General features: G+C 35.2%; 11 protein-coding genes across 13 annotated transcripts; 6 read left to right on the top strand and 5 right to left on the bottom strand.

Annotated features, from left to right (window-relative positions):
* The first annotated feature begins 2,139 nt into the window (after nucleotides 1–2,139).
* Nucleotides 2,140–5,056, top strand: LOC128182321 (uncharacterized). Its single transcript, XM_052850904.1, has 3 exons — nucleotides 2,140–2,202; nucleotides 3,414–3,787; nucleotides 4,026–5,056. Exons 1-3 carry the CDS (start codon nucleotides 2,140–2,142, stop codon nucleotides 4,915–4,917), a joined length of 1,329 nt encoding a protein of 442 aa, XP_052706864.1. The 3' UTR covers nucleotides 4,918–5,056.
* A 6,811-nt stretch (nucleotides 5,057–11,867) lies between these two features.
* LOC128181953 (uncharacterized) lies at nucleotides 11,868–15,294 on the bottom strand. 2 transcript variants are annotated; one of them, XM_052850535.1, is made up of 5 exons: nucleotides 15,194–15,294; nucleotides 13,433–14,061; nucleotides 13,207–13,287; nucleotides 12,861–13,001; nucleotides 11,868–12,072 (listed from the first exon to the last, which is right to left on the bottom strand). In XM_052850535.1, the coding sequence occupies exons 2-5, from the start codon at nucleotides 14,050–14,052 to the stop codon at nucleotides 11,886–11,888; spliced, it is 1,029 nt and encodes a 342-aa protein (XP_052706495.1). In that variant the 5' UTR covers nucleotides 14,053–14,061; nucleotides 15,194–15,294; the 3' UTR covers nucleotides 11,868–11,885. The 2 variants fall into 2 exon arrangements, with proteins under 2 accessions (XP_052706495.1, XP_052706496.1); XM_052850536.1 differs by having other exon boundaries at nucleotides 13,433–14,097; nucleotides 15,194–15,233.
* A 3,009-nt stretch (nucleotides 15,295–18,303) lies between these two features.
* Nucleotides 18,304–26,738, top strand: LOC128179369 (uncharacterized). Its single transcript, XM_052846782.1, has 3 exons — nucleotides 18,304–18,516; nucleotides 18,598–18,703; nucleotides 26,354–26,738. The coding sequence occupies exons 1-3, from the start codon at nucleotides 18,420–18,422 to the stop codon at nucleotides 26,478–26,480; spliced, it is 330 nt and encodes a 109-aa protein (XP_052702742.1). The 5' UTR covers nucleotides 18,304–18,419; the 3' UTR covers nucleotides 26,481–26,738.
* Nucleotides 26,739–44,785: 18,047 nt separating this feature from the next.
* On the top strand, nucleotides 44,786–47,963 carry LOC128181386 (uncharacterized). 2 transcript variants are annotated; one of them, XR_008243312.1, is made up of 3 exons: nucleotides 44,786–46,211; nucleotides 46,347–46,568; nucleotides 46,708–47,963. XR_008243312.1 is itself a non-coding variant. In XM_052849778.1 (2 exons), the coding sequence occupies exons 1-2, from the start codon at nucleotides 45,764–45,766 to the stop codon at nucleotides 46,433–46,435; spliced, it is 537 nt and encodes a 178-aa protein (XP_052705738.1). In that variant the 5' UTR covers nucleotides 44,791–45,763; the 3' UTR covers nucleotides 46,436–46,684. The 2 variants fall into 2 exon arrangements, 1 of the variants encoding a protein (XP_052705738.1); XM_052849778.1 differs by lacking the exon at nucleotides 46,708–47,963 and having other exon boundaries at nucleotides 44,791–46,211; nucleotides 46,347–46,684.
* A 2,371-nt stretch (nucleotides 47,964–50,334) lies between these two features.
* LOC128181385 (multiple epidermal growth factor-like domains protein 10) lies at nucleotides 50,335–58,353 on the top strand. Its single transcript, XM_052849777.1, has 9 exons — nucleotides 50,335–50,466; nucleotides 51,348–51,415; nucleotides 51,794–51,919; nucleotides 52,624–52,666; nucleotides 53,076–53,137; nucleotides 53,291–53,443; nucleotides 54,805–54,910; nucleotides 55,188–55,225; nucleotides 56,410–58,353. The coding sequence occupies exons 1-9, from the start codon at nucleotides 50,384–50,386 to the stop codon at nucleotides 57,501–57,503; spliced, it is 1,773 nt and encodes a 590-aa protein (XP_052705737.1). The 5' UTR covers nucleotides 50,335–50,383; the 3' UTR covers nucleotides 57,504–58,353.
* A 1,781-nt stretch (nucleotides 58,354–60,134) lies between these two features.
* LOC128181782 (asialoglycoprotein receptor 2-like) lies at nucleotides 60,135–66,225 on the bottom strand. Its single transcript, XM_052850303.1, has 5 exons — nucleotides 66,115–66,225; nucleotides 65,363–65,472; nucleotides 64,773–64,866; nucleotides 60,456–60,675; nucleotides 60,135–60,200 (listed from the first exon to the last, which is right to left on the bottom strand). The coding sequence occupies exons 1-5, from the start codon at nucleotides 66,134–66,136 to the stop codon at nucleotides 60,194–60,196; spliced, it is 453 nt and encodes a 150-aa protein (XP_052706263.1). The 5' UTR covers nucleotides 66,137–66,225; the 3' UTR covers nucleotides 60,135–60,193.
* Nucleotides 66,226–67,486: 1,261 nt separating this feature from the next.
* LOC128181568 (perlucin-like) lies at nucleotides 67,487–69,189 on the bottom strand. The gene is made up of 5 exons (XM_052850022.1): nucleotides 69,033–69,189; nucleotides 68,760–68,848; nucleotides 68,377–68,467; nucleotides 67,872–68,100; nucleotides 67,487–67,696 (listed from the first exon to the last, which is right to left on the bottom strand). The coding sequence occupies exons 1-5, from the start codon at nucleotides 69,079–69,081 to the stop codon at nucleotides 67,648–67,650; spliced, it is 507 nt and encodes a 168-aa protein (XP_052705982.1). The 5' UTR covers nucleotides 69,082–69,189; the 3' UTR covers nucleotides 67,487–67,647.
* A 997-nt stretch (nucleotides 69,190–70,186) lies between these two features.
* Nucleotides 70,187–72,217, top strand: LOC128181028 (carboxylesterase 4A-like). The gene is made up of 2 exons (XM_052849279.1): nucleotides 70,187–71,748; nucleotides 71,899–72,217. Exons 1-2 carry the CDS (start codon nucleotides 70,202–70,204, stop codon nucleotides 72,074–72,076), a joined length of 1,725 nt encoding a protein of 574 aa, XP_052705239.1. The 5' UTR covers nucleotides 70,187–70,201; the 3' UTR covers nucleotides 72,077–72,217.
* A 5,269-nt stretch (nucleotides 72,218–77,486) lies between these two features.
* On the bottom strand, nucleotides 77,487–79,513 carry LOC128181075 (G-protein coupled receptor 83-like). Its single transcript, XM_052849328.1, has one exon. It carries the CDS (start codon nucleotides 79,260–79,262, stop codon nucleotides 78,096–78,098), a length of 1,167 nt encoding a protein of 388 aa, XP_052705288.1. The 5' UTR covers nucleotides 79,263–79,513; the 3' UTR covers nucleotides 77,487–78,095.
* Nucleotides 79,514–86,658: 7,145 nt separating this feature from the next.
* On the top strand, nucleotides 86,659–107,654 carry LOC128180482 (uncharacterized). The gene is made up of 5 exons (XM_052848598.1): nucleotides 86,659–87,867; nucleotides 102,056–102,214; nucleotides 103,657–103,808; nucleotides 106,144–106,257; nucleotides 107,083–107,654. The coding sequence occupies exons 1-5, from the start codon at nucleotides 87,015–87,017 to the stop codon at nucleotides 107,299–107,301; spliced, it is 1,497 nt and encodes a 498-aa protein (XP_052704558.1). The 5' UTR covers nucleotides 86,659–87,014; the 3' UTR covers nucleotides 107,302–107,654.
* Nucleotides 107,655–107,669: 15 nt separating this feature from the next.
* On the bottom strand, nucleotides 107,670–112,831 carry LOC128180483 (zinc finger protein 252-like). The gene is made up of 9 exons (XM_052848599.1): nucleotides 112,784–112,831; nucleotides 111,695–111,920; nucleotides 111,268–111,401; nucleotides 110,955–111,014; nucleotides 110,176–110,841; nucleotides 109,897–110,019; nucleotides 109,459–109,710; nucleotides 109,129–109,212; nucleotides 107,670–108,981 (listed from the first exon to the last, which is right to left on the bottom strand). Exons 1-9 carry the CDS (start codon nucleotides 112,809–112,811, stop codon nucleotides 107,879–107,881), a joined length of 2,676 nt encoding a protein of 891 aa, XP_052704559.1. The 5' UTR covers nucleotides 112,812–112,831; the 3' UTR covers nucleotides 107,670–107,878.
* Nucleotides 112,832–123,428: the final 10,597 nt, after the last annotated feature.

The raw sequence follows: 123,428 nt of genomic DNA, 5'->3' as shown, positions 1-123,428 counted from the left end.
TCAAATATATATACCCTAGAAATTAATTGAATTTCGAACCCGATGGAAAAAACAATATTGCCTATCGTAACAGCACACTTCATGTGAAAATCAAAAGATAGGGGGAGGGTATACATGTAAACGGATTTCTAAGTGATGTGATGCTTTTATCATGATAATATCAAGCAGATGTATGTAGTATTGAATAAGGTTTCTTATTTAAGGAGATTGAACAACAGTTGACCTCTAAAAGATTAGGTAAAGATGCTTTTTTATGGAGAGCCCTGTGAATCTGTGTTAAATAGAGGAAAGTGGAAATGGTGGGTTCACTTAAATGGCCATATTTTTCTTAAACCTCAATGGAATTGGCAAAATGTGGTGTACTTTTTTTCAGAATAGCATAAGCTTTTTAATTTTAAGACAAGATGACTTTTCAAAGAATGTTAGTGTATGTTAAAGGTAGCAAGGGACAGTTTCGAATAAAGTACCCGTCAATATTTTTGTAAAATTGAGAGTTGCTGTACTTGAAGGCTTATGAGTGTTGCTAAAATTCATGAAATGATTTTTAATGATTATCATTAGTTAGAGGGGTGTCTCTTGTTGAAATTGATATGCAATATGTAGACCCCTTATGTTAGGTACATGAGAATTAGAAGTAAAATGCGAAACCTGCGGCTATGACTGTTGTGCTGACTTTACACAGTGAAATTGCAAGTTACAGACGGGAGGTAAAATAACACGAAAAGTAGGTGGATGGGACATTGAAAACTATACACCGGTAAGTTTGTGACATGTGATAGTGCAACATGCACGCTATACGGAAGGTCAACCCTCTGCAGGGAATTAGCTGGGGGAGGTCTAAAAAGCTGAAAAATCATGAAAAATTAGCAAAATATGAAAGGGTCAAAATCTCATAAAAACCAGTATGTAGAGAATTTTACAGGTTCTGATTAGTAATTTTCTTCAGAAATTGGTGATTGGCCTTATAAAGAGTGAATTAAAGGTATTTGTGCTGAATGGGAACTGAGGAAATTCTAGTTACAGAGTTCCGAAGACATGCATCCCTTGGCTACAATGAATTGTATAAAAAAAAACTGTCCCCTGCCACCTAAACATTCCATCCTTTGTTACCATAGGAAAACAAATGACCAAGAGTGATGCTTTACTTATCAAATAAAATGCTAAACATATAGTTCATGTTGAGAGAGCAAATGAAAGAATTAAACGATTTAAAACTTCATCTAGGAAATTTATACTCTCTTTATTTACCTTGATCAGCCAAACATGGTTTGTCTGTGCTTTGCTCTCATTTATTTTTCCTTGCACTAAAAACAGAACCCGAGACAATATTCAACTTAAATATTTTAAATCTAGATTTAATCTAAGGCTTACAGAGCATGGTCTTGTCAGTTATAGGTACACATGTACATGTATTTCGAAGTAAAACCAGCAATTTTAATATACATGTATATCATGTATATGTATATGTAATTGTAGTAACATTGATATATTCATATTTATGCATCCTTATGTACTTCATGAGCCATGACGTATGATGTAATAAAATATGACAAATCTAAAAGCTGTTCGAGAGACTGATTTAATTAAATGAATTCATTTTATAACTCGCATTGGACATGTCTGTGTGTGTGTGAAGGATAGATTTGGAGATATTAATGAAATATATTGCAGTGCTTACATGCATGCTTAAACCATATCCTATTCCAACTTTGCCAAGATATTTCACCTTTTTCTTTTTAGGATTTGACACCAAGTAGCTTATTGGTAATCCTTTTAAAGCCTTTAGATGATTAACATTATCCTCATTCACATTAAACCTCTTAAAAACGATATACACATGTACATATATTAAAATACGACATATTAACTTTGACAAGGGGTTTAAGTTATAAGATTTTTTAATTAATTGCATTTGGTCAAAACATTTTCTACAGATTTTTGTTTCCTTTCTGGATGTGGTTTAAAAATGCATTTTTTTTTTTTTGGGGGGGGGGGGGGGCAGCTGTACTTTCAATCTTGCATCCCCTTGGTACAGACCGTTGTTCAGGCAATTTTTAAACTAGTACAGGTTAAGTTATTAGGAACTGCTTTAAAGCCAATCGAAATCCAATGCTGAAGAGCCATCAGTAAACCAAAAATATGGGAACACGACCCACTGGCCCTGAAGAAAAAAATATGATCGGCTACCAGAGCAGGCTGAAGGTTCAATTCATTTCAAAAATATCCGATTTTTCAGTTAACATACCCTACAGTGCATGAACAATGCGCCAAATCTAAGGAACGTGGCGTTATGTCTAGATTAATGGAATGCAGATGGTCATTTTTACGTTGTGAACGATGACATTTTGCCAGTATACGAACTTCTTTCTCCTTGTCGCTTTTGTACATTTTCACTCTTTGGAAATAGTTGTCGTTGTAATATTGAAAACCTTGTTGTTTCGCTTCAAAGAAACTTCTTCGGCAATAAAATTTTCAGATATATCAGCAGGTAAATCTGATAAAACTGCCAAAAGTTGTTACTCTTTAGATTTTGCCGCCATGTTAATACAGAGATGTTTATCTAACCTCGGCATTCGTGACGTAAATTGTAAAAAAAGGGGCGGGGCTTAACGAAAGCGCAGCGATTTGCGAATCATAAATGAAGATGACATAGAATTTGGTATTGTGCTGCAAAGAGAGATAACTCTTACAATCTAGATAGCAACGTTATCAATATACATAAAGCATTTTAAGCAATCTTTAAATTCTTTTCCTACTCTCTTATTTGCATGAATGTAAATGTCCATGTATTTAGAATAGCTAATTTAAGAATTTCAAATGATTTATATATAAACGAAATAAAATTCTATTAATTTCAGAAACAGACGGAAAATTTCCTACAGAAGCTATGATGGTTTATTTTTTCAAAGAAAATGTAAGGCAATTGCATCAAGAAATCGGGAAGGTAATTATTCTTTAAAGCTTCATACACTGAAAAACCAACAACTTTCCCGATCACATTTTGCCGTCTGATTATGTGTAAATATTTGACTAGTTAGATTTTTGAACTCTTTTTAAACTTAAAGGCCCATTTCAACCGAACTTTGATATGTTTTATCTTTACTTAACCAGACTTTTCTTCGTTTTGAATTCCTATAACAATGTTTGTTGGTAATAAAGAGGGCTTGTTCGTCGTAGCCAGCTATATTAAGACTTTATTTATCTCCTTGTAAGGAAAGCTTAATTTAAATATATTAGAAAATGTTCAAAGTATAGAATTAAATATATTAAACACTTTTTATACGAAATGATTTAAGGCAGAGCTGATGGTTATTGTGTTAATATCCAGTCTTCATAAGCAATAGATCCGCATGATACATTTCTATACCATACTATTTTCGAAATGATTTATAAAACAATTGCATTTCTTGTAGCTTAAAACACACAATACGTTCAAAGTTGGATTCATTTTATTTGTTGGAGAATTCGATGATGAGCCACTGAGAGCAAAACTTATTAGAGAAGTGGACACACATGGTATTTTACATGAGTTTGTCAATAAGACTCGTAAAGAGGTAATTGACAAGTTAACCTGCGTTCTTGAAAAAAGGTTGACTGAGTATCTCAAACAAATTCAAGAAGAACTAAATAGATACTCACCTCCTACGGGAAACGCTGCATCAAGTCTATGTGAAGTCAATGCAATTCTTAGGCGACTAAAACAAGCAGAACGTTATCCTGAAGATTTGACTGAGAACGATGACGAGAATGGAATTGAACACCTTGATGTCAATAGAGTACTCCAGAGGTTTGTAGTAAACTCTTTTTTATTATAAAACGTCTGGGGATATTTTGGTAAGAGTACCCAACTGTACGACATACATCTTATCAAAGTAACATACTATTTTAAGAGATATTTGATTTAATTACGAGTATGTATTGTCATCGGCCATTTATTTTTTTACTGAGTCAGTCCCACGTCTTTTATTCAAATGTATAAGATACTTATCGTATGTGTCTTGAAATAAGATTTATTTTTATTAAAGGTTTAGTGAAAGTCTTCTCTACCATGAACTTGATGGTAATGTACTAAATGTTGTAACAAATGATCAGGGTATTAAAGAGGAGATTGAAGCTGGCCTCCTAGAGGCAGGTTTTGAGAACCTCCATCTAGTGATCACTGTTGAAGACCACCTTTCCATATCAGAATTAAGTGAAACAGGAGAACCTTTACATGGAGCTAAATTTGTATATGTAAATGAAGGCGTAGACGCTTTTCATTCTAATCAATCATTTGCAACTACGGGAAGTCTTATGTTCACAAGCCAAAATCATGAGATGGTTGCAGTGACATGCCGACATGCATTAGAACAAGTGGACACTTGCTATACTTTGATAGACAACGAAGTAGTGAAGCTTGGGGAAGAAATGGCACAACAAAACAATAACATGGAGAAACTACATGATGATATTGCTGTTGTTTTAATCGACGAAGAGACTCGTCCCATTATTTCTGAAAAGTGTGAAAAACTTCTCATTGATGATTTTGGACATCCATCCCCAGCCCAAATGTCTCTCCAAGATCTCAGTGTGGGAGACATTGTTCACAAAAGAGGAGCTAAAACTGGTCTTACAACCGGTATTGTCAAAAATGTTGAAGCTAAAATATACGGTAGATTTGTTTTACCAAGCACTGTAATTCATATTGCAGGAAGGGATTTCAAACCATTTGCAGAAAAAGGCGACTCGGGATCACTAGTATTTCAACATACACTGTCGCTAGAAAAAGATTCCTTAAATGTTTTTGCTATGGTGCAGGGTAAAACAACAATACCAAATGTGGGTGATCGAATAATTTGTTTTCCGATGAAGAAAGGTTGCGAGACTTTGATACAAAATATACCCAACTTGCAAGATCTGCAATTTTACGACAGCTGACATTTGAATTGTATTGTCGTTTTGAATAGTATACATGTAGTGATCAAATATTTTTTTTAAAATATCCTTAATTCTCTAAGGTAAACATCACTGATGTCAAATAGTTGTTTGCATGCCACAACAGAAATTTATTACAACATTCTAGTTGAAGAAATGACAGCGTTTTATCTAAAGTTTAAAGGGATAAGCTCATTGTTTTGTTGGGGGGGGGGGGGGTTGTTTTTTTTGTTTTTTTTGGGGGGGGGGTTTTGCTTGGTCGTGGTTTCTTCATCTGTATTGCGTTATTATCATATTTTTATATGCAACTTTAAATATTATTTTAAAATTTATGATCAAACATTTGTTTTAGACCTGAATTTTCAAAACGATATCAATATTTCTACAAGGCAAATCAACTATTAAGTTATTATTTTTCCTGACTTCAATTGAATAAAATTGGAAAATAAAAAACTATATATGAAATAAGTCAAATTTGGCCCCCATAATTCGCCATTTTTTAAGATGTTGCAGGTGCATTAAATTGTTGTTTTTTTTTAGAAAAGTTAATATAAAAAATATTTTCACCTAATTATTTGATTCATTTGCACTCATTGGCAGTATTATGACGTCAGAAGTGATTCTTTTTAAGAATTCAATCAAAATAGGTCATTGATTGATATTGATATCTTTTTTCGAATGGAAAATATAGAGCGATGCTTTAAAAAAGAACGAAATTTTTATCACGTATTAGTACTGGATTGAAACATTTTTGGTGAAAATATTTTGTTTGTTCAAGCAATAGCTCAATGTTTTCTTAAAGGAAAACAGCTTGAAAATGAGCCGTTTTATGCTAAAAATTCAAAAATGGCAGGAGAGGGTAAACTTTATGATGTCATTTTTCTAAATCGTGGGCACTTATAATCATAATTAAGATTATGAACAAATTTCAAATGATAATCTGTACAAAGAAAAATAAGAATGATACTGAAATGACCGTGTTCATTTAAGGGGCCATTTTACGCTCAAAATATATATATCCTATGTATATGTATAACTTTGTGAATATTTTCAATGTTAAGTTACAACGAATAAACGTAATTTTATTCAACTGTGAAATAGTTTCCTTGCTATATGTCCATTGTAAATAGTCATCAAAACTTTTCAACGGTGGCGTTCAATTTCTCTCGTTTTTACACTCGGGACACATTGGTGTAATCCGAGTTTTCACGTGGAATTAAAAGCCAAACAACTATTACAGTATTTATTTACACTTAGGAAAACTGGTATCGCTTACAAATAAAGTATAACTAGACTTTGACCCGTGCGGGTTGACATTGCATGTGATATCGGACATTTACGAAATAGATACATCGACACACCGTATATTGTTGACATTTACATAACAACGCCTTAAGCCTACAATAATGCTATTGATATCTCTACACTAATACGTTGCGGTCGAGTTTTCTCTATCTCTACTACGATATCAAAATATAGACTCGAGTTTTTGGGCTTTAATACCGAGATATCGGAAGAGTACTGTCTTTTGTGTTATATATTTTAAACATCATTGGTACTTGAAGATTACCAATTTGTTTTTATTTTGTCTCAACAAAGCTTAGCTTATTAATAATCAACGAAAATTCCTTTTTAAATTCCGGAAATCATCTGGATTTTTTGGATTTTACAACTTACGCGTGCGCATTACATTCGCTCTAAATCACGGGAGGCGTTTTAGTTTATGTTTCCACAATATCACATTTGCATGGATAAACTCAGAAACGAAATTGCAAACACGTGTAAATTTTCTAACTCAATGCATTTAATTTGAAAAACCCCGAGAGTTCCGAATGTCAACACGGTGTGTAAATTCAAAGAGATTAAAAAATGTTGGTGAAAAAGTGTTGAATTCTTCATAAGTATGAATTAAATTTTTAGATGAAAGTTGTCCCGAGACACAGTTAGTGTAGTGAAATTAATAACATTATTGTAGGCCTAAAGCTTGGTTACTTAAATGTCAACAATACGGTGTGTCGATGTATCTATTTCGTAATAGCCCGATATCATATACAATGTCAACCCGCACGGGTCAAAGTCTAGTGTCACTTAAATGAATGCAGGTGAACAGATTTACAAAATACATCTTTTAAAATCAAGTAGCATTTAATGGATGTGGTAGCTCTGACTTACAAAAAATAACTATACTAATATTTTTTGCAAAAATTTCGATGTATTAATCATGATCATTGTACTTTTTAACTTTATTCGATAATGTTTTATAATTTAAATGCTTCGTGTTACACAGCTCAGTAATGTTTACGAAATTACTTTGCATAGTTCATTTACTAAATAGGCTATACATTAAAATGTATGCATACTTGCCAAAGGCGTGTTTTTCATTATGAACATACATGGCATTCTTGGTCTATCTATCTACTTATTGCTGATATGGATCATTAGGGTGTTCAAAGACAGATTATTTGGACATTTGTCAGGCCCACATAATTATAATGTTACCTTTGTACACCATAATATTCAGCTGTTATATACGGAAAAAACAAAAAAACAAGAATAGAAGACATGAAGATCATGCAAAATTATGGAAATTAAATGTATCCGCGCTTAAGTTTACAAGTATTTAATCATCAGTGTATTATTATTTCATTTATTAATTAAATTAGCTGCTAACGATTGTGTCTACTGTATTGGTATCTGTGTTTGTGTGCTTTTGTCCTTTTACGTCTAGCCCTCACAGCTGGCTAGCAAAAATGCAAAACGGGAAAGCTAAATATAGGTCTACCTAAAGTTTGTTAAGGCTTATAAAAAAAATTTGTGTGTTTAGGGTAACACTGAAGAAAAAATTAGGTTAGGTAGGTAGGGATTTTTTTTTATTTTATCATATTTTTTTATGCATGAATTCTAAGAGTGTTTGTTTGTGTCATATTTAAAAATGGGTTTTTAATAGAAATAATATAAAAAATCACAATCTGATAAACACAGACATCTTAAAATGGTAGGATTGGGGCATTGTTGTAGGTTAGGTAGGGTTACCCTAAACACACAACTTTTTTTAGGCCTAAGAACAAAGCATCTTCACAACAGGTTCTATGCGATTCCTTAATACAGATACATGTATGAACGTATGTATAAAAATTTCTGTTTAAAAAACCACATCTTTATGAACATTTGTAAACACGTGAGATCAACAATGGCACAGGTTTGCTGTGTGGTACTTCAGCTGATGATTGAGACTGGACATTCGGGGGTAAACCTGAAAGGGCGTTTCTAGTTAACTTCATTTATTCCATTTTTATTTTTACACTTTCTGACAAAAGATTTTTTCTTTAAAATGATGAGTATGCCGTACATACCCTTATCGTAGCAGGGACTACTATTAATATCATTTCAAAAATGTTTTACAACAATTCTCTGAATGATGCTCAGTCGACTCAAACGATGCGGGCTGGATCATTTCCGGCATATCCAGATTCGTAGTATGTTAGCAGACTCGTGGGTGTCTTGCTGTTTGGTTGCAAGTAGATGTACATTAATATTATAACTGTACAAGGCTAATAGACTATGCCGAGTTTTAAGTTTAATTTAAATTAATTTAAATTGATATTTTTATTTAAAAATACATTCTTATCTACTTCAAACATTCGTCCTATAGGCTCCGTAAGTCTTGGCACGTGACTTCAATGAAATCGCGAGAATATAAACGTCCGGGCAGTCCAAGTTATAGCATTGTCCATAGCGTACTGGGCAACGCATGTTGACGGTCATAGAAAGTTAACTAGGAAGAGCGAGGCAGCAGTGGAGAGTGACCAAGTGGTGAAAAAAGAATGTCAAGTAATCAATTCATTGGTGCAGGCCTCCATGAGAGATACATCTTACAAAGTTCAAGTTAGTGCACTACACATTTACACAACTCGATCATGTAATTTTGTAGTTTGGATGTTTGGTTAGTTCTCAAAATTTTATAAGTGTAATTAACGAATCTTAGCAGATACATATGATACAGCACTATTATTTACGGTAGTACCACCAGAGAGCAATTGCAACATTTCGGGCATTCCGGCAGGCTCGGAAAAACACCTCGAATGTATTACCCAGGCGTCCATGACAACCCCTCTTTTTATAAAATTTGATATAAATACAACACATTTTACGATCTGTTGAGATTTAAGCTAGACTTCAATAAAGTAAATGATATACCCTAAAATATAGCACAGAAGCGACTTATAAGGTTGTCTAGCCGATTTATTTTAATGGGAAGCGACTGCACTTTGTATAAAATTCTAACATCCGGTAATGCTAATACATTCGAGGTGTTTTTCCGAGCCTACTGGAAAAGGCCCAAAAAGTTGCAACTGACCAAGAGAACAGTGACAATGCGTGAACTGTATCCATCAAATCAGGAACTACAGGTACCTGCATTATTATTTATAGTGTTGATAATATGTATTGGTCAAAGCTACTCGAGTTTGATTTATGTACATTGCAAGTTACTATTATAAGTGACGAAAATGTTTTTAAAAATAACAACAAAATATCCATGTCTGTTTGCATCATAATAACCGATTGAAGAAACATAAAATTGCTTTAAGTTTGCATATTTTCCCCCATAATACAGAACACTCAAAAGAGTTGTAGCAGATGAGGATAGATTATTCTACGAAAACTACTTGGACAGTTAAGGATTCACAGGTTGTTTCTATTTTTCTGAAATGTAGTTCCTGGTTGATCCTGAGCTTCCTTGTTGATGTTTTTTTTTTTTCTATTGTGTTTGATTAACCCTGTTGTTTGTCTACATTAATAATTTGAAACATTAATGTAAGATGCAGAATCAAGAACTTATTTTTGAAGGGCGAGAAAAATGTTAAAGCTTTTTACAGATGACAGAAAGATGCCTTTTAATAAAAAAAAAAAAAGCTCGCTTGAGCCTTCGGACTATCTTTAAATATTTACAGGGGAGAGGGGCCGGGGTTCCACTGCATTGAAAATGGAAAAAAAATCCTAGTTATCTCTTGAGGTTTCATTGCATATACTATTAAAATCATTAACTTTGTGGGGTTAATTTTTTTATTTGGGAAATAAATAAAGATAAAAGAGGCTTGATTTGAAGATTAAATGTTGAAAAAAAGTGCAGAATTTTCAAAGCTTGTTTTATATTAGTAATGACATGATTTCATTGATTTCTTTATGCCACGAATCAAATGAAAATTAACCCCCATTAAAAGAAGGTGATTGCAAAGAAATTCATCAATAGAATTTATCAGTTTATATTGTTATCATTTCATATACGCTGTATTATTGATTGTTCAAGTTTCTAATTTTTAAGATGACTTTGTTTTTTTCAATAGATTAATATATAAAGATATTCATTGTCATATTTCAATCATCAATTGCCTAAATTGTGAGCAAGATTTACAATTACTAGTGTGGTATTAATACCGGGTATATACTTATTAACTTAGATAAACAAGTCATGTGCATATGGAACTGAAGTGCAATGCTGCAGGGTTTGAAATTTTATTCTTCTTAATTTTTTTTACATTTGTACATTATACAATACATCTTTAAATGAAGGGATATTTTTCATGCTCCATGCTCTGCACTGGATTTTAAGTAAGGAACCTGAGGTTGAGGCACTACCAGTACCCGCGGTAGAGGACCTACTCGTGTGTCAGGTTCAAGCAGAGGAACTACTTACATTACTACTATAACTTTTTTAAAGCTATAGTAAGAGATTGTTGTAGACCGGGTAAAGACAAGGGAGTGTAGGGATATGATATACATGTATAGGCCAAAACAGCTTGTTATATCATGGCTATTCCTTACAATTATATGATGCAAAAGTATTTAAATGCACCTACTGGCATATTTCAATCCATCTCTTCCTTTTCTTGGGGTCGGTGAGAAACCGAAACACAAACTACAGTTCTGTTTACCTCCAATTATATGCGTGCAGCCAAACGCAAAGCAGTAGGGCATCATGTCAAACTGCCTGGAAGTCATAAAACTAAAGTAAAAAATAGACGATACAGAGCCTATATATTATGACACTATTGATAGGGCGACTATACTTGGAACAATCGTACGAACTAAAAATGCTCGCGTAACAAATGAGCAGCATTTGTATCAACAATAGTGACATCATTTCACCTTTGACCTTAACCCGTTAATTACCAAACCTCACAAGTGGAACAAAGTCCTGCAACTCCTCTCCTACATACAGCGGAGACAGAAGATAGTGATCAGAAAGTACAATTTGGTCTCTTTAACATTGATGATGGATACAAAATTCTGAACTGTTATGCCCCAAACTTATACAGATATATATATATATATATATATATATATATATATATATATATATATATATATATATATATATATATATCTTTCGGAATCATCTGAGTCCGATTCTGGGTCTTATCTATCATCATCCATCTCCCCCATTCATTTCTGTTATACGATGTCTTAATTTTCTGTTTCTCTTTTTGACAAATTTAACAAAATTACACAAACATTGGAAAGAAGTACAATCGAAATCTAAAAAGGCAAAAATTACAATATTTCTTAATTGAAACCTTAATCTCATTCCATCGGAAGAAAATTACAAGAACGAAATCGTATTTTTTTTCCCAAGATAAATAATTTGAATTTTTATTAGGTAGACATACGCAACGCCTCGCCAGTCCAATTATCATTCATTCTTGTCAAAGTACTTTTTTGTATATCCCCATATACTCTTTATTATTTGCTGGGTTTTTTTTATATATCTAACGTGCTAGAGGGTGCGATTTAAAAAAAAAAACTGAGATTTTTTTCATACCGTTCATTAATGAGCATTGTTAAATCCTAAAATATAAATACAATTAAAAACGATCTTATGAAATTGCATTTGATGCAATAACAGTTTTAGGGACAGAGTGTAATTATCAAATGAATGAGATAAAAATGCGGTGTATAATCATTTATTAACATCAGTGATTACGGTGACCGCCTCCCCGGCACAGAGTCCACTTCCTGCAGGAACAACACTGGGGCAGCGAGACCTTGACCAGGCGGAAGCCACAGCGGTGGCAATACACCCACACAAAGGCGTCACGGAATCCGTCGTAAAAACAGGAACTGAAAAAGGGGGCGCCACGGCGCTCAGCGCATCCTCCCCTACAATAGACGTCAAAGTAGTGGAGGTTTTTATTGTCTAAAATGTTACTTAGGTCTTGCAAGCAAATGCTTTAAAGTTAAACAATTAACTTAAAGGTTTAAATGCCAATAAATAATAAGTGACGAAACATTTATCTAATTGTGTTTGCCCTCTCCCGAATTGTGTTTAAATATTTGGTCGGTGGAAGGAACATTACTTTTTTTCAAAACAAAAATAAAACAGGAAGACAACTGACCTTTAAATCCAAATGCCCAAATTGTGAAAAATATATAGTTACATTATTTTGTCAATCAATCAGGATAAAGCAAATCATTCACTGGTGATCTTGTTTTTCTACTGAATAATTCTAATTCTTTATTAGGCCTATAATCACGAACCACAAGGAAGGAGGAGATTGACCTCTCAAAATACTACAAAACCAGAGGGGTACGAGGTTTTATAAAATTAGTTTTGAGTCGTTAACGAGAACTAGTCATTATTTTTTTTCATTTAATAGAAGAACCTCAAATTATATTTTCTAACCGTAAGATCAAAGCACATTTAGGAAAATTATGGAAAAGCAAATCGGGATAATCCGACACTTGAATTAAAGAGTACAGATACATGCATTAAAAAGGAACATTGGAGTGTGAGAAAACTAAAATGCAATTGGTATATCAAACATATGGTTCCAGCCAATTTGAAATTCCTATACGTGTTTTACAAGTGAAAAAAGTTACATAATAATGAAAACTGGTTGAAATCTTTCAAAATAGTTTGTATCAGGGCAAAAGGTTAGATAACGTACCTCGGATTCATACAGGCAGAATAGGTGAGGCACTGTTGGTAGGGCTCCACAACGTAGCACTTCTGCCTGCCCAGGAACACTGTGGTCGCGATGTTTATTTTTGTCGGACACGTCTCATCCAGACCAGCGTAGTTCACATAGCTAAACAGAAAATGGTCAAATATTCAATTTCTGTGTCACACCATTTCGTGGGTACAGTTGTACATAAATATCCTTATCAATTGTTATTGAGCGACTTGAAAATTGATAAGCATCAGTTTTTCCAGTATTTTGCTTCGTTATTTAACAAAAGTGTTATTTTTTTTCGCTTTAGTAAATATTGATCATAAAAATCAACACCACTTACGCTTTAGCACATCTGTAATAGTGTGCCTTCATGGACTCGGAAACTGCCTGATCTTTTTGAAGCGCGTATCTAATTTTACGTCTGATCAGAAAATAAGTATTTTTAAAGATAAATTGACTCTAGAGAACATACAAGTAAATGAGTTATATATATAATAAATTAGGTCATACTTATATAATGTATATTTTTTCAATTATTTTTTCAATTATTTAAAAGTAATCGTGACCTCATTCTTTCTTCTTGGCAGATAGAAGAAACTCCTAAGAAATAGTTCCTTGGAAATCTTTCAAAGCAATTGTATCTCGGGTTGTACATCCCAAATGGCGAATCGGAACTTCCGTAAGTAAATCTACCCTCCACAAAACTAGTGGTCTCCGGCAAATTTTCATCTTCACTGCCTGATACAGGCGGTTCCGAGCTTCCATAATAGTTCTTTGAGCCATGATGCATGTTCTTCATGTTGTTTTCTTCCTGGCTATTGCTTTGGTCCCCTCTCGGTTTAGACGGAGGTTTGGGTTTTCTTGAACCTTTCTTCTTATTTTTGCGATAAAATGACTTTGGTCGTTTGCGGCCTCGTTTTGACTCAAATTTGTCCTCTTGTGGTTGATTTTGTTCGTACGCTCTGTATGAGCGTAAATCGGCCGTATACTGTGATGGGTTTTCCTTTCCTTCGGATATCCCCGGAGTTTCATCGAGGGAAGTGAGGTCAACGTCGGGGGTTCCCAGCGGTTCCCTTTTACGACGCTCTATGACGACATCGTAGCCTGAGTCTGTCGTCTGCTGAGAGTTACTCAGTGTATCCATGGAGATCACGAGCGTGACCACGATGACTAGGACAAAGTGCATGACTCCCGCCTACGTAAAAGACGACCAGATCAGACAGTGGTTGACCTAGCATATAGATGAGGCTTAAACATGCAATGGTTGACCTAGCATATAGATGACGCTTAAACATGCAATGGTTGACTTAGCATATAGATGACGCTTAAACATGCAATTGGAGTTTATAATTATTATGTTTCAAAGAATTTTTTTTACATAAAAGAAGTGTGTTAAGCACCCAACAAAAACCATCTGTATACATGTACCAGTTGCCTGTGATCGATACGCATACTAACAAAACCTTTGAGACTACAAGGAACAGCAGCCATAATGACCTACTTAGTCTTCGTCTGTGAGAAACGAGCTGTTTGTAGAATATAAGACAAAATCTTGTTATTGTGAATGTTGCCAGATGACCTGCACTAACCGATGAGGATATTCTGTAACAATCACGAAAACATTTTTTTCCTTCAACCATGAAGTTATATTTTCAGGAGCAGTGCTATGCTTAGACCTAAAAAAAACTGTGTGTTTAGGGTAACAGTGATGAAAAACTTAGGTTAGGTAGGCAGGAATTTTTTTAATTTTATCATATATTTTTTTCTGCATGAACCCGAAGAATTTTTGTATGGGTCATATTTAAACAGATTTTTTAATAAAATTTATATAATAATATAAAATTCACAATCTGATAAACACAGACATCTAAAAATGGTAGGATAGGGGCATTTTTGTAGGTTAGGTCGGGTTACCCTAAACACACAACTTTTTTTTGGCCTTATATATATTTCTGGTCATATATTTTACTTATGGTCATCTTGGTATATAACAGAATAATGGCCGTGGCATCTCTTTGATAACTGAAGTATAATTGTGAATATATTTATCAATTTTATTGCAATATTCAACATAAGTTTATTTACAATATTTATTTATTCTATTTTCTTACAATTTCAGATCAATAGTTTTAATAACTGGTTTCAGTTTTTCAAAGGTATACCTATTCCAGTATATTAAAATATAAAGCCCAAAAAACCCATATCTATAAGATTGAACATTTTTCTCCGTAATATGAAACAATATATTTCAGCATACTATCTGTATGAAATTGAACGCAAAAATTTAATTTAAAAAAGAGGTATAAAAATGTTTAACCATTACTTACAGAACTGCCAAAGATTATGTGTTTTAAAACTCCAAACAAGGAATGAAATCGAGGATGAATAAACTGAGATTAATATAAACTATTCATGTTGTGAAATCAAGATAGACTCTGAAGTTTAAAGTATATGCTAGTTGTATAATAATTTTTATGGTTTGATTGGAGATAGTCAGCGGTGTAATTTGCATTAAGATAATCTCGTGATTTCCACAAAGCTTTCTGATGTTCAAGGTCGTCCTGAGTTTGTCATTTTTAATTTTATGCCCGAAGTACCCAATGCATTTAGAATTTTAAGCGTTTCTATGGAGTAAGACAATTTTAAAATTTATAAGTTGATGATGTGTGGATATAATGACTAAAAACGAGAAAATGTAATGAACAATACTTAAAATCAATAGATCAATTGGTCGATGTCAGTCCTGACTGGCAAATAAATGGGATTTAAAAAGAACAGAAATATTTAAGATTGTTCAGCTAGATCATTATCCTAATCCTTATGTTTAAAAGTACCACGATGATGATTTTATTTAAATACAGTAGTAAAGCAATCGCGATATAAGATCTGTTAGTATTAAATGACAATAAATCTGCTCACATTTGGCGTCTTCATCTTACTGTTGCACATTATCTCCAAGATCGTTTAAAAGCTTGAGATATAGCTGAATCAAAAGTTTTTTTTCGAAGAACGGCTGATCAAGAATTTGACATAGATATTCAGGACTACATCTAAAGAGAGTCCCACCCTGGGAACCGGGGATAGACACCGGTCCTGTCTGTTGTCATGCCTCGGAGAAAGATTTGATTTACTAATAAAAAAAAAATAAAAAAAACCCGATTTTGATTTGAACATTTTTTATTGCTTTATATATTGCAATGGGATTGGGCACAAGTTATAAAAACTGAATTCGCCCTCTCCCTACATGTTAAACAACAAATACAATATCATTGCAAATACGTCTCAGTTTGTACTTATACAGTAATAAATTACATTAGTACGTAGATACTTGATAAATGTAGTAAGAACGTTAAAGTTATTTAATTACTATTAATGTTACATGTATGCAAGGATAAACGAGATAAATAGATAAAGATAAGCAAACTGTTATCCACAAAAATATTCAGATTTGTGATTATTCAAATCTGCCAGTATACCTTAAATTTGAACATTTGAAAAAAGGTATTTATTTTCATCCACGCTGAGTGAGTCGTCTCCCCAAAGTAAGAAACGAGAGTCAAAAATATGAATTTTGTCAAATCTAAGAAATTTATTTTAAAAAAACTCTTCCCTAACAGTAGCCGAATCCGATGTGGCACACTTTTAAAGGAAGAGATCAAAATCACATGGCACTGATAGTAACAGAGCAATGAACTTAAAAAAAATCTTTTATAAAACGATAAAATCTAGCCTTTGGCACTGATTATCTTAGGGCTCTTTATTAGCTATCAAACAGTTATCAATCATCGATTCATTAAACTTGTAGACGGTAATCCTACTATAATCCCTGACCCAGAACAGAGTAACAATCTACACGTACTGCTAGAATCATTGACCCAGATCAGAGTAACGACCTACACACACTGCTATAATCCTTGAACCAGATCAGAGTAATGACTTATTGTAGACCCAAACAGCCTGCATATGTGTTCAACAAAATCAGTACAATTATATGTCTTATTAAATTAAACCGTTTTAAATCCAGGGTTTTAAGATTTTCCGAATTTTTAAAAAAAGTACGAATCGCGATGGATTAATTTTCACGCCGCAGAAAAAAAAATTGATTAAAGCATAAGCATTGAAAGTTTTTTGACTAACGATAGTATTCGCGATGGGTTTAATTTCGCGCAAAATGAGAAATCGCGGACATAATGAAATTAAAATCGTCGTGATTTTTCGCCAGTCTACATATTAGTTTAATTTTCAGCAAAAAAATAAAACTTTAAAACTAAGCGGGGCAAGGGAAAACTTTAAGATATGAAGGTTTGATGAAATCGACATTTCAGATATAATGTTTTATTCAATGATATCTATTCTACACATAGCCTAGATATGTGTATATGTGTATTTATACATGTAACCATCAAAATTTGAAAGAATTAATGAGGTTGTCGACTATCCTTTGAATCATATCTTCGTCTTACAACTGTATTCCTTGTTTCGATTAATTTAAAACTTGACAGTTTCTTGCTTAACTGCTGCGCGGTCCGATTTTTTTTTACTATTACAGTCTCGAATATTCCATACAAACCAGTTATCCTAGAAAGTTATATACTTTTTCTTATATATACCAGCAGAATCGGTTTCCTTTCAAAGTTGGAAATATTTAAAGTAAATAAAATAATTTCTTTATGGACAAAAAACAACCAATCTGCAGTATGGGAATGTTTAGAAAAGGGAACAGTTCCCCCCCCCCCCCCCCCCCCCCCCGAATGATATTAGGTTTATTCAACCCGCATGTTATGCATTGATTGTAAACAAATCAAACTTTAGTAAGCAAAATGTACACATGTTTATTTTTGATCTGCCAAAACACTTTAACATTTATTTTAGCGATATCAAAGTCGAAATACAATCAAAGCCGCCTCGACGCAAGGGGGCGAAATAACACGGCATCCTTTTGTGTTATTTGTTTTTAAAACAAGTTTTGTATATAACTGTATTTTTTCATTGAAATATTGCTTATTTGACCGGAAAACTACTGCCATTTTTTTAATTATACACATACTTTGCGTAACCATCGTTTAAAAGCATTCACAAAATTTGATACAAAATCGGACCAAGCAGCTTCAACATTTCAATAAAAATTATATTTGTTTCATGAGTTTTGGGTTATTTTTAGAACACCATTAGGATCTTCTTCAAAATGAAAAGATAAGACATTTCAACGATACCCTATACAACAATATTGTTCCACTTAGAGATAGTTCACATTCAAAAGATAAATACAAACAACGAAGCGATTACCTGTTATACTACAAAATTCATGATGTCTCGATCATAAACACAAAAAAATATACGATGAAGAATTGAAAAAAAAACTGTAGGAGTAAGATTAACTTTATTTTGTTAACACGCAGTTAGACACACACATATAACAGAGAGGGGGATATTTATTTCCTCGGCGAATGCGCTCTTATCACTTGAATCTCCGCACCAGCTCTGGATGTAAACTTTCAGAATTTAAGAAAACAGCCACCTCGCGCACTCGCCACGTCACGTCTGCGTCCAATCATGTGGCTGGTCTGGGTTTTTCTGATTGTCTCTGGCTTTGTCTGGCTGGCCGAGGGGTCATGCTATAACGTCCTCCAACCCCCAAGGAATCTGAACGGTAGGAACCTGTCTCTGTTTGTGTGAAGTCTGTAACACGTGTCCCAATTTCTCCTCCCCTTTTGTTTTTTGATAATTCCAGGATGTGTTGATGATGAAGGTCACGTGACAGGCCTGGGAAAGACGAAGTTTGACTACGACACGTGTTTTAGGTGTACTTGTGTCCGGGGCGCCCTCAACTGCTGTGGGTGAGTAGCTTTGACGTCTATAACCTAAATCTGAACTGATTGCTGCAATACTTTTTTAAGCTATGACAAAAACCATTTGCTAAACAAATAATGTTTATTTTACTTTTTTCAAGGCCAAGCCGACAAGTTTTCAAAACATATAAGCTTTGATCTTAAAGAAACTAGAATTAAAACTGAATATGTGTTGATTCTACAAGAGATCCTTTAAATGAATGATAGATAGAAAGTGAAAATTTATTACTCAGAATACCAGTGTTGTATACTTGCGAAATACACATAAAAAAGTTTTTGTGCGTTGTCTATTTAACAACTAATAGTGTATCTACTTAAGCAATAATGCCTATTTTTCGATGTCGTCTAAAGCACACCAAGCGGTGCATACAAATTGAATACCACTATATGATAATTTGTCTCCTCTTTAATCTTGCTACAGCATATTTTGCGAATTAGTAAAGAGACAAATTTTCTCGCATTAAAACCGGTGGGAGATCGAGTAGTAAGGGGTATAGTCTGGATCTCTTCGGGGTCAATGACGTCACGGCCACGTACCCGCCCATCCCAAAAAAACCGTCTGGGGTCACTATCCCTATCAAGCTGTCTGGGGTCAATGGCGTCACGTCTCATCCGACAAAACCGTCTGGGGTCACTCCTCCCTTAAGAGCTGTCTGAGTCTTCAATCTAAAGAAAGTTAAACTATCATAAAATATGTCAGAATAAAATGACAATGGCTGAATACAAGACTACTGAAAATGACTATTAGAGGGAGAGAAAAATCTTCGAGATTTCTTGAAGAAAGGACACAGAATGAAGCTCTGCCTGCCATTCAGTCAACTGAATGATAACTGAATGGTCTGAAAAGTTGACTGAATTCTGTCACTTTTCAGTTACCTTTCAGTCACATTTCAATTGACTGAATGGCAGAGCTTCATCCTGTGGGGGCAGCTGTCAAAAAACTGATTGAAAGTATATACTTAAACATAACAAAAATCCGTAACTTGCGAATTTTGTAACAAAAAAAACAATACTCTAAGAACTTAAATGATACACGAGAAACATTGCCTCGTGATATTGGCTTTGGAGTCTGAAGTGAATCCTCGGAAAAAGTCCAATTTTTGTTTGTGTTCATATGATATTGATGACATACCTCTGGAAGAACACCAGGTGACTTCTTGGAAGTCATTAAAACTACCATGGCTGACCGCGTACCAAAACAAATTATGAGAGCCGCTTATAATGCGATGAGTACACTACTGAAAGCTACTTAAAGATCAGACACCACGAGAACCTAAAGCGTATTTAAATCTGCCTGTTCTGAAGTTTTGTACATGAAGTCCTATTTGCAGGGAAAAAGTCGCATTGATCAGATCTAATATCCATGGATTGATGATATAATGAGCATATTAACTTAACTGATGAGGTCATCTTTATGACCAGTTACCTTACATAATTGCTTGTTTAAATGAAACCTTTAATTGACCAAGCCTGGTCTAAAATGTACTTTAAAAGTTATCAGTGATTGTACTTCAGAGATAAAAAAAGATTAGTTTAGGTCAACAGCTGTAGCATGTCCGATTGCCAGACCGTGTGTGTAGACCACGTGTGAAATGTTCAAATTAGAGTAGATACAATACAATTAACACAGATGAAAATAAAATCGACAGGATGGGAATGGTCACTACATGTACTAATATATTACACAGAAGTTTTTATATGAAAGGAAAATCAGGTCATGTGAATTATATCCTTATGCAATCTTTGTTAAATTCTGGGGTTTATTATATACCTGAAACACCACTGATAGATAACGTAATTTACGATAATGTCCTAGACACCTCCCTTTTTATAAGTTTTTTTATAAGTTTTTTTATTAAGTTTTTATAAGTTTACCTAAACTTATAAGGTTGATAATCTGCTGATAGTTCCAAACAAAGGTCGATCCCACATTGACCACTATGGAGTGATTTTCAAAAAAAAAAAAATTAAAAAATTGATGTATTTCATGTCTAATTTACATGATACAATGAGTGGGCAGATGAATTTGAAAAAACATCATTAGTTATAAATTTATATTTGGTTTCCTTCTTTTTGTCTCTTCTTTTTTTCTTTTATGTACCATTTTCAGTACATTCAAAATAACAATATTTTTCTTTAAAGTTTTCATTTATAAACCTTCTCTGTCAATTATCAAACTTTTACGATCATAAAGAATTCGAAATATTACGCATCAAGCTAAACAAACAAAACTTGTAGTTCAAGGATGCAATAAATAAATTTCTTTATTTAATGAAGCAGAACAGTCTTATCGGGTTAGTAAATGTGTTCCAGATATACTTTATGCGCAGCTGTGAAAAACGGTCGCGGCAGTTTCAAAAGTACAAAAAAGACCGCTACAGTTTTGAACAAGATTATGCATCAATGATTAAAAATCACGTGAGAAGAAAAACCATTTTTTACTATTCCCACACATCTAATTAAAACATACTTTGAGTTTAAAAAAAAAAGTTCTAATTACATGTAGCATTTCCAATCTACCCACTGATGATTAATGGAGAGAGTTAAATGTAAAATTAATCATTGACTGCAGAAATCCAGTTAATTAAAGCAGCAAGGATGGCAGAATCATTCTACAATTCTCGGTAAGTGTTATATTACAAAAATATATTTCATAATTCGAATCTAGAAGTAAAATTTAAGGGCAGAATCCATGTTTTACGAAAGAACGTACGAATGTAACAAAGATTTAGAAAGCTGCAGACTAAATGAGTTTTATTTTTGTAAGATTATACAAACCTTATATTACATAACTTAATATCTTGTTATGTAATAACATTAAAAACACAATTCCATCAGTGTAAAGAAAACTGAATGAAAATGAATTGCAAAAGAAATTTTCGGTCTGGGTCTTAAGTTTCTCTAAAAAACATGGACCAAAAATATTAAGGTTAGTATGTGTCTAAAAGGTTATCTTTCATTGACTTTTGATTTTCCAGCGATCAGCAACGTACATCTTCACCCTCCCGAAATCTTGAAGATTTCGAGGAGGAATGGCTTCAGATAGGGCGTGACTTTTCAGTATTATTTGATTCAGGGTAAGTTTGTCTTCTTAAAATAAGTCGCTTGTTAAAAAGTCAGCTTTTTCATCAACACAAATTGAAGAGACATTTTTCAAAGGATAATCGCTTACCAAGATTGGTGATAATTACAGATTCATTGTTTGTTATGTACAATCTGTAATTTTCTTTACTAAAAAGGGTATTTATAAAACATTTTTTTTTAACTAGAAATTTTCCTGTTGACACGGACCAAATTCAATCTATTGATGGGTCGAAAAGGAGAAAATTAAACGAGGCGGAAGACTCGTTTATTATTTCAAGGAGGTAATCTTTTCTAACATTTCAGAAAATCCCTCTCTCTCTCTCTCTCTCTCTCTCTCTCTCTCTCTCTCTCTCTCTCTCTCTCTCTCTCTCTCTCGTCAATTAACTTTTTTTTATAATTGTAAACTTGGTTTGGTTTAGACTTCTTTTATTATTGTATTTTAAAATGATTTTAACATAAAATACAGAGGTTTATAGGATGTATGGTTATTAATTGAAACTAAACTTGCTGTTTTTAAAAATCTGTAGGAAAATGGCAAGACAATCTGAAGGTTTTTTCGCAGCAGAGGAGTCAAGAAGACCTAAGTGGGCTTAATCAGTGAAGTAAACATTATGGTTTAATTAATACTCACTCCAGTTAAAATTCTAAACATACCTAAAAATAAATCTCTGCTAAAAGCAAAAGTAATGGGCTTAAAATTTGGTGAAAGATTAAATCGAAGTTAGTATTTTTATTACTTTTTTTTCATTCTATTGTTTACAGACAGGAAAGCCCTTTAAAGTACAAGGCGCTTGAAAGGCGTGCACGATCAACATGTACCCTGGTGGCGCCAAAATACAGCCCAGCGTCACCGGTATACAGCCCAGCTTTAACAGGATACAGCCAAGCTTCACCAGGAAAGAGCCCAGCTTCACCAGGATACAGCCCAGCTTCACCGGGATATAGCCCAGCGTCACCAGGATATAGCCCAGCGTCATCAGGATATAGCCCATCTTCACCAGGATATAGCCTAGCTTCACCGTGATATAGCCCAGCGTCAACAGGATATAGCCCATCTTCACCAGGATATAGCCAAGCTTCACCAGGATATAGCCCAGCTTCACCAGAATATAGCCCAGCTTTACCAGGATATAGCCAAGCTTCACCAAGATATAGCCCAGCTTCACCAGGATATAGCCCAGCGTCACCAGGATTTAGCCAAGTTTAACCATGATATAGCCCAGCTTCACCAGGATACAGCCAAGCTTCACCAGGATATAGCCAACCTTCACCAGGATATAGCCCATTTCACCAGGATACAGCCCAGCGTTACCGGGATGTAGCCTGGCATTGCCTGTACTGTTTCTTCCGGCACCCGATTGTGATTTACTTTCATTTGCACCAACAGCATCATCGACGTCTGAAAGCGTCCAACACCCTTTGAAAAAGGAGCTGGGGCGCTTATAGATTTAGTAACTTCCGTATGCATTGATCTTTAAGAGACGTCAATGTTGGTAAATTACATTTCTGACAACATATAAACTGGAAGTTAAGTCAATTCCCATGCGCGGTATAATTGATACCGAAAACTTTTCATTTTTCTGAGGGCGTCACAATATTCTCTAATATTTGGGGTAGTATCTTTAGGGCGCATTCGGACTGGTAATTTTTGTAAATAAATGTATTTAACTGATATATGTCTTTTTTTGGCGAAAATAAATTTTTGTATATTCAACGTATTTATAATGTGTTCAGATTTAAGCCTTATATGACCGTGTACATTTTAATTATTGATAATGAATTAAAATTTTGATCAAGCAGTTTTAAAAAATGTTCCTACTTTTGGTGTTTACAAGGTGGTGTGTTCCTATGAATGCTGAGATTAGACTGAGAAAATTTAAGAAAACCTGAACTTTATATAGTCTTGGACATATATCAGGTGTGTCTTGAACAACCACTTAGTTGCCAACATAGATAACTAGGAAAGTTTTTAGATGTCTCAATTTTTTTTGACAAGTACAATTAACCATTTCTCTTTAAACGAAAGGTGCCCCAAGGTGCCCCAGAACTTTTCTAAAAGTGGTTATGACTTTAAAATGGCTTATCACTATGGGACTTCAAACTATAGCTTGACCCTTCAACTTATAAATAACTCCAGATGGTCTGATGGGGTGAGTGACCCTAGATGGGTGACCCCAGACGGTTCTGCGGGATGGTTCGTGACGTCATTGACGGCTTGATAGGAAAAGTGACCCCAGACGGGTTTTTTGGATGGGCAGTTAAGTTGTTGGCCCCAAAAAGACCCACACCCAGACTATACTCCTTACTCTATCGGTTTGTCTAGTGTGAGACAACAGTGTGAAATTTTTGTGATCGGCTTCGGCCAATTTAAGTTGTGTCCATAGCACATATGACTGTAACAACTAAAATTTATAACAATAAGCATTCTTTCAACCTAAAATAAATTGGAAAAAAATTAGCAATTACAATCCTGAATTATGTTTTAGATTGATAATCAGAAAATAATATTACTAATATATAGCCTTACATGTAAGAAGAACATACATCGTTGCGGCTTTGCGCCACGAAAATACGATGAAGCGAGACAGACGCTGTTGGGAGTATCGTCGATGGATGTACGTTTCAGACGCACGGGAAATAATGTCTAACCCGAACTGCTCACTGAGACCGGTTGTAATCACCACTGTGTAAATTTAGAACCAAAACTGACCGGCACCGTACATTTCGGTGGCGTCACAATCCGGCAAATTTTACTATATGCGCACGGATTCCGCATTGCGTTATTTTATTCACTATGTAATGACAACCTCAATAAATATTTTATTACATGTAGATTACTAAAACCGTTGCCTTGAAAGTAAATCATTTGTACAGTTACAAGCATAATGATTCATATCAAGTTTGTTTTTCTTCACATATGCGTAAGAATACTACATTGTGTAATCGGAAGTATAATTCGTCTACTATATAAAAGTAAGATTATTCATGCCTTGGTATTTCGGAAATTAACAAAACGGTGCTATATCTTATTTATGATGTTAGTTGCATTTAGCGTAATGCTTTCGTATAACATTAACAGAGATGACCAATAATATTCAATGCCATTTATTCCTTTATAGGGAATACTTGTTCTGTCGTACAGTCGTTTTACCGGTAACGAATATTTGCCAGTATCGAATAATTTTTAGAAAAATTATTTGTGAAAAACTAAGTTAAGATTTTATAAAAACCAAGCTAGGTAATTATAATACAGAAATTAATATTCTATCAGTGTGTGGAGTTGTTTGACATTTCAACGATTATTTACCGTATTATTTACAAATTAAAAAGGTGAACCAGATATGAACTGCCGGAAGTGCAAGGCAGAAAAAACGAAAGTGTGAAAACAATAAAACCTAACTATGAAAATAAGTTTGTTCTTGAACCCTTTTTAGTGGATAATTAGTAATTATAATCCACTAAATGAGATTATGCATCATATCAAATAATAATTGAGCTTTGAATGAAATTACGACTTCAGATAGAACCACGTGTAGTTTCCCTAGTATCGGTTCAATGCGACAGAAGTACTATTTGGCTGGATATATTGATAGATATACGCGCAAAACAAAGGCAAATGGCAACTACTTATCATTAATTACTATTATAAAGTGTTTTTATGAAAAATTCAATTTCATAAAGTAACGCAAAATGAAAACTGTTTAAGTACAGTTTTAATTTGACGGGAAAACTGTTCGATAAAAACAACGATCATATTCTTTGTTTAAAATCATATTTTCCTTCTTCATTTATAAGTCTATTGACATGTACCTCTAGTGCATTTTTAAAATTAATCCGCCCCAAAATATTCGGTCAGAAGTGATAGAGGGCGCCTGATTCGATACTGGAAAACGTATTCGAAACTAGGAAAATGGAGGGGGTGTTGAAATAACTATCTCCGTAATTCATCCTTTATATTTTCGTAAGTTTGATACTACAGTTTAGAAGGACAAAGAAACGTGATTTAAACAAAAATAAAAACATTTGGAATTCCGATAATAATAGTCGCATGCAAGACGAAACCGCATACTGATTCGTTACCGGTAAAATGACTGTACGCCGTGTATTATTACGGTGCTTTAAAACGTGAACAAATGTTGTCTGCTGTAGGGAATCCATTGAGTAATTCTTTTGCTTAATCACAATTTATCCATTTTTTATTTTTTGAAAAAAAGTCCTATGCTCTCATTTTGACTTGCACTATTTGAAGCACGCGAAGGGATAAACTGAAAGTTATCTTTTGAACGTCAGAACAAAAAGTTTTCACACCTTGTTTTTTAATGTAACATAATGCGTGAAAAATACTCATCATCATATACTTGTGTGGAATATTGACATTCCACCTAGGCAAAGCCCCTTCCTAGACCATGAATCTTGTTCGTTCCGTGAAATTTCATTATCCCACACTCGTAATAATGAATTATTCTATTAATCTCAGCATCAAACCTTTGGTAAATATAAAATATCATGCTTAGCAAGAAAAATATTATATAACACGTGTTTCTTTTCTTAAAGATTCGGCTACAGAGCTGGAATCATGAACCTACCCGGATGTAGAATGAAAAGACTGCCTCGTTGTGAGTTTACCTTTGTGAGTGTCCTGGACGGGGTATCACAATGCGGGACATTACACCGGAACTAACTTGGACGCATGCCTGAATAAAAAACTTGTTTAAATTTTTGTCTGGACAGTGTCAATGTCAAATCTGCTCAAATTGTGAAGACAGAAGGACTCTTGTTTACAACAGGACAACGAGGTCCGTGGATGTATGGCTCGTCACGACCGGTCAGATCCCTAACGATTCCGAGTTTGTACATTCGAATATTAATCATATTCAAACATATATATCATCCCTAAACGTTTCTGTAATGAAATAAAACAGACACGTTTATAAATCAACACGTGTTCCGTGTTTTTCTTATCCCGATTAATACAAAGAGGGTTGTGTTTCTTTTTTAATTGTTGGAAAAGGAAAGAATAATGAGCGAATATGCATTATGTACGTGTATGTACATGTATTTGTAAAAAAAAATACAAAAATATTGCATAGCCAACCGATATTTAGACGTCATGTAAAGAGTTTCTTTAAATAAATTGCAATTTCCTCGGAGAGGACCATTGTTTTTGTTTCTTATCCTTTTTTGTCAATACATGTAGTTGCATTTATTCAGATTTATTTTGGTTTTAGATTCTGTAGATTCTTATTTAAACGCGAAGAATGCATATCCGCGTAAAATCGCGAGAAGCAACCCTCGCGGATTTTAAAATCTCGCTTTTAATTTTCAGACAGTATAACAAAATATTGGTGCTCGTGATTTTATATTCTCGCGATTTGATACAAAACAGCGGAATTGCGGAATTAAATACTCACGTGGAAATTACAGTATATGATACGACAAACATCACACTGCTATTTTGATTTCGGTCCTGGTATGAACCCTTGGCTTGGCCGATACCGTCAGTGGCGAGTCACTACAACACATCGCCCTATAATGTACTAGTAGACAGGCCAGTAAATACAAGGTTTAAGCTCCTACTCCCAGCCAAGTACTGATATTTTAGTTCCTTGGGTAAACGTAAAACATACCCTGCAATCTTTTCTTGTCATAAGATTAATAAGAACATTGCAAAACCTGATAAAATAATCTTCTCCAAATACATAGAGCATCAAACTATTCCTATTACAGACAGAAGGATAGTGAAAGTTTACGACTGCCATCAGTACAACAGTTTGCTGACATCAGTATATAAATAGTGCCTGTTTTGAAGGGCAACAGATCAATTCGACACTCACGAGAAAACCAACCGACACATAGTGAAAGTCGACAATGGTTTCAGAGGGGTGTCAATTTCAACTATTGCCCTCCTAAACAGGCGCTATTTATTTTATTATAGTTAATGTCTTAATTTCAAAGATAACTTTACTGCTCTGAATTTTTTTAAATAATTGATCAACAAATTAACTTGAATTATACGTACGCGCATAACTTAAGTGCATGTAACAATTCAATGATTCGTTGTGTTACCCGTTGCCTAACGCTGAGGTTAATAGAGAAAACTATAAACTGCATCAAAATAAAATCAGATTTATACAGTATACTAATTACAGCATTTGTGGTTCAAATTTCCTGAAGAATAAATGTCTGGTTAACGTGGCAAATAAAGCCCCTTTCACAATTGGCGCACGAGCAGAAGGACAAAATGTTCCTGCGACCGAAAAAAATAGATATAGCTCGTAAACTGTTGCCAAAATAATCAAATATGAAAAATTACTCGTACGAAACTCGCACGGTTGAGAGCGACCGTTGTGCGATGTAAACGCATTGTATGTTGCGATTAATCTTGCGTCTGGATGCGACTGCTGTACAATGAAAGCGAGTGTTGTAAGATTATGCGATAGGATCGCACGAGTGACCAGATGATCGGACGATTAAACGTTCGCAAATGCGATAGGACATGCGGCGCTCGTCCGATCATGCGTTTCACCGTACGAATGTTCGTGCGAGTCAGAGGGGGTATATATATATATATATATATATATATATATATATATATATATATATATATATATATATATATATATATATATGTCCCACCTGTTTGCTAGAGTCTTCAGAAGAAATGGTTGTTCAGAAGATACAACAGTCAAAAGCAAGGTCAATTGTGGCCTGAAACAGATACCCTTATACAGTGTATACTGTATAAGGGAACTATTCGTCCCCGTTTTATTTTCGCTCATTTCGCTCTTTTTGTCACTTAACGGATTAAAACTTGGCGAATTGCAATGTCTTACATTATTTCTCTTTTAACACAACATTGTTGGGGTGAATTCAAGACGAGCCAAAACCGTAAGTAGTGAAAATGTCACAGGGCAAAAATAACCCTGTATCCAGTATATACTAGTGGCAAAGCATGTAAACTGAAACCGATAAATCTTGCAAAGATCGTTTACTTAAACGTTGCAAGATCACACGAGACAAGTTGAGCAACAGTCTTATGGTCGCACAGCAGACGCATGAACAGGTGCGATTTATTTTACGATCTTTAACAGTCGTGCATCGTTCTTGCGAGTACACAAAACGCTGTAAAACGTTCGTATTAATGTTTGTGCGTTGCATTGCGATAATTCGTATTGCATTTGGTCGCGTCTGAATAGTATGCATGTCCACTATTTTGAGGAGACTTGATGCGACCACAAAATCGCATGCAACGAATGCGAGAGTTCGTGCAACGTATGTGATAGCTCGTGCAAAGATAAAAAAAAAAGATCACAAAGTGTTGTAAAGTGCTCGTGCGCCAACTGTGAAAGGGGTTTTAAGCATTTTTAAATTGTTTCATACAGTTCAAACTGTCCTAAAAATATTATATGAGCTATATATAAAATCCGCGCGGATATTAATGCCTAGCATTTAATAAGGAATATAGAGTACTGTGTAATCAATAGAATTCATGGTGGCTCAGCTTTCGTGGTTTTCCTTAGTAGCCCTCCCATACAATATCACATCCTCGACGAAACCAAATTTAGAATTCAAAGAGTAATTTCTATTTAATATGAAGTAATGTGGCAAGGCCAGTTTTTTTTTGTTCACTGACATTAAAATTGAAACTGGAAAAGTCATGGTAACGAGATCACTAAAACATTGTTGAAAATTCGTTGAAATTGATGGAGGCATTGTACAAGTCTAAGACTGCGCCAAAGAGAGCGGCCTTAGGCGGAACACAACTTGTATTGATCATAGGGAACATAGATCAGGGTTCAAATTAGGCAAATAATTTAGGAGACTTTCTAATTTGTTTTTGAGATATAAGATTGTCATTTATGAGGTCTGGAAACTGGCCGCTTGTATGTGTAAACAAACATAAATATTTTACTCAAAAGGTTTAGAAAAGTATTTTAAACATATTAAAATAGTCTATATATAGACTCAGAACGTACGGATCCTAAGATTTAAACTTTGGTTTTAAATATGGTGCATGTTGTCCACGCTAGAACTCGAACATCTCATTGTTACTATTAAACAACCAAATATGTTGTCCATACTACAACTCACACATATCAATGTAACTTATAAACAACCGAGACAACCAAATGTTCATGCTATTAGCAATATCCTATTTTCTTTATAATTACCCTGTTGTGAATCATAGGCGTACCCATCTAATTTTGTAGTTGACGAATTTTAAGTCTATAAGTCTATATAACTATACGTTTACCCTCTAAACCATAAAATCAACATAGTGGGTAAACGTATATAGACTTATTATTTGTCACTTACAAAACAAGATGGAGTGCGCCAAATTTCGATAATGTAAAACAATAAAATAATATATTTTGACTACCCCCTTTCCTTTAAATACCAAGTGAAAATGTTTGAAACCATCAACAAATCAGATTTTTTTAAAAAGTTTACATTTATGATTATTGCTTATCAAAATTGATGACGATTTGGCACTTAATGCACTTCCCCAATCACAAGGCTTAATATGACAATACCTTAAAGTATCACCAGATCGTTTCAATGATTACTATATATAAAAACACTTATGGTAGAATGTAAAAACAATATACAACAATTGGCTGAGCCATTTAAGCTGAGGATTTTGGATAAAATACACCATGACAAAACAATGTCTGGTGTAGTTTTGTTTTTAATTTTCTGCGTTTTCTGTCCTGGGAGTGTTTATCTTCCAGAAATTTTTACAGGAATCTGTTCGTAAGTATTTTTGTTAACAATGTTAACTCTTTTAACATGTTTTTATATATTACCAAATCATGTCCGCAACAATAAACAAAACTGCTATGAATACCTACCTGTTACTTCAGCTACAAGGTCGGCCTTACCAGGTACACAGGTAATGTAACACTGATACTGCTATCCATGTGATTTCCCAAAATATATTAATTTTTGTCCTCCGATAATTTTCGTATAATTTCATTGTTAAGTTCTCCAACCTGATAAAGAGAGTCTGTAATCGCTGTACATTTATAAGTATACCATTTAATTATGTCAAATGTTTGTATATGTATTCTCTAAGATCATTTATTGGGTCAAATTAAATGGTTGGATCTATCTTTTGTACACATTCAAAAGCTAAGGCTTCGTCTTTTATGTCATTTGCTCGCAAATATAAATTCTTAATTCCAGAAACTCTCCTTAAATCTTGAGAATGAATAATGTAATAATTTCAAAATGTTGCTCAATGTAATACTAAAATACACGGGTATATAAATGACTCGATGTGTCACATTTGGAAAAATACTATATGTTCGAGTTCTCTTTGTGATTTTAGTCTTTAACATGTAATTCTTGTTTCAAATTGATTGTATAATGTTTTTGATTTTGATTTAAATTCAATTGACAATGATACGAGCAAGTTCCTTAAGATTTCGTCGGGAACTGTTAATGACATTTACAAGTTTAGCTTTTTTTAAAAAGCTTACCGTCTTTAGAACAAACCCTAAACAGCAATTAGTTATCAAAGACAGTTTAATTCTTTTTATATAAATGTCACCTTCCTCTACATAGCATGGCGAGTGAAACATTTTATGTCATGTGTCGTTTAAGCCTTCGTGTCTAAAATTGAGAACTGCGTACCCGAGCTTGTAAGTTGTGATCGACTATAGGGTAAAAGAGATCTTAGGTAGGATCGTAGACTGATTATTTTTATAAAATCAAAGTTATCCCACTGCATTTATCTATCTGAGGTGCAAATAACTTTACCGATATTAGACATACCGCATCAATTTTTTTTATTTTGTATAAATATTTGAATAAACAATGCTAAAAGAAAAACAAATAATTTCAATAGATATTATAGAATATTACTTTCAACTAGTTGGACCTGAAAACCAAACGGCTGAATTTCATTCATAGCAATTTTGTATTGCTTTTTCGTTTTCTCACTTTTAAAGATTTGAAATCTACGAAATTTGTTAAGTCGTACATGAAAAAGATCATCAGAAAATTATCTCCCTTGCGCCGAACAGTATTTCAACCAATGAAATAAATGTAAATTTTTACATCATGTATTTTCTACCAATCACAAAGGAAAGGAAGTGGACAACACGGAGACTGTAAATTATTTCAACTCTTTATACCGTCTTCCAAGGAAGACGGTAATAAGAGAGGACTATACATGATTTGGGCCAAAAACGGCCCCCTAAAATGAACATCATCATCATTTGTGTAATTCTTTGTTTTCTTTGCACATAGATATATGTGATGTATATACATTATGTTCATTTTGATTCAAGTGCCCACAATTTAGAAATATGATATCATAAAGACAACATTTTCCCGCCATTTTTGCATTTTAAGCATAAAACAGCTTGTTTCCAAGCAGTTTTTCTTTCAGAAAACATAGAGCGCATGCTTGAACAAACAAAATATTTTAATCAGAGATGTAACTAGCCAAGACTAATAACTGACAAAAAAAATTTCTTTGTTCAAGCATGCGCTTTATATTTTCCATTCGTAAAAAGACAAAAAATATGTCAATTTTCGACTGATTTTAATTGAGTTATAGAAATAGCGTCACTTCTGACGTCATGCACTGCAAAAGAGTACAAATAAATAGTGAAAAATAAATTTTATATAAACTCTTCTAAAAAAAACCAACATTTTATTGTTCCCGAAACACTTAAAAAAATGACGAATAATGGGGGCCAAATTCTATTCATATCAAATATAGTTCTTTGCAATATCCTATTGACTGACAACGTAAATATACCGGCTTTTCTTGCCTCTTTTATGGATATTATTTTAGGATTTGAATCAATTTTCAGAAAAACCAATTCTGCCATCAAATGTTGTAATAATTTCGAGTTAAATGAAAAAAGAACCGGATGTGTCGGTAAGTGACATGCATTTCTTGACTAATTCAATATTTTAAACGTCGCCTAGTTTAATGTTTACTTACCAATTTTTTTTTATTTACCTTTATTGTGATTTAGAGTTTATGAATTAATTGGTATGTGCAGAAGTCTCCCTAAATCTTAAGAGGGATTGATTCATGTGACTATCAGCTTAATCTATTTGACCTGACTATTCAACTTTTAAAGCTAATTAAAGATACATGGATTTTTTCCTTTACTAAATAATTGTATATAGGTATAAATCTCGTGTCTAAAAATTTAAGGTAGTTCTGATGTCATTTGGTAATATGTTGACCAGCTAGCTTCCTTATAATAAAATGGCTATTGTTCTGTTTAATAATCCCGATTCTTTGCAGAGTGTGACCCTGGGTATTTCGGAGACTGTAATACGCCGTGTCCTCCGGGCCGGTATGGCCAACTCTGTGAAACAGAATGTCGGTGTCAGGTCCAACAGGAATGTCATCACGTGACAGGCTGTGTGGATGGTAAGAGTAAGCGGATGTCTACCCAAGATATACTCGTATAACATTGGTTGGAGTATTTTGCGCTTTTTTATAATCCGCTTCGCGGATTATAAAGCGTAAACTGCCCCAACCCAGGTTATACTCGTATAACTTGGGTAGACATTGAGTTCATTTCTTTAGGAAATTAATCTCGTTATTTCTTAAATTGGATATATATTCCAGTTATCTTGTTTATTTCATGAAGTTACGTATGATGAATTTTAATATTAATTTATCAATATGGACCTCACTGAGACCATCTTGGTTTTGTTGCAGTTATCACCCAAGCACAAGTTTCGTTGGCAATGAGTTGTTGGCTGTAAGTATTTTGATCTTACTCGTAGATTAACAAGTATGGCAAAAGCAAAAAAAACAACGTCCTTCCCTATCAAATTTGAAGCGCATATTGCAGACCAAAAATATAATTCCTAACTTCTATTATTTCGGTCATCGAAGAGATCAGATTCTTCATACCAGGCTTAGACTTAAATGCAGAACTTTAAAACATCACCTTTTCTGTCGCAATATAGAATATATATAAAAAAACAAAAAAACTACTCTGCACAAGCAGTTTACAAATTTATTTCAGCATCAAAACATTTTCAAACATAGAAATTTATCACACATCCTACATCCTCTCTGTTATTTTACTCACCCTGCATCTTATTTATTCCAATAACGCATTTTTTTCATATACGTTGTGAGTTTAGACGTAAATTTTTCATAATCGTGATTACAAAGACATTAAAACCTGGGCACTTCAATGATTTATAATTTTGTAAATATTATCTAAGGAAACGGATTAATATAAGTGTTTACTTGTTTCCGAATCCTTGTTTAATTATGTATCATTGTATATATATGTTTTACGTTGTATTCATAATAAACTATGGTTTACACCAACAAATATGGCGTTTTACAAAAGTTTATCAAAGTAATTGTTGATTTACATCCCACTTTCATCATTTTTGAGCAAATGGTTTTTCAAACGGTAAGTTGTGTTTATACGAAGATACAATGACTTGAAATTTGAATGTTAAAAGTGGTATGGCACGAACACGGTATGGCACAAACCACTGGGATAGCCAAAGTAAAGCGAGCGCTTCAACGGTCAAAGATTTGTATTCCGATGGAAACTGTTGATTGACTTCTATATTGTGCATGTATTGTGTCGTTTTGTAGGAAAGGTAGAAATGAATGCTGTCTTAATAACTTCTTGGATAATTTTGCTAACAAATGCACAGATATAAGTCAAATATATTTAATCATATATCATATAAATCTATCTAAAATTGAAAGGTGCAAGATAATAACAGACTATCACTCCATGTTTTTGTAAAAAAAAAAACTGTTGATAAGTGAATATATACTGTGGTTTCATCAATATTCGTTGAATACCAATTTTCGTTGATTTCGTTTGTAAGTTTACCCACAAAATTAAATGTTCATTGAAATGCAATTTCTATTAACATTTTGTATTGATGGGGTCATTGACCACGAATTTACATATCCTTGAAACTGTGATTTTCTCTTTATCTACGAAAATTGACACCCTTGAATATTAATGAAACCACAGTGTGTATATATATATATATATATATATATATATATATATATATATATATATATATATATATATATATATATATGTATATATATATATATATATATATATATATATATATATATATAATGTAAAGTCTTAAGAGCGATCGGCGGCAGTGTCATTACCTTCCTTAAGAATTTTAACTAAAACTGTTTAAAATGTAGCTGGGTTTTTTTTTATAGTTTCTTGAGTAGTTTATTAGTAGCGCTAAATTTTGTTTTCTTTGTTTTTACCAATGTAATTCATTTCTTTTGTCGTGAAGAAGGGACTGGTTGTCCCGAAAATTTAACAAAATGTATTGTTCGTGTCGTTAGCCATTTTTAGTGCATTATATATTCAGCTTACCGGCTTAGTATCTATATATTAGATCTGACACTTTAATTAAAGATGCCTAGTGTAGTTGATTCTATCCAACACTTTGTAGTGAATTCTTTTTCACTAGCACACGTCCGTAGGTATAACTATATGTTACTAACTACAGCCTTGAACAGAGAAACAAACATCCTTCAGAACATCCTTGTAAATAGCAATCTTAAATTAATGGTTTTCCATCGCGACGGTATTTTTATTCGAAGAGACAATGACTTGAGATTAGAATATTAAATCGCGGAATGACATAAACCACTGAGCTAGTCTACATAGAGCGAACGCTTCAGCGGTAAAACATTTATATTTTGATGGAAACTGTTAATTGACTTCTAATTATATTTGTTATAACATGTTATTTTGTAGAAGTAAAAGTGGGTGCTGTGTTAATTACCGCTGGAACAGTAAAACTAACACATGCATAGGTATAACTGAAATACATTTAATTATCTTTCACTGAAATCAAAAACAATTTGAGAGGTTGAAAATACTATCAGAATAACAATACATGTTTTTGTTTTAAAAAAAATCTCGGAGAAAACGTACAAAATGGTGAATTCTATTCAATCTCTTTTTTAGCGTGTAAGGACGGATGGTACAACGTAGATTGTCGTGACCGATGTCCGTATCCTTTCTATGGACATAAATGTGGATCCAAGCGTGATTGTAGTAATGAGACGTGTGACCATGTGACCGGCTGTTACAACGGTAATTCATCTAAGACAACAACTGGCAGTCAAAGCGTAAAAATTATATTTTTTTATAGTTAAGAAAGAACACATTTTTGTCAAGGTTGGCATGTCCCACTCATGTACGACCTTTTTGTATTATATCAGCTGTCAACAAATTGAAATAGTTCTACAGCCACAGAGTTCCTCACTTAACCATATGTTAGATTTGTTTCCTTGTCATTTACACTTGTTCTGCTTTGCACAATATTTTTAAATCTCTATGCTAAACAAATTGCTTATTGAAAAAAGAAATTCTGGTCTGGCGAGTTCCATGCTTAACTGTCAAAAACGATCCGAGTGTATACATGTTTTACACGTGGTACTGTAGATGTAGGGACAGTATATTGGGAAGGAAGTTTAAAATCAAAATCATTTAAGGCCACATGGGTTGTTTACATTCGGTCTTGCTTCTTCTGGTCTTCTGACCATGGGGCATAAAACTTGGTCTAAGTTTAAAGGTCTGTGGGACTGTATTCTTCTTAGGACAATTGTAGTATGTTTCAAAATATTAAGTTATCGGTTTTACAAATAGCGTTTGCTTTCTCTATCAATATAAAAAAGAATCTTTTAATGTTTTGTAAAGCACATGTAAATGTTTGTGTTATTAAGATAATACTTTGTGGCAAAAATATTGTGTCATCAAAGTATGATGAAATCGACATTTCAATTATTATAATAATAATTGATTCCACGACATCTATATATCATGAAGCCTAAATATGTGTGTAAGTGATATCATCTTTTTTACGGCTTAGTACAATGAATCATCAACAAGTGAAAGGTTGAATGAGGTTGTAAAGTATCGTTCGGATCCTTTCTTTGTCGTACAACTTTATACCTTGTTTTAATTGAGACCACAGGTGCTTGAGTACAGGATCGACCCCTCCCCCCTTTCAACCCCCCACTCCCAAGTATAAAGACCCCGGAACTTTACTCTTTTTAAAAATTAAATTATCCTTTTATAACATATTTTAATCTAATTCATTTATTAACTGCCCTAAATTAACAAATTGAAACATTTTTAAAGATAACTCGTAACATTAATTTCTTGATTTTTCTCTTTTATGTCTTCCATTGTAATGCACTCAGTATGAGTGCCTTCTTTTAGATTTTCCAGTATCCAAGACGATAAAAAAAAGTTTTCAGTTCTTCGCGGCTTGATTAGAATTCATACTTCTAATGGATTGTACATTTCGAGTTTGCCATTTCGTAAATCTCTTACCTTTTCATTGTTCTCGTGTACACGCCGAACACTTATTGCGTGGACCCTGAGGTCCACGCAGAAAATATATAAGCGAGGTTAAACCGGATGCTATGGGGAAAATTCAGTCTGCGCATGAGCTAGCCTGGTTCCTATGCGTAATGGGTAGCTCAGGGAACCAGGCTAGAAAACGTTTATCTGAATCGGGATCGGGATTCCGTGCCATATGCACACATAAGTTCAAAGGCGCTGTAATTGTAAAGTTGTCGGTGAACAGTACAGAAACAAAGTATAAGTTTAAAGAAATGATTGGTATGTGATATGAACTATCAGTATTATGAAATAAGTTAATGTTAAGCCGAAACTACAACATGCATCAACTAGCATAATTTGCAATGTTTTGTTGTTTTCCGAATACACATGTAACTTTACTTTTATAGTAGGCAAGGCTAGAGAGCTTCCCGATTAATTTTTTTTAAGCATTTAAGTATGATTGAATAATAATATCACTGTACGAAAGTTAAAATCTCAAGAAAAAATGCATCAAAATATGAATTTTTTAATTTACACAAAGCTGTCACTGCATAATTAACAAAGTAGTGCGAATCGTAATGTGTGCACAAATAGTAGAATTCACCGAATGCCTGATACTATACATGCAAACTTCATTCATAGATAGATCATAATTATTTTAGAAGTATGAATCCTTTAAATTCTGAGATAAAAAGTCAGGGCTATATATACATACATGTATACGTAATACAACGTACAAATTTAGTGGTTAAAAGCAGAGGGCTAGAGTCGGTGGAATCTCTAATAGTCTTAAGGTGTCACTACAGTATTAAATTTTACTATATATTTATTGCACAACACTACATAAAGATTAAAAATTGACAACGAACTCCTGAAAAAAATACTCTTTACATCTTTTTAAACAACGCTTCATTTACAATTTTCTAGCAAAATACACTCGTGCATCCAGCAAGGCGTGAGACTTTGTTTACCTCGAAGTTACACATGTGCGTGAAATCAAGCCCGGGCCTTTTCACCCCCCTCCGGAAACAACACGCATCAAAAATTCAAATGACCTCGCATTATTACAAAAATGGGATAGTTAGACCTCTTACACATTGTTTTTCATCTCATAAAAAAATTCAGCTCCTGTCGCGTGCGGCAACGCCCCGAATTCAAAGGAAAATTCGGGAATTATTTTGGCTCAGCCATGTTTTGAAATTCTGTTATGACACCTTAAGGCTTTCACGTTTTCGTTGGAAACACGTGCAAATGGTCCACGTATTGTAGTCTTTTTTTAAAGGACAGCAACTTGTCTGTTTATGAGCGGAGTTATCTTCCTTGCGATAAACCCTCACTTCCGTTTATTCTAGATACTAGCAACTTGTCGGTGAAAATTGTCCTAATTTCCCCGGAAATGAAATTAATTAAAAATGTAATAAAATGTACCTGTAAATGTAATTAAACGGGCATGGCATGCAGATATTTAGAGAAGGGAATTATCGGGCTACGACATTTTTTACTGGTAGATTTAGTTTGATAGTTTGATAGTACATTTCAACAAATATTCATCGGTAGTGCCTCTAGGCTGGCAAACTAAGTTCGCCACCTTCTTGTATTAGAGTGAATATATGTAGAGGTTTAATTATTTTTTTTAGAGGGTTTTAGGTAATTTTGTGCAATGAATGTGTAAATTAGATTAGAAATATGTCATACAAGGATAATTTGATAAAAAAAAATAATAATAAAGTCCTGGCGGGGGTCTACATACTTGGGGATGGAGGGGGAGTGGAAGGGGGGTCGATCCTGTCCTCAAGCACAGTTACTTGCCTATATCCCAACATTAAACATTGCAGTAAAAATGATATATATGTTATGAGTTAATTGCAAAACAAAACTCAAAATAAAGATACAAAACATTCCAACGATCGAGATCCTATGATAAAAAATAGTGTTTCCGCTTAATTTCAATATTTTAAAATAGATCACATTCAAAAGATAACACCCATAGATCTTAAACAACAAAGATTATGTTGTTTTGGATCATAAACAAACAAAAAATAAAAAATTGAAAACATACCGTATGAATTCGAATAACTTTTATTTGTAAATACGCAGTTAAATATAGGAGAAGAGGATAGATTTATTTTCGTGTGTATGTGCTTTTATCGCTGAAATCTCCACGAAACTGTAATTATAATTGAAAAAACAATTGTCACGTTGCAAGTTTACATTTGAGGGTCCTGGATGCAAGCCTCAACACAACTTGTAATTTTTTTCGTCTGGACAATATCAAAACTGCTCAAATTTACAGACAGAAGGACGCTTGTTAAAGCCAACAACAAGACAACGAGGTTCGTATTTGTAAATTTCGTCAACATCAATCGGATTCCAAGTCAGGATTGATTCTGAGTTGGTACATTCGGCATACTGTATACAGGGTTATTTTTGCCCCTCGTTTATTTTATTTCGTTTTTACTACGTTTGCAAACAATTTTACCCGTCTTAAATTCGCCCAAATGCACTTATTAAAAGAGATATTATTTGCAACATTAGAATTCTCCCAGTTTTAAATTCGCCCGCTGACAACGAGGGCAAAAGAGACAAAAATAAAACGAGAAACGGGGGGGGGGGTATTTCCATGTATACAGTATTTATGAAATTTACACACTTTTATCATCCCTTAACAGTTCTACAAAGGTGAGGCAGACATCTTTATCGACATGTTTTCCGTATGTTTTTAATTCTTATTAATACAGAGAGTGGGGGGGGGGCTTTCTTATCGAATTGTGGAAAAGAGGGAGAATAATGGGAGATTTGCATAATAAACATGTAATTCTTTTTTGTCGAAAAACATGCAAAAACACCATATGATCTAATTAGATATGTCATTTTTATTGTGAAATTGATCAAAAATCTACTTTCATAAATTTTTATACCAGGACAGATTGATAGTATTCCTTAACCATTAATATGTAAACAATGAACAGATTTCTACCATAAATGCATAAAACGTTAAAGCTGAATATAAGAGGGCATCTTTTACATGAAATTCTTATTCAGAGCAGTGATGAAAATTATAATGTAATTTGACCTAGGGAACAAAATTTAAATTTAAAGATACGACGCACTTATTACCTACTTACTGGGGGATTTTTTTAGTTTGTTTTTTTTAGGTTTAAAAGATGTTTATTGCAATTTCCTGCTGCACATTGTTTCTGTCTCTTAATCTTTTTTTTTTTATCAATAAGTTGTTTTAAATTAAGATTAGTTTTGGTTTTAGATAAATAATAAGACAAACACCACTCTGGTATTTTGATCTCGGCCCTGGTATAGAACCTTTACTTGGGCTGGTACCGTCAGAAGTAAACTACAACAGCATATCACCCTTTAATGCAAATACTAGCAGCCTTTTAATATTTTAATGTCGCAAATAAAAAGCAAATCATGTGATACCCTACAATCTTTCTTGTCATATTTAGAAAGAGTTATCTCTCCTTCAACGCCAGTCATTCCTCTTTACTGACACCAAAATTGAGACTTGAAAAGGATTGGTAGCGAGCTTTGCATCGTTTAGAGGCTCTGCTGAAATTGATGGACGCATTGTACAAGTTTTAGACTGTGGAATTGAGAATGATCTTTGGTGGAACATAACCTGTAGTGATAACATGTGTCATGGAAACCTTAGGTCAAGGTTGGTTCGAATCTGGCAAAAAATGAAGAGGAGTTTCTATTTCTTTTTTCAAATTCATAACAGTACTATTAATGGGCTCTGGATACGGGCCGTTTTAAGAAACAAACATATTAGTATTAATGTTTAGAAAATTTGTTAAACATATTTAAGTAATGCCTATTTTTTAAAAATCTTTTTTGTATTTGGTTGGTTGAAACCGGGTCCCTTGGATTTGCAGACCACCAACTTTTTAATATACATTGGGCATCCAAATTGTTTTGTTATTGAGATTAAGTTACCATTTTGTTTATCGTAGTATTTTTGTAGGTATTTACCTTAGGTTTATTCAAATTCAGGAACCGGTAATTATGATCACTCGACAAAAATTATCCAACGAATTTATAGTTCCTGATCTCTGAATCGATGGTTATCAGCTTTCTCCACGTACTGGTGAAGAACTTGGTTGTATCACTACACAGGACCATACATTCATTCTGGAAATGCTGACTTATTATGCTGCGGCCTACCAGTTATTTGCATATGAAATGATTACTGCTCTTGTTAAGACCAAGAAGACAATTTTAAAGGACCTTTTTAACAGTTGCAGACAATACTTTTGATTTCAAACTATTTCATCACAAAGAAAGATTTTTTTCTTATGAAAATAGCTATTGAATTTTAAAATCATAAATAAATTGAAAGTGTTGATTTGATAGAACTAAAAACTATTTGTAGATTCAGTTTGTAGAATTAAAAACCATAAAAAGTCATTATAATTGCAGACAAGTATGGTTGGGACTTTGCAAGAGATTACAGAGATGACTTATTGTCACTGACAATTCTGAAAACAATTGACGTTTTCTAAACAGAGGACAAAACGCAAAAGGTTTGAAAATAACAGTTAGAATAATTTTTTTCGTGGCTATTGCAATATAGAAGGCGTTAAATTACCATACCGTATTGTAAGGTTAATGATGTTGTTTGAATTTGTATCATACGCCAATTTTATTTCCAATATTTTATTAAGGTTTTTGCTCGAAATTTATGTATTACTGATATAGTATTTTGAATTTTAGGTCTACGTTTAGCACCATACTTGTACATATCCACTCAACCCCTGAAATCATTAGTTAGACATTGGGGATAGGGGGTTTCATAAAAGTACTGTGTTCATATCACGGTTTTGGTTTTTGCATCTAGCTACATGTCTTGATATGCTAGATTTGAGTTTGGCAGGTTTTATTCTATATAAAGAAAAGAGTATCTGGGAATCTCAGCATTTTATTGAATGGCTTGGGATACGTCTATAGGTTCTTTGAATATATCATCGCTGAAAGTAATCAAGCTTTTTGGGCAAAATTAAAGATATTGTATTTAACCCTGTTACTCTCACTCACAGAGCCTTAGTAAGTACTGCAGACAAAATTGTTTCTTTTCAGCCACGTTTAGGCAATATTTACTCGTTAATGAGTTTTGCATATGCTTAATGCAAATTCTATGTCGTAGAATTGTCCCATTTTTACGACAGAAATTTGAAAGTAATACGTTTGGTTGTTTTATACCACAAAGGATAGTGTGCACAGATGCAAGCAAGTTTGTTGGGACAGGATTTACAGTGTAGTGCGCAAAAGTTTGTGTACATATATTGTGGACCTCTGGAAAGACTTTACATAGCTCTATCTGAAGAGTAATGAAAGCTATGGAACTAATTATCTTGTTTCTGCGTTGTAAGACATTGATATGAATATATATTTCCCATGTATATTCAAAAACAAGATATCTTTAGAGGTAATGGATACCATAATTGGAAATTGAGCTCGCTGGCTATAACAGCAAAGTCTTTGATTACGATGATTGGTCTATTTCAGATAATTTTTTCAATCTTTAAACAATCTTATAACGTAGATTTACTATCTGATTTTAATAATCATTAAGTCCATTTTTTAGCATTTTGGACTCATGTTACCCCTGGATTTGATGCTTTATCTTACAAAATAAAGGATTTCAACGTATACATTGTACCCCCGGTATGTTGGGTATCTATAAGCTGTAATAAACCATATGTTTCTAGCAGATCTAGAGCTATGACACCATTGTTGGATGGGACAATTTAAATCGTTTGTGTAAATAATTATGAATATGTTAAACCTAGATTTTCATTTGTGAAGTAAGAATATGTTTGTATGTATTTAATTGACTATGATACAATAAATTTAACGTTTGAATGTAAAATGTTACATAATAGAGTGAAACAGTGTTTTAATTTTCCTTACATGCTTGGTTCGTTGCCGTTATATTGTTTAGAATATTTGAATTTTTCTAAAACAGGTTTCCCTAAACGTGGCTAAAAACAGTTCTATCAGAGCGTAAAACTTACCTGAATATGTTATAATTTTTCTATGTTTCAAAATTGGTATATAAGTATAACTTGAAATTTTTGTCGGAATCTTTGTTTTCATTATAAAGATCCTATATGGTTAAAACTAAATTATCTACTTCTGTCTCAAATGCTTTTATATACGCTATTCCGTGGTACTTGTACTGAGACACCAAACATGTTTCCAAATCCATATAGTAAAAAACTTATTAAACTCACTGCAAAAAGTGGAGAGCGCATTTTGGCCAAACCTTGTTTTAACGAAAAGAAACCTAATACCGTAGAGATTATTGGAAAACATTTCAAATCATTTTTTATCTCTGTTTAATTTGAGAACTTGACTTTCATGTAATGTCTTTTTTTTTCACGGCATCTGATGTGATCTATGCATAGTCAAAAGTTTGATTATGATTATGTTATCAGTATGATCAATCAGGAGTTCAAAGACAGACATTTAAATGTACATGAGAGGTATCTCTGTACATATCGCAAAATATGATTTCCCTTTCTGTCCTGTTTTGTATTTAAAGGTTATCTTCGTCTGGCGTAAATTAAAAATGACTAGGATTAATTAATTATCAATTTTACACCTGTTTGGTTTAAAAGTAACAGGTCTAATAGAGTATGCTTAATAAATGAACCTTTATAATATATGTCTGTGAGAGAGATTTTTAAGAGCAATGTCAGACAGAGTAAAAGTTCAAAATTTGGAGTCCTTTCCTCAGATAAAGGGAAACAACAGCTGCAGCAAATGTAGACATTCCGGATAAACTGCTCAAAGCCAATTGAGGATGGAAGTGCGGGATTTCCAAATATAGCTTCTTGTATGTTAAAAACAATATTTACAATATTTTCTGTCTTAAAAAAATTCAGATTATGACAAGTATAGTTTATGATTAAAAACTAGTTTTAAAATATTGTATAAGAACAGGAAATGATTCATTGTGTTCAACTGAGCGAAGCAAAATAAAGTATAAATGAATTTCTTTTCTTTCTTTTTTTTAAATTGAAGTTATAAGTTTGGTTGGTTCTAACCGGGATCTATTTGATTTTCGGACAGCCAGCATTACACCGAGATTATTTTGTTATGTTTTTTTTAGATAAAGGTTATTATTTTATTTATCGTAGGCAGGCATTTGCTAAAGGACTATTTAAAAAAAAATTATATCGGTAACTGTAATCATTCGACTTTCAAGTTTTCCTTAATTTCTTGCTTTAATTTTTCTTCTGTTTTATGAGTTTTTGTCAATTTTATTTTTACAAAATAAAAACGAAAAAGAACAGAAATCATCATTTTTAAGATAAAACTTGTAATCTAAACCAAAAAAGAAGGCTATTTCTTTCACTAATTCAATGATTACCTTATGTATATCCATTCAACATAAAGAAAGAGTAGAACAATGAAACATAAGTTTATATATATCTTTTATCGTAAAAACAATCTCCGTATTAACGAGATAATTAACTTAATTAAATTTCATAATTAACTCGGAATAACGATGTCTTTTCTCGTCATAACAAAATTATTAACTTGCAATTGTAATAACGATATTGTTTGTTCCCGTTTTGCACACATTAGAAAACAGGTATCGGAAAAAATGTGTGCGAACCGGGACCAGGTGAGTTAATTGATATAGTCTATATCACAGTTCCTGTGAAGAAAATTAACAATAGAATAAATAAATCATATTGCTAGTAATTGATTTTTACATTTATTTTATGTTACAATATAAGTTGCATAAAAGCACATTTACATAATAATTGAAATCCATGTTCTTGAATATAATTTCATACATTACATTGGTCATAACCATTTTCATTTAGTTCTTCAAACTATATAATGATTATTCCGAAAATTTTGTACATGTGAATATAATTTCATACATCAAATTGGTCATGAACATTTTCATTTAGTTCTTCAAAATATATAATGATTATTGCGAAAATTTTCTACATGTGAATATAATTTCATACATCAAATTGGACATGAACATTTTCATTTAGTTCTTCAAAATATATAATGATAATTGCGAATTTTTTTTACATGTGGTGCTTTTCTTTAACATACTGCCTTTGGGAAGAACATGATTATGAAAATGTTTATGAAATATAATACAATTTATTACATACTTACTAATAAATACAAAGTTTTTGCATATGCGATACAGCTAACTTTAGAACACCAGTATCAGTCTCCGGGGCTGATACGGATTCTGCAGGGCTGATATCGATCTACAGGGCTGATACGGATCCGTATCGCACCCCTTGCGGAACCACTCTGGTTTTAACTCTTTCAGAAATGGGCCGTATTGTAGTTACTCTTTTCAGAACACCTCTGTTTTTTACCGCTTCGGCGTTTGTGTACATTTGCAGACGGTAAAACTAAAATGGATATCAATGAAAGAACATTTGAATCGCTTGGAAATAGACTTAGTGAATTGGAATACATATTTAGACTCAACGACACTGTAAGTGAAAAAACTGATTAAGTTACGCTGGATTTGTTAGATTCGAATCTAGGCCTAAGTGTACAGTCTGTAGATGAAAACCTCGAACTTGTAACGTTACCACCTGCTGGTATGCCCGATGTTGAAAGGGAAACTGTGACAGACACACAAGAAGATTCTACATTTGAGTTTGTAAAGGGCCTTCAAAATACCAATACGCGTAGAAAAATTGAATTTGACTTGAGGAAATTTAATGATTACCTAACAAAGAACGGTGAACACAGAAACCCGGAGGAAATTCCGGTTTATGACCTGGATATGCATTTGGCAAGATTTTTCACGAATGCAAAGAAAGCAAGCGGCGAGGATTATGAACCCGACACGTTAAAGTCTATTCAAGGGAGTGTAAACCGTTATTTGGCTGAGAAGAAGTTGAACATTAACATCATTACGGATAAGGAGTTCAAACATTCTCGCGATGTACTTTTGTCAAAACGAAAGTTGCGTCGACAGCTGGGAAAGGGAAATCGTGAAAAACGAGCAGACCCCCTAACGCATGAAAAGAATCTTCTTGGAACTGGTAATTTATGATTTAGTTCTGACCCACTAAAACTTATATTTTTTAATGATAAATTGTCAACAAGGAAAAAATACAAACTCATCAAAAACTCACAATGTCTTTTTCGACTAAAATTGTCTTTGAAATTGTTTTCAGGAGATCCCAAGTCACTGATAAATGTTTTGTATCTTAACAACACAATGCATTTTGGAACGAGAAGCAGAGCTGAACATGTCAGTCTCTGATGGGGTGATGTGCAGCAAAAGGTCATCTCGACTGGAGAGGAATATTTAGAATATAGAGAAAGATCAACAATGACAAGAACTGGGGTCATAAGTGAGAGTCGGAGTTTTGCACCAAACATGTTTGAAAATAGAGGTACATATTGCCAGATTTATGAAAACTTTATTTGTTAACCTGAGATTTATTCCTGAAACCTGAATAGTTTGAATGTTCCATAGATTAGTGTATGACTCTCTATACATAAACTACATATTATATGCTTTTGTCGTTCAAGATAATCCGCAATGCCCTGTTTTAGCGTATAAAGAGTTTGCCAGGAGAAGACCAGAACAGATGAACAACCCCGAGTCGCCATTTTACTTAGGAGTTTCAAAGCACCCTGAAAAAGCTTGGTACGTCAACCAACCAATGGGAAAGAATACGATTGGCAACATTGTGAAGGTCACGTGTGAGGCAGGGGGAATCCAAGGAAGAAAAGTTAACCACAGTGCAAGGAAGACAGCCATTAGTTCCCTAGTACATGCTGGTGTCCCCCCAACCATAATTCAGCAGCTGTCCGGCCATAAGAATGTTAACTCTATTAATAATTACAGCACTGCCTCCAATGAAAAACAGAGGCACCTGTCTTCTATTTAATTCTTACAAACTATTCATATAGTTGCTCGGAACCACCAGTCACAGAATTCGACAGTTCCTCTTCATCCCTTGATAAATATAGCTCAGCTCTGCCGTCCACCAGTGTGGTGCCTTCATCAAACACTGACGACATCATTCATCAAACACTTACTGAAATAAGTTCTTATGAAAATCAACCCATAATGAAAGAGCATGTCTTTGGCAATTTTAGGGGGGGGGGGGGGCAATATTTCTGGCAATGTTATATTTAACTTCTCTTCCAAACAACCAAAATCCCTTAAGAGATGTTGAGTCATCTACAGTGATTCAGAGTCAGATTCAGAAAAAGGAACTAGATCTGTGATATCTTGTAAATATGTTCAAATATTAAAAGTGAAGTTGTGTTATAGCTTTAACTGTGATATTTTCTTTGTTATAAAATTTTGTTATTGTCAAAAAATATGAAAGATTATTTGTGTTCAAATTGTTTGTTAAGTTTACCAGTAATGTGTTAAATTTTGTATTTATACATGTATCATATTGTTAAAAATGAAATTTGAATCATTTATGTTCATAAGAAAAAGGAACTGGGTCTGTTTTATCTTTTAAATATGTTCAAATATTAAAAGTTAAGTTGTTCTATAGCTATAAATGTGATATTTTTTTTTGTTTTTAAAGTTGTTTATTGTTAAACAATTTGAAAGATTATCTTTGTTCAAATGATCTCTTAAGTTGCTGTTTGTTATAATTGTGTTACCTTTTGTCTTTATACATGTATCATATTGTACAATGCCTTTTTAATCACTCAGATCCAGAACAGCTGTCGAACTGCGCAGGTACAGACTTATTTGAAGATTTGAAAATCTGAAAAAATATGAAGGGGGCTCTTAAAAATGAAATATCATTTATGTTCATATTCTCTGTTTTAAGTTTTGTTATTAAACAAACTAAATTGTTAATCTAAATTGTTTTTGTTTTCTGTATGTTATTAGTCAGTATGTAATGAATATAATAATAAATGCCCTTTTCCATATCACACCCTGTATCAGCCCTCGGGCTGATATTGGAATCTCGGGCTGATACAAGGTGTGATATAGAAAAGGGTATGTAATATTCTCTATGTATTGATAACTGTTGAATTCAATATCTAAACCGCCGAGCTTGTTGGGCAAGAAAGTAACAGCCAACCAAAGCATTAGCCATGATGAACCACTAAGTAAGAGTGATGAGTTCAACATTGTTGTATGCTGAATGTTATTTATGCTCCAAAATATAGTCACCTTATTACTTGATGCCAAAAATAAATGATAATGATTATTAACATTTAGATGGACACTCTATACAAGATAATGTCAAGCTTGGATAGTAATCTTCAATGAGATACAGCCATTTGGAGGCATTTTGAATCGCATCGCGACCATCGGACGTTTGAAGTGTCATATGATATGTATTTAAATAAAAACTACCCTATAGTCATATGTCATCAATTTAAGTTTGAATAGAAAAATATCATACATTAATATTAATTATAATTCTTTTTTCTTTGCTAACATTAATTGAGGAAATTAGTAAAAAACGCTGTTGAATATTTTTCATTTATGCTGTGGCGTCAATAATCGAAGTAAATTGTGTGAACTGTGTAGTGATAAATCGGCAATTTCATATGCTGGAAGAACTGTAAAGATTTTTTACAAAAACAATCAAATGTAGACCCAATTCATGCATTTTCAACCCTCTTCATTAGGGGTTTATAGAATCAATATCAAAAATATTACTTTTGTCGTAATGTTTTGTGCCAGTTTAGCTACTAATTTGAAATAATACAGAGTGACCCGCAATATATTACTGCTGTGATGTCGTAAGAACTACTGCCAAAATCGCTACTTCAAAGATTGAAATATTTTGTGACAGTGACAAATTAAAATATGCTTCCTTCAGTGACGTTTAAGCTGTTTTCCTTACATAATGTCCTTTCTATTTATATCAAACAAATAAATATAAACACGCGATTTACATATTTTGTAACTACATTGTAAAAAGAGATTCGGAAATCCTTAAATGACTGCAGATTTCCGTCTTCATCCTATATTAATCAATTATATCAGCTTTCAAATTGGCTTTGGGTCGACATTTTTTCCTCAATTTATTCAGTTTTTTATTTAAAGTAAATGGACAAAAATGTAAAAGTCACATTATCTATCGTTATATTTCTTATCCATGAGCGGAAATTTAAGGATAAAAATATCATTATCTATACGATTACATCACTGTGGTGAGGAAAGCGGAAACAGGCAATATGGTGGTTGCAAAAATACGGAAATAGAAAATACAACAGTGACAGTTTAACCAAATTAATGCTATGCCATTTTATGATTCTAATCGGGGTTTTTTTTACATTCAAGTTATCTATGTAGAAAATTTTCAATAACGTAAACAATACAATAATATATTTTGACAATCCCTCTCCTTTAAATTACAATTGAAAATGTTAGGAACCATCAGCAAATCTGATGTTAAAACATGTTCACTTTTAGGACTATTGCTTATCAAAATTTACACACAGAACATCTACCTAGGGAGGGGAGAAAAATAGGACATGTCTGCTGTCCGATCCTATTTCAATTTGAAATAAAATATATTTTGACTACTCCCTTTCCTTTCAATTACAAGTGAAAATGTTAGGAATCATCAACAAATCTGATGTTAAAAAAGTTTACTTTTAGGATTATTGCTTATCAAAATTGATATATTTACATTCCACACATTTTTTGCTTGTAAAGTGTGTTGAAAGCTACGGCAGTTATAACACTGTAATACACACATGCAATATGGTGGTTGCAAACATTCAGAAATAGACAGTACCACAGTGACATTTAACTAAAGTAATTCTATGCCATTTTATGATTCTAATGTGTTCTTTTTTTACATTCACGTTCTCTATGGAAGAAAAATTTCAGTAACGTAAACAATAAAATATTATATTTTGACATCTCCCTTTCCTTTTAATTACAAGTGAAAATGTTAGGAACCATCAACAAATCTGAAGTTAAAAAACGTTTACTTTTAGGATTATTGCTTATAAAAATTGATACAACGTGCATCTATCTAGGGAGTATTGTTTAAACTAAACTGATCTATCTGAGAAAGGACGAAATGGCACTTAATGCACTTCCCCAATCACATGGCTTAATATGACAATGGTTTAAAGTATCCCCATATCGTTTCAATGATTACTATACATAAAAACACTTATGGTAAAACGGAAAAACAATATACAACAATTGGCTCAGCCATTTGAGCTGAGGACTTTGGATAAAATAAACCATGACAAAACAATGTCTGGTGTAGTTTTGTTTTTAATTTTTTGCGTGTTCTGTCCTGGGAGTGTTTATCTTTCGTCGGAGATAGGAATTTGTTCGTAAGTTGTTTTCTTAACTTTACTCTGTTAATATGTTTTATGAATTACCAAAACCATGTCAGCAACAATAAGCAAAACTGTAACACGTATGATATCTACGTGTTAATTCAGCAACAAGTCCGGGCTTACCAGTAACGGGTAATGTAACACTGATAAATACGAAATTTTTGTCAACAGATGACTTGCGTTTAATTTCATTGTTTAGCTTTCTAACCTGATATAGGAAGTCTTTAATCGCTGTACATTATAAGTATGTCATTTAATTATGTAAAATGTCTGTACATATATTCTCCGAGATCATTTATCGGGTCAAATTGAATTGTTCCTTATCTTCTTCCTTATATGTACACATTCAGAAGCAAAGGTTCCGTCATCTGATCGCAAAAATGAATCCTTTTTTTTTTTTTAGAAATTCTCCTAAAAGTTTGAGAATTCATAATGTAATAATTTCAAAATGTAAAATTTAAATACACGGGTACAAAAATGAGTCAATGTGTCACAATTTGGAAAAATTGTCAATGTATTGAATACTACAGGTCTATACTATATATTCTCTTTGTGATTTTAGTCTTTAACATGTAATTTTTGTTTCAAATTGAATGTATATTGTCTTTGATTTTTTTTTTATAAATCAAATTGACAATGATAAGTTCAAGTTCCTTAGGATTTCTTTGGACCTGGTTTTTGTCTTTGATTTTTTTTTATATAAATTAAATTGACAATGATAAGTTCAAGTTCCTTAGGATTTCTTTGGACATTTGTTTATTGTTAATTGCCTATGAAACGAACGGAATTTTGAAATATATCTGGAACATATTTGCAGTATCTTAATGACTGACAGTGTAAATATACCGACTTTTATGATATGAATCAATTTTCAGAAAAACCAATTCTGCCATCAAGTGTTGTAATAATTACAAGTTGAATGAAAAAGGAACCGGATGTGTCGGTGAGTGACGTGCATTTCTGACTAATTCAATAATTTGGACATTGCCCAGTTTAATATTTTCTACCAATTCTTGTTATTGACCTTTATTGTGAGTAAACGTTGATGAATTAATTAATATGTGCAAAAGTCTCCCTAAATCTTAAGAGGGGTCGATTCGTGTGACCATCAGTTTAATCTATTTGACCTGACTATTCAACATTTAAAGCTTATTCAAGATGTATGGATTTTTTTCCTTTACTAAATAATAGTTTATGGCAATAAATCTCGTGTCTAACAATTTAAGGTAGTTCTAATGTCAATTAGTATTATGTTGACCAGCTAGCTTCCTTAAAATTGTGTGGTTATTGCTTTCCTAAAAGTGATCCCGACTCTTTGCAGAGTGTGACCCTGGGTTCTTCGGAGACTGTAATACGCCGTGTCCTCCGGGCCGGTATGGTCAACTTTGTGAAACAGAATGTCTGTGTCAGGTCCAAGAGTGTCATCACGTGACAGGTTGTGTGAATGGTAAGGGAGAGTTGATGAAACCATCTGTGTTTATATAATATTTATATGTCTATTATTTGTGATAGTTCACATAGATTTACATGATTTTATTTTGATGGTCAGAGTAAGCGTACGATGTCATTTGTATTTTTTTGTGTACATACTTGCTCGGTGTGTGACAGTACGCATTTATTCATAAAGAGCTGTTTTATTCAGTAGAAGCATGAGGTCAAATATGAAATTTTCACAGGAGTCCTTTCTTATTTTTACATTTACTCTAAGAATTCTTATTATCTACAGCTCAAAATTTTCGAAAAATAGTTTGATACAACATAGCTACACGTATTTGATAAGAGTGAAACAAACTATTTACTATACTCACTTATTTCTGGTTGACTGTTTCATAGTTTGTTTGTTCTTTTTCAGCCTATTGATAGCTTAAGTGTGATTAGATGTAAGATCTATACCCAGTCTTTTGTTTTGCATTCTACCAAAGAAATCAAATTAGTTACATTTTCAACTTCTCACAACACGACAATTTTATAAATCCTTAAATTTAAATTAAAAATGTGGTTCATTACTCATTCACCAGGAAATTAATATCGATATTTATAGAATTAGATATAATTTCCCGTTTATCTTGTTTTTCTGATGAAGTTACGTATAATGAAAATTATTATTTATTGACATGGACCTTACTGATACCATCTTAATCTTTGTTGCAGTTATCACCCAAACATCGGCTTCGTCGGGAGGGAATTGTACGTCGTAAGTATGTTGATATTACTCGTAGGTTAACGAATATGACGTTACACAAAAGTTTTCTAAAGTAATGGTTGATGTATATCACACTTCCGTCAGCTTTGTGTATATATAACCTTGAAGTTGATTCTTTGTCACTAGCACACGTCTGTAGGTATAACTATATGTTACCTACAGCCATAAACGGAGAAACGAACATCCCTGCAAATAAAAACCTTAAATCAATGGTTTTTCCAACGAGACGGTATTTCTATTTTTATTTAAGAGACAATGACTATAGATCAGAAGATTAAATCGCGGAATGATATAAACCACTGAGCTAGTCTACTTGAAGCGAACGGTTCAGCAGCCAAAGATTTATATTTTGATGGAAACTGTTGAATGCCTTCTAATTTAATGATATGTTGTTTTGTAGGAAAGGTAAGAGTGGATGCTGTATTAATTACCACTTGGACAATAAAACCAACACTTGCATAGGTACAACTCAAATACATTTAAACATATCTCACTGAAATCTAAAACAATTTGAGAGGTGCAAAATACTTTCAGGATAACAATACATGTTTTTGTTTAAAAAAAATCTCGGAGAAAACGTACTAAATGGTGAATTCTATTCCATCTCTTATTTAGTGTGCCCGGATGGATCGTACAACGAAGATTGTCGTGACAACTGTCCGTATCCTTTCTATGGACATAAATGTGGATCCATATGTGATTGTAGTAATGAGACTTGTAACCACGTGACCGGGTGTAATTCATCTAAGACAACAATTGACGGAGAAAGTATAGCAATTTGTTATGATTAAGAACATATCTTTGTCGCTGGCCCTTATCTTTGTCCCTGGCCCCTTGTCCTAATCATTACATTGTGTTATATCAACTGTAACTATAGACGTTGTACTATATCCACAGAGTTCCTCTCTTAACCATATGTTACATATGTTTCCTCGTCATACACACATGTTGGGCTATGCATAGTTTTTTTTTTATTTCAAAGTTTTAACATACCATTTCCCGTTTCTGATTTCTCTAAAAAAAAATTACCGAGAATGAAAATACTGAGTGACCTCGGCTGTTCAGAAAGCAGTTCTAATTTGGCCTATTTTAAGCAAATTGCCTTTTGGAAAGGAAAATCCGGTCTGACAAGCTCCATGCTTTGTCATAACGATCCCAGCGTATTCATGTTTTCACATGGTACTGTACATGTAGGTAGAGTATAGTGGGGGGGGGTTAAAAAATTAAATTGAGATAAAACCCCTTGATCTGATATGCCTCATAAGTTATTTACATTCCGTCTCAATTCTTCTGGTCATCTGACCCTGGAGCCATAAAACTGGATGAGATCACTTTAGATTTCTGACGTCTCTAACGCTGACCAAATCTCACATTTACGAGGAGTAAAGCAGACTCGTCTAAGTGTTTGGTTCCCGGGCCTGTATTCGTCTTAAGACAACTTTTTAATTGTCAGCTTAATATGCTTGAAAATATTAAGTTACCAAAATTAGTTTATTACAAATAGCATTTGCTTTCTCTATCAATATGGAAAATAGAATTTATTATTAATTTTTTGTTTTATAAATATGCTCACAATATGTGTTTACTGAATTATTAATTGTGTAAACATATTCTAGGATAATCATACTGATTAATGACCCTTTTAATAGTCTTCACTGCAAATTTACTTTAGTAGTTAATAAAATCGTTAAATGATGTCCCTTTTCTAGAAATAGTTGTGTAATTCTAATACCTAGATATTGAAGCTAAATTGTGCATGTTCATAAGATCAGAATATGTTAATTTGACTAATCACTGCATGACATGAGTATCTGTAAAGGTCTTGTTATTTCTCAGTGAATCTTTGAAGGTCTGATCATCGAATGGCCAAAGAAAGTTTTGGATTTTTAATCACTGAATGAATATTTGTTACTTATAAACTTAATGACTGCATGGACATCGTTTCTTTTAATCATTAATATTTATTAATATTGCAATATCTCATCGTGAAATGTTACCTATTGCACACAAACTTTGAAATGTTCCCCCAAAAGACAAGACACAGCTCTTTTGAAACGGGCAAGATTTTTAGAAACTCTTAATATTTTTAGGATAATACTATTTACTTTAGCATTATGTCTTTATTGAAGCTGATTCCAACTTAGATCCCAGAACGATATGGATCATTGTCAGTATCAGTGTAGGTGTGATGTTAATAGTGGTGGCCATAGGAGTCATCTGTCGATGTGCATTTAGGTGAGTCGTCTTGAAAACTTAACATATTCTACACAAGTTGTTTTTCTCAAGTGGACTGAGACATCATAAGAATTCCTGATGGATCAATATTTGGGGATTGCGTGGGTATCCCTAATCCACTATTGTTCATCTTCGAATTCCACGAATGATGAAATTGATCTTGTTGGTTTTGTTTTTGTTTTTTGTTTTTTCTTGCGGGTACTAATTTTTGTTTAAAATTTGTATTTTTTTCCTTCTGATAAGTTACTAATAGTCTAAAAATTCTCCTCTTTTTCAGTAAATCTGGAATCGACTACCAACCTAAACATATACAGAGTAAGTAGAGGCGCGGGGTTTTTCTAAATCGTTCTAATAAAATGCAACTGCTACTTGTTTAACTTTCTAGATCATATTCAAATTCTCCTAGATGATATCATGCGCAAGCGCGGGAAATAACACTTTTAACATTAATATGATACAATGCTTAATATATTAAACAATATAGTTTGTTCATTTGTGTATTAACCGTCTCACAAAATTGTCTTAATTGCTTTCTTAACCTATTATTTAAAATTGAAATAATGAAACAACTGCATTGCAGCTAATATTGGCTGGCCTTTAAGAGGAGCGGACAGAGTTGAAAAAATTTAAACTGGATTGGATGAGATATTCATGTATATGGCTTTAATTGTTTTTGTTGCAACTGACAGGAAAAAATTAAGAATTATTTTTTTTTTTAATTTCAAACATGGGATTGGGTATTTAGTGCTTCGCATCTCTAAATTTGGTTCTTTATGGTAAATTGTACTATAATATTTAATCACTGTTCCGAATACAAATTTTAGAGAAAAGGCTGTTGCGATGCATCAATACATCATTTATTCATATAGACATATAGACGCAGGGCACAATCTGTTCATTGCAATTGTTTACAAATTAATGCAAAAGGTGTACTTCCAATTTGTTGGGGTATAAAATGTATGAAATTTAAAAACGCTAGTCTGTGCATGTAAATTTTATTGACTGCAAACATATCCATTATTCGCATGAACCATCGGGGTTGGCTAAATTGTATGTCGTTTGCCCAGGTCTTAGTCATTAAAGTAGTTTTAAAGTCCCCTACCGTTGAAACATTCGGACATCCTCTGTGTCTGCCCTCTTTCTGACAACCAGTCCGTTCGTACTTGGTATGAAATAGATATTGTGTTACTGTTACGGTTTGATACTTCAGATGTAGCTTGTAATCGGAAAGCGACAGTATAATGTGGATGATAAAAAATTGATTGAAAACGGCTCGGTTTTTTAGATCACGTTCGTCCTACACGAATTTCAAAGTTTTGGAACATGGTGTTCATTTCTAATCGCAAAAGCAGTTTTATCTATCTATTAGTACTATTGCAATCATAAGCACAGAGTAAGGTTACTTTATTTTGCTTATAAAATAATAAAGGACTTGTTTCCCTGTCTCTTTGGATATTGAATTGGAGATTTTATCTTTAATAAAAATTTCAAATTTCCAGATTCGACCCGGCGACAACAAGCATCTTGTGAGAACGATAGTTCGGTTAGAAGACATTGTGACTCTGAGCAGCCATTGTGTCACCAAGAGCCCGACTGTGGGACTCCAAGTGACTTCTACACTGACAACTCGGAGAACCCGTATGCACAAATCACAGACACCGCCAGACTCATGCCAAGAACTAAGCACACACCGAAGGAGGTGCCCATACCCCAGGCCCCGCTGTCTCGGAGTATGCCAGGCTCCAAGTGCGAGGAAACCATACCATACGATGTACTCAGTTTAAAAATCGGAAGCGTGAGTGATTTAAGTTCCTGTGATTGGTCGGCACCAACTGCGCATTGGAGCAAAACGTGCGCCCCGCCTCCTGTAGTTAAAAACAAACCACTTCCACCATTGAAACGAAAAAGTTTTCTTTTTCCGGATGACTCTTCTGGATATCTGGAAGAGAAATACGTCACAGGTCCCAGCAGGTCCAGTGAAGCGGAAATAAAGAGCCTTCCTAACGCTCCCCCTCCGCCGACAAAAATCCACCAAAATGGAGAAATCAGGTCAACCAAACCTGCAAAGAAATTACCAACTCCGCCCAAACGAACAGTCACCCTAGTGAAGAAACCTGATAAGGTACCAAGAAACCCACCAATGCCACCAAAAAAGCCACCCAAAGACTCCTTTGTATACGCAGGCAGCAGTGACAATGGGGATCCCGCCATTCCTAATGGAAGCACAAGTATGCAACATGAAAGTACAGCCGAAAAGAAATCAAAAACAGCTCACTTTATGCCCAACACTGTACTAAGGAGAGAAAAGTCCTTGAAGGCTAACTTACAGAAGGATGCCCTGAACAAACGGAAAACCAACGGCAAGTCGTACAACTTGTCTGGATTATTGGAGGTTGATGACATGCCTCCGCCTAACTTTGAGGAGGAGGAGGGGGGCTCGGGGAGCCAGGACCCCCTACAGAACGGAGCCCCGCCCCCCACCGTGTTCCGGAAGTGCCAGACGGTGCTCAAGAACAAGATGAACAGGATCAGTGCCCTTAAGTTTGCCGGTAATCCTCTTAGATATAGCTTCGCAAGACCTCAAAATAGCTAGGTTTTTATGTATTATCTCTATGTTAAAGAGTGTTTTATAATTTTATAAGTATTATACTTTTTCCATGTACATGCATCTTTGTCAAGTGTTGAAGTTTGGTCATTATTTTAAAATAACGAAAACTGTTTAAAAGATATCTGTTTCGAGTGTAAAAATTCATGTATATTGCAAAGTACTTAGTATGCATAACTCAACATAAATGAATGAAATCGATCGCTAAGGGGTGCAGAACGAAGTGAAATTTTTCTATCCATGTCTTTATTATTATAAAAAGAAAGTGTCACGTGTGGAGAATTGTTACATACCTAATCAGTTGACCAAGATCATCACACACGAGTCTTTTATTTATAATATTTTCTATCTCACTATGTGAAGAATTTTATGATGAATCATGATTATACATGTTCATGATGTTTATAATCTATCGTTCCCAAGCTTTTTTAAGGTGTCAAATGTCATTTGCGTTTGAGAACGACAATGTAGTTTGAACTACCGAGCTTCAGAGATTGATAGAAAGATATATAGATGATATCTATATTGAGTGATTTTACATTTACTTTATCCAAAAGTTGAAATGGTGTATAAATGCACGCGGTAATTTCAAGGAATTTGATAAGGCGAATATAAACACCACACAAGTATAGATGTTCTATTTGATTTATATATAAAGCTTTTGAGACAGCCTCTTAAATGACACGAATTGCATAGTAATTTTTTTAGCCAAATCGATGATGCAATGTTGTGTTATGCGGTTATTGTGATCTTGTGGAATGCAATTTAGTAAGTCCGTTTGAAGATAAACATAGCTTTTTTAATGTAAATCTTCACTGAAATAAACCTTGAAACAATTTGTTTATATCAATATTTTTTCCTTAGATCTTACCACTTTTTAAAGTGGAAGTATTGCCGGCTTGAAGAGTTAAGTTTGTTGACATGCTCCATGTTGCAAATGCTCGTTAGTTTGAATACTGACGTTGTTTTAATCGCGTCGATAGGATAAGCCTCACTCCTTGATAGTTAGAGTAATTTGCAGTAACTGTTTTATTAACTACCGATTTCTGTGTTTTCTTTCATTTCTTAAGTTAAATTTTCGACAGAATCTTCAAACGTGACGAATATACATGTACAAGAAAACCTTCAAAAACTAGGTCACTGAAGCGTTTATGCGAAGGGCTGTGTCAAAAAAAGCTCTGACCGGAAGTATTTGATAAAACATCACACGTTGATAAAGCAAAGGTTTATCACACGGGTAGTATAATCCACACTTACATGTAAGAGATTAAAACATGTACTCAACCCTTGTACATATTCAGTTAATGTAATTTTACCGAGGTACGGAATATGTTTATCAAAATATTCTAACAATTCTGTTAATAATCGCCATAAAACAACGTATAGCACACGCATTTTGGAATAACAATTGAACTGGGGGTTTTTGATTGCATACTTACAGAATACATGTATTCTCTTACTTTTAAATGAATCATAAACACACTTCTTCTTTCAAATTTACCTTACGATACTGTTCATAATAACAAAACAATGAAAATATAATTTAACTTATATAATACGAATCAATATTTGTTGTAATTCTTTAAGATCTCATGTGTATGTTAATTTGAGCAAAAAATATTTTATGACAATAAACCATGGATTTACACATACTTTTCATTTTTGTATCATTTTTCATCTATGTTTAAGAAGAATCAATTATTATATTCCGATAAACTTTTTTGTTGAAAGATGTATCCAAAGCAATTTGTCCGTTTATTAATGTTTATACATGTATTTCTTGGGCTACTCTTCAAACTAGTTTTAATTGTAATTGTTTTCTATTCCAATGGTCAACAAATACAAAAATCTAAAACGCCTAGATAAATCATATGCTTCTTTTAAACCCCGAATGACTTGGTTGGGAGGTTGAAAAACGTCTTATTTCAATTTACCCTATTATTGCAGTTTTCGAACTTGTCTAGTTTGGCAGCCCCACTTGATCATAAATATACTGAACATAATCCTAGTTTTTGTTTCTTACTTATTTCTAATTTCCCAAAAAACAGAAAGACCAATTGTTTAATACTTCCGGGAAAATATATCTATAAACTGGAGAGTGCCGTTCATCATTTAGGGTTAATCATGGAGCCGGAAATACTTTGTATTTACTTGGCCTAATGAATGATATATTCATTTCTCAAATGGGGTATCTTTTATACTTTTGATTTTTACTCTTCCTAGACTGTTCCATGTTTATATCTGTTTGTTTCAGAAATGTGTATTCTTTCTCAACAACAAATGAGTGTAAGTAATCCTAATGATCCTTATGAATGATGACGCCTGGTGTCGGACACCCCAGTTTCCTTGTCTATCTTGTACATATTTATTTCCGTTTCCTGTTTGAAGGGAGATATTAGAAAAGACCCTTGAAATAAATACTTTATCGAATGGTCTTTAATGAAGCAAATAAAGAGTATTATATGCGACAATATTATCTGTAAAAGTATTCAAATCATAGTTTTCCTTTCGTTTAAGTTTTAAATGACATACTCAAACAAAAGCCATTACAAAAGTCCACTCGATATCATCAAAAAACCATTTAGTCAAGAAGTCAAGAAATCGAGCATAAACAAAATATTGTTTAAAAAAATTTTATTGAAGTTACCGATTATTTCATAATTTTCGAAATTTTCGACCTATGCCCTGCAAAAGAATTTGAAGAAAATGTGTATGTCTGAACCAAAGCTATATTTTTTAAATTTGAAGCAAATATGATGTGTTCCTGAGTAAACAGACAAAAAATTCTATTTTATATAGACTTCCTGAGAGATAGTTCTCTCTCTCTCTCTCTCTCTCTCTCTCTCTCTCTCTCTCTCTCTCTCTCTCTCTCTCTCTCTCTCTCTCTCTCTCTCTCTCTCTCTCTGAGACGATCGATCGATTGATCGACAATCAACTTACGGAGATTCGCAGATGAAGTTATTAAGTTGTTCACAAACGTTGGCAGTCCAAAGAAACTGAGATTTGAAGCCGATAGCCATGCACTTATTGAGTGCGTGGGTGGATGGTTCGTTGGGGGCCCATGATGTGTAGGTGGGGCTGGTCTGAGTCTGGGTCCAGATCCAGCTCCCAGAGAAGAGGCTGGTGCCCCCAATCCACAGCGAGTCAGTGGAAAACGCACCTATAGAAACGTAAACACACTGTATGTGGGATTGCAAACGAACCTATTTATTAATCGTTAATATAAAAAATCAAAGTACTGAAGAACTGACGGGAGTTGATTTTTTTCGATGTTTATTTATTTTAAAATCAATGATATGTTATTTTGCATGACAAGTACATGTAGTTTCTAATTTGAATTACGCACATTTTTATGATATGAATTGTTGGACTTTTTCGACAAGAATGTCGAGAAACCCCCATACGAATCATGTTAAATAATATTTAAAGATAAAATTAATTCAATCAAACTATCTATCAGAAATATTTCTCGAAAATTGTATGGATCCAAGCAATATTGAACTCTAGTCTCGTTCAACCAACCGCTCGGCTGACACCGTAAATCTCCGACAAGGATTTACGGAGACAGCCGAGCGTCGAGTTGAAAGAGACTATATTGAACTCTGGCGTAGGAATACATACGACTACAAAAAATATTTAAATTGTTCGTACTATTTAAAATCTGACTATTTACAAGGTATTTATAAATAAGTTTCTTTGAAAAACAATGCTTTAGCATACATTACATCGATTTTATATCAATTATGTTCATGAACAAGAACTAAGTCTTGTCAGCAGCAATGATTTGTGCTGAGGCCCAAACACTGTTTCACTTTCGGTTTGTCTGAGTAACTGCATAGGAGAGTTGATTAAAATCAACTCCCAAAAATTATATAAGAACTATTACCAGAACAAAACTTAAAATTACATTACACAAAGTTTCTACTAAGTTTATGAACAAGATTGTAAAGATACTATCTGTTTTATGTTTTTGTGAAAACTCTACCTGATCTAATTTTTCCATGATATTCTTTTTTGTATGGTTTTTGACCTTTTCCGAGATGTTCTAGATAATCTTTGTTATATGTATATAATTTTTCCTACATAATGGTTCCTTAAATATTCTGCGTTTTGCTTTCATTACTTTTACTGAGTAGTCCAAGAGATTCTATGTTGTGTTTCTCACTGATATCCTGTGTTATGTGTTTCTTACCTTGACTGGGTTGTCCCAGATATCATGTGTTGTGTGTTTCCTGAATTGGGTTGTCCTAGATATTCTTTGTTTTGTTTCTCACTGATATCCTATGTTGTATGTTTCTTACCTGGACTGGGTTGTCCTAGATATCCTGTGTTGTGTGTTTCTTACCTTGCCTGGGTTGTCCCAGATATCATGTGTTGTGTGTTTCCTAATTTGGTTGTCCTAGATACTCCTTGTTGTGATTCTTACTGATATCCTATGTTGTATGCTTCTTACCTGGACTGGGTTGTCCTAGATATCATGTGTTGTGTGTTTCTTACCTAGACCGGATTGTCCTAGATATCATGTGCTGTATGTTTCTTGCCTGGATCGGGTTGTCCTAGATATCCTGTGTTGTGTGTTTTTTACCTGGATCGGGTTCCCTAGATATCCTGTGTTGTGTGTTTCTTACCTTGCCTGGGTTGTCCTAGATATCCTGTGATGTGTTTCTTACCTGGATTTGGTTGTCCTAGATACTCCTTGTTGTGATTCTTACTGATATCCTATGTTGTATGCTTCTTACCTGGACTGGGTTGTCCTAGATATCCTGTGTTGTGATTCTTACTGATATTCTGTTTTATCCTTGATATTTTGTGTTGTATGTTTCTTACCTTGTTTGGGTTGTCCTAGATATCCTGTGTTGTGTGTGTTTCTTACCTGGACTGGGTTGTCCTAGATATCATGTGTTGTGTGTTTCTTACCTAGACTGGGTTGTCCTAGATATCATGTGTTGTGTGTTTCTTACCTAGACCGATTGTCCTAGATATCATGTGTTGTGTGTTTCTTGCCTGGATCGGGTTGTCCTAGATATCCTGTGATGTGTGTTTCTTACCTGGATTGGGTTGTCCTAGATATCCTGTGTTGTGTGTTTCTTACCTGGATTGGGTTGTCCTAGACATCCTGTGTTGTGTGTTTCTTACCTGGATTGGGTTGTCCTAGATATCCTGTGATGTGTGTTTCTTACCTGGATCGGGTTGTCCTAGACATCCTGTGTTGTGTGTTTCTTACCTGGATTGGGTTGTCCTAGATATCCTGTGTTGTGTGTTTCTTACCTGGATCGGGTTGTCCTAGATATCCTGTGATGTGTGTTTCTTACCTGGATTGGGTTGTCCTAGATATCCTGTGTTGTGTGTTTCTTACCTGGATTGAGTTGTCCTAGATATCCTGTGATGTGTGTTTCTTACCTGGATCGGGTTGTCCTAGATATCCTGTGTTGTGTGTTTCTTACCTGGATTGGGTTGTCCTAGATATCCTGTGTTGTGTGTTTCTTACCTGGATCGGGTTGTCCTAGATATCCTGTGTTGTGTGTTTCTTACCTGGATTGGGTTGTCCTAGATATCCTGTGTTGTGTGTTTTTTACCTGGATCGGGTTCCCTAGATATCCTGTGTTGTGTGTTTCTTACCTTGCCTGGGTTGTCCTAGATATCCTGTGATGTGTTTCTTACCTGGATTTGGTTGTCCTAGATACTCCTTGTTGTGATTCTTACTGATATCCTATGTTGTATGCTTCTTACCTGGACTGGGTTGTCCTAGATATCCTGTGTTGTGATTCTTACTGATATTCTGTTTTATCCTTGATATTTTGTGTTGTATGTTTCTTACCTTGTTTGGGTTGTCCTAGATATCCTGTGTTGTGTGTGTTTCTTACCTGGACTGGGTTGTCCTAGATATCATGTGTTGTGTGTTTCTTACCTAGACTGGGTTGTCCTAGATATCATGTGCTGTATGTTTCTTGCCTGGATCGGGTTGTCCTAGATATCCTGTGATGTGTGTTTCTTACCTGGATTGGGTTGTCCTAGATATCCTGTGTTGTGTGTTTCTTACCTGGATTGGGTTGTCCTAGATATCCTGTGTTGTGTGTTTCTTACCTGGACTGGGTTGTCCTAGATATCATGTGTTGTGTTTTTTTCCTGGATTGGGTTGTCCTAGATATCCTGTGATGTGTGTTTCTTACCTGGATCGGGTTGTCCTAGACATCCTGTGTTGTGTGTTTCTTACTTAGACTGGGTTGTCCTAGATATCCTGTGTTGTGTGTTTCTTACCTGGATCGGGTTGTCCTAGATATCCTGTGTTGTGTGTTTCTTACCTGGATTGGGTTGTCCTAGATATCCTGTGTTGTGTGTTTCTTACCTGGATTGAGTTGTCCTAGATATCCTGTGATGTGTGTTTCTTACCTGGATCGGGTTGTCCTAGATATCCTGTGTTGTGTGTTTCTTACCTGGATTGGGTTGTCCTAGTTATCCTGTGTTGTATGTTTTTTGCCTGGATCGGGTTGTCCTAGATATCCTGTGTTGTGTGTTTCTAACCTGGATCGGATTGTCCTAGATATCCTGTGTTGTGTGTTTCTAACCTGGATCGGGTTGTCCTAGATATCCTGTGTTGTGTGTTTTTTACCTGGATCGGGTTGTCCTAGATATCATGTGCTGTATGTATCTTTCCTGGATTGGGTTGTCCTAGATATCCTGTGTTGTGTTTCTTACCTGGATTGGGATGCCCTAGATATCCTGTGATGTGTGTTTCCTACCTAGACTGGGTTGTCCTAGATATCCTGTGATGTGTTTCTTACCTGGATTGGGTTGTCCTAGATATCCTGTGATGTGTTTCTTACCTGGATTGGGTTGTCCTAGATATCCTGTGATGTGTGTTTCTTACCTGGATCGGGTTGTCCTAGATATCCTGTGATGTGTGTTTCTTACCTGGATCAGGTTGTTCTGGATATAATGTTCTGTGTTTCTTACCTGGATCGGGTTGTCCTAGATATCCTGTGATGTGTTTCTTACCTGGATTGGGTTGTCCTAGATATCCTGTGTTGTGTGTTTCTTACCTGGATGGGATGCCCTAGATATCCTGTGTTGTATGTTTCTTGCCTGGATCGGGTTGTCCTAGATATCCTGTGATGTGTGTTTCTTACCTGGATCGGGTTGTCCTAGATATCCTGTGATGTGTGTTTCTTACCTGGATCGGGTTGTCCTAGATATCCTGTGATGTGTGTTTCTTACCTGGATCGGGTTGTTCTGGATATCATGTTCTGTGTTTCTTACCTGAACCGAGTCGTCCTAGATATCCTTGGATGAATTGTTCCTCACTGGCGTCATTTATTGACAACAGAGACGATTGAATCAGACCGCAGTAATACTACAAACATTGTTAAACATTTATATTTGGTATGAGAAATATAATTTGGGAGATGAGACAGTTATCATTTAAAATTTGGCGGGAGAACCTTGACAATTTAAATAACTCTGACAGGTATACTGGATTGTCGATATATAAATCTGTGGGGTTGGAGGGGATCACAGTGAATTGGAAACTAGTTTTAAACAATTACAACTCTATTTAGAACATAGTATTGATCAAAAATCAAAATTAAGTCTCTAACATGGTCCGTATTTCACAATTAAATGGATACTTGTGCTATGGCTTTATCGGACAATGACACGTTAATCAAAGTAAAAATAAGATTGAAATGATATTGGTTCATACTTATTTGATTACATGTACATTTATATTTCATTATCTAATATATAAGGTGGGATTTCCATTCATATAATTATGGACTACGTTCGCCCCAACGGTAGCACCGTAAAAAAAATTACATATAATGAATACATTTATAACTTTGACCACCTACGTTTGCCTCCGCCCAGGAAGCCCGAATGTGGAACGTCATGTAACAGGAAGTACCATGTTGTACAAACCCGACCGGACACGAACCGCTGCAGATTCCCACCAAAAACAGGACTGTCAACAACAGGATTTGCATTTAAACACATTTTTTAAAGATTTTGAATTAAAGGAGTTGGGTTTTTTTTTAACTAACATATATCTTTGAAGAATTTTAAATCATAAGAATGAATTCTTTTAAATTTTCATCATTTTTTTTCAATAAATGTGCATGTATAAATAAAGTCAAAACAAATGTCACTTTTCACCTCTTCTTGTGTTGTTAAACAATATCATTCATCAGTTGAGCTATTAAAGTTAAACTTTAAAATCAACAAATATTCTCATTAAATGTGAAAAACTTTATCAAATGTTTCTCCCGGACAACCAGTGATGGCAATATCAATATTATCTTACATTCTATAAATATTCTAAATTTGAATGTATTGGCAATTTTCTTTGTAACAAATCTTGATCTCAAATAAGAATTTATTTTAGATTTTGTTTTGATGAGTGTTCCATCAGTCATTCGGAAAAATCTGAGGATTCTCACCAAAGGACAGATCTGTATCTTTATGACAAACACTTGTCACTACACATATCTGCCATCTGATTCTATATACCACTTATCAGTGGACCGGGATTTGTATACAACTGAATAACATTTAGATGACTAACATCTATTGGATTCTTAACTCGGTTAAAAGAAACAACACTTACCCAAAAAACAGGTTTTCCACATTATGACCGAGATCTGTGGCAGTGTGCTCTGATATAAGTAGCACAGACACACGACTTATCTCTATGATTCCCCTTGGGTCACCAAACAAGTTAGAGCAGTAACTATATTGGTTATTTGTACTTTATGAGAATATCCATTGAAACTGTTAGGTCAAACTTCTCCCTTACAATTTTCTTCTAGAGGTGTACATTTGTTATATATAAATCGTTGGCTTTTACACTTATGTTTGGGGGTGGAATCCACATATTCGAGAGGGAGTGTAGCATATATTTTGAATCGAAGATCTCGAAATTTTAAAACAATGGATGATTTTAACCATTTCCTTTTTAAACAACGGTTATTTAATAATCAGATTTTAAAGTGAGATATCAAGAACAATTTTATCGAGAACGCTATAAAGCCTTACTTGATCAATTGTGTGGAAGTCATACTCGACGCACTGTTCATGGCCAGAAAGACAATATAAGACTGATGTGAACAAATGTTCAGGCAGCCCCGTTGAATGAAAATGAAAGACAACAGAGATTGGCGTACTACATAAGAATCATTAAACCTTTAGTGGTAAAGAATTACATGCTTTTTGCTGGGGGGGGGGGGGTTCACTTGGAGCTTTGACTGCTCTTTGGTTCGTTTGCATGGGTTGTTTTATTAATTTTATTTCGGTGGGTTTAGTTTATTTTTCTTTCTTTTTTATTTGTTTGTTGGGGCGAGGGTATGTTTTTTGTTTGTTTTGATTTTCTGGTGTTCTTTAAAATAAATTTTATTGGGGGGGGGGGGGGATTGCTACAAATGATAATTTTATTTTTTAAATGATAATTTTATTTTGACATATTTGAAGATTTTTATTGGATTTATAAAATACAAGTGGTTAGAGTTGTAGTTCTTGTACTATCCAACACTCACGCCTTGAATCCCTCTTGACTGTGCAGATGTACGCTAACGATTGGAGCCATATACTCCATATCTCAGGGAGGAAGAAAGTGTTCGCACTCGATTTACACTCAATAATGCTCTTGCTTATAAGATTGACTTCCTTGTTGTCTAATACAGATTTTGAAAAATTCACTAACTTCCGGAAATAACACAGAGTTTCCTGAAACCTCTTTATCCTAAACTCTGCCAAAGTAGTGTAGTCGTTGGTAGAATGACGTCAAAATTATAAATAATGATTGAAATAACAAAGAAGCATGATTTTAAAATGTATTTATAAGTTACATGGTACCACATACGCATGTAAAGTCTTACACTCCGGACAAATGGTGAAAGTCATTCATGGCTGTATGAAGGGGCCTTTGTACTAACGAGTTTATATATCCCTTGTGTAAGTGAAAATAAAATAAAAGATGCATATTAAAGGTTTAATTTTGTTTATTTCAAGTGGCTCATAGTTTTATCAAATACACCAGCTGAACAAAAACCATGGGCCACATTTCTCTATCCAAACAGCGTCATATATCATGGATTAAAAATAAGAAATATCATGGCTGAATGACCTGTGGGTGGGTGGTTATTTATCCAATGACACCCTGGCCACCAGCGCCTATACCTGGATCAGCCGTCCTGTAAAAACGAGTTACCATTACTGGGGATGCATTGGTACGGCATTATTTCACGGACGAAGTTAGCAACGAACAATAACTCTGAATATATAAGAAATGCTCGATTTGTAAGGCCGTTCCTTAAATAAAATGTAACGAACAATAACTCTGAGTATAAAAGAAAGCATTATTCGTACGGCATTTCACAGATGAAGTTGAATCTGTTTTCACAGTTGTTGTCGTTCCAATGGTACTGTCCCCCCATGTCCATCTCCAGGCAGTGCTCGTTACCGTTAGCGTTGTTGGGTTCCCCGGGGGCCCAGTTCTTGTAGCTGCCCATGGCCTGCACGTTACCCGTCCAGACCCACTCACCCTCGATCTGGACGTCCGTCCCTCCCAGCCAGAAAATCCCGGGGCTGAAGCCTCCTGCCAAAAACGACTTCAACAGTATGAATTCTTCGTCAAAAGCAGAATTGTGAACTAATGGTCTCGGTACTGGTGATGGGCACAAATCCCTTTTGTATCTTAGTTTATGCAAAAGTATATTATATAACAAATTGTTGTGAACTGTTACAGGCCCTATAGTGTTGTAAAAATATATCAGGACTAAAAAAATCACTTCTACCATCATTATTAAATTGTTGCAAACATATTGATACCAGAATCAGTTTTGACAGTAATATGGACCATGCCTGGATTTACCTATGTTCCTGGAGACGACGGTTTCTATCACGTGTTGTTCATGAATATCGTTGATGTTGGCCAAGTAACCGCCATACGCCCGGCATATGATCTGACATTAAAAAAAAAACACCACACCGTGTCAATGTGTACATAAGACAAAATGTCGTTTCCCAACACTATTTCTTACAACATTAACTATATCAATATATCTATCACTAAAATTTGTCTGTGATGCAGACATTTGAAACAAATTCTATTTTTTTAAAATGATAAATAGACCATCCTTGCTGGCGGCTAGCGCCATAGAGTGCAGACGTCACAATTGACACAAGGCGGGAAAAGTGACACTGCAGTTTTCCGGCATATGCAACTGTGGTTTGTCTATTTGACGGACGACTTACGGAGGCCTCAGCCCACGTTGCCCGGATATTGAATTCAAGGTAGCACGAGTTTCCGTAAGTAAAGGTACCGTCTGGACATGCGCCCTTCACTGAAACAGTCAAACATTGCGTCTTGTATAGTTTTCTTTAAATATAGGCAAACAACAACTCAATCAAAAAACGGAGGCTACGAACAGAACACAAACGCCATTTTCTCGCTTTTTATGAACTATGCTGACGTTTTGTTTAATTCATATTATGGACTTTTGACGGAAACAGTAAGAAGTGGCCTACCTATAGAGCTACACCATCCGACCAGTAAGAATAGCAGCTCTGTGAGCATGGTGTCTGTAATGTGTTGTGACCGAATTTCTACTTATCTGCGACCCCACACAATAAATAAACTTACTCAAAGGCAAAGCATGACCTCGACAGGGTCATAACGATAAATGATTAATAAGGACGTTCAAAAACTTATATTAGCTCCACATTTCATGTTGGACTTATTTAGTCTACTTATAACAAAATACTTTATCGATAGAGAGTTTTAAAATTCGATTTCTATACATAGTGATTGTGCAAAATACTATCTAGTAGCTCTGATAAGAGAACAATAATAGTGGGATCGTCCTGTACAAACATCATCGCTTTACATACATTCCATATTAAAGAACTGTTTCCTTTTGATAAAGTCAAACTGTGTTTTTTTATATTCATTTTAATGTTGAAGTTGCACACAGTAATTTAATAAGCCCATGTGTTACAGCAAAATTGATTTCTTGAAATGCATCTTGTATTGCTGTCAATGTATGAGATGATTAGAACTAAGTGATCATGGTCCGTCCTGATAGTTGACTGTCTTAATGTGTCATTTTACACCCGCTCGGTCAGTAGCTATTTATGAATTTAAAAGATAAATACATGTCAGTTGGCTTATTAAAAACCACGTTTTACTATCACTTTTACTTCGACTCCGGGTTATGGTTAGTCCTTAATCCTTTAATCCGGCATAATACACACTGACCTAATCTTCAGAGCTTTTAATACCTGACTTCTGTGCACAATAATGAGTTGACCGTATTAAACAATAACTTTACGGAACAAATTTCACTCACTTCATCTTAAACACAGAGGTACCCTGAGATGGCGGATATCGCTAAATGTGTAAGTTACTCATACATTGATATACATAAATGCATTCCAATATGTGAGATTGTATGGACCGATTCCATTAGTGGTGGACGTTTTTTGCTTTGTTTAATCATTTAATTCATTTTCTCTTTAAAGGTTATTTGTAGAAGGAGTGTTTATTTGTTTTGATTTTTTGTTTTTGATTTTAATTAGGGTCTAACTTGGGGTTTTTTAAGGGGGGGGGGGGGGGGGGGTCTTTCGTCAAAATCGAGAACTAAAAGATTTCAAAATTCTAATCTTTTTCATTACAGATTTCTCTTTTTCTGTTAGTCATGGTTCTAGCACTGTCCCGTAAATCAGCGCATGGTGAGACGAGCAACCCCTCCATATTGGTTGACACACCGTCGGGTCGGATCAAAGGTTACAAGGAGACACACAACCAAACCCACCCAATGATTCGATTCATAGGGATTCCCTACGCCGAACCACCCGTAAACAACCTCAGGTTCCGGAAACCTAGGCCCATCGGAAAATGGGACGATGTCCGAGGCATTCCGAATGATCATGGACCCGGATGTATGCAAGATGACGGAGATTACATAGGTACGTACGAAATGGGGTTTTCCGAAGACTGTTTGTACTTGAATATTTATGTTCCAGGCCGCGAAATTAAACAAACTAAAACCTTCTCTGTCATGGTGTGGATTCAAGGCAAAGACTTTATTCATGGCTCGACCAGCGAGTACTTCCCGCACAATATTGTCGCACACGGTGACGTCATTTTTGTGACGTTTGATTACAGACTAGGAGTATTCGGGTTTCTAAATATAGATGACCAAGACGTGACCAAGAACCTTGGTCTGTGGGACCAGATTGCAGCTTTGCAGTGGGTGCATAAAAACATTGCAGCTTTCGGGGGTAATCCGGAAAATGTCACTATAATTGGACACTCGTCCGGAGCCGTCTGTGCCCATCTTTTGTCGTTAATGCCCAGAAACGGGGGGTTATTTCAAAGAGTGATAGCAATGAGTGGTGTGGTGTCCCGTAATACAGTTGTCAAACCAAACAACGCAGAAAAAGTCGACCGGCTTCTGTCAGAGAGAACTAACTGTACAGAAACGACTCAGTCTTCAATCTATCTTGATTGTTTGAAATCAGTTCCTGCTGAAAAACTTGTGAATGCCGTCAGTCTTCAAGACTTTATTCCTACTGATAATATCACGGCAGACCTCTACGTGGGGCCGTGGATTGACGGCGAGCTTATAACAAAGGACCCTTATTTACTTCTGTACGATTTTGATAGCAACGAGTCTCGCTTTTTCCGATCCCTGGATTTCGTTGCTGGTACTACGGATGTGGAGGGTAGCCTTCTCTACAGAAAGATCGTCGACAGTCGAAAAACGAGCTTAGTCTCAGAGTATGAAAATAATTTAAACTTTTCTTTAGACTCAGAAATTCCGTTTCACGTGTTTAAAGATTCCATTGCTCCCGGTGTAATCAATTCGCTGTACGGAAACAATCCGATCTTGACTCATAAAGTAGTCGCCTTCTACCACAGTCACAGGGGTAGTCTGGACCAGAGTAACCAGGCTATACAGATGTATGGACAGGCCACCATTGTCACCCCTACCATCAGTGCCCTCGTGGCCCACTCCAGGAACAACGCTGCCTCAAAGACCTACCACTATCTGGTCACTCTCATCAGCCCCCTCCCCGAGGGTCCCCCTCCACCCCCGTGGTTCGGAGGCTGTGGCCACGGGGATGAACTCTATTTGCTGTTCAGGTTGATGGCAACACCCATCAATCTACAGATGAGAGACTTTCATCATGATCTCTCCAGAAAGGTTGTCCGTTACTGGACTAATTTCGCCAAAACTGGGTATGTACGAGGTCTAAGGACTATTTCTTTCACAGTAGCTCGTAACATTTTCTAACACTTAAACTTAAGATGTATAACTCATGATATCATGATAAACTTTATTTGTGAATGAATTTTTCACTAAGTTTTGTGAAATAACATTATTTTCAGAAACCCCAGTGACGACGACACAGAGATCACGTGGCCTGCGTATGACGAGGACAAACGTCATTACCTCATTTTGGATTATCCAATCATATCGCACATTGATTATTCGTCGGAAGAAGTAGCTTTATTTCAACCTGAATTGTCGAACTATGTGAAGACAAATTCACACGATGAATTGTAAAAACCATTAAAATACCTGTTTGTTTATCACTCAATTATACAAAATCTAACTTACATGGATCGTTTTAACAAAAATATGCTTTAAATGCAAAAGTTTGTGAGATTTCTTAGCCTCATATAAATATATAAAGAACACATTTCATATATATCGTTGTGATAAAAGTAGACCAGTCATAAATATGTTCATGTTTATCAACCCTAATAAGTTAATATGGATTGGTATTTGTTCATTTTGTTGGGGTTTTTGGGGGAGGGGTTTAATTCTTTTATAGATGGCGGGGCGTTGGATCAAGCAATATGTACACTGTAAGGTTGATACGTTGGTTATAATTGAGAGCAATATTCGATAATCAGATTGATATTTCTATTTGAATATCCACAGTATAACAATTCTCATACACACTAAGCAGAGTTAGTCTGTACTCCTAGCAGATTACGGAGACGGACCATACAACTTCTATAGAGTGCATAGGAATAACCTAGGATATGAGACTTATGTCACATGAATGGCACAGGACATAAGTTCATCATAGCAAGGCTGTCATAGGGTACGATGGCGGGGATGTGATTAACGACACAACGTTCAATGTTGGGAACATCAGGCCAATCTGTCGCAGGTTGTAATGTAACTAGGCTTATCAGATAACTTCCGGTGACGTAGCATCAACCAAAAGTAAATAAGACGTCACACATATCATTAGCAGTCATATTTTTTCGAAACGCAGAAAACAGTCTGCAGAGTCAAATTCATTGTCCTCAATGACAGCAAATGCATCAAAAATCGTAGCAACTGAGTCGCATTTGTGCTGAGCTTTCAAAGAACCATTATGACCAAAAGGACAAAAAATGAAGATGATATCATCAATCCATTAGCTTACATAAAGGCCTCAGATAACCCGCACCCTGGAGTCATCAAGATCTGTAACTACAGCAGAGATGTGCGTCCCCTCATCGACTGAATTTTTGTTCTTCGTCTGATTAAACATCGATTTCATCTAATGCTTGTTCGGTGTTGATTTGTCATCTTGACAATGAAATTTAAACAGTGAATAAATATTCTAAAGCTGGTGACCTACAAAGCCGATCTCGCTCTCACACGGCAAAAGTATTCACTCTGAGTAATTTTTAAGTCATCATTTTGAATTAAGAATGGCGATAACTGTCTACTTGCAGTACTTTAACGAATAGAGAAAGAGAGAGCTGTTCAAGAAATAAATACAATTCGATATTCTTTAAATCAGATTTTGTTGCATAAGCGTCAAAAAGTCCTCCTACGGAGGCATACTTGTTTTTACCTGATCCAGAAGTCTGAAGCTTACCTTTAGCAATCATTAAGTGCTTTTTAAGAAACTAATGGAAGCAAAAAAGTGTGTCTTAGCTTTTTGAAGACCTTAAGATACGCCCCTTCATCTGCAAAAAAAAATCAGATTGCGTTTCGGCATTGCACTTTGTGTTTGTTGTATCAGCAAATGTGATTTAATTAACCGCAGAAACACGTTATGTTTAATGCTCTTTTAGAATTTGATAGCAAACTAAGAATAGGAAATAAAATAAATTGATAAATAATATCGCTAATCTTTTTTTCAAACAAAAAACTGCGAAATTGGACTCGAGTCACGTGGTAACAAGGTAATACAGTTACCTTGTATTCAGGTTGCACACCACTATTAATTTTTACTATATATTCTTACCGAAATTACGCAACTTTAGTTACGGGTAGCGAGTTTAAAACAAACTTCTGGGGTAATTCCTCTTTACAACTTTTAAAACAATTGTTCCTAACCAATTTAGTAGCGAAAAACACACAGCCATCCACAAAGGCACGAGAGTTTGTTTACATCAAAGTTACACATGTGCTTGAAAATCATGTCCGAGCCCTTTCACCCCCCTGCCGAAACAACTGGCATCAAAAATTCATGTGACCTCGTAATTTTTACAAAGGTGGGAAAAACAGGCATTTTACACGTTGTTTTTCATCTCATAAAAAAGTACAGTCCCTGTCGCTGGCGGAAAACTCCTAACAACGAAGGGGAATTCGGGAATTATTTTCCCTCAGCCATGTTGTGAGACTTGCAGTTTACACACTGAAATAAGGCCATGGTTGCCATCTTGACTATCTGTATTAGGGTCTTTATCTTATTTTAAGTTATAACATTCTTCATAATGGCTAACTGTTTGATAAGTAAAACATAGATGTGCAAACAACTGCATTTAAAACAAAAGTTATGACCGATCGTTACTTAAAAGAAGCTGAATTCGAAAGATGGCAAACAATTTTGAGGTGGTCTATGCGACAAATTAATGGAATATGTTGAACAAAGGCAGCAGAGATTTCGAAATTCAAAATATTACACGTTGATGAATAGCTTAGCGAAAAAAATAAATCCGTTACAAGCGATCTTAAAAATGATCCCATCAATTTCGAATTCAGGCGCATCATTTATAGGTTTTAATGATCTTGACATTTCGAAATTCCTTATTTTTTGCACAGTCTGATCACGAAAACTTGCAGAGGTGTTGTTGTGAAACCGAAAATATCCGATGATCTTTTTTATATCCACTGAAAAACAACAATTCTCTGGAAGAGAAATCATTCAGTTCAGCAGATATTGTGTTTGAATGAAATAATAAATGTCTTTGTTTGGCGTTGTAATTGATTGCAAGGGGCCAATATAAGCCGTAATGTCCAATAAATGGGATATTCCTCTCCAAAAGATGGTCACCGTATTGTCTGTAATCTCTGCAAGGAATTTCCAAGCATGGTCTTTCACAGCTGTCCTGTCAAATTCAAAGACGATTTTTTGTTTGTTTGACATGCAAGGAGTTGTGATAATTTGAGAAGTGTGTGAGAACGAAATAAATAGGAGTCTCAACAGCAATCGGCCTTCGTTTGGCGTTTGACGGAAAAACCCAATAATCTGTCCTGTTTGTTTTGGATTTTAAAAAACATAAGGATTGATTCTTGGTCATTTACCTGATTTCCTTTCGTTCGCTTTTGTAATACTTGTTTAAATTAAACTGAATTTAACCTTTCACCGACTTCAAAAAAGTCTGATAACTAGAAATTGATGCGAGTTTCAAATAAGCAGTTTATACCAAACATGATGATCAATTTATTTTCTTTAACTAATTAGAAGCTTGTGAAATGTACATGCGTGATTTACAGAAAAGTATTTGATGGCAATAACACAATTAAATAAAAAATAGGTAACTCGAACCATATTTTTTAAATGTAGTTTAATTTGAATGCGCCGTGAGAAATTGACATGTTTTATGGTAAAGGCGCTAAACATCTATAGCTTTGAGTCCAATCAACACGCACTTAGGGATTTATCAAAACAAGATTTTAATTAAAATGCTTTATTCATGTCAACCTATGTGTTCCAATTTTGGCAAATACCTTTTAGAATCTAGATTTTTTTAATTGTGATTGGTGCAGCTGAACTCATTACTAGGTTACAATCGACTTTACAATAAAGTATATTTCAATATTCACAGCACCCCTTACCAGCTCCCGGTATATCATATCAGTATACAATGCAATTATGTTCTCCTTTACTTATTAATACTGAGAAAGAAAGTTATTTCTATGTATTTGCAAGAAAAATCTCTATTAATTATTGTCGCTGACTGTAATTTCACATTTTACATATACAAAACATATATAATCATTAATCAAACATATTCAACTTAAAATCTTAAAATGAATAAAGATAGATTGAAAGAAAGGCAATCACAGTTTCGAATTTTTCTTTCAAATTTAATGTTTTCCTTTAAAAAGTCACTTACTTTGTATATTTAACTTACTCCCTTTTTTCAAAGTCACTCTCTTTGTATTGCATTTAACCACAACACACAACAATAGAGATTTCAAATTACTTGCTTTAAAAAGTAACAAGATCTAAAGCAAAGTAAATTCTCTCTCTCTCTCTCTCTCTCTCTCTCTCTCTCTCTCTCTCTCTCTCTCTCTCTCTCCTCTCTCTCTCTCTCTCTCTCTCTCTCTCTCTCTCCGCAACATTTCTCACAGAAAATGTCCCACTAGCGACTAATAATAGAATGTGTCAGGGTAATTGCACGTCATAATTGGCGAGTCGATGATGTGGGGACTCCCCGATGTCGTTTACAACGCAACATCTGATTGGAGGTCGTTATTGATACTGGGTGACACGCAAATTGGATTAACCTAGTTTATAATCATTGCTGAATGGAAACGGATGATTCCCTGAACGAAAACTCTTTGAAGTATGGAGGACACACGGTAATCATGATTTCTCACATCAATCGATTTGGTTCAAACTTTGATCGACATATTACCATGTACAACACAGGCAAATCAAAGTATTATACATCACGCATCAGTGTTCGGAGTCACACATTTCATTCTTTGAATTTTTTATACACTTTAATGAAAATATAACTTTATCGGCTCTGACCATTTCTTAAATATTTAATTAATGAGCAATTTGACAACCATTAAAGTGAAGATAAGAAAAAAACTGGCGATAAGTATGAAATCTTACAAAGTGTTGTAACAGAAATTCAAATAAATTTCAAATGCCCGGAGCAATGCTCCATGATTCTCTACATAACATGCACATTCGGGGGAAATTGAGTCAAACTGTAATTGTGTTACTTTAATTTTTTAACTTAAATGTCAGGGCTTCAGATTTGAATATTGCAGACTACTAGTACTTAGTATACAGTTTACCGTACCCAAATGTCGAATAACAGATAATAATTCTATTCCGATAACAATTTTAGTTTCTATCAGTGAGTATCTGGCTGACACCAGGTGTTCTGTAGAGAATCTAATAATTCACGAAAAATTATTAAAAGGATCTACTAATTCACGACAAATTTTGGAAAGAATCTTAATGTATAATTCACGACAAATGTTTAAGAAGAATCTAAATAATTCACATCAACTTCTGTCTACAGAACACATTATTATATCATGTTCTTCAACAAAGGGAATACTAAATCAACAGTTTTCATTTTATCTAGTTATGTAGCTAATGGTATGTTTGATTTCATTCTCAACGTCTACAGGATCCCCCCCCCCCCCCCCACTTTCGAGACATGTCAGTTAACCACATCATTATAAACAAGAGAGATAAAAAAAAACTTTTATTTTAGAAAAATACTATAGAAAGTCAAGTGTTTGAAAGGTAAATCAATGTACAAAACTTCGACTATTTGATTTCATAATTATTATTTTTAACCATGCATATTTTAAATGTATGAGTTTTTATTCATAATTTTCTCAAAAGATATAATCATTTGTATGGCTAATGAAATTCTTGTTTTACGATAAATCTAGTATTAATAATTTAATTTCAAGCTTCTAGGTGTAAGCAAAATATATCATAACTTAAACTTTTTTCGGGTATATATAATCAAAACATGAAAAAAATACGTTATTTTTTTATTAACAATATAAATGGTCATATAACGAAAAATAGTTTAACAAATGCTACAAACAATCCAGAAGTCTATGGTTTTCAAATATTATCTTCAATGCAGGAATCTTAAAACATAAATTTATATGAAAAAATTATAGGACAGCTTTGTTTTGTGCATGTATTAACAAATATACAAATCGACAAGTCAGATCAAAAAACATACATATGCTAATAAGGATGATCGTGTAGATTTTTTTCTTACAAAACAATGTCCTAGCTAAACTTCTCTTTAATTGAAATATAGAAGACTAATGAATGATAAATTTTGGTAAAAGATCGTTAATTAAGGTTTATTCAACATCCGACGACACAGTATATTTTTATTGGGTAATTTTTCTTATCAATTCATAAAAGATATAATCATTTACAACTTAAAGTTTACAGCTTTTAGATAAAAGAAAAAAAGAGTTGTAGATATAACGTAACATTCAACAATATATTTATCAAATAAGAACTAGTTAAATGACACAGTTTCAGTGATGGTTGAAAAACTCATAGGTAATGTCATTGAAATCTTACTCTTATTACACCACGTGTTCCGTTGACCGTCAATGTCCGCTAACAGTAGACGGACTTGTCCGATTTCTGTTTCAGGAAGGAGAGCACCGGGAACTTGTACACGTGCGTTTCCTGTGTGTTAGTATCCGGGCCACTAGCCATGTCCTCCAGTTCCTCGAACGAGCCCTCCGACTTCTCCTTCTTTTCGCGACAAGCCTTCTTCTTCATGATTCTTGACCGGAAGTGAGGATTAATCCAGCAGTACAGGAACGGGTTAATGCACGTGCTGCTAACCGCCACCCACAGACACACGAAGAAGGCGAGGCTGTCGTATTTGAACGTCTTGGTGTTGGGGTGGAGGTCCGTCAAGATGTGGTACAGATTGAGTGGCATCCAGCAAACAGCAAACACCATCACCACCGCGATCAGAAGCTTGATGCTCTTACGTTTGGCACGAATCTGACGCATGCGCTGGTCCTCGGTGACGTAGCCCAACTGGTTCCTCAGCCAGAGTTTGTGGATGATCCTTACATACGCCACCCCTATGATAGTTAATGGGATTACGTACTGTACCAAAATGGTGGCGATGGTTAAGTACTGTTCCCACTTCATTTTAGGTTCAGGAAACGCCGATCTGCACCTTGTGACTTTGACGACAAAAATGTCCATCTCCCGGACTGAGTTGAAAAAGCCGTAAGGAAGAGCTAACGTAAACGCCATTATCCAGATAACGACAATGACGGCCGCCCCCGTCTGTTTGGTCATCCGGGGCTTCAGGGGATGCAAGAGGACTCGCTGTCTATCAAACGCTATGGCCGTCAGAGTGAACGTGGACACGTAGGAAGAAACCATGATGGAATACGTCAACGCCTTACACAGAATAATCCCTAACGTCCATTCGTAGGTCACATTGCGGACGATATTCAGCGGAACATTGATTGACACCAACAAAATGTCCGACATCGCCATGTTGGCAAGAAATATGTTGGTGACGGTGTGTAAGTTTTTGTTCCTGAAGATGATGCAGCATATCAGAGAATTGAAACACAAGGACAGCAAGACAAGAATGCCGAAGCTGAGTCCGAGCCAGAGGGTCCGACTCTGGTCAATCCCGCCATGAAAGTGGGAGGACGCCAGAGAACTATTGGTGTTCTCAAACAGATTTTTCAAAGTTTTGTTATCAAAGTTGTCCAGATAATCGTAAATCAAGGTAAAATCATGATCCATTGTTTTGTAAGAAAATGTTCACTTCTGGTACCAATCTCACTTTCCGATACATTAATTTCACAAATTAATGATAACGAAGTTGTAGATGGATAACTAACCGGTTTCACTATGTCTGTCTGCCGTTTAAACCAGTGACTTCCCAGAGTCAGGGAACGGGGACGTTATATAGGGACTGTTGGATCGATACTTTGCTGTTCTGTTGACGAAGGTTGATAAATCTGAGCTCAGGGGTTAAGGCGAGTGGCATCACCCTGGCAGGGTGCACCGGGCCGTAAGGAGATTGTAGGGGACTATGCTGAGACTGAACATTACACCCCTCTGAGGAATGACCGCCAGAATTCGAATTGACCATAAAAGCTCCTTACAAATCACAGTGCAATCGGTCCATTAGAGGTGAAATACAGTTCTGTGGGCGATGCTCTCATAAGAAAGTTTTTAATGCGTTTCTCAATGATTGCTGTTGGTTTGTTTTTCCAAATGCACGCACTTTGATTTTAATTTGAATGATGATAGTCGTCGTTGACATTTAACTGTTGTTGTCAGAAATGAACTAGTATTAACTGAAGAGTTATAACACTGCTAAGCTACAATAATTTGCTTGTTTAATCTAATTTAATGGTTCTCCTCCGCTCTCTTTATTACAAGTCCAAAATATGTAACGGCTATACTCGAAGTTTTTTAAAGGGTTCGGATTATTGACCTATTTGCTTGACTTTAGTTTTCTCAGGTTTTAGTTTCATACTCGTCCAGTCCTCAATTTGGAAACATTAAAATAACAAGCATAATTTTTAATTCAGTGCGATATAATTTTCTTTTACAATTTGTTATAAGCTGTTGTTGTCGCTTGCTGTTGTTATTACATGCATTACTGTAGCACTTATCTTGCTGTTAAAGCATTTCGGGGGTTTTTTTCTGTTAGCTGTGACTGTTGTACCAATTTTGATACTATTGTTGCTTAGCTTGATGTTGTTAATATTGCTTGTGGCTGTTTCATTTGTTGCAGTTGTTTTAGGTTATGCTTTAGCTTGTTGCTGTTGTTATTGCATGGTTGTTTTCCTGTTGTTGCTTGATGTTGTTGCTTGCCTGTTGTTCCTGATTGTTTTTTATGCTTGTTGTTGTTTGTGTTATTTTTTGATGTTGTTACTAAATGATGTTATTCCTTGTTGCTTGCTTGCTTTTTATGTTGTTCTTTTTGCTTAGTATTGTTGCTACGGCTTTGTTGTTTGTGTTTGTTGCTTTATGTTTGTTGTTGTTGCTTGTGTTTTACAATTGTTGTTGTTTGGTGTTTTTTTTTATTTTTGTTGTTGATGATGATTGTTGTTGTTGTTTGTTTGCTTTTTGCTTGCCATTGTCGCTACAGCTTAGTTAAAGCAGTCTCTGCTTTTTCTTGCACGCTTTTGTTGCTTTTGCTTATTTTTGTAACGATTGTTGCTTTAGCGTTTTTTGTTGATATGCTTGCTGCTGCTGTAGTAACTATGAAATCATTTAATTGTTTCTCTTCTTTTCTTACTCTTTTCTTGCTGTTTTCTTTTGTTTGCTGATGTTGTTGTTGATGTTGTTGTTGATGTTGTTGTTGATGTTGCTGGCCGATTGTTGATGTGATTGCTGTGGCTTGCTTCTTTTCCTGTTGTTGTTTGCTGCTGTTATTTGTTGTTGCTCGCTGATGTATTTGTTGTGTGTAATGATGCTGTGGTTTGCTGTTTTATCTTATTTTTGTTGTGTCTGTGGCAAGAACGTATATCCTCTCTTGCTTTTATGAATTAGTGATTTATAGATCAAACGCGCCCCCTCCACCCACATCATCAGAGAAGTTCTCCAAACTCTGGTACATATCTTCAATCTTTGTTCTCTCCCACTCACGGCTTGTGAATACTTTTTGGTTATGAATTTGGTTCAGTAGCTGTATCCCCATTACCTGGGATGTGCATTACACGCGAATTATGCCGAAGATGCCGAAAAATATGTACGAATTTTATCCTTAGTCATAAAGTACACAAAGTATCTTTTTACAAAAATCAGTACTATTTTATATATGATCTAATGAATGGTTTTTAAGTTAGTACTGGTTATAAATCTATTAAATAGATTTAAATAATTGGTTTTTAAAGCTTTTTTTCGTTTCTTTTCTTATTCTTAAAGTATGAGATAATTAGGTCGAGAATTTAACTTCCTCAAACAATGATCAACGATGCCCCATAAGTAGCTATGCTCTGTTCTAGAAATAAAATTTTACCCCAAGATCTAAATAAATGTATTCTCTAATCTACTTGATTTTATCTTTCATCTTGATTAATACATGGCAAATACTAATGAATAAAGAGGCTGGTATCTATATTTCTGTATCTATATAAAGCAGGGCTATTATGTTGTTTGAAACTAAAACCACATAGGCTATCGAACACTCTCCGATCTTGATTGATTGAAATGAAGAAAATGATGTATTGTTTGGTATAGATAAGCGGAGGAAGGAAAATAGAAGATGGAGAACTTCTAGTTATTTACCCGGAGACCCAGGCACGTTTCATCATTCTAAATGTGACACTGGGATAATAGATGTCAATTGCCTTTTATCAGTCGGAGCACTGCAGGACTCGAAACGTGTGCTGATAAATATTATCCAATACTTATACAGACCTTTGGGGATTAAAACTCACACCAGCGAAATTGAATCCAGCGAAATTGGTTCCATTAAGAAGCAGAATCGAATTGCTTTCTTGGCTTTAAATATGACGTCATAAGGATATATGTTTCATGTCTTACACAGTAACTCGTACATAGGTGAGGAACACTCATTATTTCTGATACTGTTGTACTGTTAAAAGTCTGTTATACCCTGGCGTCTTCCTAATGCAACATTATTCAGCAGAATAATATAAAATGTGTTATGCTTATGTCTTAGTACAATGTTCAGATATTACATCATTAGAATTTGACAGTTACAAAATTACTAATAAATTATTTGTCTGTTTGTCTGTATATGAATGTTATTCCACTTTTCCCCTGTTTAATCACTGTTGAGCTTTGACAATTCTTGACCGCAAATGTAAACTTATAAAAACGCATACGCACTTTTGCCATTATTTGATATAGCTTGTAATTGTCAAATGTTTGTAAACTTTTTACCAAATAAAAAACAGAAAGATGATTTGAAGCATTGGTACTTTTATTTCTCTGGAGAGTTAAAAAAAACTGTTGAATATTTCTATAATGTTAATAACATTTAATCCTTAATGTCAGTTACGGGTTTTATCTGTGGATTTTCCGGTGTTCTTCTTTATCATGGGACCTATATGATATATCTCACCAGTATTCTGATACCAAAAAAAAAAAGTAAAAAAAAAAATATCTCGCCAGTTTTTACCGACTATAACAGTCATTTTTTGTTAAGTACCATCGGTTCTTCGGAGCTACCAATCCAGTGTCGAAATAAATTGCCTCTATGAGTCCATGAAGACCAGTTACTATTCTAGCGGCAGTTATTTATTCTTTCTCGAGTTTTTTTATGACATCAGATATAAGTACATGCAGCCCTCCAAAAACTACAAAGAATTCGGGTAAGTCTCCTGAATGATTTTTTATGATATAGAAAGGAAAAGTTACTTAATGAAAATTGAAGTTTTCCTTAAAAGCTTTAGTTTCGTAGATGTTGAAGCACTTTTCCATACACATTCAATAATCTGAGACCAGCTGGGGCTTTGTGACTACAGAGGCGATGTCTGATTCATACACAAGTGCACTGTCTTGGGGAAATTGGTAAACCCTAATTATTTATAAAATCCATTTGAACGACCATTTGTTTTAAGCATCAAGTTCATATTCTAAACGTTATATATTTAATGAAAGAAAATGTGAAAAATGGTTTTATAGCCATGAAGTTACGACAGCAATAGATGATATAGAGAACACGTTTTCGTTATAAAGTTTAATCTCAGTTTTTTTTTCATTTTCAAATTCAAATAGAAATTTCAATTAAATCTGCTGCCTAGTTTCCGACTTTTCTAGGTTTTTTTTAAAAGGTCAGGACAGTAAAGAAACACTAACATGAAACTAAATCCTTCTGGTGTTTTGACGCTTTGTTGTTTTTTATGTTTTGTTTTTGTCATGAGAATTATTTTCCTTGATATTTTGGTGTCAAAGTTAAAATATCAGCTTTATTTGTTTGAATGGTGAAGTATCATCACCAAAAATAAATATGAATTTATCGGAAAATTATTCTCAAGTTATCAGAAAATATCAACAGAGGAGCTTTTTTAATCATTTATTTACTTTGGTTCTGTTTGTTCCATAAAGTGCACTTGTTTGACCCATACATCGATGTCGATATGTCAATAAATAATTATTATAGTAATGAAATTTTGATTGAAATTCGCGAGAGATATGCTCTAATGATATCTCAATACATGTATAATGATTGGGCACGTCTTATTAACGGCTCGTCCATCGATTACCCGTGCTACTATTCCCTCCTTTACTCCTCAAATCCCGCCAAACTGGGATTCCCAACGCTATTATTTGTACCAGGCCCTTCAAAATGTGCACCCACCTTATTACTAGTTTCACATCTCCAACTTAAGAATGTTTGAACCAGTTCATTGATTATTAAGGTATTTTTATATTTGTGGAAATACGGATAAAACAGTAAACCATTTACCCTCGAGAAATGACCTTGTTATTCACAAACATAACGTAAAATTCCTCTATGCCATTCACAATCGTTATATTATGATAGTAATTTCTTTAAGAAAAAATCAAACTCATTGCTAAAGGCTCTTGTGTCATGCATGGGTCTTCTCTTTCAAATTGAGATACATTTTCATCCGTGAAGCTGTACCCATAAAGAAAGTAGATATTGTAGTAACTGTATGTGGCGTGACTTTGTCCAAGGACACATGGAAACTCCCTCAAGTTTGAAGTCAAATACACATGTAGCTACACCGAAAACGATCTATCATGTTAAAAAAACGGTTCTCTTAAATAATGATGTGCAGCTCTCTCTCTCTCTCTCTCTCTCTCTCTCTCTCTCTCTCTCTCTCTCTCTCTCTCTCTCTCTCTCTCTCTCTTTAAAAATTGTTTCTATTTCAATAAAAAGCCAGATTCTTTAAACAAGAGAGATAACTGTAGCTGTGATGAAGAAGAATTTCGTCCATCGTTTTTAAATCAGATACAGGAGGGGGCACTGTGTCATTCACTGTGAAAGTTTTATAATCAAAAAGCTACAAAATATTAAAACTACAGACATTTTGAACAAAGTCATCAAATGATGTATTTTTTTCGATTCCGTCATATCAATTATTTTTTCTGTATCCTTTTTCTTCTTTCATTTTTCTACGACCGAAGTCTGAGTAGAGACGTCAGATAACCAACATCAATTCCAGAGGAAGATTTGTTGTTATTATCATCTCCAGACCTCAATTTCAACATCGTGTTTATATCAATTTCGATAATGACGTAATTGATGAAATCAATATGTGAGATTATAAAACACTTTGATAATCCATCTGTTTGACTTTAACACACTCGTCGATTTACGATTATCACCTCCTAAAGATTTTATCTCTTTCTTTCTTGGTAATGCTTCTATTGTTTTAACTTATTGCGGATTATGTAATCGTGCACGGATTTGATTTAAGACGTCATGTTGTATATTTACGTAGGAAGTCCCTCTCCCGGGATGACTTCTCACAGTTACAAGGGGAACTCCCCCTTTTAGTGGATCTTAAAAATCGTAAGATTTGGGCTGCTAATTGACCAAAGAGCTCACGTGTTTGTCTTCAATAAGAGTTTTCAAATCTATCTTTTTTATCATCATCCAATGCTGGGATCAAATGCTGTTTGAAGTAGCTTCTGTTTTAGACATTTTATGACAGTTTCCTGGACATACAGTTCTATACTGTACAACAGCCATTATCTATGCAAGTCATTTACCTGTGCAGTTTCTAGGATGAGATCACCGTGTAAATATGCAGTGGTTTGTTTTATTATCATAGTTTTGGGGATTTTTTTTTCAATTATAATTTTTATAATTTTATAACATGAACTTGAAGTACAAAAATAATTATGTATTACATGGATTTAATGTGTGGAAAACAACATTCAACAAATACATCCTACTCTTAGTTAAGATTTTTAGAAATACTCGTAAATATTTAAAAAACGACGGGTAATATAAAACAAAACTTGTTTATTTTCCTTCGTTAGGCAGTGGGGTTTCTTTAAATCAAAATTTGAATAAATTACAAATATACCGGTAAATCCAGTTTTTCTTTTTCTAAAAAAAAAAAAATTCAATATTCTTATGAAATCATATTTTCTGCTGCTTATTATCCGGGTTTTTTCTCTAAACACGATTCACTGATAAAAGAAACAGACATTTGTTCATTATGAATTTATTTGTTTTATTTAAACTTTTTTGATTGAAACTTTTAAAATCACTTATTAAACAAAATGAAATTAAAATTGTAAGAAAAAGGTATTTTACTCACTCACGTTTGACAAATATATCATGACATGGTAAACGAAAAAAAAAAACATTTATATAAACTAAGCTTACTAAAAAACATGAATATTGAAAGTAAGTGAATTAATATCCCCAAATTTTTTTTACTATAAAAGTAAACTTTTTAAGAACAAATTGGTTGATCAAGCGGTGATCTAGAGAAAAAGTACCCATGGATACTCAAGACTTCAATAGATCAGAAAAATCTTCGAAAAGTTACGAAAACCAGATAAGTAAACAATTTTCTAACTTGTTTTCCTTTGGAGATACACTACATTTCTTCCTAAGTTAAACATTTTATTAGTGTAAAAGTAAAATAAATTATAGATCTTTAGAACGAGAAATGAGAAGAAAATGAGGGAAGTTTGCGAAATAAATAAAATATAGAATTACCTGTAAGGGGTTTAATATTCTATATCGTCATACATGTGTATGCATTAATAGCTTTCGCTGAATGTTCATCAAGACGATAATCTATTCAGTTAGATAAAGATATTTGTAAAAATTCTAAAAATATATTTTTTAATCGAGTTATTTAAATTCTCAAAGAAAGAATTCCGTGGTTCAAACTTCCTCTACCACTGCCGTCACTGTGAATGTCAAAAATGTTAATTTCTGTGGCTAACAACTCCAGGTAACGCTTAAAGAAGAGTCTCAAAAAAGTTCGCCTTTTTTTTTATTTCGTTTTTATTCTGAGGGGAACGGGATCATAAATATCACCAAAAATTTACACAGGGACCAAAATATAAGTTTATTACTTATCTCCCGCTTATCTGACAGATCTACCGTATATTTTAATGTTTTCTGTATCCCAAATCGGCTAATATTTCAAAATATATACACCTGAGCGATCATCGGAACCCTTAATGACGAGGTATCGAGTAGCCGAGTGTATGAAAGGCAATACCAACGGAGCAGCCCCAACACCTAGACAGTCGGGGGCTTCTCTCCCATTTAAGCGTTCTGGAGCTAGTAGCGCGGTAAGTAGCACGAGTACACGAGAGCAGGCGGGAGGGAGAAGACGCGCACTTGCTGACGGTGTACCACAACAAAAAATGTGTCAGCGCGGGATGCAGGGACGGGAGGACGGGTGCTGACTCTGTCATCATTGATGGACGACCGTCATTGGAGCACGGCCATGCTTGATGATTTCTTCTCAGGATATCCATTACTGCATCCATTTAGATATTATGTCGTTATAATTTAATTAATTTATTAGCGCTTTATCTCGGTTGTTATATCGTTATATATTTAAGATGGAATTTTGGATCCGTGTGGTTTTCGTTTTGACACAATGTATTGTTGTGTTATCAAATCAGTGCGTCCTACGTGACGGAGAGTGTTCTTACAATGTGTACTTATCGAACAACAACTGTGACAGGCCGTTACAGAAAGGAGATGCCAATATACAGAAGGACTCTTACACAGTGGCCGGGATGCAGCGGGACTTCAACGTCGTCAAAGTCAACCACGAGGACCGGATCCGTGAACTGGAGGCCTCCATCCAGAAACTGCTGCGCTCCTCCATCCCCGCACGTGACGGGGTCTTCAGTTCTGGTCAGGCTTTGGAGGGGCCGGTCAACATCGAGAACTTTTTCCCAGGAGTCCAAACCGCGGAGGGAGGACTACTTTCTTCTCTTCACAACCATTTTACAAATTTGAGGAACGAAATCGAGGCTAAGGCCAATAAAGTGACGGACATGGAGATCAGGCTGAATGACACGACAGTGGCCTTACAGCAGGCCCACGACGAACTATTCAAGAACAGCCAGAAAGTGATCGCAGCCGAGAACCAAGTCAGAGAAATGGTACAGGAAAGATACGTTTTAAAAAATCAAATCAAGTTCAAATCTGAACAGTTGGCCCAGGCCATGGAGAAGGTTAATTACACGGACGCCCGGGTCCTGCAGCTGGAGAACCAGCTTTACGTACTGGTCCGGTCCGAGTCCAACCTTAAGGAGGAGTTGGGTCTGTACCAGTGGAAGCTCAACAACAGCCTGAAGGCCTTCAAGAATCTGCAGGGCAACCACACAAAGCTGGAGAGGACTCTGAACAAAACACAGACCGAGTTGGAGAGAGCCAATCTGGACCTGATGGAATGTATCACTGGTGAGTAGTGTGGTCAGAGAATGTTTTAAAAAAAAATGCTGGTATATAACGATGGATAATACCTTTTTACTTAATATTTAATGACGAGGAAATATAGCAAATATATTTACAGGATATTTAGGGTAACTTAATGTTCGTCCTGATTTCTGTATTCGCGAACAAAATTAGCTATGAACTTCACCCGTATCTATATAGCACAAGCATTTAGTGAACTCGCACCACGGGTACAGAAAAGCTAAGGCCAAAATGAACATTCTCTTCAATCTGTTAACAGGTACTTGCGCAATTTTTCAATATATCAAAAGATGATAAATGATGCAATGATCTTCTTAAGTCAAATATGTATATGTTTTTCAAAAGGATCGACCGCGCTGACTTCCGATTAAGTCTTAACTTCAATACAAATGTCAAGAACATTACTCCGATTGCAATCGTCAATTCACTGCTAACTGCTCTCGTGAGAATCAAGTGCAGAAAAGTTTTCTGAGATCAAACGGCTGAAACAAATTGTCCCTTACGAATACGGCAAAGACGGCACCTCTGAGCAACTATAGGTGAGCACATTTAGTATCAGCGCTCAGAGCTGAACACTTTGGAGTAGACCTAAACTACCTGTACCTCGTATCTTTAGTTTCGGTATATCAGAGGTCATTCATCCAGTAACCTCCCCTGACCCCGCTGCCTGGGACCGCAGACCGCGTGACGTGTAAGACTGTTAGGTTGGCAGCGCGGTAAGTAGGCGATGACGTTTTGGCGGTAAAACATCGTCAGCGGGAGACGTGTTCGTCTGAGTGGAAGGTTCAGTCGTTCATTCTGGAATCCATTCCCCCTACACCCGAGACCCTGACAGACATTAGATCGCCGCATCACGTCTTTAATTAATAGTTTGTAAACAGGGGCTTAATTCCCGGAGATCAAGCGGCTATATAACCAGCGTCCTCTTTACCGGGTTCTTTTGCTTCTGGCTCATCGGGTCGATTGTGTGCGGGAGATTTTTCATTGAAATCAGGCCTGGTTTAACACAATAGCTTAGGTTGCATTGTTAAATTCTTTTCAATGAGGAACGCCTTTCTATCATATTATGTACGTTTGTCTTTTTTTTTGTGTGTAGAAAAAATATTATTATCATTATCTTAGTAGGTTATCTTTTGAATTTGACACGAGAGATGTGGTGAGATTAAGTGTGCCAATTGATGAATTCTACAGTTAGAGAATGTCCTCTTTTTGTTCATCTCATTAACCTTATGTAATCAGTGTCGAAGTTAGACATACAACAGTCGAACGCAATCACAGAACATGAAAGCAAGCCATTCAACACAAAGACAAATAAATTCCGGTCTCAAGAGCTAAGCATAGACATCACTCATTGGAAACTGCCGACATATTTTACGAGCCGGAGTCAAATAAAAAATGGCAAAACTTCACCCCTGCTAAGTAGAAAACAGGTGGAAGGAGCGATTGATTTTTTTTTAAAGAAGGAATCTGCTGGTGATAAATGATGGGGTTGTCGGGATAGATTCTGATTACACCTAACTGTATTGGAGAGAAGAGTCTCTTGAATTGCATAATACTTATGAGTTTCTTAACAGCTTTCTGAACAATTTAATTTACAAACTTGTATATATCATTTTTTTCAATACGGTTGATTTTTTTATAGTCGTTCGTTGAACGTGCTTAAAATTCTTAAACAAAATCTTTTACAAATGAAACGTCAACATTCTCTGAAAAATATGAAAAGAAATGAGTATGTAACAAAACATTGAAGATTTTTCCAATGCATTAAAACATTTAAGTTTTTACATTGTCAAATGCCATGGTTGATCCTTTCGGTTTTCACCCTTTCTTATATCATTTTATTTCAGTTTTTAGCATACTTAAGTAACATGTAAATTTTAACTGTACCCATTCAACCAGTCTAATCTGCAAACCCACATCATTTCTAATATATACCCAGCCAGGTCGAAATCTGATAGCTAATAATGCATTACATTCCTGAATTAATCACAATTTAATACATCACAAGATGGAGTGATATATTTTCATACGCGTTTACCTCAACACTAGAAACCCATCATTTTTTCTATGCTGTATTACATTCATAAAATTAAAATTCATGAAATGTGTATCAAAGTTTTTGCACTTCTCATCTGTGGAATTTATCATGTGACCTGATCTGATTGTGACGTAGTCTCTCGAGATTTTTTGGGAGAATGGTGTGAAGGGTCCCATGTTGCTTTCATTTACCGAATCACAAACAGCAGGTTTTTCCCCAGTCAAGATCTGTAAGATATGACATTTAATGACATTTGGCAAGAGGAATGTAGATATGATAAATATATTAATGATAACTTGCTTTGTAGTTTGTTTTTTGTATAAGTACCCGTGCCTCGGTTATATAGTACGTCAGTACTCTAAGAAAGCAAAACGAGCAACAGTAAGTAGCAATGGCCTGGCTGGAATCTGGTTATATATATATATTAAGTAGATTAAGAACCAAAAATTTAAGTTTTGTTGCAATGAGAGAAAATGAGGTTTTTTTATTCAAATTTTAGATGACGGAAGCGATGAATTAAATCTACTTTGGGACATTTCAGCTATTCAAACACATTACTTTCTCCATAAAAATGTTTGGGTTTTTATTCAAATCTAGAAAAGTGTGTTTGTCACACAACGTTTAAACGTTTACACTTAGACCGACTCTGTCTGGAATCAGTCCTTGTTTTAGATGTGATCACACCAGTTGCTGGGGTTTTTTTAGCTCACCTGAGCTGAAAGCTCAAGTGAGCTATTCTGATCACATTTTGTCTGTCGTCCGTCTGTCCGTCTGTCCGTCCGTCTGTCCGTCCGTCTGTCCGTCCGTCCGTCTGTCCGTAAACTTTTCACATTTTCAACATCTTCTCAAGAACTACTAGGCCAATTTCAACCAAACTTGGCACAAATCATCCTTAGGCAAAGGGGATTCAAAGTTGTGAAAATTAAGGGTCACACCCGTTTTCAAGGGGAGATAATTAGAAATTAATGAAAAATTTCGAGAAATTTTCAAAAATCTTCTTCTCAAGAACCAGAAAGCCAGGAAAGCTGAAACTTGTGTGGAAGCATCCTTAGGTAGTGTAGATTCAAAGTTGTGAAATTCATGACCCCCGGGGGTAGGGTGGGGCCACAATGGGGGGTCGAAGTTTTACATAGGAATATATAGAGTAAATCTTTAAAAATCTTCTTCTCAGAAACTAATCAGCAAGGAAAGCTGAAACTTGTGTGGAAGCATCCTCAGGTAGTGTAGATTCAAAGTTGTGAAAATCATGACCCCTGGGGTTAGGTTGGGGCCACAATGGGGGGTCAAAGTTTTACATAGGAATATATAGAGTAAATCTTTAAAAATCTTCTTCTCAGAAACTAATCAGCCAGGAAAGCTGAAACTTTTGTGGAAGCATCCTCAGGTAGTGTAGATTCAAAGTTGTGAAAATCATGACCCCCAGGGGTAGGGTGGGGCCACAGTGGGGGGTCGAAGTTTTACATAGGAATATATAGAGTAAATCTTTAAAAATCTTCTTCTCAGAAACTAATCAGCCAGGAAAGCTGAAACTTGTGTGGAAGCATCCTCAGGTAGTGTAGATTCAAAGTTGTGAAAATCATGACCCCTGGGGTTAGGTTGGGGCCACAATGGAGTGTCGAAGTTTTACATAGGAATATATAGAGTAAATCTTTAAAAATCTTCTTCTCAGAAACTAATCAGCCAGGAAAGCTGAAACTTGTGTGGAAGCATCCTCAGGTAGTGTAGATTCAAAGTTGTGAAAATCATGATCCCTAGGGGTAGGGTGAGGCCACATTGGGGGGGGGGGGTGTTAAAATTTTACATAGGAATATATAGAGTAAATCTTTAAAAATCTTCTTCTCAGAAACTAATCAGCCAGGAAAGCTGAAACTTGTGGGAAGTATCTTCAGGTAGTGTAGATTCAAAGTTGTGAAGATCATGACCCCTGGGGGTAGGGTGAGGCCACATAGGGGGGGGGGGGGGGGTGTTAAAGTTTTACATAGGAATAAAGAGTAAATCTTTAAAAATCTTCTTCTCAGAAACTAATCAGCAAGATGATTCTTTATAATTGTTAAGACTTTGGCTCCAGGACAATTCTTCGGCCTCACAAGAAGGTTCAGAGTTTGATGTAGCAAAATATCCCATATATAAACAATTGTAAAGGATCTTTTTGAGAACTGCAATACTCAACATGTGATATGACTATAAAATTGAAGCAGGCAGCTATTTTTTCATTAGAATCTTTTTTTATTACTGTTTTGGGTTATTGCCCTTGATTTATTGATTCTTGATTATTTTAATTAATGCATCCACTGTTAACCAATTATTGTGATGATTATTTTTATACAATAATAAATATTCAATGTATTTAAGTTGTTTTGCATAAGTAGTTTTGGGTTAGGCTGGATTAGTTTGTTTATTTTTGATTTCCAATTTTTAGATACTATGAATTATTTTAGGCCGGCACATATATAGGGCAGTGTCTATTGCTTTGTACCGAGCGACTGTTTGGGGTTAAACTTGAACAGGTACGGAGAGATTGAGGGTGTTAACATCCCTGGTCTATCTAATTTTCGTGTTTTTCTAACCAACGATACAGAATGTGTGGTCATTTCTGCCCTGTATCGCATTAATACAAGTGTGCGGTCATACCTGCTTGTATTGGTGGTGATTGCGGCGCCTGCGTTAGGTTGAGCTGTTGGCGCAAGTGTGCGGTCATCCCTGATTGCATTATCTCTGCTTGCGTTAACGTTGGTACCTGTTGAGTTGCGTTATGTGCGGTCATCCCTGCCTGCGTAACATTGAGTTCCCTATATATGTGCAGGAGCGGTGATTAAAGTCTGCTCTTGTAAATATTGGCAGCAATCAGGGCTATCCGAGTTCCAAGGGGGAAAAATGGATTTTATTTATACAGGATCTACATGTATTAATGTACATTGTCCAGATTGTATTATGACTCCATTAAGCTGACTTTATCATACCTGTTGTTCCTCAGGTGAGCGATGTGGCCCATGGGCCTCTTGTTTATATAGAACAAAGTTATCCCTCGCATTTCTGAGTTGTGCAATTTGGGAAAATACCAATATAAATGCTCAAAATTACGATAAAATAATTATCCAAGAACCATACGATTCATAGGTTTAACATATATACATAAGTGAACAAACATATGTAGACATTTAAAAAAACCAAAAAAAAAACCAAAAAAAAAAAAAAAAAACACCATAATCTTGTATTAGACTGCATGTGCACATAGCAGTGTGCAAAATGTACATGACAAAAATTAACAGGACAATGAAGAGTGTAAACAATACAATGCTCCGGAGACATAAAAATGATAATGAGGGGAATTTCTCATTTACCTAATGTTCGACTAATTAACAGTCCCCGTCACCTAAAAATTATCTAATAATTATATAACTAATTTTCTTCTACATAGTTACCGAGAATCTAACCAGTCTGTTAAAAAAAAATAAAGCTATTACGTACAGTGTAAGTAGATGCATACGTTTGATGGTGTGCGACAAAATAAAAAAAAAATGTATACACTTCATACAAAGAGCCGATATATTACGTGTTGTATTATTTATGCCTTGTGCATCAAGTAAAATCTATTGTCAGTTCACACCTGGGTGTCTGGAGTGATCGGTCTTATATTACCTACCGCATCAAAATATTCATAAACTTTAAATTTTCACCCATTATATCTAGAGGATTATTTAACACCCTAGTCATCATTGTATATATAAATTATCTATGCTCTGTCCTGAGGAGCTAGATCCTACTATTATTGTACATGTATTATAATATCATAGACACCCCCCTTCCCTTACCCCCAATATCATCCATGGCTCATAAGTTCTTACTGAGGGAAAATAATAAAACATGCTGCAACCTGGAGCTAGTTAACCTCGAGTTTTATATTAAGATTGAGAATGTCAGGTTCTGGTAGAATAGAGTACATGCCAGGCATGTTATTCTGTAACACAGATCCTATCTGACATGCAGTTCAAACTGTTTTCCTTTTATCGGTTATCTGAACTTGATTTAGGATAGACCTATTCCCATAACTCAGTAATGAATTTAATTCTTGATACGATGTGTCTGTGTAGTAGATCTGAGTCTGGGATTAGCCGTGTTACCAACCGTTAACATTGAGCAGTTTAACTCTGATCCTTGCGTCAAAGCATGTTACAGGAATCAGACATTCTTCACTCTATAACAGCTGTCTGAACGTGGCATGAAGGCCAGTTCTAGATAGAAACAAAACTGATCAGTGGGATTAAAAAATTAACCAATGAGCTCGGTTTTGTCTCAGCAGAGCATCTGTTAATTTGCCCATTCAAAAAATGTAAACAGACTTATTAAGCAGTCTTACAAAAGATTTTTGGGAGTTAATTTTAATCAACTCTCCTATGCACTAACTCGAGCAAACCGAAAGTGAAACAGTGTTTGGACCTAAGCACAAATCAATACCGCTGACAACACTTAGTTCTTCAAAATAATCGATAAATTCGATGCAATATATTCTGAAACATTGTTTTTCAGGAAAACTTATTTAAACCTTGTGAGATTTTAAGTGTCACAAACAGTTTAGATATTTTTGGAAGTCGTATGTTAGAAACATTACACAGGATGAATGACCATCTTTAAGTCCTCCTTAAAGATAGCTTAAAGGTGTTTAAAGGTAGCTTAAAGACGATCTTTAAGCCACCTTTAAGCTACCTTTAAGCTATATGTATTGCTTAAAGGTGGCTTAAAGAAAGCGTAAAGATGGCTTAAAGGCAGCTTAAAGACTATCTTTAAGCCACCTTTAAGCCACCTTTAAGGACAACTTATAGGTCCTTAATGTCCAAACTTCTTTAAGCCACCTTTAAGCCACCTTTAAGCTACCTTTAAGCCACCTTTAAGCCATTAAAAAAAATTTAATTCAATATTGTGCTTAATTTCCAACAAAATGTATTCACTTTATGAAAGAAAAGGTATTAAAACGGTTTTTGTTCTAGAAAGAAAAATGAAAAAAAAAAACCGGCCGCGGTGAGAATTGAACCCGGGACCTTTAGTTTACTATCATCACCACAAATCCTCTGCGCCACGGCAACTTACATATTTATAAGCGTTTTTATATCCTATATATCAGTGGATATTGAATCACTGTATTGAATGTGTTTACTTGAAAAGATTTTGACAAACCATTCAGTTTGTAACAATCAATTATATCTAATTTATAAATTACATGCATGCATGTATTTAGAATGAAATACGGAACTTGGTCTTCAGTGAACAAAAATATATTATACCTAAATGGAAACCGTTAGGTTCACTACAGTAGTCTTCAGTTCTTAGTTAATAAATTTAAACCGAGTAGATATATACGTAATTCATCTAATTTATAGCTATAAAAATGTAAGAAAGAAAATGAAATCATTTCTTTTATTAAATGCATTGCTACTATTAGGGTATTTGTTCAATTTCCCGCAATTTCCCGGTTTTCATGATCGCGGCGCCGTTCCAATATGTTTAAATATTTACATGTAATTGTATGTACATGATTTTTAAACTATCAATTCTATAACAAACAAAATTACCAATTACCGGTGACGTATTTACTGCATGTGGCAATTGCAAATGACTTGTACATACAATTGTATGATGTGCCAGGCCGGGTATATTTGACATATTTACCCTTATACATATATTTAAATAATCAACCCCTATTTATGATCACCGGTACATTAATTAATTAGCCTCAAGATTTTACTCTTTCATACATGTATCGTTAATTTGTAGACGTAACATATTTGAAACCCAGAGCTAGGAAATAATACTTTGAAAATGAATTACAAATGTAAATTAACTTTTATTCACTAGACTTATCGTATACTCGTACATACTAAGATTCAACGCCTTTAGAAACCCTGACGTGCACCTGGGCACACGACACACCTGTTGTGTATATCTTGTATATTCTGTGTTAGTTCCAGGGGTTTTCTTAAGTTGGACAAACAATAGACTTTAACTAGAGCAGAGCTCGTGGCAAAGCCCCGAGTAGGTCTTCCGTTGTTGCTGCGAGTTGAAAATATATGTTACGATTATAATGACTATACTTTCAGTTCTGCTTTTGTTATAAAAATGTGTTGTAATTGAAAGTCTGTATATAAAACGTGTTTTGAAAAAAGAAAGGAAGAAAATATTTTAGGAAAACTATTTGTCGAGCAGAGTTTATGTAATCGTTTCAAACATTGTTTAAAAAATGAGATCATGTTTAATGGCGAGTTAAATTTTCAAAGGGTAGCAAGCATTGTTATAAACATTAAACAGTATGTACTCATGATTCATGTCAGGAATTGTATTTCTTTTTTAAACTGAACTCGCCTACAAAACACGTAAACTTTTCTCAAAGATAACTTCTATATTAAAATATTTCTAAATTTTAGAAGACTATGTGCAAGTTTAGAATTGCGTGGTGACAAAATTTACAGACCCTAAAACGTACTACTACACCAAAAAAGCGTGCGGCCAACGTGCGAGAAACGTTTCGTGTAAACCTTTTAGAGTTTCATGTAAACCGTTTAGCGTTTCGGGCAAAGCGTGTAAATCGTTTCGAGCAAAGCGTGCGAGAACCGTTTGAAACGTTCATCAGATTTCATTCGGAACTCTCTGACAAGTTTTAAATTGTTTCAAAATGGCGCGCGTGTTTTACATTACTTTAACAAAATTGAACGAATTTTTAACAAACAAAAGAAAGGTATATGTATTAAAAGACGACTAGTTACAGAGTACATGTATATTTAACGTTTTCATGCGATGTTTCAGTACTGAAACAATATTAAAATTCGCTATACATAAAAAATATTAAATACAGTTAGCGAAACATGATTTCTATTGGAACAAACCTAAATCAACTTTAACTTGCACGATCATGTTTTGATAAGCATGTATTTTTATTATCTATTTACATCGATAACTCTTACTGAGACCATTCGGCTGTGTACAAGCAGCACACATAACCTCGGACATCGGGCGAGACATGCACCTGGCTGAACCTGTCAATCAAACTCTGTGTATTTGTTTTCATTGGATGGTCAGGCGTCTCTCTTTTGTCAAAAGCCAATGGAAAATTAATGAATTCAAGGTAATCGGAATCAGAATTTGATAAAGCACACAATTTAAATGATAGAAAATTTGTTAATTATTTGAACAAAATTAAATGTAAACATTGAAAGGAAATAAAAAAATTAATTATTATGGGAATCTATACGCATGGTACTCAATTAAAATAGATTATATTATGATTTTATTATTTTATGTAGTAAAATCACCCTTCCAACTGTTACTCAAATACATAACAATTGATGACCTGGGGCTATAAATGTTCTGAGCTGTGTGCACTGAAGCGGCACAAGATTCTCGATCGCATGCGGCAATTGAATTAACACAGACTGGCCGAATAAACAAAGGGGTGGGAAAGTGAAACAAAATGTTACACAAAAGAAGAAACCACCAAAAATGTTTTTCGACAGATCTTGATATCTTTTCTCCAATTAAAAAAAAATCCAGCGCGAGCACCTGTCAGCGGGGCGGGAGGAGTGGGGGGGGGGGGGGGGGGGCAGCAAGGAGTTCGCTTCCACAATGAAACTACAGAAGTGATTAATATGTGACCGATAGAATCTAATCTAAAGTTGTTTAAACTCATGTGAATATTTTCTAAAATAATCATCGAATGCCTCAATTCAGGGCATTCCTTTATCGTGCTAGCACCTACCGCAAACATGTAACATGGAACTTTGATTATAATTTGATTTGATTTTTAAACTACCTTGTACGCTATCGTATAAATCAATGCTTCATCAACTGTAAAAGTAAAATAACTTTATCTTAAACCAATTTAATAGTTGAAAACATAATAAAATAAAGTTGTGTCCGTGCAAAATATGAAACATAAACGCGTCATAAGGTACATGTAGAAGAACACGAACCGACCGCCGATCACTTAACCACTCGCGCCGGATCTCCTCAGCCATGTGCGAGGGATGATCATTATTTAAAGGAAGTGAACATGAAAAAAATAATTGTTGTTTAATAAATTATAAAAGCCTTTTGAAACTTAAAAATGAGGTCTGTTACCTATTTGTTTATTTCTATCAAGAGATTTTATCAATTTAACACTCTCAGTGAAAGGTTTAAGGAGGTAATCCATTATTCCCCAGCATGCATCTGTTCTCTGACGTAGATAAGCCACATTGCTGCTGGTGACTGGGTCAATGTTGGAACTAGGCCAGTGTTTATGTACAGAGTTGATAAAAGTTGAGGAGAAAAATTATGCCTTGATGTGAAGGAAAATTTTGTGTACTGTCATGAGAAGACAAGGATTTAGTACATTTCTATAAATGAACCTCAGATAACTATTTATGATTTGTACAAAAAATGAATATAGATAAATTAATTTGTGAAATATAAGACCGTCACATTCCAGATGTTTGTACGGAGATGCATGTGGCAGTCAGTGTTTACATAAATAAAATGCTGTTTTTAGATTTCAATTTAAATTAATATAAAATTGTAATTCCATTTTCCATGTGGGGTTTCTTACCGTTACTTTTTATTTAAATGCCCTGGAAATTTTTCTGATTTGTTTTTTTTTTTTTTTTACATAAGATCTTGATGATATGTACGCCGGTTCTGTTTATGCTGTCAGAAGAATAACAGGACTAAGACACTTTTTAAAAGTCAGGATGCTGTGCAATGCACCTTGTGTGCTCATTTATGTAGCACACATACTGTTCAAACTCATAAACAAGAAATTCCCGAGTGCAAGAAAAAATAGGTCACAATAACACTGATCCACGGACATTCCATTCTAGTTACATGTCACATTAACTGCTGGTGGGAATGCATTATTCTGAGATCCAAAATCTTCCTCCATAAACACTGTTCAAAATGACAACTCTTTACATTCCTTTCAAGTTTCCATTCACATTTTGATGATGGCATTTTATCCCTGTTACTACACGTGTGTAAAAATGCAATGTGTCTCACTGACGGCAGCATCAGTGCTGCCCTCTCTTAGATGCTTAGAGATAACCCAGCAGGGAGGTAATGATTTTAACAATATGGCAGCGCTCATGGATTGCAAGAATTAGTTATTCTAAGTGGTATATCTTTTTACTGAGGAAAGCTCTGTCTAAACGGTTTTCAGATATCATTATACACATCAAACAGACAAATTTGAGCCCTTGATAATTTTTTCATGTTCACTTCCTTTAAAGGTTTAATATTTGAGGGGGGTGGGGTGGGGGTGTTGATTTAAAACATTAATTGTACAGTTTTTAAAGTAGTTTACATAAACCAACCAACCATTAGTTTATGTCTAACGATTTTTCCGATATGGAGTAATATCGTTCATTAATATTCATTTACACTCAAATATTTAATTAAATATATACAAGTAGGACAAACCTTTATAACATAAAACTAAAACAGTTCTTGTATATACGGCTATATTAACTCAAACACGTTCATATGCATGCAAGTGTAAGTCGCGGTGTGCGAATCTTGTGTATTAAATAACCGCTTACCGCTAGGTAATGCAGCCGTGGCTGATCTCCTCGGCCGTGGGCGAAGGATAGATTACGTAAAGGTACAACGCACAGAAACGCACAGCTCAGAACCAAGGAAGATTTGAAAAGTTTGCAGTATAATGACCTTACTCTATCAAATAGAAGTTCTTTATTTTAAACTAAAAACCCACAATTGATCTATGTCTATTATTGCTTTAGAGAATGACATTGCTTTTATTAATTAAATGAACTACATGTATTTCTTACTTGACATCCAATCGTTTAATCCACAAAAGATTTTGTGTAATCAAAACTAAAACAATTCTTGAGTTCGCGGCTAAATAAATTCATATATGAGAGACGCAACTCTCGTGTATTAGATAACCACTGACCGCTAGGTAGTCCAGCCGCGACCACGGTGACCGACTTTCTCGGCCGCGGGCGAGGGAGAGCTTACGTAATGGTACACACACAGCTCTGATTCAAGTTAGATTTTGAATGCATGATGTTTATATTAAAAAGGTAATGCATATATTTTTTCATTCCATATTTTGTGTTTTACTAGAAAAGAAAAAGAATGTTTTGTTTTCCAATTCCCGTTTTTAAGGATTGTGCACTATAAGAACTTAACAACGACTTAAACTCCTAAAAAAAAGCATGTATTCTAAAAAAAAAAATTCTTATGAATTAATGCCTCCTGTATAAACCAGCATACTTTCTGCGGTAACTTCATGCTAGTTGTACGCACAAAGTCTTTCGTTAACTTGTCAAATAAAAACAGGTACATGCTAACATGTAAAGCTTTTTACACTCATACTACACAAACCACTTACAAAATAACATTGAAACGACCTTCATGAGATCCCAACAAACAACTTTTCCAGCGACAGCCATATCAAAATCCTAACCGTTTTTGAGTTATTAAGCAAAATGTTTTAGGGGCCATTGGCCCTTAATTTAAGGGGCCAGCCCCTTTTTATTGGTGTCAAATGAAAGCCCTTGTTATTTTGCACAACTTTTATTCTACATGTCTTTACAAAATTTTTTTCGTTCAAAAGATATAAAGGAAAACATGTCTAAATTTTTGCACTTTTTTGAATCCTGTTTTTTGACCCCCTACCTTTTCCTAAATAAAAAACGTAATCTAAAAACATAAACAGATGTGCACAACTACAATGTCTCTGTTATTCAAATTCGTTGGATTCCCATTCCCTGCTATCATAGTCTCGGAGCCTTTGTCTGGAAACAAAAGGCCCTAAAAAAATTTAAAAGGGGAATAACTCTTTAACGGAAAGGGAATTCTACATTTTATGAATTGCTTAAGATAGTGTTTTGTAAAGTACATTAGCCCTGAAAATTTGAGCAAAAACCGTTTAGAAATGAGCAAGATATGAAGCCTCAAAGTTCGCGTCTAGGAAACAAAAAAAAAAAAGAAAAATAAGAATAATCTTAATTTTTTTCCCGCACAATAATAGAAAGGTCTTCCGTTGGAAACGGAAGACCTTAATTAGATATACACAAACATGCACCTGGGCACACGACACAACTGTTGTGTATATCTCGTATATTCTGTGTTAGTTCCAGGGGTTTTCTTAAGTTGGACAAACAATAGACTCTAATTAGATATACACAAACGAACAAAACTATGTCTAGACAAACAAAGCAGTAATATCCTGCCCGATATAACAAAGGCAGTTGAGAGTCTTTTCATCTTTAACATGTATCTAGCAGATCTAGAGTTAGAAATAATGAAAATTGAAAAAAAAAATACAAACCTTAAACCGATTAACAAATTAAATCATGCATTTTTGGTTCATTATCTTTATTTTGTTTAATAACCAGATGAACAGAGAGAGAGAGAGAGAGAGAGAGAGAGAGAGAGAGAGAGATTTTTTTCACCGATTAATTTATAATAGGAAACAAACATACTTTAATTAGTTTTATGCACATATTAAGATACAGAGACTGCGCTCACCCCTACAATAATTTTGAAACCCCCAAAAAATTATAAAGAATTTTATAACGGCAATCTGTGTCCATCGGAGCGGTGCTGATGATAGCGATCTGTGTTTAATGGAGCGACGATTAAAACCGCCTGGAACCCCCCCCCCCCCCCCTTCCTTGGAAATTATATTATCACTCGGATGACCCCCTCCCATCTCTATAAAAGAGCTTTTGCATTTAATATATGTTTTTATTGTTCAGCTTGATCAATATTGACTTAAAGGCCACTTAAAGACAGTGTAAAGGCAGTGTAAAGAGAGCGTAAATGCCACTTAAAGATGCTTAAAGGTGGCTTAAAGGTGGCTTAAAGGTAGCTTAAAGAAGTTTGGACATTAAGGACCTATAAGCACTTGCTTAAAGGTGACTTAAAGGTGGCTTAAAGGTTGTATAGCCTTTAAGCTCCTTTAAGTCACCTTTAAGCCACCTTTAAGGACTTGCTTAAAGATGGTTTTTCGCCCTGTGATTATCTATCGTTAAAAAATCAGAAATCTAGGGTTTTTATGTTAAAATAAGAGTGATCTCCTACTTATTATTTTATTAGAATGCAGCTATTTTCACCTTTAAAATAAAATTACTGATATTTTGATTTCAGCAAAGACGCAGTCGTTTTGTGGGTTTGAGAACGACGACATGTGTGGTTTCACCCAGGAAACGGAGAAGGACCAATTTGATTGGACGAGAAGCAAGGGGGAGACTCCGTCAAGTAACACCGGACCCTCGGGGGATCACACGTGTCGGGCAAAGGGGGCTGGTAAGGAATGGGGAGATCTATTGTTGTCAGATGAATATGGAGTAATTCATAGTTTTGGAAAAACGAATTTTTGTTATTTTAGTCTGTGTCCGCGGTCTAAAATTCCATTGTTTCCAATCCCCATCCCGTCTTTTGTGTATGACTTATTTAAAGTCTCAATCCGACAAATTAGTCTCCCCATTTAAAAAACGCTAAACAATATCAATTATTAAGTTCTTCCAAAAATATCAATAAACGTTTTCTTTAGAATGTATTAGGAACTCCGTCCAAAATCTTACAAACAATGCGTTGGTTTAATCTTTTGCCGAATGCATGCATATGTTTCCAGTGCATGCGCTACGTAAATATAAATGGTGCTTTGTGGTATATAGATAAAGCAAGTGGGGAGTTTTCCTGAGGATTATGTTAAAGCTCACCCGAGTATCGAGTTTCTGACACCACATAAAAGTCTGGTTGTGTAACCTGCCCCCCAACTCTCGGATATGACGAGTTCACTCTCCCGGGAACCCGATCCCTCTAACTGTCTGTGGACAGGCAATCTCTGGGCCCTACTGTCGTACCGTCCACAGACAAACTGATTCAGTAACATTTTCAAAAAGCCTTTTATTTCTGACCTACTTGAGTATAGGACGACGTTTATTTTAATGAGAGCAAGAACAGGGCAATTTTGTGCTTTCAAAAACAAAGGTGTGCTTGTCTCCAGAATTCGGTTAATGGTGTGTTCTACACGTCACGATAATGGACTTGACCTAAAGCTGTATTTTTGTATCCCCAAATAACAGTTTAACAAACTGTTCTCTGGCATTCTGACTTCTTAATATCATTGATGTCGTTGAAATCGGCTTCATCTAATGACTGTTATTACCATTTCTAAAATCCTTTCACATAATAGTTGTTCTACATGTACTCTTATTTCATTTTATGTGTTCTAAGGGAATGACCCATCCAATTTTTAGACTTCTTATGTTATGTATGCTGTGTTATAATAATTTGAACGTGTCCTAAATGTGTTTCGTTGTTTAGTTTTACTCAGGTTCTTTAAGCTAGAAGTCCTACTATCATTAATGCTGTTATTTTTTCCCAGGTAACCGACAAGTAATGCATTTCTTCTATATTTTCCTCTACTCTGATTTTTACTCTTAAAAAAAGGACCCCCCCCCCCCACACTGATCAGACTGGTTCATGTTTTACATGATGCTATTTTGCGATCCAAAGCTTTTTTCGAGTGATTTTCTTGAACACGAGGGCAACGATACTACATGTGCCTGTTCAGCAAAGTTGGTGCTCGCGAACGCTCACCAAAATTTCAAATCCATGTAAAACAAATTTTAGCAAGCGCTTGCAAGCACCTGCTCTATTGAACACGCCTGCGAATTCCTTAATGTTTACGCGCCCCTGAACTGCTAAAACAGCCCATAGTAATCCAATGTTCGTGCTTGTAGGTCACTTCCTGTATGTAGAGGCTTCCGGTCGGGGTAACAACGAGCGTGCAGTGATGTACTCACCTTTCTACCAGAGTCTGGACCAGCTGTGTCTGGGATTCTACTACCACATGTACGGGCGTCAGATAGGGACGCTCAATGTCTATACCAAGGTATGTACGGGCGTCAGATAGGGACGCTCAATGTCTATACCAAGGTATGTACGGGCGTCAGATAGGGACGCTCAATGTCTATACCAAGGTATGTACGGGCGTCAGACAGGGACGCTCAATGTCTATACCAAGGTATGTACGGGCGTCAGATAGGGACGCTCAATGTCTATACCAAGGTATGTACGGGCGTCAGACAGGGACGCTCAATGTCTATACCAAGGTATGTACGGGCGTCAGATAGGGACGCTCAATGCCTATACCAAGGTATGTACGGGCGTCAGATAGGGACGCTCAATGTCTATACCAAGGTATGTACGGGCGTCGTACAGGGACGCTCAATGTCTATACCAAGGTAAGTACAGGCGTCAGATAGGGACGCTCAATGTCTATACCAAGGTATGTACGGGCGTCAGACAGGGACGCTCAATGTCTATACCAAGGTATGTACGGGCGTCAGACAGGGACGCTCAATGCCTATACCAAGGTATGTACGGGCGTCAGATAGGGACGCTCAATGTCTATACCAAGGTATGTACGGGCGTCAGATAGGGACGCTCAATGTCTATACCAAGGTATGTACGGGCGTCAGATAGGGACGCTCAATGTCTATACCAAGGTATGTACGGGCGTCAGATAGGGACGCTCAATGCCTATACCAAGGTATGTACGGGCGTCAGATAGGGACGCTCAATGTCTATACCAAGGTATGTACGGGCGTCAGACAGGGACGCTCAATGTCTATACCAAGGTATGTACGGGCGTCAGATAGGGACGCTCAATGTCTATACCAAGGTATGTACGGGCGTCAGATAGGGACGCTCAATGTCTATACCAAGGTATGTACGGGCGTCAGACAGGGACGCTCAATGTCTATACCAAGGTATGTACGGGCGTCAGACAGGGACGCTCAATGTCTATACCAAGGTATGTACGGGCGTCAGACAGGGACGCTCAATGTCTATACCAAGGTATGTACGGGCGTCAGATAGGGACGCTCAATGTCTATACCAAGGTATGTACGGGCGTCAGACAGGGACGCTCAATGTCTATACCAAGGTATGTACGGGCGTCAGATAGGGACGCTCAATGTCTATACCAAGGTATGTACGGGCGTCAGATAGGGACGCTCAATGTCTATACAAAGGTAGGTACAGGCGTCAGATAGTGACGCTCAATGTCTATACCAAGGTATGTACGGGCGTCAGACAGGGACGCTCAATGTCTATACCAAGGTATGTACGGGCGTCAGATAGGGACGCTCAATGCCTATACCAAGGTATGTACGGGCGTCAGATAGGGACGCTCAATGTCTATACCAAGGTATGTACGGGCGTCAGATAGGGACGCTCAATGTCTATACCAAGGTATGTACGGGCGTCGTACAGGGACGCTCAATGTTTATATCAAGGTAAGTCTAGTATGACATTGACAAATGTATACAAGCGTCACGACTTTCAGTTTCTATACCAAGGTATGAAAGGCGTCAGATAGGGAGACTCAATGTCTATACCAAGGCATGTACGGGCGTCAGATAGGGACGCTCAATGTCTATACAAAGGTATGCACGGGCGTCAGATAGGGACGCTCAATGTCTATACCAAAGTAGGTCTAGTATGACACTGACACAACGTTCAGTTTTTATGCCAAGGTAGGTGATGTCAGACACACGTATAGATATGAACGCAGATAGGGACGCTCAATGTCTATACAAACTGACACTGACAAATGTATTCAGGCGTCACGACTTTTAGTTTCTATACCAAGGTAGGCGATGTCAGACACACGTATAGGTTGAAGGGCTTTAAAAAGAGACGCCGAATAATAACACCAAAGTAAGCAGGGTCATACACTGACAGATGTATGCAGGCGTCAGAAAGGGACGCTCTTTAGTAATACAAAGGTATTAACGGGAATCAGGGGGGGGGGGGGGGCGCTCACTATAATGCATGTACATGTATATATCATAGTTAGCTTTTCTCGATATCATAAGTTTACAGCTAGGCGCTCAATGTCTAGGTAAACGGGGTCATGACATTGACACATTTACAGGCATTAGATAAGAACGCTTAATGTCTTTTCCTTGGTAGACAACTTCAAAGACTGTTAAATGTATACAGGCGTCAGATAGGGAAGCTTGTTGTGTATACCAAAGTAGACTGGTACGTCTTCAGGGGTCAGATAATTACGCTCAATTTGAATATACAAATGTCAGCGATGTTTGAGAGAAAAAATGAGAGAGAGAAAAGAAAAATGAAATTACACTCCATAAAATAATTGTTGCGAATAAAGTTTTGTGTTTAACTAAGTTTATCAAAATAGTCTTCTTTTTTTCTAGACTCGGTCCGGTGACGTAATTGAAGCAGCGTGGAGAGCATACGGTAACCAAGGAAACGTGTGGATTCAGGCGTTACTAGACATCCCCAAAAAGCTAGCCAGGGCCGGGTTTCAGGTAGTCCTCTCAGCAAAAATATCTAATAATTTTTTTGATAATTATAGCAGTTGAAAACTGGTGTTTTATAATTTTTGTTAAGTTTAGCCAGAAAACCACCCTTTTCGATATACAGCAAAACTCGTTTATAACGAATTTCAAGGGACCATAGAAAAAACTTTGTTATAGCCGTAATTCGCTATACGTTTATAACGAAATCGTCTAAAATATTATAGCGAATTCGTTATAAAATAATCGGCTTACAGTTTTCCACACTATCGAAGTTATAAAATTGGTATTACCGCCATTTACAAAAAAAATGTCAATATAACCATTTCATTTTAATGAAGAAAAAAAATCCGTATACTATTTGAATTTGAGTTTTTTTGTATATGCATCTTAACATTGCATGTATCTTCAATGAAATTTGAAATGGAAAAAATTCGTTATGAAAATGATAAAATACGTTAAGATTTTGCCAGCGGGGGTCTTAAAATTACTTCGTTATAGCCGTAAATTCGTTATAGCCGTGTTCGTTATATACATTAATTTTCTAAAGGTTTATATAAGAAATTTGCCGGGACATGAATAATAATTCGTTATAGCCGTAAATTCGCTATATTCGTGTTCGTTATATTCGAGTTTTGCTGTATTGCATCTTCACAATGTCAGTGCTGTAATCACAAAACCTTGATATTGTGAACTAAGAGATTATTTTGTAAAGGTTATATATGTTCTTAAGTTCTGGGAATAAAACGTCCTGGGAATGAAACAATGTTCATTTTTAAAGAATGTGAATTCCTCGATACACCTGTAGCTAATATTTCTGTGATCCCTGTGTTCCAGCTGGTGTTTGAGGCCACAATGACGGGGAGTTACCTGGGAGACATCGCCATTGACGACATCTCGGTCAGTGACGGCCGTTGTGGGTCAGATTCCGTCACCCCGGTGTCCGTCCATTCCAACGTGACCCTGGAACGCAGCGCCCAGCTCCGGAGACTCCAAAAGTTCAAGAAGTTTCGGAAAATGCTCCGACGACGGAGAAATGATAATAGTGATAGTTAGTAGTTGAAATCTAGTGTCTTCCAAGACTCGTTAAAATATATACATGAGAAAAATAAGAAGACCGACCCTGCTTGTTGCATGGTGTTGAATTTGTTCGAAGACAGAATTGACTGGCTGCTGGCAAGATATCAGCGGTAAAATGATTGGGTCTGACAGCTAGTGGCTCATTTTTATAGGACTAGCTGCCGTTGTTCATATCAATGTTACACCGGTGAATTCATTGTATTAAAGCATGTATGTGTGTATACTTATTGCAGGCTGCAATGGCCTCCTGATCTCTGTAATAAACAGTATCATCTCAAAGATATGCTCTTCCTGGGAATAATCATGTATAATGTATAAAATTTACAAATGTATGACAATTTCCATTTCTTTTTCAATTGTGTTTAATCCAATTTTAACACGTTAAAACAAATAACAAATGTATAATGATTACATAACTAAAAATAAATTATAGTTTCTGGAGAATGAGTCAGTTTGATTGCCACAGATTTAAATATCAGACACATAATTTCTTAACAAAACCTGATCAAATACAACGATAGCAGCAATGAAGAGTAAACTCAAAAACTGGTCACTACTTCTCATCCATGGCATCCAGATTCTGCATGACGTAAAACAAGTGCTCATTAATGATGGTGTTCAGTTCTTTAGAGATGTTCATGAGTGTCTTGAAATTCTCCTTGTCTGCCACGACACCTGAGGGTGTTGCCATGACGTCAGACAAATGTTTGTGGACCTGGCTGATTTTCTGGAAAAGGGATACGTCCAGCGGCATGGGCATGACTTTACACAGCTCTGTGAAGCTGCACAACCAGTTATAGTACGCCTGGCTGCTGAAGTCGGGGTTACTGGCATAATCCACCGCAGCGGTGTCTGAGGTCTGGTCAGATGCTGATGGGGTCACGGTGGGGGGATCCTCTAGGGGTTTGGGGATTCCCTGCTCAGTGTGGAGCTCCCCCTGGTGTTCCGAATCCTGATAGTGGACCTCCACCACCTGTTGTTCCAGAGATTCAGGTGCCAGCTCCTCTATGATGTGGAGGTACTCAACCGGCACACAGTCGTCCGTCTGGATCGTCTGGATGTGGCCGTTATCCAGGACCTCCGCTATTGTCACCACCGTGGACTCTGACATCTGGGAACCGTCGAACGTCGACACGGGCAGTGTCTGTACCCTCTGGTCCCCACCCTGAGACATCAGACCCTGGTTCTTGTCCAGGGCCTCACTGATCACAGACTCCACAGACATCTCCTGTCTGTCCCCATCAAGTCCTGAGGGAGACTCGGTGGCAGAGTAATCGTGAGGAGGTGGGTTAATGGGGACATTCTGTATGGAGGAGTTGAGGTCTTGGATTAACTTGACTATTTTCTTCTGCTTCACCATGGATGGATGATCGCCGGACATGGAGGAGGCGATGTCCTGCTGGGTGATACATTGGTCTGCATTCGGGAACACAAATTGTAGGGCCCCAGTACTAGTCCGGATCACCTGTACATCATCCTTCTGATGAAGATGTTTCCTACTAAGATGGGCCTTTAACTGCCCCGCTCTTTTAAATGACTCGTAACAGAGCTGACACACATACGGCTTGGTTCCCACGTGCTCTCGTTCGTGGCGCCGTTTACTGGACGGATCACTGAACCGTGTTCCGCAGACTTCACACTCGTAGGGTTTTTCTCCTGTAAATCAAGTCAATGAAATAAGAGTTATCTATCCTGTCACTGTCTAATCTATGTTAGTGACTGAATTCATAGTGAATCAATATAAAAAAATAAAGGTAATGTGTATCAGCTTCTGACAAATAAGCATACTGGTAGCCAATTTACCTGAGTGAACTATTTTGTGTCGGTTGAGATCAGACTGATGGGCAAAAGCCTTGTCACACAGCTTACACTTGAACGGTCTTTCTCCTTCATAAAAAAAAAATAAATGCACACATTATATTTCAATTTACTTTTCTCTTTTTTACAAACTCTAAAGAAGTTTCAAATATATATGTATACAGTATGTGATTATACAAAATACAAATTTACTTCATTTCACAAAAATTAGACAACTTAAATAAAAATTATTTTACACATATTTGTTGATTACAAGACTATGAGAAATTTTTGAATTAAAAAACTAAAAGTGCTTTTTCGGTTCAAGCTTCTAACCTGTGTGCATTTTCATGTGGGACCGGAGGTACATGTTTTGGGAGAATTTCCGTCCACAGATTTGACACGAGAACGGCGTCTCTGAGGAGTGTGTGATTAGGTGACGCCGTAAACAGCTGATCTGTCGGAAGTTCCGCAGACAGATGTGACACTGATGAGGTTTGGAGTCGGTGTGTCGCGACATGTGCTCCTGTAAACTGACATTACTGGAAAATTTGTTGTTACAAAAACTGCACTCAAAGGGCTTGATACCTGTAAGAGAATGCAATCATGAAATAATAGCACCTTCCTTTGCAATAGACATTAGTCTGTACATTAAGTCTTTTGTATTTGCAAATCCATTACAAATACATGTAATATTAAATAAAAGGAGTTAGAATGCAACAGTCTGATTTACAATACTATTAATTTTTTAGATCAATTCCTACATCTACTTACCTAAATGTGACATTTTGTGTCGCCGTAAGGCTTCGTTACTTCGAAATGACTTTGGACAATTTTCAACGTTACAGTGGAAGGGTTTTTCTCCCAAATGTATCTTCATGTGTGTTTTTAAATTGCCTGCAACAATAATATTGGTACCAAAAATTCACATTAGAGTGCATTCATAAATCAACAAACATACTCACTTTACAAGCTTCATAAGATCCATACAAGAGGTTTAAGAAAATTAATATTCTGTTCTGATCACAAGATATGAATTACTTGTATAAATACCTTTTGACGAGAACTTTTTCATGCAGACTCCACAGGAATAAACCACAACTACGTTATTTTTCTTTCCTGACCGCCTTGGTTTTTTATTGAGGTAGACAGTTTGTGGTTTTTGAGATTTTTGGATTTCAGACTCATCCTGAGAATTAACAATCTGGGATTCCTCCTCCCCCTCCTGGGTCATGTGACTTTTCTCCTCTTCCCCCTCCTGAGATTCCACACTTCCACTTTCCTCTATTTCATCCTCCTCCATTGAATCAATATTTTCTGATTTGACAACTAGCGTCTCTTCAATTACCTCCCCCTGACTTTGGTTTTCGACAGAACCTCCTGCCTCACTCTGTTCCTTATCACCCGCCGAGTCAACCACATGTTGAGTCAGAGTTGAGGCTTGTTGTGTCAAGGTTGAGGTTTGTTGAGTCAGAGTTGAGGTTTGTTGTGTCAGGGTTGAGGTTTGTTCCACGAGGTGCTGTTGAGGTAGGTTTGTGGACTGGTCTGTAGCGGTCTGCTGTTGAGGTATACTCTGGATCTGATTGGTCTCCACGGAGCCAGAAAGCACCTGTCCTCCCCCGGTCTGTAGAACTATGTCCCCTCCTTCAGCCCCCTGCTGGATGATCACTATACTGACTTCCTCATTCCCTACCCCCAGGCTATTGGCTGTATTAGCATCTGTATCAAAAATAACACAGTCTTACTTGTGCCACTTAACAGGAAGATTTAATGAAAAAGACATCTAATTTTGATTTTGAAGATTTCCAAGAGGAGAGAAAGCTAATCCTTACCTAAAGTAATAACTTCTTGTGTCATGGGCACTTCATACTGAGGAAGTTTCCTTGGCCGACCTGGAGAACATAATATTTTCGTAATGATGTATTAATATATCCCAATTTAATTTTGTTTGATTGATATTCATATTGATTTTATGCACGTTAGCTTAGCTTAACACATAGAAAAGTTTTTGTGGCAGAATTTGACATGAATAACAATTTTACTTTCAATACCATAAGGAAAACTTGAAGCTAGTAATTCCAGTGAGATTTAATGATACTGGCATTAATTTCAATCTTTTATTTCTTGCTAGAGAACTGAACTTGCCTCTTTTTCGGGTGGAGGATGTGGCAGGTCGTTTGACCAGGGACACGTTTCGGAACTCCTCCTCAGGTGTAAATTTCTCCTCTGCCTCCTCCCCTTCATTCTCCTCATTCACCAGGTCTGGATTCCTGTAATCCCTGTCAATTACAAAAGTTTCCTTTAAACATCTACAGCACAGCACTTATCTACTGGTATTTTAGCTTTACAAAGTCAAGTAGAATCTCAACCATTCTAAAGTTAAATCATCAAATCACCATATTATGATCATGAAATATTTAAATATCAACTTTCAAAAAACATGATGTTGTCAAAACTCCTAAGCAATATTCAGAAAATTTGGGTTTTTAATGCATTTTGAAGATGCTATACCTATAAATTTGAAACAAACAATTTATATCTAAGCCCTGCCTGAAAGAAATTTTTTTGGCACCTGAACTTGAAGGGAACACTTCTTTTCCTGGTGGGGATTCTTCCTGACCGTCTCTCTTGGTATGCCGCCCGCTGCGGCTTCTTCTCCTCGGGCTGAACAGACACCACCACATGAACCTCAGTTGGGGACTGGCCCTGATTGTCATTGCTTCGGACTTCATTATTCGGAACAGTCCATACTTCTGAGGAGACGTCATTAACACTGGTCGAATCATCTGCTACTTGATCTAAAAATAATATATGTTGTCAATTTCTTTTTAATATTCACCAGAATTATTTTTTACATTAAAAATTATGAAGTTTTTTGTGATACCTGACTATCGTGGATATTCATTTCAAGATACTGGTGTACATAAGTGATTAGTTTAATTATTGGTTTAGTTAATGTATCCTGTAAACCACCCTGCTCTGTGTTGTCAGAAAGGTACCCGATTTAACTTAAACAGGTTGGGACCAATCTTTTTTTTTTATTTTGAAATTTTTGATATAAATCCGCATAAGAATCTGAATAGATGAAATACAACAACTTTTGGTAAACAACTTTTTCTGTAGCTGGATATTGATCCCTCAGTACAGCCAAAAGTTGTTGCATTTGATTCACATTAGTGCGGATTTATATCAAATATTTCAAAATAAAAATTGTTTATTTTTTGCAATTTAAATTTATATCCCATTTGGGCTATTATATCCCATTTTGGAGTTTGGTCCCAACCTGTTAAACTTGATTATGTATGTTCCACGTATGATGAAACATGTTGGGATATGTCACATGTACTAATATACTCTTCACCTCGATTTCTATCAACAATCAAACTGAAATTTGGAACGTGGACGAAACATATTGTCTACAATTCAACTTCTAATAAGGGATTTGGTCGTCTGTTTGATCAATAAACCCCCTTAGATCAAAAACTGTGAGGCGTGGGCCTCCCATACACTTAACAATTTGTCAAAGGTGCGTAAATTGGTGATTACCGGAATTAAGGATAATGTGTGCATGATTAAAACTTCTATGTCGTTTAAATTTCAAGTATCTCTACATAGGAAATACAAAAAGTAAACCAGCTATCGAATAGGTAGAAATATTCACCTTGCGAAATGTCACAAGCGGCAGCCATTTTGATAGAAGGAGCCTTGCCGAAAACCCGGATGAAGATTATGGGTTTTACAATAGCGCGAAAATTTGAAATTTTCAATGGGGGTGGGGGGGTTGATGAGAGAGTGCAAAGCACCTCTGATAACACATACCCCAATAGAAAAGAATTTAAAGAAAGAAAAGTTAATTAAATGAAAGAAGGTATCCGGGGCTTATTTTCGCATTTACTCAAATTGAATTTTAAATTTAAAAGGCACAAGACTCTCCCTCTAGATCCGACCATGGTTTAATACGAAATTCCATCATTTTCATTTTATTATCAGATGTTACTGAGTTCTCTCTCTCTCTCTCTCTCTCTCTCTCTCTCTCTCTCTCTCTCTCTCTCTCTCTCTCTCTCTCTCTCTCTCTCTCTCTCTCTCTCACCCATCGCTCAGCAGAGAGAAATAAAAGGAGTGTCACATTTAGAAGTTGTCCAATTTAGCCTATTCCCCATTTTTATAGTCACTCCATGAAGTTAATTAGAAGTAGTATAAATTCCAAATGTCGAGGCCACTCAGTCCGTGCTTTTTGTGAACGCTGAAATAATTGTAGCAATTATTTTCCCCTCTGATTCGGCTCCAAAGCTTGCATTTATTTTATAGTTCATTGTATGACTGTGGCAAATTTTGGACAGAAAGTTAAACATGTACTGACGTGTATTTAAGAAGTTTTCATAGTTTTTAAGACGAAATAATTTCTGTCGGATTAGTGAATTTTAGGGAGTAACAGTCTGAGGTAACGAGGATGATTAATTTACAAATGTTGAACAAACTATTCCTGTGAAATATATACCAATCTCAGTGTGAAATGCGGGAAATTGACCGTTAAAATGACCCCGGTCTGTTGCTGAGGTGACAGGTGAACCGTTGGTGGATATCCAAGACTAGGTAAGTGTCCATGTTAAGTTTTATCAAATAACAAAATATGTTTCCAGCGCCTGTGGACCTTTTTATGGTCATTATTTGTGCGTTTGTCTTTAGTGTGCTCATTATGACATATTTACGTCATTTACAGTACCTTATCATAAGCTTCATGTTTTGATGAATAAATATAAAATCATGGACAAAATATTGTATCGCAATGCATGCGTCAAAAGCTGCTGTTGTCACTGATGTGAGATAGATCTACATATCTTAACCATATCTATCATTGTTTCTGCGATGAAGCCCCCCCCCCCACCACCACCACCACCACCACCACCATCACCACCACATAGAATATTTATACACAGAAACAAGTGCCTGTACGTGAGCATTTCACCTACCTACAACTCTACAGTAAGCCGTTAATAACGTTTACCACTTCTTTGCTTTTTTGTATAATTATACCTACGTATACTTATATACCAGAATAATGCTGGGTCTAGAATTGCAGTCAATTATATACATGTATGGTACATGTTAGTAAGGAATTGTAGACGTATATAATAAACTGTAGATTAAGTAACACATGTAATTAAGAAAAGGAATGGTTTTTTCAGAATCGTTTGAAGATGGAAAAATACAACTATCCTCATATATATCGATAGAAACACGCGTGTTGAGTCACGATCAGAGTCAATAATAAGACTTTCCTGGAAATCGCTATTATTAATGTCAACCGCCGGCGGATAAATTTATTTTATATCAGTAAAGTTTGAGAATCAAAAAAGTGTAGGTATAGTCTACACGGCGGAATGAATTCAAATTCAAACACACGACTTTATACCCACCCCAGATATTAGAATTAACTTATATTTTTGTACAAAGACGAGAAATAGCAGTTTTCCTGAATCCATTTGATGGCAAATTGGAGCAATGAAATTAACAATAGATCGAGACACGTAATTATCCCCGGGTTACATTGTCTAAAGCACACAAAGTTCGACAGCTGTGGCGGCCATTATATGTCACATGCCGCTCACCGGATAGAATTTGATTCTATCAATGAAGATAAATTCTCCTAATTTAGCCTACAATGATGGGTACACCAGTAACATGCATTACGTACGCTACAATACTGAATCACTTGGTATAGCGTCATTGACCTCTGACCCCGATTCACAGGCAGCGTCCTATGGAACAGATAGAAGCACAGACCCCATTACAGTGTCCAGTGATTTTATCTACCAATTATCCAGGGTGATAAAATTCACTATTATTGTAATTCAGAAATGATGATCATGTCATTTTGGATTCCACCGCTTCGGTAATCAAAAATGACATTCAAATCAATGCTGTGTAGTGAACGAGAAAAAAATGTCATTTTTCCTTCTTTTTTCTACTTTGTGTGACGGATCGAGAATCGGCGGGGTTACGACAACACATCTGAAAAAGAATTGTTATCGATGTATATTAGTGTATTATTTCTCCACTTTACCTAAGAATGGCATTGTTACATTACGGTGTTTGCAACCCTCACACATTATGTTGGTCACTTGCACAACATTACACAATTTCATATGAACAAGGGTTGATCCAAAAGTAATGTCATACTATGCAGAATTGTTACAATGCGATATCTTATTTTGTGTTTGTGGCCATGGGTGTGCACGCGCGCGACTTCGAAATATTGTGTTTGTTGTGTAATTTTTAAAAATAATTTTTAGTTTCACTTGCTTTTGTGATATTCTTTTAATATCCGTTTCTTCTAAATATCTATCTGGTTTTTTTCCAGAGTTGTTGATCCTCAAAATAAAACCACTCAATTTCAGATGGAGTTATATATATTTAGCATTTGTATTTTTTATGAGTCGGAAATAAATGAATGAGTCACAATATTGCTGTTGCGTAATCAACGTCCGACGTGTAACTTACAGGAAATTGATACTCTACATAAGTAATTTAAAAGTGAAGTGAGAAATCGTCAAAATATTGATTTATAATGTAAAATATAATGCATAAGTATAGTTCAAGTTATACATATAGTAATTCATGGTTATATATTTAAACATTCATATGTAGTTCCTAACATGTAATTAACTAAAACATATACTAGTAACATAATAAGTATTCTTTAAGAGAATGGTAGAGTTTAGCGATAAGTATTTCCTAGAAATAAGATTAAATACACAAAGAATTTAAAACAAATCAAGGTGTTAGTTTTTTTAGTTTAAACAACATTTACTGATGTTTCTCAATAGCAAGTACAAATAATTGACAAAGTTTACAATAAGATCGGAAGCAAGCCAAGAGACGTATATAATCCCCCCTCTTACATAACAGAAGTAGGAGGGGTAAAAAATTACAGAAAGGAAAAAAACCAAAACAGAAAGCTGATGTAAAAAAAAAACATCCAAAATGTATCAATCAAAAGATAGAAGAAATATACAGCTTGAGATGTGCACAATGATTAGAGAGTTGGAATTACATATGCATAGTTACTAGTAGGCTATAACTCTAAGCATGATGTTAAGACCATCCAAAGATGTTAACAACAGTAAAAATATTTATTATCTAATAACTGTATAAATTACAAATGTGCTGAAATAATGGAAACTCTCAAGGACACCATTGTACTAGATAATTACAGTTTAATTCCATTCATGAACTTTCATGCAGTAGACTTTTGTCTGTCGAGTCCATCCGCCTTAAGTAAAAGTCTAATCTAATGTGAATATCTAGGTGCTTTAGAAGACATCCATAAAGTGAGTATACTAGATGGAAATATCAAATTGAACAAATTAATGGCCTTATTCGACAAACAGGATATATATGTTTACATCTTGAGACGTTAATCTATTTATAAGATCAACAGCATTTGATTGATTCTGATGTACAACTGTTGTACAACGATTGCTGTATTTATGTATACACCGTAAATGTGGGATCAATAATCTGCACTAACTGATGAAACAGAATAATCACAGTCAAACAATTACAATATTACAAACGTATTGTACATTACAATATAACAAACGTATTGTACATTACAATATTACAAACCTATTAAACATTACAATATTACAAACGTATCATACATTACAATATTACAATCTATTGTACATTACAATATTACAAACGTATTGTACATTACAATATTACAAACGTATTGTACATTACATTATTACAAACGTGTTGTACATTACAATATTACAAACGTGTTGTTCATTACAATTACAAAGTTACTGATGGTAACCAAATGAAAAATAGAAGGGAAGGGGGAAGTGAATCTCCGAGATTAAGGCTGTAAAGACTTGCATGATAAACGATATCACTGTACTGTAGGAGTGTGTTCATTTATTCACAAAAAGTGGTTGATTAATTTTTTGTGAACAAAGAACGGAAATGAGAATTTAAAACGTATAAAAATTTAAAATTTCACTTAAATTTATGGACTGATAAAGTTTCTCAGTAGTATGAACTTTTAAGTTTTAATGGAGTTTTCAGCTTTATCTACTTTACAAAACGTGTAATCTCCACTTGATCAATTGATTGTTAAATACTACATTTGTATTGAAATATTAAATTGAAAATCAGAAAATAGATGAAGCGCGACGTTAAATGCAGCATGCAGATCCACCTGTCGTTCTGTGTACTTCGTCTGTAATCCGGCGGGAACAGCATCCTGTAGGGTAAGGAAAAGTGCCACGTCTCTCTCTCTCTCTCTCACTCTCTCTCTCCTCTCTCTCTCTCTTTCTCTCTTTCTCTCTCTCTCTTGCTCGCTTTCCCCCGACCTTTTTTCCTTTATTGGTATCCCGTTTTTCTCTCTCTCCCTACTCCCTCTCTCTATTTTCTCTCTATCTTCTCTGTCTGTCTCTCTCTCTCTTTCTCTCTCTCTCTCTTTTCCCCGATCTTTTTCTCTTAAATGGTATCCCGTTTTCTCTCACCCCATACTCCCTCTCTCTATCCACTCTGTTTGTATATCTCAATTGTTTTCTTTCTCTCTCTATCTCTCTCTCTTTCTCTCTCTCTCGTTTTCTCTTTCGTTATCTCTTTATTTCTCTCTTTCTTTCTCTCTATCATTCTTTCACATGGCGACAGGACCAGGATAAGTACAAGGACCATGGATTATACTTTGATATTGTGACCAGTAAGTTATTTTATAGGTATTTGATGCAAAAGGGGAATAATAATTTGATGTTGCATTATAGAACGAAAATTCATTTACCAGTTGAATTGAAAAGCTTTCTGAAATCATTAATTAATATATCGATCACAAGATAAAAAACAAAAACAAAAGCAAAAAGAACCCCAAAAAACTTATAATTCTTTGAGGTAGAAAAGAATTGATTTTTTTAAAGTCAGTAATTAGGAAAGATCCTTTACGTTCAAGATGTTAACGAAATAAAATTGGGCAAACAACAACTAGTAACAAGATACTGATATATAATCGTAAGCTAATTCCTATAATTAAAAGATATAGATTAATTTATTTTGCTATTCATGCGTAATGTTGTAATTTCATCATTTAACAAGTAGAAATGGTATAACAAATTGATTTTCATTAATCGTATAATTCTCAATTATATCGTTGCACACTTGACCACGTGTCAAACACTTGATCCGGCTAAATATTTAAATAACCATGTAAACACAGCACGAGTCGGCATTACATTTATTGAACACGCACCTGTTACCTGCAACAGGTGCGCTCTCTGTTGCAGCCTTGCCCACCTTTCACGTGTGTAGATCAGTCAGTCCCCTCAGGGCACTTAACCAATTATTCACTCCTCTCAGCCACAGTCTCTGTAGTTTGAGCTGGACTAGCTGCGGCATGGTTCTGTAATTTTTCACGTCCTGACTCAGCCATGGAGCAGAGCGAGCTGTAGTCGTCGGTTTATGACAGTGTTGTATTTTTAGGCTGTGACACCAAGGAGGCTGAAAGACCACTCTCCATCCCGCTCAACAAATACGGTGATTGTTTTATTACCTGGGTATGGAATTCATTGTTTGATACTTCAGTAAACGTGTTTCACTTTATATACGACTTACCCTTAACTTAACTTTTATATATGTTTAATATTTTACGCTTTTCTTGGCTTTGTTTGGTTTGTCGGTTTAAAAAAAAAATCAAACTTCTTAACAGTATAAATGCATGAGCGTTAATACAAAATCTTGACAATCTTAAATACACAATCTCCAGAACTTCCATTATTAGGTGACGGTTGGATATTCCTACCACAGTCTCTGTACCATTCGAACACACCGGCAATATTTTCACTGGTTGAGACGTTCGAACCAGAGTTCTTCCTTTTTTGTGCTCAAGTATCCTTCCTTTTTTTTTCCTTTTTCGACCTCCATAATCCTTCCTCTTTCGTTTTCGTGACCTCAACCTCTCTGTGACCCCAGTAATCTATCCCTTTTTTGTGACCGTTATATAAGGCATATAACGTCTTATGACCTTGATAATTCTATTCTGCGACCTCGATAATTCTTCCTTTTAGGTGACCTCACTAGTTATTCCTTTCTGGTAACCTCGTTAATTCATCCTTTTTTATTACCTTGATAATTCTTCCTTTTTGTGACATCGATAATCCTTCCTTTTTTGTGACCGTTATAATGGGCATAACGTCTTATGAATGCTCGTTGTATCGATCATCAAAATGGAGGAATATGCACGACAGAGCACAATGTATCGGACTATTCATCTTTGAAAGGCCCCTGTTTTTTACCCAATTTTTCATTTTGCTGGATTTTTTGACAACAATTATCAACCACTTTGTTCCATCTTATCTTGATCTACACCTCCTCCTGCTGTCTAGCCGCCCCCGTGTTAAGTAGTGGTGCCGCAGGTACAAGCTATACTCGAGTCTACCGGCGCATCTCTACTTTACTCGGGGTTTGGCCTCGGTTAATGATAACGACATAGGGGACAGAACTGATGTAACCATGATACCAGATGAGGATCTATTAATCGAAGGAAGAAGAAGAAATCGACTAATAAACGGTGTGTGGAGGTTGTATCGACAATAAATTTATTGCCAATATCTTGCTTTCGTTTCTTATTATTCGTCCTTTATCAGCTGACATTCTAATCTGATTCTAACAGTTTAGCTATATATACTGGTACAAAACCAGCCATTTTATTGTATATATTTAGGTAAAACAGCTCTATATTGATCACGATGGAGATCACAGCTTGGTATAGGCCGTCCGTTAACATTGTACTTCATCCTTCTAACAATAACAATATGTTACAATTTAAGTACGGTATATGTATCTCACGGAACACTAACGAGTTGTCCCCAAGCATAATAGCTAGCCTTCAATATCTATAGCCATAAACCCACATCTGTCCACAATCACTGGATAATTTTGTTAATGAACCCGGTCAATTCTTCATTATTTATTGTAACAGATTTTGAAATGATAAAGTTCCGATAGGGCATACTTTATCAAAGTACTGAAAGTACTTAAAATGACAAAAAAATGACAATAACAAACTGTCAACCATCTCGAAAATCCATAAAACGAAATACAAATTCAAAGCAGAACAACAAGGACCTCTAAAAATCTAAAAAAAAAAAAAAAAAAAATAGAGGTAGGATCAGGTACCATGGATGAGTGAGCATCCTCGGCTGACCGGTCACACCCGACGTGTGCTCTTTGTCGTAATCAGGGGAAAAACGGTAAAGTCCGAAGACAATTAGGTGATTAATTATGGTCTAACAATTAGTATGAAAAACGTAAGCCAGCATGCCACCCAGTGGAAGATGGTATTTGCTGACAAGGTCAGATTGTATCTGGGTGACTTTGAGACGAAGCAAAGCCTTTTGCGAAATTTTGGCGAAAATAACTATGTTTTCAGTAAATAAGGATCATACTTGTTTTCATTTGATTCATTACTTTTTTGTGAAATGCATTCACTAGTGCACTGCTCAACAATAATTCCTAAATCAATGGCTCTCCTGCAATTCAAATTTTCTTCTTTTTTTTTTTAAAGATTTATGAAAGACATCCTATTTAATGGACGGCAAGACAATAAGTTGGGGGGGAGTGTTTGGGGGGGGGGGACAAAACGTTGCCAGACAGAACGTGGACAGGTGAGACAAAAAGTGGATGGGTGAGCGTTAGTGAGACGAAAAGTGGATGAGTGATAAAGAAAAAAATGAAGGAATGAGACAATAAGTGAATGGGTGAGACAATTAGTTAAAAGGGAGCGAGACAAGAAGTGGATGGGCGGGAAAAAAGTGGACAGGTGAGACATAAAGTGGATGGGTGATAAAAAAAAAATGGAGGGATGAGACAAGAAATAAAGTGGCGAGACAAAAGGTGGAAATGGGAAATGCGAGAAAAAAGTAAACAGGTGAGACAAAAAATGGAGGGGTGAGACAGAAAGCGGAGGGACCAAATTGGCCTGTTGGTTACCTTTTGGGGGGGTGAAAAAATTATACATTATTTCTAAAAGTTGAGTTCATGACCACACCCACCCTTATCCCAATCCTCATGTTGGGACGTATTTAGAACGTGCATCATTTCATATAATGCAGGGTATCCCAGAATATCTGATACCATTTACTTTTGAATTACTTTTCATTAAATTTATATAACAAAAATTGAAATGCATTTTCATAAATGTGATGCCTGTTCTTTTCTCAGCTTCATTTTAGAAAAAAAATAATTCATTCAAAGAAATGATATTTTTGACATCATTATTAAAAGAAAAAAAATGTTTCTCCCCCAACCTTTCTTGTGGGGAAAATTGAAAAGTTCTTATCTGAATCACAGTTTACAGGTTTTGGTCAAGTTTTGTGATTTATTCGAATATTGAATGGTACCAGATATTCTGGGACACTTTGTTTTTCACTAATTTACAACGAGATAAAAATTTTAAAGGTTGAATTGACGTTCGACAAATATTGGGGTTTTTTTCGTATGCAGAAGATTTTTTACTATAAAATTGTGATAAAAATGTAATGCTTAAAACAAAAAATTAATCAAACATGATAAAAACATATGTTGTATCAATATATTTGTCATAAAACGTTCTTACTGAGGCGAATTACTACCTAGTACCTGACTCATCACGTCTACCTAAACAATCAAATATCATTTTCTATCAATAAAACAAAAACGATTTTCCAGCCATAAATAAAGAGAGACCAAGTTTTTGATCCAATTCTGATTTGTTCTCGGACCTTTAGGATTAAGGTTGAAGCTTTTTCTATCCTGTAGAAGGCTGGAATAAGAGTACTTTTTCTGTAAAATTTTACCATGACCACTCGGCCCTTTTTACTAATAAAACCGTCATCCTTGGATTGGTGTTTCTTCATGTTTCAAATATATATATTGTGTCAATCCGACTAGCTTTGTAATCTTTGGAAATATTCAGGCAATGAGTCCTTTTTAACACATAATCCCGCGAGTCCGATTTGAACAAGAGCCTGGACTTTGGTAGTTGGTGTGAAACAGCAATGTGACGTTGGCATTTCTATTTCAATGTAGGAAACTCACCATTGCTTTTCAAGATTTTTCTGGCTTTTGAGCTAAAACTACGCAGTTTGTGTATATTTCACTTGAAACCAGCGTCATTTTTAACATGTTTTGACGCAAGAAATGAATAGTTCGTCCGACTGAAAGTCCAAGGCCTTGTTAAAATGGTTCTAATTAAAGCTGCTTGGTCCGATTTTATATCAAATTTTATGTACGCTTTTAAACGATGGTTATGCTTAGTATATGTATAATAATAGACATTGCAGTAGTTTTTCTAGTCAATTAAGCCAAATTTCAATGAAGAAAATTACGTACAAAATTTGCTAACAAACAAACGACATAAAAGGGTACCGCGTTATTTCGCCTCATGCTAACTTTTACCCCTGACGACGAGACGGGTATGGTTGTATTAGGACTTTGACATCGCATTAAATAAAGGTCGAAATAATCAGACAAATTACAAATAAACATGTGTACGTTTTATTTGCTAATATTTCTGAAGTTTTCTTTCTTTACAATCGATGCATAGCATGCGGGTTGAATAACCCCAATCATTCGGGGGACGAAACCAAACGGTTTCCTTTTCTAAACATTCCCGTGATGCACTTTGGTTTGTTTTTTCGTTTGCCCAAAAAGAAATTATTTTTATTTACTTTGAATATTTCTAACTTTGAAAGGAGACTGATTCTGCTCGTGTTAATAGGAGAAAGTCCATAACTTTCTAAGATAATTAGTTTGTATGAAAAAAAAATTGATACTGTAATAACAAAAAAATCGGACCAAGCAGCTTTAAATATGTTTGTCGCTCTTAGCAAACTGCCTAATCTTGGTGTTTTTGTTGTTGTTTTTTTTTTTTCAAAGTGTAAAATCGAATATATCATTTTAAAAAAGTTCGTCCTTTATTAACTCGCCTTTAGTTAATCATCAATTTGAAAAGGATAAAATGTACATGTATCAGACTTAATTACTTGATAAACTGTTGTTCTAAAAATATATTCAATGAATTTCAGTTAGAACCATTTTAACAATTAGCTCAAAAGCCAGACAAATCTTGTTTATTTCAAAGAACCATGGCTAAGTGGCCAGCAATGAAATAGACAGGCCTACGTCACATTAATGTTTGACGCAACTAACTACCCAAAGTATAAACTCTTGTTAAAATAGTTTTATTCATTTTCCTCTTCTTTGGTTGTATTTGAAACATTTTCCAAATTATATGAAGAAAGTTTTCTTAAACATTGATATTT

Source organism: Crassostrea angulata, chromosome 4 (assembly GCF_025612915.1).
Source record: "Crassostrea angulata isolate pt1a10 chromosome 4, ASM2561291v2, whole genome shotgun sequence".
NCBI classification, from domain to species: Eukaryota; Metazoa; Mollusca; class Bivalvia; order Ostreida; family Ostreidae; genus Magallana; species Magallana angulata.
This window is presented reverse-complemented; position numbering and strand designations above follow the sequence as displayed.

What these genes read in the sequence shown, in the direction of transcription:
- LOC128182321 (XM_052850904.1), top strand. Translation starts at nt 2,140, where the DNA reads ATGGGAACACGACCCACTGGCCCTGAAGAAAAAAATATGATCGGCTAC. An exon ending in GCTACCAGAGCAGGCTGAAG is followed by an intron (nt 2,203 to 3,413) that starts GTTCAATTCATT and finishes CATTTCTTGTAG; the next exon opens with CTTAAAACACACAATACGTT. An exon ending in GTCAATAGAGTACTCCAGAG is followed by an intron (nt 3,788 to 4,025) that starts GTTTGTAGTAAA and finishes TTTTTATTAAAG; the next exon opens with GTTTAGTGAAAGTCTTCTCT.
- LOC128181953 (XM_052850535.1), bottom strand. Translation starts at nt 14,052, where the DNA reads ATGCACTTTGTCCTAGTCATCGTGGTCACGCTCGTGATCTCCATGGAT. An exon ending in TGCCAAGAAGAAAGAATGAG is followed by an intron (nt 13,288 to 13,432) that starts GTCACGATTACT and finishes TTTTCTGATCAG; the next exon opens with ACGTAAAATTAGATACGCGC. An exon ending in TATTACAGATGTGCTAAAGC is followed by an intron (nt 13,002 to 13,206) that starts GTAAGTGGTGTT and finishes TTTTCTGTTTAG; the next exon opens with CTATGTGAACTACGCTGGTC.
- LOC128179369 (XM_052846782.1), top strand. Translation starts at nt 18,420, where the DNA reads ATGTGGCTGGTCTGGGTTTTTCTGATTGTCTCTGGCTTTGTCTGGCTG. An exon ending in ACCCCCAAGGAATCTGAACG is followed by an intron (nt 18,517 to 18,597) that starts GTAGGAACCTGT and finishes TGATAATTCCAG; the next exon opens with GATGTGTTGATGATGAAGGT. An exon ending in GGCGCCCTCAACTGCTGTGG is followed by an intron (nt 18,704 to 26,353) that starts GTGAGTAGCTTT and finishes CTTTTCTTAAAG; the next exon opens with ATTCGGCTACAGAGCTGGAA.
- LOC128181386 (XM_052849778.1), top strand. Translation starts at nt 45,764, where the DNA reads ATGCCCGATGTTGAAAGGGAAACTGTGACAGACACACAAGAAGATTCT. An exon ending in AAAGAATCTTCTTGGAACTG is followed by an intron (nt 46,212 to 46,346) that starts GTAATTTATGAT and finishes AATTGTTTTCAG; the next exon opens with GAGATCCCAAGTCACTGATA.
- LOC128181385 (XM_052849777.1), top strand. Translation starts at nt 50,384, where the DNA reads ATGTCTGGTGTAGTTTTGTTTTTAATTTTTTGCGTGTTCTGTCCTGGG. An exon ending in TCGGAGATAGGAATTTGTTC is followed by an intron (nt 50,467 to 51,347) that starts GTAAGTTGTTTT and finishes ATCAATTTTCAG; the next exon opens with AAAAACCAATTCTGCCATCA. An exon ending in CGTGACAGGTTGTGTGAATG is followed by an intron (nt 51,920 to 52,623) that starts GTAAGGGAGAGT and finishes TCTTTGTTGCAG; the next exon opens with TTATCACCCAAACATCGGCT.
- LOC128181782 (XM_052850303.1), bottom strand. Translation starts at nt 66,136, where the DNA reads ATGTGGAAAACCTGTTTTTTGG. An exon ending in GTGGAAAACCTGTTTTTTGG is followed by an intron (nt 65,473 to 66,114) that starts GTAAGTGTTGTT and finishes TGTTGTTGACAG; the next exon opens with TCCTGTTTTTGGTGGGAATC. An exon ending in CTTCCTGGGCGGAGGCAAAC is followed by an intron (nt 64,867 to 65,362) that starts GTAGGTGGTCAA and finishes CAATGTTTGTAG; the next exon opens with TATTACTGCGGTCTGATTCA.
- LOC128181568 (XM_052850022.1), bottom strand. Translation starts at nt 69,081, where the DNA reads ATGCTCACAGAGCTGCTATTCTTACTGGTCGGATGGTGTAGCTCTATA. An exon ending in CGGATGGTGTAGCTCTATAG is followed by an intron (nt 68,849 to 69,032) that starts GTAGGCCACTTC and finishes TGACTGTTTCAG; the next exon opens with TGAAGGGCGCATGTCCAGAC. An exon ending in AACTTCATCTGTGAAATGCC is followed by an intron (nt 67,697 to 67,871) that starts GTACGAATAATG and finishes TCGTTTTTACAG; the next exon opens with GACGGCTGATCCAGGTATAG.
- LOC128181028 (XM_052849279.1), top strand. Translation starts at nt 70,202, where the DNA reads ATGGTTCTAGCACTGTCCCGTAAATCAGCGCATGGTGAGACGAGCAAC. An exon ending in ACTAATTTCGCCAAAACTGG is followed by an intron (nt 71,749 to 71,898) that starts GTATGTACGAGG and finishes CATTATTTTCAG; the next exon opens with AAACCCCAGTGACGACGACA.
- LOC128181075 (XM_052849328.1), bottom strand. Translation starts at nt 79,262, where the DNA reads ATGGATCATGATTTTACCTTGATTTACGATTATCTGGACAACTTTGAT.
- LOC128180482 (XM_052848598.1), top strand. Translation starts at nt 87,015, where the DNA reads ATGGAATTTTGGATCCGTGTGGTTTTCGTTTTGACACAATGTATTGTT. An exon ending in CCTGATGGAATGTATCACTG is followed by an intron (nt 87,868 to 102,055) that starts GTGAGTAGTGTG and finishes TTTTGATTTCAG; the next exon opens with CAAAGACGCAGTCGTTTTGT. An exon ending in TAGCCAGGGCCGGGTTTCAG is followed by an intron (nt 106,258 to 107,082) that starts GTAGTCCTCTCA and finishes CCTGTGTTCCAG; the next exon opens with CTGGTGTTTGAGGCCACAAT.
- LOC128180483 (XM_052848599.1), bottom strand. Translation starts at nt 112,811, where the DNA reads ATGGCTGCCGCTTGTGACATTTCGCAAG. An exon ending in CGCTTGTGACATTTCGCAAG is followed by an intron (nt 111,921 to 112,783) that starts GTGAATATTTCT and finishes TATTATTTTTAG; the next exon opens with ATCAAGTAGCAGATGATTCG. An exon ending in ACACAAAATAGTTCACTCAG is followed by an intron (nt 108,982 to 109,128) that starts GTAAATTGGCTA and finishes CTTGATTTACAG; the next exon opens with GAGAAAAACCCTACGAGTGT.